The 117,697-nt window shown below is 36.6% G+C and overlaps 6 protein-coding genes across 8 annotated transcripts; 3 read left to right on the top strand and 3 right to left on the bottom strand.

The window, feature by feature from the left end:
- Nucleotides 1-1,024: 1,024 nt before the first annotated feature.
- Nucleotides 1,025-19,190, bottom strand: LOC753339 (nucleoredoxin). Its single transcript, XM_030992000.1, has 8 exons — nt 18,740-19,190; nt 12,187-12,340; nt 11,132-11,229; nt 9,647-9,851; nt 4,926-5,014; nt 3,776-3,866; nt 2,544-2,680; nt 1,025-1,327 (listed from the first exon to the last, which is right to left on the bottom strand). Exons 1-8 carry the CDS (start codon nt 19,061-19,063, stop codon nt 1,136-1,138), a joined length of 1,290 nt encoding a protein of 429 aa, XP_030847860.1. The 5' UTR covers nt 19,064-19,190; the 3' UTR covers nt 1,025-1,135.
- Nucleotides 19,191-19,244: 54 nt separating this feature from the next.
- On the top strand, nt 19,245-37,390 carry LOC593702 (vacuolar protein sorting-associated protein 33A). Its single transcript, XM_793172.5, has 15 exons — nt 19,245-19,690; nt 25,941-26,006; nt 26,854-27,093; nt 27,802-27,906; nt 28,322-28,438; nt 29,337-29,511; nt 30,566-30,783; nt 31,344-31,434; nt 32,106-32,180; nt 33,252-33,331; nt 33,870-33,956; nt 34,413-34,544; nt 35,179-35,347; nt 36,352-36,468; nt 37,183-37,390. Exons 1-15 carry the CDS (start codon nt 19,589-19,591, stop codon nt 37,290-37,292), a joined length of 1,884 nt encoding a protein of 627 aa, XP_798265.2. The 5' UTR covers nt 19,245-19,588; the 3' UTR covers nt 37,293-37,390.
- Nucleotides 37,391-42,661: 5,271 nt separating this feature from the next.
- LOC752414 (bleomycin hydrolase) lies at nt 42,662-53,268 on the bottom strand. The gene is made up of 11 exons (XM_011681285.2): nt 53,177-53,268; nt 52,276-52,430; nt 50,791-50,940; nt 50,143-50,373; nt 49,271-49,363; nt 47,529-47,684; nt 46,236-46,391; nt 45,683-45,750; nt 44,989-45,106; nt 44,223-44,295; nt 42,662-43,111 (listed from the first exon to the last, which is right to left on the bottom strand). Exons 1-11 carry the CDS (start codon nt 53,181-53,183, stop codon nt 42,942-42,944), a joined length of 1,377 nt encoding a protein of 458 aa, XP_011679587.2. The 5' UTR covers nt 53,184-53,268; the 3' UTR covers nt 42,662-42,941.
- A 4,172-nt stretch (nt 53,269-57,440) lies between these two features.
- On the top strand, nt 57,441-105,130 carry LOC589368 (plexin domain-containing protein 2). Of its 2 annotated transcripts, none has more exons than XM_030991998.1 (15): nt 57,441-57,525; nt 69,974-70,085; nt 86,355-86,496; nt 89,918-90,042; nt 93,438-93,569; nt 94,581-94,650; nt 95,242-95,364; nt 97,121-97,239; nt 98,191-98,284; nt 99,373-99,468; nt 101,120-101,265; nt 102,163-102,265; nt 102,844-102,939; nt 103,731-103,936; nt 104,355-105,130. In XM_030991998.1, the coding sequence occupies exons 3-15, from the start codon at nt 86,415-86,417 to the stop codon at nt 104,448-104,450; spliced, it is 1,488 nt and encodes a 495-aa protein (XP_030847858.1). In that variant the 5' UTR covers nt 57,441-57,525; nt 69,974-70,085; nt 86,355-86,414; the 3' UTR covers nt 104,451-105,130. The 2 variants fall into 2 exon arrangements, with proteins under 2 accessions (XP_030847858.1, XP_030847859.1); XM_030991999.1 differs by lacking the exon at nt 57,441-57,525 and adding an exon at nt 64,762-65,087.
- Nucleotides 70,912-81,918, top strand: LOC574973 (cell surface glycoprotein 1-like). 2 transcript variants are annotated; one of them, XM_030991996.1, is made up of 3 exons: nt 70,912-71,067; nt 72,284-73,226; nt 73,644-81,918. In XM_030991996.1, the coding sequence occupies exons 1-3, from the start codon at nt 71,060-71,062 to the stop codon at nt 74,961-74,963; spliced, it is 2,271 nt and encodes a 756-aa protein (XP_030847856.1). In that variant the 5' UTR covers nt 70,912-71,059; the 3' UTR covers nt 74,964-81,918. The 2 variants fall into 2 exon arrangements, with proteins under 2 accessions (XP_030847856.1, XP_030847857.1); XM_030991997.1 differs by lacking the exon at nt 70,912-71,067 and having other exon boundaries at nt 72,228-73,226.
- A 6,265-nt stretch (nt 105,131-111,395) lies between the features above and the next one.
- On the bottom strand, nt 111,396-114,150 carry LOC589785 (electron transfer flavoprotein beta subunit lysine methyltransferase). The gene is made up of 4 exons (XM_030991129.1): nt 114,002-114,150; nt 113,183-113,485; nt 112,540-112,670; nt 111,396-111,950 (listed from the first exon to the last, which is right to left on the bottom strand). Exons 1-4 carry the CDS (start codon nt 114,148-114,150, stop codon nt 111,598-111,600), a joined length of 936 nt encoding a protein of 311 aa, XP_030846989.1. The 3' UTR covers nt 111,396-111,597.
- Between the last annotated feature and the right edge of the window lie 3,547 nt (nt 114,151-117,697).

Below are 117,697 nucleotides of genomic sequence, written 5' to 3'. Positions count from 1 at the left end.
ATTCTTTAAATAATAAGAGATTACAACATCAAAAATATGTCTTACATCTCTGGTTTAATACCAATAAAAGTGTCCATAGACATCAAAGTCACTGACATGTCTACACCATTTTGCATGTACACTAAGTACCAAGTTGATAGATTTTGAAAGTAATGATCCTTCCTTCCTTCAGCATTTCTATACAGATATTTGTGTAGATCTACTAGCCATCTAAGGATACAACTAAGGGTTTATAGGAAACAAGATTTGGAAAAAATCATGCTTCTGAGGAGCTTATCTCTTTGATACAATAACTGTTATAAGCTACTGAAATCAGGGCATCTGATTGGCTGAGAGCAAATGTGTCATAGAAATTAAGCATTTGTCATTAATAACGAGTGTTATGAAACAGGGCCCTAGGGAAGTGTAAAGGCAGAGGATTATACACCCTGAGGTGTCACTTCATACCCAAAAGAGTAACGCATTTATCTAAGTCGAGTAAAAAATAATCCCCTTATTTGGCACTTTACACACAAAAAAACCATCTCGTTTTGTGTAAAAACAGGTGTAAAATAAAACCCAATTTTTTTGCTTATTGAGTACCGGTATACATTCACAAAAAAGTATGGTTTTTTGGCAAAAATGAGTACACACACATTCACATGTTGTAAACACCATGAAACATGAACAGTAGAAGTGAAAACTTGCACTTTTATAAAACACATTGTTTTTTGAAATTCATTTTCAAATCAGGGAACATCCCCTCAAATTACCGTTTTTGTACGCAATTGCCAACTTTCAATGATCATGCATATCGAAAATAATATCGCTGGTGATATTCGTTTGTCTCGTAATATATGGTCAACAAGGGATCTAAAAGATCACGACATTTCGTGCGCCACTGCAACACTTCGTCAGGTGATAAAATCTAAGCAAGCGTGTTTTATACTCTACGGGCAGATCTAACGGTTGATTAATTCAATCAATGATTGGAACAATAACGGACAAGGCCTATTGGTCCTGCAAAGTTGCATACCGGTACCCAAAGTCAGTATGAAGTGACACAATGAGGATCCTACAAAAAATCCTGTAACTCTGTTCATTTCATCGACTGGCCCCTCTATGGTCGTGTATCTCCTAGCTTCTATCTCCTTGATTATGGGGAGAGGGTTGTCCACTGCAGCTCGTCCTTGACAAACTTGCTGTAGTATTCCCTGATGAGATCAGGAGTGATCTCTTTGCCCTCGCAGCAGGAGACCCTCTCTCGGGGGATGTCCAGGAGCACCAGCATCGGCAGGCTCTCATCGGCAATGCTCAGGAACTGCTGTAGGCCCTCTACCGTCTCATCCTGTCAATCAATGTCAATCAAAAACAAAAAAGAAGATGAACATTGTGAAATAAGCTCTCATTAGAAGTGGACTATCAATCAATAAGCCTGTTTTCATCAGCTTGAGATTGCCAAATATCCCGCTATTTGAATTATCCTGATCGCAAATGATCCATTTAATTTGTGTGGTCATCAGCCAAAGTTGCAATTACTGGGATATTTGGTCGAGATAGTCATCCCAAGATATCTTGGGCAAGTTTGCAAAATATCCCGCTATTTGTCCGGTGCGTCTTCACCAGCCCGAAGACTCGCACTATGTGAGAATGCGGAGCAAAATATCTCGAGCTTGAGTTTTAAGTTTCGAAGTCAAGTCTCGAGCTGATGAAGACGCTACAGTATTTGTAACTTTAGGATTATTTCCCAAATCAGAAATAGCAGGCTATTTGGCAATCTCGAGCTGATGAGGACAGGCCTATGGGGAATTTGACACCCTTAGGGTGTTTACCCAATAACAGGTGTTGTCAATTTACTAGGATTACCCTTCAGGTTTATGACCAATAGGATGTATGTAATGCTTTGCCTTTCCCCATGTGGTAAAGCCCTTATCACATCTGACATTTGCATCACCTGAAGACTCTCCAGACGAGGGGGTGTTTGTTGATCGACCTAGGCCACAGGTTTGCTGTGTGCAGACTTGTACACCCACTAATGGTATTTCCACCAAGTCTGGTGTCAGCGAATTATGAACTTCTGCACATGGAAACTGACGACCCACCCACCCACTTAAAAATCTCATGAATTTTACCTAGCAAACATTTTAGATTGGAACAACAAACCAAAATGTTATCAATGTTTCTAGCCGAGTAAGCAATCATAGAAGTGTTGTGGACTAGCTAGTCTTTAAAGCCTGTCTGCACTAGTTTGGCCAGGAGGGATTAGACCACCCTGCTGGTCACTGACAGGTGGTTATCTCATCAACTCATCTCTCAATTGACATAAGAAAAAGAGAATCATGGGGGACCAGCGGGCCCGCTTAGGCATTGTTTTTTATGTACAAGGAAGCAAGTAGCTACAAGTAGTGCAGTGGGGCTTTAAGTCATCAGACTGAAGATTACTAGGTAAGGGATTTGATTCCCTGCCAGCACCAACGTTCTTTGGGAAGACATTTACCACACAGGATGCTTACCGGTATAGTACAGTATGGCTTAAAAGCCAATGGGGTTAGGTAAATACTTACGTCACCAGCTACAATGAACTTGCAGGCGAGTTCCTGGCCTTTTGCTTCCTCAGCAGCTTTTGTCTCCTCTGCTATGGGTTTCATCATCTCCATAGCCTTCCTTGTACACTCCTCCCCCTCCTCATCTTCTTCAATCTCTGATCATCATGGCAGAAGAGAACAAAATAATATTTTAATATTTTTTTATTCAATCAATCAATCATTCATTCATTCCATTCATTTATTCAAACATATTCAATTCAGTGATGTCACAGAGGCCTCGCTACACTTTTCTCCCCCCGAAATATATCTTGTCAAACTTCCTAGATACTTTATGAGACACACATTTTTTTAATTACACACAGTATGCATGAAATCTATTTTGTATAATTCTCAGTGCAAAGAAATGGAGAGCTGCTTGCCAAGGTACGGTAGTCAGAGTTTTTGTTTGATGGATTACAATTCTAAAAATTCCAAACTTTCTTTTATACGTTTATTATTTTCCCCAAATCATCGAATCTATTTACTTGAATTTTTTTGTTTCACTTTTTTTCAAAATCATAAGGTTGAGCTCTGCCAATAAAGGTGACAATAATTTATGAACTATCTTATTATATTTATGTTTGTTTGGAAGAATAACCCTAAAGACGATCGATCTTCAAATGTTATCTTATCAAAAATACATAGGTGAATCGAGTAGTCAGATATACACATTTCTGTATGCAGTGCATGTGACAATCTGCAAGATTGAGTCAATTTCGATTATTCCAAAACTTCAAAGATACACCAATTCCTACGCATTACATAATCACCATTTCCCCTTTGTTTCCAGACAGTTTCCTTTACAATTTACCGGTAATTACGAGGTCAGAATGCATCTGTACCTTTAGTGTGAAGATTATTAAAGGGCAATCCAAACTGTGTAATATGAATAATATGTATGAAAGCAGAAAAATAAGAGAAACAGAATAACAAAAGTTTGAAATATAAATTTCTATTTTTTGTTGGTATAGAGAAAATAGGAGGGAGCTCGCAAGATATGTCACAGAGTTGCCAATTTGTGTTTGATCGCAACTTCAAAAATTAGTAAATTTCTTATTTATGATCAGAATTTGCTAAAACTTTCACTGTTCTGTTCCTCTCTTTTTTCTGCTTACCGGTATATATAAAAAACAACTTAATATTGGGGTGGACTTCCCCTTTAATGGTGGACTTTTCCTTCAAGGTTGGACTTTCCTTCAAGTACAACATACCTGTAAAGAGAATAAGACAAGATTCCACATTGACCATAGCAGCAGAGACAGCGTCCAACTCACAGCACGCCTTAGGATACCATGGAAACTCCTAACAAACAAACAAAAGAAAAGATATTCAGAACTATAGCTTATTACTCATATGACAGTTACAAGTTACATTTACAGGCATACATGTACTAAAGATTTTTGCCATGCACTCATCAGATTAAATTGCAATAATGAATAGAAAGTAGGTGAGACATAGCTTTAAATTTACCACAAAGAAATGAAGAGCCTAATTCCAACAGGAGCTAAATCCACTTCTGATCAAAATTGAGTTATTGATATCAGAACATTGTTCACTTCAGTACCTGTCTTTCAACATAACATATAAAGTTGTTTTTGTATATAGCACAAAATCCCATCAAACTATTGCTAAATGTTTCGATTTAAACAAAATGCTGTCTTCGTAAGTGTGAGCTTGTTTTGAGATTCAACATTTTTAGAATTAAGCCAAATACATGTGTGACAGGGTGATAATATGGTTACAGATTACAGAGCCCTAACAGAGAACATATTAATACTGATAGGGCTACCCTGTGTAACCAAGACTTCTTCTCCTTCTCCTCCTTTTTTTCCTTCTTAATTGTTCTTCCTTCCTTCTTCTTCCTCTTCCTCATCAGCATCATTATCATAATTATAAATATTATTATCGTTGTATATATATTTTGTGTCGTATTGTATTCTTTGGAATAATTGTTATATTAATGGTGTCTCTTTGTTTTCAACCAAATGTGGAGATAAACTTGAATTTAATCATTATTATTATTATCGAAAATAATATTGCTAGTGATATTCGTTTGTCTCGCAATGTATGGTCAACAAGGGATATAAGAGATCACAACGTTTCGTGCGCCGCTGCAACACTTTAGTCAGGTGATAAAATATATTGTAAGCAGGCATATCCGCAAGGAGTAATATATTTATCATTATCATTATTATAACTACTATTCTGTTGTTATTACTATTATTATTATTATTATCATTATAATTATTATAATTGTTCTTGTTTTTGTTATTACCAGTTGTATTATTATTATTATTACATACATTTTTAAGAAGGATTATGGTTTTATGGTAACATAATTTGAGATACTGCATAAAGTACCTTGCCCTCTGGATCCTTGGTAACTGAGCCTCGTGCATCTGCTGTGATGACCTTTCCCTGCGCATCCACGATAGCCAGTTTGGGTATGCCTGAAAAATAAAGCATTCTGCTATTAATGAATTCCTTTTAATAACACTTCCGACTTTCCTGCTTAAACCCCTGGGACCCATTTCACAAAACTTGTCATCAGTGACAAATTACATTTTTTGCTATTAGCTATCAAAATCCTAGACCAAAATTTCTGTCTCTTTCGTTCGTTAGCCTCTGTAGAGAGGAGCCGACCCTACCCAAATCAGAGGCTAACGAACGAAAGAGACAAAAATTTTGAAATCCTAGACCAAAATTTCTGTCTCTTTCGTTCGTTAGCCTCTGATTTGGGTAGGGTCGGCTCCTCTCTACAGAGGCTAACGAACGAAAGAGACAGAAATTTCGGTCTACCAAAATCCTTGCTTCTGATTGGTTATCAGCAGATTTGTCACTGGTTTTTGTCATTTGTCATTGAAAAAAAGGCTTTGTAAAACGGGTCCCAGGTGTGCTGTGTTATGATGTAATGTTGCTGATATTTTTTACGCCTGTCCGAGGTGCAATTTATACTTTAAATTTAAGAAGATAAAGTCATTCGATTTCAAGAAATTCAAGAAACGTTTAATGAATCGTAAAGGGAAAGTATAGCGATACAATAAATCATGCTATGATGTTCAGATTACAATGGGACTGATTGTTTGTAGAGTTTTCGTTCAAAAGGATGCTCAAACATGCGTTTTGCTTTACGTGTCTTTAAACACGATCAGACCAGGCAAAAAAGAAATAACTTATCGTATAGCTAAGCTTTGTGATGAATTCTCATTGTCTGAACACAGGATATATCGGAATTGCAGAGGATAGCAGTCGATCGTAATAAAGTGCAGACATTTTGTGGTTAATCAAACAGGATCTCATGCTTTAATTCCCAGAATAGAGTCAATAGCCACAATGGCCCAAGGTCTTCGTTCATCAATTACATTCAATGTTTACAACCTTAAAAATTTAGTGTAAAATGTACAACTAATAAAAATAAAACTGTAAAATTAATTATAATTATTAAGCAAATTGTACTACATGGGACCCTTATTCTCTATCAAGTTTTCGTTAAAAAGGATGCCCAAACATGCGTTTTGATATCCGTTTATTTAAACACGTTTAGACCAGGCCAAAAATGAATAAATCAATGTATATATAGCTTTATGATGAATTCTCATTGTCTGAACACAGGATATATTGCAGCGGATAGCAGTCAATAGTAATAAAGTACAGTGATTGAGTACAAACAAAGCACTCGCAGAATGTTGTGGTTACAGGATCTCACCCTTGAATTCTCAGAACAAAAAAAAAGCCACAATGGCCCAAGGTCTTTAATTCCATACAGTGTTTGCCACCTACATGTATAAAATGCACTATCATGCCTAGTGAACCAGTGAACACAGTGAACCAGTGAACTAACCAACTCCGACTTCCTAGGAGCAGGATTACAGACACACGCCACAACTGTAGTATGTTACAAATGAATAAATAATCACATACATTTAGTATACAAATGAATGAACTACGGTATCATACTATGAATATATACTGTACACTGTAGTCATCAAATGTACTATCATATAAATGCAGTAATATGAAATAAATAAATAAATAAAAATAAGTAAATGAAATATAATACGTGTGCTATTGTAGTACATACATGTATTCCTATTCATAGGAATGAAAGAAGTATGCATGCAGTATACATGTAGGTATACAAATGAATTAACCATCATGAAATAAGTATAAAGTATCATACATGTATACCGGTACTCATATGCATGAATGAAGTATGAAAGAAGTATCATACATGTACATGTAATTTGCAAATAGGTAAGAAAACGGGCATTCATTTATGATCATGAAGTTTTTCGCCTGAAACTACAATAAATGCTTGTAAACATATTTAAGATAAATTGATGAACAATTAAGTAACATTCATATGTTTAACTTAAAAAAAAAGGAATTATCAGTATGAAGGCTGGAACTAATCTGAGAGTGAAAATGCTACATTGTTTATTGTAAACATGGATATATTTTTATTAAGTCTATGATGTAAACAGTATTCAGATACCGGTAATTCATGTTTGTGAGTGCATTAGTGAATATGCACTGCACGCAAGTGAACGAGACTTGTCAGCCACAGTCGTATGGTGTCTCTTGACCAATTAGATTTCCTACATTCTAGAACCCATTTTCATAAAAGAAAATATTCTCAACCAAGAAGACCTAGAACGCCTTAAAGTGACTCAGCAACAATGTTGAAGGTTGATATAAAAATTGCGTAATGTTTGGATGAAATGTTACTTATTATATTCCTTCTACTGTACTAAACCACAAAGAAATTTATGGTTTTCTTTGAAGGTGTCACTGTGCGACACCCTCTAACAGTAAATTCTCCCAACCATTTTTGAATTTCCCAACCATTTTTCCATGAAAATAAGACATGCTTTTAAACATCTTTCAACATTTAAATGTCTGGAATGGTATAAAGAGCCGACTCATAGCTCTGTGACGATTTACATTCACCTAAAATGTAATTAAATTGAAATAATATAGTTAGGAAAATTAAGGAATCGATCAGATCAATTTCCCCATTTTTATCATTAATAATGGTCTGTTTTCACTCAAACTTTCAGATTATCTTTAATTGTACATCTATCATTGAAGTCACTACCTTACCACCATTTTCTCTCATCTGAACAATGTTACCAAGTCCCTTTAAGAACTCTGCTACCATCAATCAATACATAGCCACATAATGAGCTTGGGCACATATGGTTCTCATGCAACATAGCTATTCTCCCCGAGATGGATTTTGATACACTGCAGTTACTGTACGTGGGCAGTGTGACAACCATGTACAGTAACATTTCTAAATTAAACTATTCAGTAGTAAATGGTGGATGTACAGCATTTTCAGAATGGCTTGGACAGACTATATTTAAAGGACACCTCACCCCAATGAATTTTTTTTGGAGAAATATATAATATTCTTGCCCATTAAGCTACAATATTCCCCACCAAAGTGTATGGGATATTGGGAGAGGCTTATCATGTACAGTTTCTCAATACGACATGGGCAATTGGGCATCGCCAATTTCTTGATTACGTGACGTACTGAAGTCGTTTATCAAGTAAATGTATTCAAATTTATGGATGCTTCCTTCCGAGGTGTGTGTGGTGATGAAGCATTTCATTCACCTGCTAATATCCTTTGTACTCCAATTTCCAGAATGCAAATTGCATAAATAAATTGGTGCTCTTCTGGGGTGAAGGTTTCTCATAAATGAAACACATTTGTAAATTGCTATATTTTATTTTTTATAAATGAATTAGTTACCATTGTTTTCCTGTATATGTTTCACCAAATATAATTTCTATCTTCTCAGCTATGATTTTTCCTCATTGAAAAGGAAAGATTGATTAAAAAAATTTAAAAAAAATTCATGGACCTACACTTTGCATATTTTTCTCCATAAAATGAATATACAACACACCAAGCTACGAGAATGGCAAATGTAGGCAAACAGATCCTTGTCATTGTAGACTGAACCATGATAATAATTTTTTAGTTTCACTGAGGATTACAGTAGCCATGCTTGGCTCCCCAGTGGATTTCTCGCATTCCAATTGAATCGTGCAGGTACAGTGTATTGCAGCACCCAGAGTACAATTTAAGGCTCGTTCAGATATGGCATGGTATATCCTCGTAAAAAAGCAGCAGCGTTAAAAAAATACATTTGTAAATTAATGACAACTGCGTGCAACAAATGACTTAAAAGTGTCCCTCAGATCTGTGTTTAAGATGAATGATAACTGCACACAACAAAGGACTTGTACAAGTGTGGTTTTCCCGGAGCTCTGTGTTTTGATACAAAAATGTATCATAAAAAAAAATGGCATAGTTTTGCTGCACCATACTTTAACAAGCATTTACCCAACATTCCTCATACTTTTAGACTGCTGAAGAAAGGCCTGTCATCAAAACAGAATTGTCCACTTTTTAAAAATATTCCTTGTGCTTTAAAGTGTACCAATTACCTTAAAAAATATCATGTGTACAGCTAGAATGTATTAAATCAATATCTATTTTTTTTTAAATCTGACATTCTATAACTTAACGGTTAAGAAATATGAAGAAAATTAGATTACATCAGACCAAATCAAAAGGTAAAAATTCATTTTCAGAACTCCAGGATATTTGGTATCGTTTGGGGCATCCAATGACCAAATACATGTGCTAGGGCTCATAATATTAAACTCACCTATATTCTCAAATAAACAGCAAGCCTAATGTTCGAATTTTTCACCTGGAATGCCATGTTTATGTTATACTGCAATCATGTATTCGTTTTGTTCCGTTTCCATTGCAACAATTATTTTCAGAATGTAACTACGTTTGTAACGATGTACATTTGATAATTATTGTATTATGTATTGTTTTTGTATTATGTATATATGTACAAAGACTGTAAACCAGTAAAAAAAAGAATTTCCCGAAAGGGACAATAAATTTTCAATTCAATTCATTTCAATCTAGGACTCGGCCCTAAACATACCTGTAACATGATTCACATACAAATGGATCTAGACAAACTTTTGGTAATCAATGAAGCTCTCCTTTTTTCTCTCTCTTTCTTTGTATCTGTTAAACATACCTTGGACAGAAAAGAGCTTAGCCAGCTCGCCGATACGCTTATCTCCAAAAGGGAAACCTAGCCAGGGCATCTCCCCAAAGTAGTTTTTGAAGGCGTCCTCTGCTCTGTCTCGGCTGGCGAAGATGATCTCAAAGGACTGTCCTGACTCCTTGATCTTGTCGTAGGTGGACTTCAACTCTTTGGTGAACACTCTGCATGGAGGACACTGTGAGGGGGAGTACATGTAGGAGGAGGGGAGGGGGTTGGGAGGAGAGGAGGGGGTTTGGGGAAGGTGAGGGGGTTGGGGGAAGGGAAGGGGGTTTGGGGGAAGGGGAGGGGTTTGGGGGAAGGGGAGGGGTTTGGGGGAAGGGGATGGGTTTGGGGGAGGTGAGGGGTTTGTGGGGAGGTGAGGGAATTGGGGGAAGGGGAGGGGATTGGGGGAAGGGGAGGGGAGGGGAGGGGAGGGGGGGGGAACGGGAACGGGAGGGAGATTGGGGGAAGGGGAGGGGGTTGGGGGAAGGTGAGGGGGATAGGGGGATTGGGGGAGGGGATTGGGGAAAGGGGAGGGGGTTGGGAGAAGGGGAGGGGGGTTGGGGGAAGGTGAGGGGGATTGGGGGAAGGTGAGGGGTTGGGGGAAGGGGGAAAAATTACAATGTAAGAAATATCACAATCAAGATCATTGCATCTGAGAATCAAATTTAATTAAAGACTCATTTTGAAGTACTTTTCTTATCAAGGAGTGTGGTGGAATTGGAAACAAAAGGAAAACTGTTTTGATATAAGAAAATGTATTCTTTAAAGAAGAAAATTACAAGGGCTGTTGGAGGCGAGCTACAGTATTATACTTCTTCAGGAAATGTAAGGGCAGGAGCACCTGTGCTGGTAAGTATACACTTTTACTTAAGTGTTCTTTGGCAAAAGTATGATACTGTAGTACTGTACACGTAAGTAGTTGGGCCTATATGACAAAGATTATTTACTGTTTTTGGATTAAATCTGTATGTTTATGATATGCACAATTATTTCAAATAGTAATCTGACAACGATCCCAGTTCAGTACTCAAATGACAAATGTTGCTTGAGTTGTCTATAATTTTGCCTCCTGTCTGTACATGCTCAATTGCAAATACCTGATGAGTCAGTCTGTCTGTCTCGTTGTGACTGAAGGTCAGCAAAAAATTCTAGAGTTCCATGAATTTATAATCACTATGTTCATGTACAAATTGGCAATTTCTTGCTGATTTTCATTTACACCGTTTTTTGCCAATTGTCATGTGGAAAAGCTGATCCATTTAGAAATGAAATGCTATATTATTCTATATCATGCTATATATTGAAATAACTATCAGGTATTAAACATATCTCTTTACTGATATGATAAAATGAAATGAGCATGGGTATAGTTAAATTGCAAGGAATTTATGTGTGTTACTTAAATTCATATTATATTCAATGTTGTTGTTGCTGAAAAATAATAAAATATTTTGAATCAGAATTGTACCTTACCCAGTGAGCAGAAAAGTAAATTCCTAGAACTTTGTCTTTCAAACTCTCCGAAGTGACAGTCTTCATCTCCTGGTTTATGAAGTTTCCTGTAATAATCTCTGCATTTAAAAGCATGGGAATCAGGGAGGAGAGAATATCGTTCAGATTTCAGAAAAGAAAACTGTTAATGTACCTCTCAAGGAACCAAATATTTCTATCTACATGTAAACAAGAATTCACCAGCACTGATTTTTTCAAATAAAAAGACAACATGTACATGTATACTTTCCATTTCAAAGGGCAACTGCACTCCAAAAATAACTTACTTTCAATAAATAAATAAATAAGAAAGTTAATGTCACTGTGTAGTACCAGAAAACTTTCCCATTTGATTTGTTCCAACACAAAATGACTACCGGTAATGATTTATCCCAAACAAAATGTACACTGCATGAATCAGGAGGTTCTTTAGACTACACTGTATAATAAATTGTACAATAAGATTGCCCTTTAATTCATATTTAAGACGATCATTAAACTTTCTTATCATTTGTATTAAAGATAAAGACCAGTTATGGTCATGCGATTGCATAGTGAAAGAAACGTTGTGAAATCGATCAGAAAAGGTTGATCATCTAGCATACACTGTAGATGTACTGCAAGGTTCTGGAATCATCAAAATGATAAGAAATTTGGCCCAGTCTTCATAAAGTTACAAGCACTGTACACAGAAAAATGTATATGGGACTACGTACAGGTGCGCTTTTATCTCTCAAACACCAATAGATAAACTAATTTACCAAATATATCAATTAGTCGGCAGTTTCGCGGCAAAATTTTTATCATCCATGTATTATTCAAAACATATTCTTTCACATGAATGGTTCCATTTCATGTTTTAAAATTGGGGCGTTTCCAATACTGGTCTTTACCTTTAAGCGCTATATAAAAATTAAATATTATTATTATTGTTATTTCAAAATTTTGCCATTCTGTTTCTCTTTAATACTTTTCAGCTTTCATACATGTACAAATGAACTTGGTGCAATACTTCAGAACTCCTTGACTGGACTCACCTGGGAATGGCCTGGATTTCCATGGGAATTTCTTTCCCTCACCGTCACACTTGACCTCATCCACACCGTCCACACAGGTCACCTCTCCCGTAACACTGTCCAAGATGATTAACGTCGGGATAGCGCTCACTTTGAATCGCCTTGACACTTCATTCTGAACAATGTAAACAAGGTGTAAACAAGGTGTAAACAATTTGGAAACAATATCACTTCGGGATGGTCCTGTGGCTTTGTTATTCCATGTCAAGTCATCAAAAGTTATGGTCTATTTTTCTAAAGGGAGTGGGGAATTTTTTTAGCCATGCACATAACTTTGTTTTAAGGGACAGATATTGTAGCTATAAACCGCAAACTCTAGGCCCTTTCACATTGTCGAAAAAAACAATTTGAAACCATTGGATATCTGAAGTATAATTTACACTGTTGGAGTTGGAGTTTGATTATTCTTTTTGGGGGGTGAGTTGTGTGCATGCGCTACTTGAAGCAAGGAAAAGAATACACAGGGACGCAGGGCAAATTTGCCCCCAAAATGCCAAAAAGAGCCCCCGAAAGTCATAAAAAAGCCCCCCCCCCCCCCCAAATTTTTTTCACAGAGTTCAATGAAAAACAAATAAAGAGTGTTATTTTCATGCAAGCAAGCTTGAAAAGTAGCCCCCCCCCCCCCCCAAAAAAAAAAAAAAAAAAAAAAAAAAAAAAAATTAAAATATTTTTTTCCCCCTGACTTGTAGCTGCTCTGCATGCATTAGAACGGAGGAGTCACATGACCTAAAACAAGACAAAAATTGATCAGATCATCTTCCTAAGTTGATACATGTATGCTATCACCAAGTTCGAGCCTCATACATGTATCTCTAGTGGTTCTTGAGATATTGCTGTAACAAGGCTAATACTGTATCTAGAATTTCAAAAATTGACCTCCTTGACCTTTGAACTAATAACCCATAATCTTATCAGATCATCTTCCTATGGTAAGACAGTGTACATATTATCACCAAGTTTGAGCCTCATATTATATCTCTCGTGGTTCTAGAGATTTTGTGATAACATTTAAGCAAGGCTAATAGCTGGAATTTCAGAAGTTGACCTCTGTGACCTTTAACTTACGAACCCAAAATATACTCAGATCTTCTTCCTATGATGATACATATTATTATCACCAAGTTTGACCCTCACACCTCTTGTAGTTCTTGAGATATTGCGATAACGAGAAATCCGGAAGGATGGACGGAGGTGTAGACTACTCGATATAATACACAATGCCTCCAGCACAAAACAGAATAATTCACCGGTGTTTTGAGAGTGAGCATTTACTTCGTACTCGGGGTGAACATGTACATGTAATCCCGTTATACTGCCATTACCATCACTCAAGCTTACAAAATACATTTACTCTAATCCAGAAAAGGAATAGTAGAGAGAGAGAAGGATAGAGAAAGAAAGGGAGAGAGAGAGAGAGAGAGAGAGAGAGAGAGGGGGGAACTCAGGGAAGAGAGAGACAGGAGGGGGGGGGGGGGAGTGGTTGAACTAGCCTTTATGGGGCATGTTTGGGTGCGTTCAAGTGATTTTTTGAAGCTAGAATCACAAACATGAAGATAGAATCACAAACATGAATCACAAATCAAAACGTCATTAAAAACCATGGTTACTGCAAGAGAGCGTTTAAGCGATTTTTCATCAACACTGATTCTCGCTCATTTCAAGCCCAGCCACTGCTCATCACACTGTGCAGTGTGACCCAGGAAGTATAGGTCAACTTCGCAGAGTGCTTTCTGAATTTGTTTACGGTCGACTGTCGGCCAAACCGGAAGCAGGCCATGATGATGACGTTATAGAATCATGATTGAGATCTCCGTTCGTTCAAGCGATTTTTGGCGACCGTGATTCTGCAGAATCACGATACAAAATGCATCTTTTTCAGCATTTCATGTTTGCGTTTTTAAACACATTTATTTTTACGACCGACTTGAAAACCGTGTTTCTAGGGTTAAAAAGTGTTGCTTGAACGCACCCTAAGTAAAACCGAGAGTGTGTCCATCGGCCTATCCTCATCTCCAAGACGAAGACACATTCTTAGACTGAGTGACAGCTGAAACTAGTGCTGTAGTCAAACGTTTAACCGTCCGGTATCCGACCGCCCATGGCGGATTCCGTTTTCAATTGGACGGTTTTGTTTTCCCGTTTTTTTTTTTTTTTTTTTTTTTTTTTTAATTTTTTTTTTTTTAAAGTTTCGATTTATGCCCCTCCACCTGGCACTATGCCTGGCAATGTCTCCCAGCTCAGTAATCGGTGTGATGACTTACCACTTGGAAACTAGAACAACACTCCAATTTGTCTGTCATCTTGGTTTGAAAGTAATCTTTGTAATAGATCTCAATATATATTCATCCAAGTTTAACACATGGTGTACCACAAGGTTCTATCCTAGGTCCTCTACTGTTTTTAATTTACTTTAATGATCTTACACATTATTCTAAAATGGCATTGTTACTATTATTTGTGACTAGTTCACAAGCACAAATCGGCGCCTTCAGTTAAATCACCTTCCTGCTTTTTCACACGGCAAAAAAAAAAAAAAAAAAAAAAAAAAAAAAAAAAACAATTTTTTTTTTTTTTTTTTTTTTAAATCGTTTAACCGAAAACCGTCCGGTTTTGACAGGCGGTTAAACGGAATTGGAGATATCCGTGATGTTACAGCACTAGCTGAAACACATGTCTGCTACAATAAAACCTTCCCTGTTATTCGAGATGGGATGTAGTGAGTGAAATAGACCTACATACTTGGCATTCTAGTTACATCCATTTACTGCCTACTGTACTTTCTCTATGATGTTAAAGGAATTAACTAGGTTGAACACAAAGAAAACATATATTCATGTATGCCATCCAAGAAATTTCTAGTTAGGAATAGGCCATTGTCGTAAATATTGAATGGCCTTTAGTGGGATACATATCTCATGAACTATCAGAGCTAATAAGAATTGAGATGAGCACAACCAGTGAAATTGATTGATTGATTAATTTTATTCGACAAGCTTCCAACATACAACAATATACAATAATAACAGATCTAAAATAAGTCAGCTTGAACAGGATAACCCACGAAAGCTCGAGAGCTTATTTCCAGTGGGGTCCCTTACAGACATGTACAGGTATAAAATTAATAAGTTAAAATAGTAATATTTACAGACAGATAAGAAAATTAAAAGAACTACTTATTTAAGATAATAATAATAATAACAAAATTAAACTGATGATAGAAATGATATTAAGTACAAGAAGAAAAAAAAGAGAAGAAGAAAAAGAGGAGAAGGAAGAAGAGGAAAATAATGATGAATTTGTAGAATTTCTATAACCTACAAAAACATAAGTATATACAACATGAAAAAGTATAAACCGACAGAAGAATAAAAATTTCAATCATATAACATGTCATTCACTTCTCTTCTCTGACTGTCAAGTATTAGGTATTCCTTTAATTTCCTCTTAAAATGATCATAGTTTCCTATTATCAGTGAGTGCAGTATACACATTTGAGACCCACAAAAGAAAAGCCATTCTACATTACAGTAAGTTCATTAATTGTATGAAACCTTGCATCTCAATGTTCACCATTACAAAATGCTTTTTGTAGTTTTCTCCATTTTCACCTGGGTACGGACTAGAGAGTGGCAAATGGGGATTAATAACTTGCCCAAAAAACGTTAATGACAGGCTGAGATTCAAACCCAAAATCCTTGGAAGTTGGATTGATGAACCCCTATTTCACAACGACTCCACATCACATGTACATGTACATGTACATGTACACATGTCCATGTATACAGCAAGATTTACAACAACAAAAAAAGAAAAAAGATCTGTTTCTCTGATGTTTCTGTTTTTATAAAAAGCAACTTATTAGGAAGGATGTCAGAATTCTGTTTTAATGCATTAAAAATTTGAATAATATGCATGATGTTGTAAACCTATTTATCTAGGAGTAACTAAACAAGTCCAGTGGTGATTAATATCACAGAAAGGTGTTGAAAGTCTGTTCTACCTAGTCATACTGATGTAGCAGAATGCATCTAGATAAGACTCCAGCCTGATGTTTACATACAAGTATTGATGGCATGATAGTTAGCGGATGAAGGGCAATAAACAGTCGCCCCTAATGTGTTGGGAGTAAGCTGTCTCACAGCGTCTTCGGACGATAGGCAATTTATATGAAACGCGTATGAACTATCAAGAAAGTTGTGAGCATCAGCCTATAGTGAAGCGCGTGTACAGACTAGAAATCAGCATCGACAGTTATATTTAAAGAAACGTTGCATTTATAAAGAAACATTGTATTTTTAAAGAAACGTCATATAAAGAAAATTTCGACAAGGTCAGTTCTATATTGTGTTTTTTTAATTATTTATGTATTGAAATATATTTAATCAGGATTTATAACAACAATCAGATAAACATTGTAAATACAAAATCTGTTTTACATCCTGGTCCTGAATAATATTCATGATGTTGTAAACTCTTTAATTATCTAGGAAACGATGCTCAGACAGGCGATTTGCTATGTAACATTTCTTTGTACGACATTCAGCTAGACAAAATTTGATAGCTACAGTGTACAATATATGAGATTTATTTAGCTATACCATGAATGCCGATTGTCTTATAGCAGTGTTTTAGCTTAGCCTCTGGATTGATTCCATCATCGATTAATTGAAAGAGAGAAAAAGAGGAGAGAGAGAGAGAGACATAGAGAGAGAGAGAGAGCGAGAGAGAGAGAGATAGAGAGAGAGAGAGACCAGAGTGAGAGTGAGCACTAAAAAAAAAGAGAGGATTCAGGGGGAAAATGGCATTTAACAACATTTCCCCCCTTTTGAGTATGAAAATAGGGAAAAATAGGGAAGAATAGAGAAGAAAAAAAAAGAGAAAAATCAGGAGGATTTTTTAAATCATGTAAAAAATTAAAAAAAATTGGGGAAAAAAATTGGGGAAAAATAAATTAATAATAATAATCGGGAACCGATTTAAATTGGGTAATTATCAGGCCTGCAGAGACAGAGAGAGGTTTGGTGATACAGATTGAGCAGAGACATCCCATACAGTGCGTCCCAGAAAAAACGAAACCGAGAATTATCAATGTTTTATCATATAAACTTACACTGTAATCAAAATTATAATCAATAAATTAATGACACATATTTGTAAAGCTTAGATCCTCCTCTTTCATCTGATGCAGCTTATGTATGTTGCATATTGCACGCATGAGTGATTAAAAACAATTTCAAAGAGAAAATCAAATTTCTATAAAGTTCATTTTCTGCCCTTTCATAGGACAACTAAATCAGGAAAAATGAGCCAGTGAACAACAAAGTTCTGTTTGTTTAAAGTAATACTTGCATTTCCATAATTTGATGATTCAATATTTTTTTCACTGGCTTCCTGCTGTAGCAACAAACAGAGTTGACAAAAGACTTCACTCCAATGAAACCGAGTTCCGAGTTAAAGTCTTTTTCTCAACTCTGTTTGTTGCTATGGCAGGCAGCCAGTGAAAACCAATTTGGTCTTTATCTGGATTTGCCACGATTTCTAAAGCTCAACAAATGAAAAAAGAGAGAAAATTTTCTCTTTTCAGTAATCCCTATAATTTTCCTGATTTTTCTTTACTTTCCTTTAGTTTTTGACACTTTTAAAGTTTTGTATTCATCTTTGAATCAGGAAATTGAAGACTCTGTCCCTGGAGGTCTGATCCGGATTGGCATGCACAAACCATTTTATTTTTCATGGTCTAGTCAAGAACTCTGTACATTGTAATAAACTGATGAGACAAGATAAAGAGCATCTGTTCATCATGATTTATGAGGTAATGCCTAGCTACCATAGTCATCACCCAAAAGGCCAAAACCAAGTCAGCTGTTCATGTCTCTAGCTTACAGTATCCTTGCCATATTTGGCCTGGAAAAAGAAAAGTTTGTGGGAGTGCTCAACAATGGTTCTTAAATAGTTCAGCTAATGGGTTAGACCAAAAGCTTCAGTCTCTCTATATCGTTGGTTGTTCCGTTGAGACTACCTCTGGCTCCACTAGACCTCCGATTTACTAGATTATTGTAATGAGGAATGTCAACAAATGTCAGTTTTATTAAAGAAATGACCCATATCAGACGGTTATTTCTGTCTATGGTATTAATGGGTATACCCTTCTATCCTACTAGAGTTATTTCTTGTACTTAACTATTGGCTTTATAAACAACTCCCAGATGCAGATCTATAGTCTACACACACAAAAAGAAGAAAATAAAAAGCTTGTAAACTGAAATAAAAAGACAACAAATAGAGTCTACATCTTTGCCATGTTTATTTCAGAATTCACCATCATCATGGCCATCATGCTGCAAAATCAGTCTTATTATGACTGAGAAAAAACACATCAAGTTCCAATAATAATTCAACTTTGTTCAGCACATTTTAACAAAGTAACAAACAATGGTTAACAGTCACACTGCACTGCACTTGCAGTTTCTGAATTACCAGAATTCCACTCAGATCTAGATCTAGTCTATATTACCTTTTTATCTCGCAAGTTGTACGGTAGAGCGAGCCATGGCATCCTGTTGTAGTACTCATCAAATTGGTCTTCATTTTTATCAGAACTAATGAAGACGATTTCTAACAATTTCTCCCCCTTCTGCACAGTAGAGGTATTGTAGAAATTTGCTAGCGTGGGGGTAAATGCCTGGCACGGCGGGCACCAATGCGCCGAGAAGTACAGGCCAACATATTTCCCCTCTCCGCATATGGATGCAGTTGCAATTTCTCCATCATCCTTGCTCTTTAGTTTGTCCCCAAGAAGTTCAACAATTGAGAACCTCGCACTTGCAGATCCGGACATTTTGGCAAGCAACAGTCTTCCTATGTGATGAGTAAAGAGTGTAAAACAGGCTATATTTCAAAACACTTAGCCAAAGGTGCTTATTCCAAAGATTTTGAACGGCACTCAAATCTAATTGATCCGAGAAAACATCCTCAAGAGCGCGCGCTATAGCCGTCTACCGGAAATACCGCTTATACCAGTGCAGTACCAGTAGCAACGAGACAAGTTACTTTGACTTACTTCCGTAGTACGCTCGATAGGCGTAAATTGCTGTACTGTGTGTGAAGCAAAGGAGAAGCGAGACACGTGGAATATTCAACAAATAGGACTAACCATCATATACATGAATACTTTTCCTTTATGATACTGTCCAACATAAGTCTTCATCTAAGAATATTTATGAAATATTGCTTGTAAACTTCTTGCACATGACGTCTGTGTACTACAATACGCCTATGTGCTTTATTCAGGAGTAACCAATCTTTGCTTTGCAGCTAGCTGGACGAAGAGTCACAAATACGTAAAACTCCAAATTCTGGAAAAATGGCCACACATCTTGTAAGTGGACGCGTGAATCTAGCATTTTGGAGAGAAGTCGCAAGAAGAGAACTATTAGATTGCCTAGACAAATGCATAGGGAGTAAGGTTAGTTTGATGATTTATTTTCTATTTATTTGATAAAAAAGAATCAGCTTAGAATATGACCGTGATCCACCGCATGAGACAGAGTGCTTTTAATTTCGATCGAAGTAGAAAGTGGGCGTAGATGCATGTTACGTGCTTAACATTATGATTAACACGAAATGTACTAACTCCAGGGAGCTCCACTGCTCTAGGCCAGGGGCATCGGCGTCGGAGCTCGGAGCTAGAGCCCCTTGGAGTAAGATATGTACTAGACTACTAGAGTCTATAGTCTAGTATTAATTATGATGAAAAAATAACTTGATCAACTATAGATCTAGATCTAAATTAGATTCAACGTAACTTTATCCTCCGTATGTTGTTGTTTTAGACTTTTAGTTTTTAGGTCTAGGTCTAGATCTAGTCGTGTTTTGGTCAATTAATTATGAATATTTAATTTACGCCAATCTTTGAGTTTGTACACAGTACGTCAGACAGTATGCAGTCTTTGTCTTGTCTTCACTTTCCAGACTTTCATACATTTTCTTTATACACACTGTGTCTGTAGGCCTAGAGTAGACCTAGTGTTTAGTGAATGTGAAGTTTAATAGTGAAAGCAACATTTTCCCTCCTATAGTCTAGACTAGTCTCGGCCCGGACTAGTCCTCAACAGTATGGAAGTCGGAGAGGAAACTCCACTGCTCATTATCTCGTCAATCTTCTACATTTCCTCCACACCAATACTGATCGGCTCCAAACTGTTTCCACCATTGTTGTAACTGATTTCTCAAAAGCTTTCGACTTAGTCAATCACAATATCGCAATAAATAAACTCTTCACAATGGGTGCTCGACCATCCCTGCTGCCATGGATCAGTAGCTTTCTTCATGGACGAGAACAGATGACAAGATACAACGGAGTACTTTCATCTTCCCTTACTCCAGTTGGAGGTGTACCCCAGGGTACTCGCCTTGGGCCAGCAATTTTCCTAGCGTTGATTAATGACGCATTGACAGACGCAGCAGGTATATCCAGATGGAAATACGTCGATGACATAACCTTCGCAGAAAGCCGCAGACGAGGGTCATGCAACATGATGCCCTCCACCTTAACGCTGTTCCATCAATGGTGTTTGGATAACGGTCTTCGCATCAACTCGTCAAAGTGCAAATCGATGAGAGTGTCCTTCTCACGGACCGAACTTCCACCTTTGCATCTTGAGCTAGATGATGAAACTCTGCAGGAAGTGAAAGAGCTCAAGCTTCTGGGTGTCATACTGCAGCATAACCTACGTTGGGACAGCCACGTTCGTGATATCACAGGAAGGGCATCGCGAAAATTCTACATTATTCGGGCCCTAAAGCGTTATCGCGCCCCTGTGGAAGATCTCCTCACAATTTACACGTGCTACATTGGACCTGTGCTTGAGTACTGTGTTCCAGTTTGGAATTCATCCATTACATCTGAACAGGCCAATGATATCGAGAGAGTCCAGAGGAGAGCCCTCCGTATCATTTTTCATGATCGATACCACAGCTATGAACATGCCCTCCAGATTTCAGGTCTGCAATCCCTCTCTGACAGAAGGGAACATCTGTGCCTAAGGTTCGCAGAATCGCTCTACAAGCACTTTCGCGACTGGCTTCCAGAGATGCAGAGCACGAATCGACGATTGAGACACAGTGATAGATTGAGAGACTTTAAATGCCGAACAGAAAGACTGAGACACAGCACTCTTCCTTACTTGGTAAGGACTCTGAACGAACATTTTTTCTGATGCCAATAATTTTGTATGCCTGATATTCACTTTGCTGTAATATCAAATGTAATACACTCCTTGTGGGGAGTATTTGCCAGTAATTGTGCAATAGTTATTTAATCATTGAATTTTTATATCAATATTTTCAATTATTTCATATCTAATTGTGATTTAAAATGTATATTAATAACATTGAATTTTAAAGAGCGAGTAATACTTGAATATTAATGAATTAACACCGAACACCTAGTACTTAGCCAATAGGTATTGAATCATTGAATTTTTAAATCAATTTTTTTAAGTATTTCATATTTAATTGTGATTTAAAATGTATAGTAATAGCATTGAATTTTAAAGAACGAGTAATACTTGAATATTAATGAATTCACACCGAACACCTAGTATTAAGCCAGTGCAATATGTTTATTTTATTTTTTTATTATCAACAAATTTCAATATTCTTCGCGAATTTGCAATGTAATTCACTTTATTTCTTAATCCATCATGAAATCCAATTCCAAGATTTCCAATATGTTTTACCAATGGCATGCCATATTCGTAATAGTAATGGTTTTAATGATTAATTTCAATAGTATATTTTTAGAATGTTTCATTTAAGAATTTCATGCTTATTAATTGAAATTAATGATAGTTGCCATTATAATTGTTATTTGATCACTTATATTTGTATTTCAATGTTGATTGCCTAGACTGTTTTAATATATTATTGTACTAGCAGGACCCGCGGAAATCCGCGGGATTCTAGAGGGGGGCGGGGGGTGTAAATAGATATATAGAGACTGTCTAAATTAAAACCACCAAGAACTTTATTTGCCATTCAGGCCATTAAAAAAATATACATGTTTAGCGTCCCCGCCCGCTTCCTTTTTGGGGGCCACCTCCTATTTTTTTTTTTTTTGAAATTTTTTTGAATTTTTTTTTTTTTGTTGAATTTTTTGATCGAAAAAAACAGCGTCCCCACCCGCTTACTTTCTGGGGGCCGCCTCTCCTATTTTTTTTTTTTTTTGAATTTTTTTTTTGATTTTTTTTTTGATTTTTTTTTTTTTTTAAGAAAAAAAACATGAAAAGCACTGCTAAAATGTATTTCTGATCTTAAAAAAGAAAAGAAAAAAATTGTCGGCTGCCATCTTGAAAAATAGCCTGAATGTCAGGGAAAATGTACGGAGCAGAAAAAAAAAAAAAAAAAAAAAAAAAAGGGCCTCGATCCTCCCTCCCATTTTTCAGAAAAAACAGGACGCTATATGTTTTTTTTTAAATTTGCCCTTATATGATAACAAAAAAAAAAAAACGATCCAACTGTACCGGTAGTTATTCTTTAAGCCACTGGAACTGCGTAGAGTTCCGTAGTGTGGCGTACCGACTACGCAGAAATTAGGCTGCGTATTAATGGGAAAATAGTCCCTGCGTAGGTTATGCGTAGGCTGGCGTACAGGTTTGCTTACAGGTTTGCTTATATGGTTGCTTACTGTGTGGAAAGCTTTTACTGCTTTGACGATCTGGCGTAGGGTAGCATAGTATTGCGTAAAAAGGCGTACTTTCTGCGTCAAGTTTCTACGCTGAAAGTACGCGAAAGAAATTAAACATGTTGACTTGTTTTCGTTCATCTTGCGTACCCCTTTCTGTCCCTCAGCATATAGTAACGTAGGCCAGCGTAGTTGGTAGCAACACTACGCAACTCTACGTATTGACCCCACGCCAATTAGTGCCCCGCAAGTGTCACAAATAAAGTATTAAAAATATGCTCATCTGACCCTAATTAAACGCCTAAAACCCCCGAGCTTTCGGGGGTTTGTGGCCCCTTGAGACCCGTGGACCCCACGCCTATATTGTATATACACTCAACTCGCTGCGATCTGATCTCTCCCCCCCCCCCCCCAACTTTGAAGAACGTAACCCCCGAGCTTTTGGGGGTTTATGGCCCCTTGAAACAAATATACACTCAACTCAGGGTTTCAGGTTTCCTTCTTCATAATTGCCTATTTAAAAAAAAAATATTTTTCTAGTTCAATAACTAAGTTTTCATGCATTGATTTGATGCAAGAACTGTAACATAATAGACCCTAGATTGTGATTATTTCTGACCATAAATTTCGATAATTATTTTTCAAAGTAAAATTTTCACAAGAAAATCAGACAGTCGTTTAAAAACGTAGACATTAGTAACACTTTTACTAATTCTAAGCTCAGGTTTCGTAAATCTATTCACAAAACTATATTGAAATCGCGGCAATAATGATGCAAACCAACAGATAACAATTTCAAAGTGTCAAATCTCTTCGACTCGAGCTCAGCTCAGCTGTACTCACACACATAACACTCCAGCGTAACTCCACGAAGCTCGAACACCGGCGCCGCAGGCCTCGGACGCCTGCGGTGCCCGGTGCCGGTGTTGGAGATTCCTGGAGTTACTGCACTGTGATGTGTGGTGACTGAAGTTAGCTTGCGACTGAATTGTCAGTCCAATGGTTTTCTTGTCAAAACTTTCCTTTAGAAAATGATAATCAAAATTGAGTATACATGGCCGTAATAATCACAAAATAAGCTTTGTTTTCATACCTCCATTCACGAAAACTATATAAAAATCGCGGCAATCATGATGGAAATAGGTCTCTAAGTTTGGACGTCGACGGGAAGCCCCGTGTATCTCTTGTGCAGCTACTACATGCAAAGCACATCCTAGCTACAACAAAGCACATCCTATAGAAAGATGCTTTACTCTCGGTAATCCCGCCCTTTGCATAGAGCATTTAATACGCAACTTAATGTGAGTGGATAGTCATCGGTCGTGTGTCTACGGATGTAATGTTGAATATCCATGAGGTATCTCTGTCGTCACGCATATCCTGCATTATGCATATCGCGTCTGTTTTCGCCCTGGACGTCGACACGGAGGGGGACCTCGGGCGGAGTATAGCCAATTCCACAGAGTAGACTCTCCCGCGGACGATGGCACCGGGCACGGGCACCCGGAGGGTAGGGTTCAGGAGGAGATAGCCGCACCAACTTGGGTCGGCGATCTCATTAAAAAACAATAGAATACAAAGGCTCGCCGAGACGTCGCGCCCCCCGCGGAGCCTTAGCGTATTACTTATATAGATAATTGCTTTTATCATGTATATACATTGTAAACTTTTGTTACCATTGCAATTCAGTCTTTGGACTGCGAGAATGGATAATTATCAATAAAATCCTTCAATCAAAACCGGACTAGGGAAATTATCTTTATGTGGCCGTAGTTGCAAGCATATTATTAACTTTACAATTTTCACCCTCTTTCAATTCAGCAGGGGTTCAGTCTTTGTTCTACTTCTAGCAGTTCAAATTGCATATTATTATAAACAAAGAAAATATGGACTGTCATATTTCAATAAATGTTATTTCTTTTTCTTTCAAAGTAAAACAAAACAGGAATGCTTGTAGTTGTACGTAGCAGGGTTATTTGTTGCGTGAGCTAGCCTCAATGGCCAGGTGATAATGTGAAATATGATATTGATAATATTGGCACTCCGGCCTGCAGGAAGAGGCTGGTAAATAAAACCGAAATTGCGTTCAAAATCACCTCTTCCCGCACCAGACAGAAATCGTACACTGGCTACGGAGTTCGCTAGTGGTAGCCTAGTGAACGCTTCTTTCTTTTCATACAGAGCACTCTGAAATTGGTCAAGAATTTAAGGAAACATCATATTTTGATAATTATAGAATGATATGGTGATTGTTTTCTTAATGATAATCAGTTACTAATAATAATAATAATAATAGTGGCTACTTGTATAGCGCACAGGTCCACCTTTCGGTGCTCACGAGAGTCTTCCTGCATGGCTGATTGTCAACGAAACGGAGTTAAGCCTTTTGTCAAATCTGCTTTTTGCTACGGCAGGCACCCAGTGAAAACGAATTCGTTTGTTAAAATTATGAAAATGTAAGGGCTACTTTAAACAAACAGAACTTTGTTATTCGTCAGGTGTCATACATGTATGAAAGGGGCAGAAACTCAACTTTCTAGAAATGTGAATTTTTCTTCAAAATTCAGATACCGCTCGCCAAATGTCTTTTTGGTTTCCTTCCTTCAAATTGCTTTTAATCACTCATGCCTGAAATATGCATCATCTGAGTAGCATCAACTGAAAGAGTAGACTCTAAGCTTTCCAAATATGTATCATTCATTAATTATGGTTGTGATTAAGTTATGATAAAACATCAATGGGATGCACTGTATATATAAGAGCTTGCTGTGTTGGTTCTGGCTCAAGATGCAGTATACAAAAAAAAAAACTGTTTTTGCTTTGCAAAGATTTGACTTGATAATACACTTTACACAGACTGTAAAAAAGTCAACCCATAACCCCTTCCAAATATGCTGTTGTGGAAAAACTTTTATAGATCATTGGAATGCCACTTTTTAGTATCTAGATGATTAAGGTGCCATTGTATATGTTATCCTTTACATAATGTTGTCTGCTATATTTCCACTTAATATTTTTGTGTCATTCTTAGGCAGTGGTCTGGGATGACTTTCTTACAGGACCAATTGGACTCATAGCTGAATATTCCTTGTTGAAGGTAAGTTCAATATAAAGTTACAGTAACTTGTACTGAATGTAATAACAAAGTGGGTACATAATTAAAAAAGAAAAATTGCTGGTGAGCATCCCCCTTTCATCTTTTCCTTGCCCATCCCTCCCTCCCTCCCTCCTTCAATCTCTCCATCTCAACTGTTTCATGTTAAGAATTTGGCCCATTACTCCGTTTTCACACTACTCAAAGTTCTCAAACACTTGTTTTTGTATCAAACTAGTTTATTTTTTTAGCTTATTTGTACATGTATGTGCGTAAGGAGGCGTGATGGAGTAGTGATCTCGTAACCGGGAGGTCCCGGGTTTGAAACAAAGTCGATGCACAAGTGCCTTTTGGTAAAGCATTAAGTTGATCCCCATTTTAGTCCCAAGTTCTTCAGAGAGGACTTAAAGTCATCGGTCCCCTGGTCACTTTAATACAAACATACGCATGCTTTCTTAGCAGCCAGGTAAAAAGCAACCAACCAATATTGTGTACTGATTGTGTAGTCTGTTTGATCTCATTTTCTTTGTAAAAGATTAGCCATTGTCTGCTATGAAATTATGATAAGTCAATCATTTCCACTCAATTCAAAACCCTCTCTCTTTCTCTCTGTTAAACCATGGAATCTTAATTAGATTCGCCAGTTTCTGTTGTCTTCAAAACTAGCAGTATCTAAATTTTTCTTTTCATTGTCTAGTTTCATTCTTCTTTTATTCCAATAAAGTTAATGTTTAATACTTGGTATTTTTCTGAAAGTACATGCATGCCAACACAGTAAAACAAATAAAGAAGAAAGAAGATGTATGCTCTCTTTAAAAAACTTAATGATAGCAATTGTGTCCTTTGTCAGGAGCATGAAGTCGACCGTATGTTCCCCCTCCGACCTGGCCATCTACCTCTCAAAAGCACGTCCAGTGGTGCTGGCGGCAATATCCAGAATGTCATCTTCATCGTGCGACCTCGCTTGGAGCTGATGACCATTGTCGCAGATAATATCCGCAAGGCTGAGGAAAATCCTGGACGTTTTCGCAAAGAATTCCACATTTACTTTGTGCCAAGGAAGAGTCTTCTGTGCGAGAGAAAACTGACAGTAAGTTTGCAGACATCAAAAGTTATGCCAACGATCTTAGACAGGGTTCCCATGGTAATGGAAAAACATTTGTAAAGTCATGGAATAAAATAGTTTTCTGAAAAGTCAAGGAAGGTCATAGAAAATGAAGGGAAAAAAGAGTCGTAGAAATTGTGCGGCAAGGCAAAGGCCATCACAAACATGAATATCACTGTGTGGTATTTGTATGCCGCTCGGATACCGCAACCCATACCAAAATGATACTTATCTGGTAATGGAAAAAGACAAACATGGGTCATTGAAAGTCATGGGATTTGGTTTTCAAGTTTCTGTGGGATCGTTGTTGGAGTTTATATGAGCCAAAGGGCGATGCCAATGGGACCTTTAGATCTGTATGTTACCAATTTACTTTAACCCTACCCCCGGTCTAAAATCATGTTTAACAAAGGAAAATTTGGACCTTAATTGCAATGTAGATCTCAATTTTTACCTCGGACTACACATGACTTCCTTTCTGAAACCAATTTTGAACAAGCGGCCCAAAATCGGGAAGTCTAAGTACATTGTCATTGTAAGACGGGGCGCAGATCATTGGAAGTACATTTCCATTTTTATAATCTGGTAATAATTTAAATACATTCAAGCTCATGTGATCCTTTAAAAGGGAATCCACATATCCTAGTAGATTCTTCCCTTACTTCTGAGAAATGATGTGATTTGTCATTGCAGGAGCTTGGAGTATATGGAACACTGAATACAGTAGGAGAGTACAATCTGGATCTCTTGCCCTTCGATAGTGATATATTGTCTATGGAGTCAGACTCTGCCTTCAAGGTTTGTATATCCACTTTTCTGTTCTCCTTCTTATGCCAGAGATAGCAGGCAATTTTGAAGGTGGTCATGTAGTGAATCCATGACTCCAGAGATAATTGAATATCCTGCCTGTATTTGATCCAGAATGAAATACCTGGACATAAATTATAGAAATAAACAACAACAACAACAATAATAAAAACAAGACATATCAAACCAAATAAACACAGTAAAGCAAAAGTAACTGAAGAAATACCAAAACAAGACAAACATAAAAAACCCAAAAACAAAACAAAAACAATGAACAACAGAACAAGAAAGAAACTAACCAGAAATGATTCAAAATTATTCAATATTAGTTGTTTTAAGGTAAAGATATTTGTCTTCTTCAATCATAAACTACTTTAAAGATTCTTGTACTTGTTGTCTTGTTCAGGACTGTTACCTTCAGGGAGATCCCACCTGCATGTTCCATGTGGCTAAATCATTGATGAAGCTACAGGCTTTATATGGCATCATCCCAAATATATACGGCAAAGGAGAGTGTTCAAGGGTGAGTAAGACACATCAAGATCCCAGTATAGATATATTGACTGCTATTAGAGGCATTGCTGTTTCTATAGGCTCAAGGGGACGTTACATCCTGATATGACCCGGAGGCAAGCCGGGGCAGGTGGCGAGCCAGTATAGAAACAGCTATGCTTTTAATAGTAAAGCAGTCGATATATCTTTTATATACCGAATTCACAAACGAGTCTACAAAGAATTCTTACCTTATCCTTTTCTTGAGTAAAGACTGGTTAAAACATCAAAGAAAATCTGAGACACTGTCTGTGCATCTTAGCTGGAAAGTTGCCTGAATGTAATGATCATTCAGGAATCGCAGACAAAAAGCACTGTATGGTATCAACGCTGGCACAAAGAAACTTTTTACACATTTATAAACCAATTGGGATCCCAGCAAAATTTATTTATGCGGCCCGGGCATCTTTTAAAAAACTAGTGACCGGTAGGGGGGCATGGCTACAATCACACCTCCAATTTCGACCAATCAGATGACTAGATTGATTCAACATACTAAAGAGAGGTATATAATTGAACCTATAGCTCCTTAGTAACTGTACTATGTCCTTGACTTTGTTTTGGGGGCACAGCACAGTTTCAAAATCACATTTGGGAAATAGTTTTTAGCCGTGCCGTTCGAAGCAGTCAATATTAGTATTTTCAAACTCTATGTCATAAGTCATGGTAGTTGGAAGAGCAAACTTAGGGAATCTGAGATTCTATACCATTGGGATAATTTTATCACTTAAGTTTTAGCATGATTATCTTCTAAAAGCTATACATCATGACAGAACTCACAGAAGCGCCTGAAATATAACTTTTCATTAATTAGTATTTATTGGTCGATCAACAATAATGTGTATTCTTATTTTTATTTTGACTCGCAGCAAGTGACAGACATGATAATGAGAATGAGACGAGAGATGGCTGGTACAGAACGACTCATCTCACCTCAGATTGATTGCTTGCTACTCATTGATCGTAACGTTGACCTCTTGACCCCTCTCATGACGCAACTCACCTACGAGGGCCTCATTGATGAAATTTATGGCATCACAAATGGTAAGAAAATGAGTTTTTCAGATAATTTGCAATATGTGCTTTTTGATTTGTTTTCTTCTTAGATGATCATGAACCATAAGCTGAGATTCAGTTTTAGCCTTTAAAGATACTATGTCCCTTTAGCAGCAAACATCAAAATCTGTAGAACTTTGCAGGAATTAAGATATGTCATCTATGTCCTATCTGTGAAATTTAAACGTTAGCAGTGTCCTAATATTGAAATTATATGCAAGGAAACCCCGTTTACTTGCTAGACTTCAATGTCAGACACTATTGAGTGACTGACTGGCTTTTCTTCTTCATTGGTAATAACATACATGTACTTAAAATGAGCTGTAAAGAGTACATGAGCATTTGTCTACATCAATAACCCACTTCTTGTAATGGCCAAAATTAAACTGATTGAATCTTTGCGCAACACAAAACGTATGACCCTTCGGTACAATGGTCTGAAATCAGACTATTACTTACTGTATCAAGTCGATTTGACAACTAATAGTCGTTATTTTCCCTCATAAAGATATTTATAAGCCCCCTTTAATTAGGGAAGTTCTAAATTAGTATTATCTTTCAAATCTCGTTGGAATTTAACCTTTTCATTTTTTTGGCCTGCAAATGGGACATAGTACCTTTAAGGCTTGTTCAGATGCGATGCGGTAAACCGCACCCCCAAAAAATTAGCTACAGTCTTATATGTGTTAATGAATGCCAGCTGTGTACAAGAAAGTCCTATGTTTACTCACTTATTTCTGTGTTATAAGATACAGAAATAAGAAGCGTATTACACTTTATGTCATCATAAGAAAAAAAACGCTGCAGTTTTCTGCTGCATACATGAATGAGGATATTTGTTTTCTGTAATCCTCGAGCGAGGTTTTTATTTCCATATTTCAATACATATTTACATTGATTACTCAATGATTGAGTGAAACATAATCTAGGCTAAAAATAAAAGTATATATAACAATTCTTCCAGCTTAGTATTATTTTCTTTGCTAGCAACAAATTGAATAAGAAAAAATAAATGAATGAAGAATTATACTTATCACTTCAGCGACGGTCAAACTGCCACCAGAAAAATTTGCCAAGAAAGACGATGACCCTAAGCAGGGCCAACAGCAGCAGCAACAGCAACAGGATCTCCCAACGGAACCCAAGAAGGTCCAACTCAACTCTGCTGATGAGCTCTTCTCGGTCATCAGGGATAGGAACTTCCATGCTGTTGGACCAGAACTCAGCCGTAGGGCCAAGATCCTCTCAGCTCAGTATGAGGTCAGTCAAATACCGTACATTGTTGGTTTTGGAGCAAGAAAGGTGTTAACTCTGTGTTAACTCGTTAGCTCATCTGCACTAGTTTGGCCAGGGGGGATTAGACCTCCCTGCAAGGTAACTGACAGGTGGTTATCTCAACATAAGAATAAGGGAATCATGGGGGACCAACAGGCACCGATTAGGCATTGTTTGGTATATAGAGTGCGTAAGTAGCTATAAGTAGTGCAGTGGGGCTTCAAAGGGGGGGGGGGGTGTGGTTTATAGTTTATTACTGATAGATGAAGTTTATATCTTAGAACTTGATCGATCAATCTATTAAAAGAATCACAGAGAATGATCTATCAAGTTCTGAGAAGACATAGACTTTATATATCAAGAATGAATTATATCATCCCAATCATTTCATGAAAACAGGTAAATGAAATTTATTCCAGCTTTATGGGTAACAGTGTATTTGAATAGGCCACAGTATTCAATTGATTTCTTGAATATGTTCATTCTGGTAACATTTTTTCCTTGGAAGAATAACTTTTGTTTTATATGGCTGCCTTTCCCATCAGGAACGTAAAGATGCCAAATCGGTGTCAGCAATCAGACAGTTTGTCTCAAAGTTACATCACATACAGGCAGCAAAGATGTCTCTAGCTACACGTAAGTACAATGAAACACGATTCGCTTGAAGGATTGAATCATCATAAACTTATTAAAAGACGTCTATCATCGTTCCTCGATCAATATTGTAAAAAGTAGGTATGATGTGACAGGTGGGTCATTCCATGGGGTCGGGGCAATTTCTGTGACATACCAGAAGTGAAAATATGTCTCCTATTAAAGGCATCTTATAACAATGTTAAATTTGAGATGCACAGCCCTACGTGTTATCAATGTCTGTGATATGCTGTAATATTGAAGCCCTAAAAAAATTACGCTTCAAAATGATCATGAAGTGTCTCAAAAAAGTGAAAATCTTTGAGTGACCGGTTTTACCATACTCATTTTCCCCAATAGACTAAAGCGTTAATAAACTATTAGTGAAACGAAAATTGAAATTTCGATTTCCAATCATAAATATCTTGATAATCAGACAGGCGATCAGCTTGTAAAAGTCATGGGATTCCTGACTGGCCTCAAGGTTTATAATTATGATTGCAGCATGAGCTAAAGCCAGGATTTTGTTTCAGAATCTGAGGCAATGTTACAGAGTCACTTTAATTATTTGTCAAAACCAAAGTAGTTGCTTTCTTCATTTCTATTCAGTGTCACTGTGACATACTCCTCATGAATCTAGAACTTGAATACAATGACTGCTCTGTTTCCATTAGATACATCGATTGCAGAACTGATCAAAGAGAGAACAGACAAGGAGAGCTTCATGGATTCATTGCAGACACAACAAGGTCAGTCAGGTCATAGTTCAAATACAATAAGGTCAGTCAGGTCATAGTTCAAATATTTCAGCTACCAGGGCCCACGTTGCATAGAACTTAGCATTGATGGTATCTTTGCCATTAATGGTTTATCTTTGATGGAAACCGTGGTTTGATTGGCTGTTGAGTGATGTTTTTTGATGGCAGTTAATATTGATGGCAAAGTTAGCATTAATGGTAACTTTTGTTGGGGCCCTGGTACATTTAAGTGCTACGTACTGTTGTTGAAATTGATAATAATTTTTATTTGTATGAAGAATACATTGCAAAGTACATATGACACATGTGGTAGCAATTTTACACACACTTGGTGTGTGTACAATTACATTACATTACCGGTATGTTGGCTCAGTCAGTAGAGCGTCCGCCTCACAACCGGGAGGTCGTGGGTTCAAACCCCGGCCGCGTCATACCAAAAGACGTTAAAAAACGGGAGTTGCTGTGCTACCTTGTTGGCGCTCAACAATAGGGGATAGAGCAACGTCGATCTGGCGCTGCTCAGTGGCTGCTGGGCTCACGATCAATTGGGCAAAAAGAATTTCCATTTTCGGTTGAATAAAATTTGGAGTGGACTTTAAAAGATTATTATTATTATTATTGTCTTAACATTTGCCTAGCATTAAAAAAAAAAGGTGTTTTTTACCATTATTCATTGAATGCTAAAAATGGAATAGCATTGTGTGCCACTAGGCTAGTCTGAGTCTAAGCTGCTCAGTTCAATGCATTTAGGTGTACTGTACAAGCAGTATAGGTTAAGTAAAAGCATTCAGACTCAATCATTGTTACACAGTGTAAGATACAAGTAGCAGCATGTTTATTGAGTCAAATTGTCAGCATTTGTACTCCAATTTCGTTGAAGGTTGTCATACAAGATTTAAAACAAGTTTACAACTTTCCTACTTTCCTACACAGTGTAGATATGGAATTACCGTAGAATCATGTTTATTAAGTCATATTGCCAATATTGTTTAATAGTCCACTTTAATGAAGGTCATCATACAAGATGTGAAACAAGTTTAAAACTTTCCTACTCTTTCATAGAATTCATGAATGGCATTGACACGGATAAGATCAACAGCCACATAGAAGATTGCATTGCAAGAAAGGAACCTCTGATTAAGGTAAGTGTTGTTGAAATGTATTCTGTTTTGCACAGGCTGCTTATTATGTCTGTATTACTAGGGCCATCCGTTCAACCCTTTATAGCAAGTTAGCAAACTTTGTATAACATTTTTTGGTACCATCCAGAGACATTGTGGTATAATTGTAGAGGATTACTATATATCTCTTTTAAAATGTACATCATTTATATGCCCTCCCTCCCTTTCTCTCTCTCTCTCAGTCTCTTCATCTTTCTTTTCCTCTGCCTTTATCCCTTCCCATTTTCTTTGTCCTATGTACTTGTACGTTCCCCTAGGACATCGATTTAAGTAAGACTCATGGATATATATGTTCTATGTTAATATCAACTTCATGTTTATTTTCCTCTCTTTTGCCTACCTTACACTTTAAAAGCTTATTCATCCTCATATATAAACCTACTGTTTATATTTCTGTTTATTCACTGTTTAATGAGTTCATTATATGTTTAATTTGAGAATAGTTTTATGGCCTCACATTACTCACTGTTATTGATATGATTCTTATTTTTCTCCTCAGGTGCTAAGACTTCTCTGTATGCAGTCTGTCACAAACAATGGTTTAAAGCCAAAGATCTTTGATTACTACAGGAAAGAAATATTACAGGTTGGTAAGATATGAAAATAGATTTGTTTGGGCAAAATACATTGCAATTTGCAAACATTGGTTTTAAAGGAAAGATATTTGATTATTACAGGAGGCAAGTATTACAGCTTCGTAAAATGCTAAATATACCTAATCTTTTGACAAATGTTTGGATTGTTCTTCTCACTTTCCTAAATAAGTTTAACATGTTTTCAAGTACAATGTAAAAAGGCTTATAGAATAGCATAGCATAAGGCTTATATTCTTACAATCAGTCATTTGAATTATAAACAGAGTAAACATGTAAATACAATAAAAGTCAGGTACAATTCCAGTATGAAATTTTCCAGGTATTTCAGTTTATACGTAGTTTGCCAGTGAAAATCGTCTTTATCATGGATTACACTTTTCAAAAGTAACGAAATTATTTTACGACACTTTTAAAAATATTTAAACATTTTGTTTTGTTGATGACAGACGTATGGGTTTGAGAATAACCTGTCTCTGCAGCAGTTAGAGAGGGCAGGCTTGCTTCGAGTCCAGGAACAGAAGACTTACCCTACCATTAGAAAGACTCTTAAGCTAGTCATGGAAGATGTTAATGAACAGGTACTTCTAATATTACCTTTCATATCCATTTATCCTTTATGCCTCTCTGCCTACCTCCGTGCCCCTGCCTTTCCCTTCCCTCCCTCCTTGCCTCCCTCCCTGCCTGAACAGTGTTGGATCATTTGAAGGGCGGAGTCAATATTGTGGTGTGTTGTGGTCGTTGATGTTGGTGTACTCAAAAGTATGGATAGAAAATTTGATGTCTGATCATGTATTAGCATCTATAGACATTTAGTGAAACCTTTAATATGTAACCTTCTTTTCGAATCCTTAGATCATAAAATCCCACTGACAAATGAAAAGAAAAGCTTTAGTATATTCTTCCTACTGATTTAAAGGAATATACATTTATGTAAAGTTCATGTAAATTTCTCTTGCATAATATTGTTTTTGTGCCAAATTAAAGAAAGGATATCTACAAATATGTGTCGTGACACAATGAAGTGGCACAGTGTATTTTCAAAATTCAAAGGTAAATCAGATAAACCCTGCAAAACTAAAAAATGGGTGTGTTTCTGAAATGAAATTGTCAGTTCTTGCCTTAATTTAGCTCAGTTATATGTAATATACATATACATAATGTCATGCACTAAAGTTATCCTTGATTATTCGAATGTTCTTTTGTCAATCGTAGAACCCTACAGATATATCCTACGTATTCAGTGGCTACGCCCCTCTGTCTGTGAGGCTAGCCCAGTTCTTGGCTAGGCCCGGATGGCGTAGTATAGACGAGGTCCTGAGACTGCTTCCTGGTCCTACGATAGAAGAGAAACAAGTACTCCCGACAGGACTACAGAAGAAAAGTAATAGTTCCGAACTGTTCTCCTGTTTGGTTATTTGTATTTTTTAAAATCTTGCCAATGCTGAAACTGTAGTATAGATGAGGTCCTGGGCCCTGGTTCATTAAACTTGTTTTCAATAACAAATGCTGAATTTCTATGACAAATTTGTTCTCAGCCAATCAAATGCCACAATTTTGATAGATTATAACAGTTATTGTAACTTGTTATTGATAACATGTTTTGATAAAACATGGACCTTAGACTAGTTTGGCCTACGATAGAAGAGACGAAAGTACTTCATACAGGTTTCCAGAAGAAAAGTAAAAGTACTTAACTTTCTCATGTTTGGTTATTTGTATCTTAAAAGTCTTGTCAAGGTTGAGATCAACGACAAAGCAGGACTGAATTAGATGTTCTTCTTGTGTCGTATGGTGATCAAGTAAAGACATAGGCTAACATGACTTGACATTGAAGGTTCACAGACCTGGGGAGTGCTTCACAAAGACTAAGATCGCCTTTAAGTTGGACTTAACTATGGCAGGCCGTTCATGCCACTGTTTGCTCTGACCATTTACTGGCATTGGTCTCTCAAGGGACATACATAATAATCTCAAATCTACAAAATGTACTTTTTTTTATCGTTCATTAGTGAAGGAAAAAATGTTACTCTAAAGATAAAAATTGAGAGACCAATGGTGAGAGCATTCAGTGGCAAGAATGGCATGCCATAGTTAAGTCCAACTTAAAGTCGATCTTAATCTTTGTGAAACACTCCCCAGACCCCTTTAAAACAGCAAATATAAAGCCCTGCCTAGAATTAGACTGAAAAATCTGTTTGCTTGGAGGATTTTTAAACAAAATTTGTCTTAAGACGCTCTCCTACAAAACTACGAGAGGGCGTCAGTGAAGCCAGACGTAGTCTCAGCGGAACGTATCCCAGAACGAAATTGACTGATTTTTTCGGTCTAACCTAGAAAATACCAGTTAAATTGTTTTCCTACTCGATTTTTCCATTGTGTATTTAGGGCCTATGATAGGAGATAGCCAAGGTGATTCAACAAAGGTCACGCTGATCTACTTCCTGGGCGGGGTCACGTACGCTGAGATTGCAGCTCTTAGGTTCCTCTCACAGCAGGAAGATGGTAAGTGTCTTTATATCCCTCTTCAACTTTTCATCCACATGTGAACAGGTGCCGCCCGCCCCGGCACACCTTAGGTCATAGCAGGATGTCAATATATCTATAATAGGGACTTTTAGATTTGCGTGGACTGATACGTGTGATGTCCATTCAAGGCAGTGCATTAAAAGGACGTCGAACGTAGCAATCTATGTCATCGTTGTGCAAATCTAAAAGTCCCTGATATTACTCAGTTTACAACTTACCATGTATCAATAGATAGCAAATGTTTAAGGGCACACTGTGACCTAAATTCCTCCTTGTTTACAGATTTAGTGTACATTTCACAGGAAGGTAGAAAGAGTTTGCTTGTAAATTTCATCATGCTTGAATAGTAAATATCACTCTTTGATTGACAGATGGAATGTAGGAAGATGCTCTGCTCATTGATTTCTTGTTAATTTCATGACAGATGAATTCCTTGCTTGTAGATTACACCCTGTGCCCCAGATAATATCTTGGGTGTATATTTCTCGAAGGTGACCTACTTATGGGTTAGTGACCAGGGGGATGTTTCACAAAGATCCTAAGTTGGACTTATAAGTTATGGAAAGCAGTATATTACCTCACAAAATTTTATTCAGATTTGGATATCTTCTATCTGATAGCAGTATTAATACTAAATTGGCTACCCTGGGAAAATATGAACTAATTATCATTATTATTATATCTTTCCAGCTCCAACTGAATTTGTGATTGCAACAACCAAGATCATCAATGGTCACAACTGGTTACAGAGTATGTTAGAAGTGCCCCAGACATCTACAGAAACTACACCACAAAGATGAGTTAGGATGATTTGTGGTTTCCTTCACACCTCTATTTTTATTTACCTTTTATGGACAGAAAGGTGCTTGACTTACCTAAATACGCTTCCATTATATGACGCACCTGTAGGAATTATGCAAGTAAAACATGAATGATATCTCTGAAATCATAATGATTAAGGTATTTTTGCGCTTTATTCTTCAATGGTAAGGAAGTGACAGCCCCTTACAGTAAAATGAGGCAGAATTCCAACTATTATTGGTATATCAACTTGTTACTTTTTTTTTAATGACAGGTCATTGAACCATATTTTCATTTGTATTTATGTGTGTTTAGTCACTGTTGAACAGCCATCATATATTGCTAAAGGAATATTAAATTGTATTTTTTTCTCAAACATACACTAATTCTAACAGAAGTTTACTTTTTTTTAAAATTTTCTTTACAGACTTTGAGCAAAAAAGATGAATCCAAATAATACAAAATTGTATACATGCTGGCTTTGAAGGTACATGTATGATGTTGTGTATCGATCTGTGCCTATAATTGAGTGATATTTTTCAAGAGATTTATAACTCTGTGTTACAGGTAATTATGTGATAAGTGAAAGTGATTTTATAAGTTGTCTCTTGAACCTTGACATGAATTTATGTCTGGAAAATCAAAGTTAATTGAAAAGACATACCGGTATGACCTTTCTAAAGAGGCCACAACTAAATCAATTAAAGATTGTATAATAATTATTTGGACTGTAAACATTCCATTCTGTTCCCTGTATATATTGCTATATATGTTATTTTGGAGAAATATAAAACCCAAACTTCTTGCTTTCATTAGAAAAAGAGAGAAAGAAAGATAAAATGGGTAGGCCCTGTGAAAGAACACTTTCCATACTATTCCCTCACTCATCTCACACATTTGATCCACATATGACCGGTCAGAGCCATCTATATGCAGAGTTTGGCCAACTTGGTCTCAGTTTGTCACAACATGCAGTCTATTCTTTTGTTTTGTGCTTGCCCAAATAGGTAGTATTCGCCATATTGTGTCCAATTCGTACCGAGTTGGCCAAACTCTACTTTCCAAAAAACATTTTTCATTGGTTGTTAAAGTGTTTAAGCTGTACTAGTTTTTTTAAGTTTGTATTGTGCAATACATCTATGTTATTAATCAATGATCTGTTTATCAACTCTTTGTTATAATATGGATTCCATGAAAATATAAGGCCCATAACTAAATGGGCGCTGTGAATACATGAAAGAACCATTATTTATACTTGTATATTTTGAGTGTAATGATAGAAACAAATTTGTCTGTCAAACTTAAATTGAGATGGAGAGAGAGAAAGAGAGACAAAGGGAAAAGGAGGAGGTAGGGAGAGAAATGACGGAAGGGAAGGAGGAAGGAAGGGAAGGAGGGAGAAAGAGTGACAGAAAGAGAGAGCGACAGAAAGCGAGAGAGAGAGAGAGTGAAAGAGAGACAGACAGAGACGAAGGGAAAAAAGGAGGTAGGGAGAGGAGAGGAAGGAGACAGAGAAAGACATAGAAAGAGATAGACAGGGAGAGTGAGGGAGAGAGAGAGAGAGAGAGAGATGGCAGAGAAAGGAGAATAAAGAACAGAGGAAAGAGAGTGACTAGAGGATATATAGTAAGAAGAAACACTGCTCACTATCACTTCTCTAAATAGTAGAATCGGTACTGGATTTATTCTGGAGGAAAATCATTCCAATAACAACCTCACATGTACACATACTTTAATACAAATTGCTCAAAATCTAATATCCTGCTCTATTTGACATAATATAGAATAAACTATATTATTACCCGTATCAGACATCTGAGCTGGTCATTTACAAAACCGTATTGCCCTAGTTTTCCCTAGCAGTGGGAACGGAGGGGTATATTCTTTGTATTTGCCTTGGTCTCCCTGCGCGTATTGACTTTGCGTGTAGAGACGAGTGAAAATATACCTTGGTATTTTCCACGGTCTCGCATCCGGGCATCTTGTATTGACCGCGTCGCATTTTCATTGCGCATCTATTATGCGTACGAGAACCTGCGCACTTTGCGCGCACTCTATTGTGACGTAATAATCACACCAAATACACACTGTTTGCAGTGTATCGAAAATTTTGTCAAGTACTGGATGCACAGTGTTGGTTTGACAAAGTTTGTTCAGTTCTTGAGATTGTCATGGTGGATGTCTGTATTTGCTCTAGATGTCTGATTTGGATAACAATAAAAATATTGACTGGCTTTACTTTCGGGGGATATCAGAAATATTGACCGCGCTAAGACCATATTGCCCTCGTCTTTCGACTCGGGGCAATATGATCTGAGCTTGGTCAATATTTCTGATATAACCCTCAAGGCCAGTCAATATTATATAAATATATGATAGTCTACTACATGTACATCAATCAGTACATCTACATGTACATAATACAGGTACATTATCTAAATTAGTACAATGTAGTATTGTCTTAATGTAATGGAAAGTGGTAAAAACCTGATATTGCAGTTACTACAATACACATCTTGTTTTAGACAAAGCTATTTTACCCCAAAACACAAAACAAAAATTTAGACTACAATACTCAAATCACCAGAGGAAGCTTATAAACATATACATTAGAAGTCATTCAGAGTATTACTTTAGGAAAGCAGTGACAAGTTACTGGAGTGAACTTAAAAAAATGAACCATAGAGAGAACAACAAAGGTACTTCAAACCTCAAAAATAGAGTGCAGAAATAAGAATATATTCCTCAATATTACCAAATATCTATAAGTGTCCCAAGATTATAACAATTACAGTGGGAAAGTGCTGGCTTTAGTCACTACCGTATTACTAAATTCATGTTTAAAAACTACTTTCATATTAAAGGGAAGTTAACCCTGATATTTAGTTGGTTTAATAAAGGCAGAAAAATGGGATACTGTTACGTGAAAGGTGTTTTTGGAGAGGGTGGACTTCCCTTCAATAGATCATGGCATATCAAACATACAACTTTGATTTGTGTCAAAATCTAAAAAAATATATAGTTTACAGAGACCACAGGGAGAGAGACAGGCCTGATAAAAACCCGATTAAAATCGGTTTCCCGATTTTTTTTTATTTTTCCCGATTTTTTCCCGATTTTTTTTTTCTTCCCGATTTAAAAAAAAAAAAAAAAAAAAAAAAAAAAATCATTTTTTTTTTTTTTTTTTTTTTTTTTTTTACCAATTTTTTTTTTCCCGATTTCCCTCTTATTATCTCTATTCTTCCCTATTTTTCCCCCAATTTTTCCCCCAATTTTCCCCCCAATTTTCCCAAGTTTGTCTCAATTTTCTTACTCGAAAGGGGGGAATGTTGTTAGATGCCATTTTTTCCCCGCGAATCGTCTTTTTTTTTTTTTACTCAAGGGGGGCGTGGTTGAGGGGAAAACAAAAAACCTATTTTTTTTTTAGTGCTCACTATCACCCCTGGAGAGAAGAAGGCACATACATCTTAAATCATTGGCTTGAAACATTTTATAGGTAGCTGCATAACTGTACTCACACTCAAACAAAAAACACTTTTATTTCGATTTCAGGAATGAAACACTGTTGAAAAGCTTAGAGAAAAAAATGTTAACTTCAGCCCGGACACACAAAAGCCCAGTCCCACAATTAAGCCTTTATCCTAAATGTATGCATTCATAAAGTAGTCACCAGAAGAATCAAAAGTGTTTTGAATTAATGCAAAAATCATATCATTGCGAAAGGGAAGCCTTACTGATCAAATATTTCAACTTCCCTCTTCAAAATATGTTTGGGGCCCGCAGTAATCATCTATAAAAAATGTTAATTTTGAGATCCAGATTTTCTGCCTTCAGCGGTCCTCCGTAGAGCGTCAAGATTTGTGACGTCACATGCGAGACACAGCTAGACAAAAAATTGCATTTTACGCCGTACCATGATACATGTGTATCTAAATGATTTTTCAGCAAATTCTTTGTGTTTTGCAAGAGAAAATATTTCCATCCAGTAATTATTTGTCCATAATTATCAGTTGTCGTGAGTCGTGAATTTTCTTCGGGTGACTACTTTAAATACTAAACTTCAATTCATTCTGATCAGAAACATGTACTACAGACAGATTCTATTTGTGGTTTACCCCCAAGGCAAGAGGTCGATTATTGCATTCATATACCACAATGTAGTCAAAGTTAAAAATTTAGTTAAAAAATTTAGACATCACATCTTTCAAACCATACTACAATGAAATATTTTTAGAAAATTTTAAGAACTATAAATTATGTAGTTCATCTATACTACTGCTTCATATACCAATGAATTCTAGTTGAACGCAGTATTATCAACTTACTACATCAAGGAATGGTCTAAAATACATACAAAACTTTTATCGTTTTAATACTAAAATCACTGAATGCTTTTAATTTTCAAAATGGGAATATGATATTGCTATCTGAACAAACGAGTCTTGTGAGTTGACGAATTGATATAATAAACAGAACTACATGTATTCTTGTGACCTTTTGTGCTATGTTGAGATAGTATGCTTGTATGAATACAGGCCTTTCTAACACCTTGAAACCAATGTGTGACAGAGTCTATTGTTAAAATGTAATAATTCTACAAGCCCACAGCTACACACTCCATTATCATATGACCAATTTTAGAAGAAGAAAAAATCTACCATCCCAGTATTTACCAAACAAGTACAGTATTAACACTGAAAGCTACAGAGTAATATAATAGTCAAACATGTTCGTCAAAATGTGATGTACAGCATCACTTCATGAAATGTAGATATGAAATGAATATATTACCAAATCGTGTAATATAATAGTTAAACATGGTCGTCACAATGGGATACATCATTACTTCATGAAATGTAGATATAAAATGAATATATTACCAAATTGTACACATATACTCCTGGAAACAAACCTTTCTTAGTTTGCTTTGTACCACAAAGATAACATTATTTCAATGATAAGCCTACCAAGAAGAAATACCATGAGGTAACACTTCTCATATATCTGAAAAGACGTTGGAATATATTACCATCTTGTTAAAAATTGAAGATAAGTTCAGATATATATATATATATATATATATATATATATATATATATATATATATATATATATATATCATTATGCAGTCTTTGTTTAATGTTTCAAGTAGATTGGAAATTATATGAAGCATTTATCCATTTGGAACTTCAAAGCTTTATAAAAGTGAGTCATCTTCAGGTACCAAATGAAAGACTCTCTTGTTCTTAAGATTTTAATCATGTACATGTATATGCCTCTCTGTTTAGAATAAGATCGGCATAGCCAATCTCAATGTGTGAGGATTTTTATGCAAAAGTATACAGGGATACATAATACAAACTATTAATCTTCCTAAATTTGGTGCATACCGAGGACAATATTACTATTTCTATTAGACAAAGTACAAGACTCGAAGGTTTCTTATCATGCACGTCTCTCTGTTTATAATTAGATTGGAATAGTCCTACTCAGTGTGTAACAACTTCTATGAAACAGTAGTTCAATGAAACAGATGCATTTTCATGTGCCTTCCTAATTTTGTGACATACGGAATATAACTATTCTATTAGAATGGATTTGATGATTTATCATATCGCTTCTTCCCTATATCTAAGGCTAGGCTAGGTTTAGAGCTTGGACGAGCCAGCGTGTGCGAGAGAGCCCATAGGATCCCAGGGAGGTAGAACAACAGGCTCCTTCGTCAGGACGGCCAGGACTTCAGCTGGAACGTAGGACTTGTCGACCACCACTTCGTAGACGAACTCTGAAAACCAATCGTCTGCCATCACTAGATAGCCTGAGAATGTGAAAAAGTGAAAACGTTAAAGCCTGTCTGCACTAGTTTGGCTAGGGGGATTAGACCTCCCTACAAGGTCACTGACAGGTGGTTATGACATCAAATCAGCTCTCAATTAACATAAGAAAAAGGGGATCGTGGGGACAAACAGGCACCGATTAGGCATTTGCCCTATAGAGGGCGCAAGTAGCTATAAGTAGTACAGTGGGGCTTTCAAATAATTACAACACCTTGGTAAATAACAAAATATGTGAAATAGAATACTAATAACAGTCAAACTGCTAAACCAACTCCATACCACCTCTTGGCCACTGGATGACCGATTCTTGACCATTGAAGGTACTCTCAATTTTAGTTTGGTCTCTTTTCGGTCTGGTGTCAGTCACTTAAGTATGAAAGGTACTTTGTCTCATTTGAAGCCAACATCAAGTTCTGTAGAACTTTGCAGCAATTATGAACATGTCACGTATGTCCTATCTGTGAAATTTAAATGTTTAGCAGTGTCCTAATATTCAAATTATGCAAGGAAACCTGTTTACTTTCTAGACTTCACTGTCAGACACTATTGAGTGACTGACTGACTTCTTTATTTTCTTTGGTAATACAGTGTAATATACATAAAATGAGCTGTAAAGGGTACATGAGAATTTGTCTACATCAGTAACCCAATTCATGTAATGGCCAAAAATAAACTGAATGAATCATTGTGAAGCACAAAACGTACGACCATTCGGTACAAGGGTCTAAAAATTAGACTATTACTTAAATGAATGCAATCACTAAAGTCAATTCGAAAACTAATGGTCGTTATTTACCCACTTAAAGACATTTGCAAGTCCTTTTGTTTTGAGGGAAGTTCTATATTAATATTATCTTTCAAATGCCATAAAATTTCACCTTTTCATTTTTTGGCCTGCAAATGGGACATACATGTAGTACCTTTAAGTGAAACTAGCTAGAAGAAATGTAGGAAAAATGTTATACCCTCCTCTATATAAGATTTTGTTAAATGTAATTGTCTAGTAACTGTATGGCAAATGCTTTTGTCAATCTCAGGATAGATCTGGTTTTCTAGATCAAGAATCGGGAGCTGTGCTGTGCTTCATCTTACCTTTCTCTCCCACATCCTCACCCCATGAATTCTCAACCCTCCATTTGGTTGTTTTGGTCTCAGTTTCAGCGCCCTAGGGGAAGGAAAAGGAATATGAGGAATTAATTATCTAGAGATTATAATGATGGTAATTGTGGTGGTGGTGGTGGTTACAATGAGGAAGAGGAGAAGGGGGGATGATGATGACATGATGATGGTTAATCAATAGCTATGACTACAATGATAAACAGATGATGATACTGGCTATTGATGATGATGATGATGATGATGATGATGATGGTGATGGTGATGGTGATGATGACGATTATGGGGGATGGTGATGGTGGTGATGATGATGACGATAGTGATTGATGGTGATATGGTAATAACGGTGATGATGAAGATAATAATATAGTGATCGTGACGAAAAATATGGTGATGATGATGATGATAATAAAGGTAAAAAGTTATACAAGATTAGACCAGTGGTGATGATAATGAATATGAGATGATGATGATGATGCTGATTATAGGGGATGATGATGGTGGTGATGATGATGATGGTGATGATGATGATGTGGTAATAATGGTGATGATGAAAATGATGATGATGATGATATTACAGTGATCATGATGATGATAAGGTAAAAATTGAAACAAGATTAGACTAGTGGTGATTACGATGATGAACATGACAAATACGATAAACATGATATTGACAATGGCAAAGATAACAATGACAAAACACATGTGTGGCAAAAGACCCAAAGTAACTCAACAAACTCACATCCGTTCCTACGCCTGTGAAGACCATAGCATGGGTCATCAATGACTCTCCATACAGCAGCCTTTCTGCCTTGTCTAGCTGTAAGCTCTGAATACCAAACACCAACTCGTAATCCACGCTAAAAAAAATCAATGGAAAACCATTATGTTAAAGATGCTTGATCAAGGACAAGGACAAGTTGTTTTCAAAATAATTTCTGACACATACCTTTAATCTAAGCTAATAAAATAAAAAATATCAAGGAAAATGCTGAATATTAAGATGCTTTATCACATCTTTAAAATAAAACAAAATGTTTCACAATGATGCAATTGTAAAATTGACTTTGTGGTTTACAAATTTGCAGATGAAAAAGAGGCAATAATAAACTGCCAAAACTTTCATGAATTTGACTGACCTCCCTTGTAGAACTTTCCAGATCTATACGGCTCACAGTTCCTGTATATTTCTTTTCCACAGCAAGGATTCATTTTTTATAGAGACACTGGGCTAAGCCCTATTTTTTTTAACTTACAAGGACATACTAAAACCAAACCTGAATTTCACTATTGCAAACTTGAACTATATTTTTTTTCTCCAAATTCATTTGTAAATCATTCTTTATCAATTATGATTAAAACATGTTTCAAAGTTCTAATCATGAAAGATATTCATTGATAAATACAGAATTATAGGAAAATGAAAAGCAACTCACCTTTTTATGTCTAGCATGCCAGTCTTTCTCGTGCTAAATTTACCAACATCACATCCAAACCAGACAGGCTGAAATATGAAAGAGAGAGTAATGATAACCTACACTTACAGGAGGGGAAGGGAGGGGGTGAGGAAATTCAAAGATTATATTTACAGGCAAGACACAGAGTCTTTTTTAAAGAAAATACCATGTGAATCTGCTGGACACTCAGGAATATAAACATTCTTTACATAGAATTAAAAAGTCTTTCGTCTGACGTATTTTCACTGCAGATTTTTGCATTTAATAATGATAACACCAACAACTGTTGAAATTTTGATGAACAAACAACAGTTCTATGAAAGAAATACATGCAACTGAATTACAATGCTAATTTCTTAAATTTCCCAAAGTTCTTGTGGTAAATTTCCCAAGGCGCTTAATAGTTGATGAGGTTTTTTTCTTTTATTGTATTTATTATTGTACTTCATTTTCTTGTATTCTTGGTTAATGTTATACTCCTTTATGTTCCTGGAAATAAAATGAAAAATCATGATCTGAGTTGTTCCCTTACCTCTCCATTCTGTATTGATTTGAGGGTAGTAGATTTGAGTACATCTATGGGTTGGTTGTTGTAGAGCGTCTTTTGGCCGCCGACCATGTTGCCTAGGTACTCTACGGTGTACATCTCTTCATACTTCTTAGGTCGGGGGTCGTTCACTATGCATACCTGTGAAGTGTAAGAAAGGCTTTAAATCAATTTCAAATTTTGTCAATACTCGGTGTAAATGAGGTAGGAATCGCATTGCATAATCAATGAACACTCCATGCATGAATCTAGTGCTCTGAATATGAAAGCTCACTTATTATGGATTCTCTAAATACATTTGCGTATATTTCTGTTCTGAATATTACTCTACAACTACTTATTATCCTCTAAATTCCTGTTACTGCCACTGCATCTACCACCACTACTACCACCACTACATTATTGCTATCTTTACCATTGCCACTCCTGATGCTACTGCTACCACTGCCACCACGATACATCTATTGCTAAAACATCAACTCATGGCCATGACCACTGCTGCATTAGTACTACTGAAACAGCCACAAAATACTCTTGTATTTCCATCAAAATTTAAGCAACCGGTGCCAGCAATAATTATTGTCACTTTAAAGGGTGCCTGTAACCCCCCCCCCCCCCACACACACACACACACACTTTTTTAATTAAAAAAAATACATACATTTCTAAAATTTTCTAATTTTGAAAGAGTGGAAAACACAAATAATAATAACCCTGAACTGCTATGGGTAATATGATAATTATCACACCTAAAACAAAACACTGTTTGAGGAAACCCATCAAGAGATTACAACAAAAAGTGTTTTAGTCAGGGCTCTATTTTCACTTTTGGTTTTGGTGCGGTAGGCATTATTTAATGAGTCGTAGAGGCATGTTTCTAAAAATAGCCATGTGCAACAAACTACTGCTAAGGTAGCTAATTTGCACCATTTGCATACGGTACTGTGTGCTCTCTTAGGTAGGGTTAGGTTTAGGATTAGGGATGTGGCTATTTTTTTTAAGAAACATACTTCTACAAGTGATTAAACAGTGCCTTGGTGCATCATAAGTATACGTTCGCTGACATCCCATTGAAAGGCATATATTAAAGTTTACACGCATTTCAACAGAATGATGTCGAACTTAAGATGGTTTTGTTACAGTTATGCTACGGTCACAGAGGTTCGTACAAATCTCCCTGTTTTTCCATTGTCTTCCCGAATTTTTATTGTCTGAAAATTGTTTGTACGGCGTTCGTAGCAGTTCGTAATGGCATTTGTGACCGAGGCTTTAAGTTACCTTATCATCCATATTGAAAACAGGCTTGACATGTTCCAGGTAGAAGTCTTTAGGTGTGATTGGTCCAACAGTTTGATAGGTCTTGGTCTTGTCATAGTACTCCCAGGTGAAGGTCGTAGGTGGGATTCCTAGACAGATACTCGTCACCCGAAAGACCTGTTTCAGGAAGAAGGAAGAGCGGGAAGAAGAGGAAATAGAGGAGGAGAAGAAGGAGAAGATGAATGAGGATAATACGAAGAAGAACGCGGACGGGGAGAAGGAAGCAGGAAGGAAGAAGAGCATGATAAGGAGAAGGAGAAGGAGGAGAAGGAGAAGACAAAGAAGAGAAGAAGAAGACGAAGAAGAAGAAGAAGAAGAAGAAGAAGAAGAAGAAGAAGAAGAAGAAGAAGAAGAAGAAGAAGAAGAAGAAGAAGTAAAAGAAGAGAAAGGAGAGTGCATGCACATTATTTCTGTGATGACAACCACTATTTGAGATAGTCAATTAGCAACATGGTTATAAAACAGCAGTGTAACACCATACAGATAGTGAGATGACAATCTGCTATCAAAATCAATATAAATGCTACAATTAAGCGCTTATCCTTTCCTTTCACTTGATTAGTCAAGCTATATTGGGATGAAAAGAGCACCTTCTCACAAATAATTTAGCGGGACGCCTTATCATTGTTTTAGTTTCTAACTCTAGCAACATTTACAATATATTTGAAAACTTTAAGAGAGGGTTTGAGATTTAAGTTCAGTGACTACCTATGTTTTATGATAATACAACATTTCTTGTTTTCGGAAGTGTGGAAACTGGAAAGGAATTGAACTATGGACTTTGATTTTCCTAACCAGTGCACAAAACAAACATGATTGGTATGTAGTTCCAGCAAACATAATGAAACACCTTATTGCCTCTTTGTAAATACCAATTGCAACATGGATCTCATTTAACAGATTGTTTAACTTCATGATCAAATACAATGAATTTAAATTTGATTTACGCAGGCCATTGTTACCCGTAAACACAGAAACAAAAATGTAGATTGAAAGCATCATATAAAAAAGCAAAGCATAAAAGTTGGTTTCAATGCATATCCAAATAAAGCATGCCTTACTTCATATTACAATATTACATGAGCTGCAATCATTTCTAACAATACCAATCAGAGGCTCCAGTGAGAATGTAAAGGGTCTTGCAAGACAATATCTCAAATGAAACATAATTGGGGATTCCTAATTTTGGTTCTGCATTGAAAACAGTGAATTACTCTCTGGTAAATCACTTCAATTTGTCTGAAGGCATATATTGGTACCCAATACAGTCAGGGATAACTGCTGGTTTTTACTCAAGTAGTCTGAAGAGCGATTCCTATATGTTTGAGCTCTGTACAGGCTGTAAAATACAAAGCCTGGGCATTGTTTCACCAAACCTTCATAAGTACAAGTTCTTCAACATCTCATTGCGATACGTAATGAATTTTATACACTTATTTCAATGGATTTTCGGCAAACTTGTACTTACAATGGTTTTGAGAAACAGTCTACAGGAATAGCCTGCAGCACAGACACGTCAGCGCCTGAATTATTAAAGACAAAAGCCTGTCACCTTTCACCCCTGTTTACTGGTTCTTTGGTGAGAAACGGGAACAGGGCATGTGATCCATGTGACTCTTTTCCAAAGGTACTCCTGTTTTGTATTCAATGATTTTCTTTGTTTTTGCCGAATAAATAATAGTAATAATAATAATTGAGCTTACCTCTGACAGCTGTTCCTTGATCTTGGCCTCAATGTCTGCGTCTGATGCTTTCTTCTCCACCATATCACGCAGCGCCTTGGCATAATCACGTAACTGTCATAAAATGAGAGAGTTTACATACTGATGAAAACTGAGCACATATAAATGAAGACCAAGGCTAGATAAAACTACGGTAGTCGGATTGTTCAGATATGAAGGAATAATAAACCACTATAAAACAAAAACCACAACATAAATCTCACACACACAAAAAAAACGCAGTAGAAAATTGCACAAGGAAAGTATTTGAGTACCATATTCCCAATAAATTGGAGGATATGGATCAAGGCCATTCTTGAGCACAGCTCTCGTCCCCCTCCCCCCTCAAAAAATAGCCCTTACCATACATTTACATTTTTAAAAATTCCTGAGGTACTATCACGTGTGATTTTGCAATCAAATCCAATGACTAGGTTAATGATAATTACAATATCAAGCGCTTTAATATAAAAGCATTATTAATCACTTTACAAATGTGACTATAAAGTTATTATCTAAAGTATGCATTACAAGAAAAAAGCTCAAACAAAGTTTACATTCAAGATATCGAGGGTTCAGTGACACAAAGACGTAACTCCATATTTTGCTAAAATGAGTATTTGATATCAAATTGTTCAGAAATATGTGGGCTTCCTAGGAAACACAAAGACTTAACTCCACCCAACACCCCATTGAAGTCAATGGCTAGTGAAACATAGACTTAACTCCTTAAGGCCCAAGTGGACCTCTATCTTTAAACCACTTTTCTCAAAATGGCCAAAATGGAGTTACGTCTTTGTGTCACTGACCCCTCAATATTACTATTTGAGAAAATTTGTTAGAGCATGTGATACCTTGGTAGTGAGAGTTATATTGAGCCTGCGTGATGCCCCTGAAGAGTGTGCCTCCGGGAAGCATTTCTTGGGCATCACACCGTACTTGTTGACCAGATTGACCAGCATGTCCCACTGACCGCCATCGTTGACTGGATTGGTCAACATGAAACTGACCAGACGACCCTCAACAGGCTCACCTTTCTTGAAGATCTCTACCATTGAAGTGAGGAAGTAGTTGGATCGCTCAATCTAAAAACAATAAAACACAGAAAATTAAATTTATTATCAGAAAGAAAAAAGGTACCTGTGAACACGAGTAAACATTTCCATGCCCTTTTTCTCCTTTTATTAATTAGGGATAGCGAAACCTAGATCTGAAATAAAATCGATGTAGACTTAGGGTCAAGAATGAAACAAATGTAGACTACAATCTTTAATATGAGATAATACTGTAGAGTGCCAATCTATATAAATTCTTTGCTACATTTTAATATTCCCATTTTCATTCATGTTTAGCAGGTCTAAGTGATGAATTGAAAATAAGATAAAATGATTAGGCCTCATTTGATAACAGACCGAGTGCAGATAAATTTCAATGAGACAAAATAGGAAATATATATGTATATATATATTAACATGGACCAATTAATCTCCATTTTAGCTCACCTTATCCCAAAAGAAGAGATGATTTTGACTGAATTCAAACTCTTCTATGTTGAGTTTGCGCATGAACGGTACACGCATGGCGTTCAGACAGGCAAACATCCAGCAACGCCCGGAGCTACGCTGGTTGCTCATGGGTTTGACCTCGGCCACCTGGAGAGAGAGAAACAAATCAAATGAGAAAATAATGAGGAGAGTCCTGAGCGATGGCTTGTGGTAGAGCGGTGGTTTAGTAACCGGGATGTCCCACCTCCAAAACCAAGTCAATATGCTCATGCATATTTTATACTGAAGGCATTAAAGAGAAGGTTGAACTCTGGAAAGAGGTGAAAAATAATTGGTGAGCGTTATCATTGTTATTATGCAAGTGTGGAAGAACATCATATTAAAAATGTTCCATGAAAAGCATGGCTCTTCAAATGCCTTGATATTCTAAATATAGCATGTAACAATATACAAATCAGGACAGATTTTTTCGCCACGTGTTCGTGTAGTCCCATATACATCTCTCTGTGTACAGTGCTTGTAACTTTATCAAGACTGGGCCGAATTTCTTATCATTTTGATGAGTTCAAAACCTTGCAGTACACACTAATAATTATATGCTAGAAGATCAACCTCTTCTGACCGATTCCGCAATGTTTCTTTCATAATGCAATTGCATGACCAGAACTCAACTTTATCTTTAATCCTCATTACCAAGTCCTTCAGCGAGGAGATCATGCTACAATCATAATTATAAACCTTTAGGTCAGTCCGGAACCCCATGAGTCTTACAAGCCAGTCGCCTGTCTGATTATCAAGATATTTATGATTGGAAATCGAAATCAAATTTGTTATGTTTTCCTAACGGTTTTCATGACACTACAGTCTATTGGGGAAAACTAGTATGGTATAACCGGACTCTCAAAGATTTTTACTTTTTTGAGGCACTTCATGATCATTTTTAGCACAATTTTGTTTAGAGTTTCAATATTATACAATATTGAAGACACTGATAACACGTAGGGCCATGCATCTCAGAATTAACTTTGTTAAACGATGCCTTTAAGCCAGGGATTCCTTACTTACAATGATACAGTATGCTTAATAGCTTTCAGGTGAAACAATCATAAAACATCAAACAAGCATTAGTTATCTATTGACTTTTGAATTTGCTCTAATCTATTGCTAAGGAAAACAGGGTTAAAAGGAATTAATTCCTATTCAATGAATAATTTATGTGGGGTTCTTAAACTCTAGTATATATATATATATAAAAAATTAACATATAATACAATCAAGGGCAGCATCATTTCATTCATCACGAAACTTGAGATGGAATTATGAAAAATAAATCAATGAATTTCTATACATTTCATACTTTTTGTTAAATTGGAAGACAAAAGTGACAGCTTTTTTTATCAAGTGCCTGACACACATCCCCTCTTATATCGATTATAGATCTGTGAGATAAACCTTCCCATGAGGAATGAAGCCAAGACTTACTTTGTGTGTGTATACATGTAGGTTCTGTCCTGTAGCCCCATGATGAATGCAGAAGTCCAGAGGATCGTGTGAGGTTGCGGCATTCTGAGCTAGGAGATTCTTAGGATCTGAGTAGAAAGCCTTTGTCAATCCTACAATCTGTTCGCCAGAAATCTCTGTAAAGGGAACAGTCATCAGTTTAAAACAGTTTTAAATTCTGGCTTAGGTGATTGGCACAAGATAATAGCACTGTAGGGTTATCATCCTGCGGCCAGCTTAGTGAATTAACATCACTCAGCCTCAGCTTCAGGAAATTCAGAATTTGTCGGTTCACAATTCATATATTTTGTTACACAGAATAGCAGAGCATTCCATATTTGTATAAGATGGTAGTGTGACAATATTTTGCACATGACTAAACTTAACGCACAGATCAATATCTCAACAACAAAAATTAAAAATCTGGGCTCAGTTTCATAAAACTTGATAGAATAGTCTAGACTACTAAAGTTAGAGGTCAATGAATTTGCAAAAACTGTTAAACTACTGAAATCACGGCATCCAAGCAAAGTTTTCATAGAATCATAGCATTTGTTATTGATAACAAGTTTTATGAAACAGGAGCCAGGCCCTGATAACGATCAATGGAAACAGTATTTGGGGAGCAAATTTCAAAATTCGACCGTGCGCCAAGTAGTTTTCTGTGTCTAGGCATGCCAATGACAATGCAAATGCCAAGCACATAGCCATAGGCCAAAGCCATAGCCCAGGCAATGTTTTGTTGGATTGATGGTGGATTTAACTTTATGTTCTGAACTTCTGACATGTTTAATAAACTACAGATAGGCATATGCTATTAATGATAAAATTGCCTAGAATAACCATACTAGTAAGGAGCCTAGACAATGAAGATATCACTTACCAGCCATGGTTGTACGAAAGTGGACTTAGATGTTTAAATATATGATTAAGAAGGATTTGGTCTGGCTGCGCTGCACTAAGCTAGCTACGTACGTACACGTCGAAACTTATGAAACGCCAATTGTGACTGCATATTGCGTGGAGGATCTAGGAGGAGAAGGGGGGGGGGGGGGTGTAAGTATAGAAAGAGATAGGGATTATGGTTGACCCTAGCTCCTAAATTGATTGTTTTTTTTAACATTTGACATCCCAGAAGGTATTTTAAGATGTAAAATAATAATATAATAATAATATTCTTACTTTAATTATAGACGTATACCTGGTAGTGGCGAATCCAGGCCAGGGGATCGAGGACGTACATGCAGGGGGCCCCGCGCCGCCTCCCCTGGCCAAAAAATTAGGCTAACAAAAAAAAGATGGTAACGTTAATTTTACCTTTAAAAAAACACAAACAAGACGGGACCGTCCCCTGGCAAAAAAAAGCTAAACAAAATCAACAAAAATATTAATATATATATATTGTTTGCTAAAAGGGGGGGGGGGTAGTAAAACAACAAATTAGTGCTCACTACCCCCTCCCACCCCCCCCCCCCCCCCCCCGCTTATTCGGCCGGTCGACTCATTCGCCGCTAAATAGTTTCTCGGGCCCCCTCCGAGTTACCTATGATGGCGCTCGATCAGTACGTCTAAAACCTTGTCATAACCCCCCCCCCCCCCCCCACTCCGGGATCGGAGGGACTGCATGCGTGTTCCCAAAATGTCCGGTAAAGGGGTACTTTTCACGCACCAAAGTCCGGCTCGTATAGTACACAAAAATCCGCCCCGTATTGACTTTACACACCGGACTTAGGGGAGTGTTTTCAAAAGGAGGGAACATGCATACGCGTACCCTAAACCACTGAGTGGGGGGGGGGGGGGGGGGGGGGGGGTCATTCAACAATGCAGTTCTGTTCCTAAAGGCCAATACAAAGTTTTGATATGGGGTCATGAATTTAGTTCAAATGAACAGCATATGTTATCCTACAATGCGTGATCGTTGTCGCGGTTGAAATCGAGTCTAAATTAGTTATGAAATTGTAAATGATAACTCTTTATGTTGTATATAGCTCCCTTTCAAGGTCAAGATATTGATTAAGCTATAAAACAATGTTTCTTGACTAAAATCGACCGATAAGCTATTCCCGTTTGGAGATTATATATCACAACTACATATTCTGAGATTTTCATGGTCGCAGCTACCATTGTACGGCCGTAGGCGCTATTTGAAATTTATCAGAATCTACCCAAAACTTTGTATTACCTTTAACTTTCTGATCATATAAAAAAAAAAAAAAAAAAAAATCATAAAATCAATCCTCACACAGGGACAGGGTCAAACAGTTAGTTTAAACTATACACTTCTGTTTCCATGCGGTGGTCATTGAATTTGGACTTAAAAACATTGACTGGCGAATGACGATGCCTAGTGGGGACTCGGGGGGGGGGGCACTGAAGTAAGAAATGAAGTGGCGCTGACGTGCCACGTTCCGCGCTTGCTCGGACGGGGGGGGGGGATGTGGGCCCCTCAGAAGTCGAAAGAAAATTGAATTTTCAAACATTTTTGGCGCGATTTGGTGCATACTTTTTAGACAATTTGACTGAAAATCATCAACTGGAGGGGGGGGGGGGCCTCCTCCGAAAAAGCTAAAAATCACGGCCCCGGCCCCCCTGGATCCGCCAATGGTTTATATTACGACTTAATTATAACCATATACTAGTTACTTATTATGATTGATTTTCAGTAATGAGAACAAAAAGTAAATAATACCAAATTGTTAAGCCAAAGTAGTTACTACTTTCTTGTAAGTAAATGATTTTGGATTAGTAATTGCTTATAAACCAAAGTGATATTTTACAAATGGCAATTTTAGCTTCTCATGCAATAATTATACGTATACACTTTATTTAAAACCCAACAAGTAATAAGACTTGCCCTTGCATTATACAACACATGATAAAGGTGTGTGTCAAGCAGGGGCGGCGATTTCTTTTCATGACCGGGGGGGGGGGCGAAATACGAGGGACGAGGTTGCAGTGGTGTAATGAGTGAGTGTAATGGTAATTGTAACTACCACAAGTGGGGGTGCGGATTTTTTTTCCTCCCCCCCCCCCCCAAAAAAAAAAAAAAAAATCCGCATCACCCCCAGTCTTACATGCTACCTACAGGCCACGCTGAACCTTTTTCAAGGTAGAACGTAAATTGGCGTGGGGTCCGGGGACAAAGCCCCATGTAACTCAGGTTTTTTTGTGGCATTTAATTACGGTCGGATGAGCAACCATGCAGGTCCCGCCTTATAGGGCCCTTGGTGGGGTCCAGAGGGCAGAGCCTCGGAAGCTCAGGGAAAAACCAGGCCATTTCAGCAACATTTGTAAATCGCTGGTATCGAATTAGAAATAAACCACGTTTGAAATGCTCCCCCATCATCAGTACGCGTGTGCGAGGGAGTATAGTAATGAGAGGGGTGAAGGTGACGGAAGTGACTACCCCTGACAGGTTTTTAAGGCTTGTTGTATTACAAATTTACATTCGTTAGCTGAACTATATAGTACAAAAACAAGCAACATGCTTTTTCACACTTCACTTTTTTAAACAAGATATGCGAGGGAGCGTAGCTACCGAGCTAGAAGATTTTTGCATATTTATTTGTAGCTGCACTTTTTGGATCTCCAGAGCATGAAAATATGTTGCAGTCTTTATTCAGTATTTGCTATACATTTTTTGTGTGTGCACATTTTCAAATTCCCTCCTAAATCAATTAAGAGGGGAGGGGGGGGGGACGTGTTCCTCGTCCCCCGGGATCGCCGCCCCTGGTGCCAAGACACATGGTTTGGTCTTACACATTGCAGCTTAATGATAAAGGAGGTCAAAAATATGGGGGAGGGGGACATTTTGATATTGTGTCCCCCACCCTTGAACAAAGAGTGCAGCTGGATCAAAGTCTTCAAATCATTCAACAACTTAAACTTTTGCCCCCTTTTAAAAAAAAACTTCGACTCATGCTCATTTTCCTCTTAACAAGTGCAATTTTTCCTTCGTAATAAGAACCCCTTCCCTTTCTCTTAAATGCCACTTTTCATCTCTGATAAGTGCCCCTTTCAGTCTGACACGTGCCCCTTTTCCTTTCTAATAAGCACCATATTTCCTTCGGATAAGTGGCCCTTTTCCTTTTTATATGAGCCCCTTCCCATTTTCAAAATGCCCCTTTAAACATCTGATAAATGCCCCTATTACAATCTGATAGTTGCCCTTTTCCTTCAACAGATTTCCCATTTCCATTCTCACTAATGCGTTTTTTTAAATTAATCTCTATTGAGTGTCCCCTTTGCAGGTGCAAGAAGTACTATTTTCACCTCTGATAATTGCGCTTTTTACTTTGACACGAGCACCTTTTCGTTTCTAATAACTTTTCCTTTTTCTTCTGATAAGTGCCTACTTTCCCTTTCTCCATAACATGCAAAGCCCTAATTCAAAGGGAGTTACAGCTCCTTTTTTTTTTAACTTTTCGCAAGAGCTTGCACGCTACGTTCGCTCGCATTTATAGATGTTATAACTATGTTACTTATAAAAGAATTGTTTAATCTTTCTTCATCAGATTGTGACTAATACTCATTAGGATTTGTTTTTTGTCTTCTTTATAAGATGTAATTTTTCGCACTGGGACCTCACAAATTTTAAAATTTTTGCTCAGTCGCTTGGCTCGCTCGAAAATTTGTATTCAGACCATCGATCACCTCTAGTGCAAAGTTTGTTGCAACTTGCAAGTTTCTTTTACTACGTAAAGAAAGGAACTAATATTACATCCCTGGTAGTGTAATCACAATCAAGACGATGTATAGGGGTAGGTTATACTAGTTTCTGAAAAATGGTGTATGTTTTTTTAATATTTCCCTTTGTAGATGCCCCTTTTCCCCACAAAGTGCCCTTTTTGTTGATGCCCCCCCCCCCTGCTTTGGAAGACGCTACGCCGCCCCTGCATTTTAATACTTGGTGGTGACGCGGATTTTGTTCTGACCCCCCCCCCCCAAAGTTTTTGCTCATTACGTCACTAAGTAAGCATGCCATAACAGCAGCATACGGCGACCACTGAAATGACGACAGCAATCACAACTCATACGGCGATGACTATGCCAGTGCAGCCAGTGCGTGATGATCAGTGCCGCGGAAAGTTGTGGAGCGCCCTCTATAGCTCTTCCCATAAGAGAGGTTCTAATATAACTCTAGCTGCGCTCCGCTGCGAAGTTGCACATTTTGCATCAGACGTAAAGTTATCCTGACAACAGAACACAAAAATCCGAGCGAAAAATATTCTGGTAAGAAAGCTTTAGTGATTAAATGATTGTGTGTGTGCATGTGATGTATGGTGTCTATTTTTTTGTTCTCGATTTCGCTCTGAAATAATGAAAACTCATCGCACATGTGAGTGACCCACTTTTTGCGCAGTACCGGTACCGTCACCGGTACGTGTAGTGAAGAAGCTACGGTCCTTGCTCTCCAGCCATCCGAGGCGGCATGCGCCGACTGTCCCTGGCGTAGCTGTAGGTGAATCGCTTGGCTAGCTTTGCTCGGCCCGGGTCTTGGTCAATCGGATCATTGGTGTCCAAAAATGTGGGCTACCGTGTATGTAATTGGGTTTGACATCCACAGAAAGGTAAAAAACGTGACCAGGGATTTTTTTAACGAAAAAGTCATAAGAAAAAGACGAGCATGATCTTGACACTGGCCCACTCAGCTCAGCACTGCACTTTCGCCCGTCGGAATGTTGCAATGTGGCATGACTTGCAAGTTGCAATGAATTATCATTATGCAAAGTCAAAGACAAACTTGTTTGTGGCTTTGCTAAGAGTAAGAGGCAAGACCCGAAACACTTAAAACACAAGTACAGTCACACAGTGACCTCAAATCCTGTAAAATCTTTGTAGTCTACTAACTTACAACTTACATGTAAAATGCCACTGCATGCTGCAAGTTCGCTATTACTAAGTTTTAGTTTAATAGTCTAGACCTACATGTACATGTAGACTGTCTATGCAGTAAAAAAAGGAATACATAAATTTAACAGAAATTTTGATTTTCATATCTTTGAAATTGATCTCCAAATTTCAGGCACTTTCAGTTAAATGCTGCTAATTGATGTCGATTTATATTACAAGCATGCAATATATTAATAAATCTTTTATTTTCTTTTTACTCGTTATTTGTTAGCCAATAATTTTATGATGCCATAGACTAGGTCTACTATATTTTAAAAGACTTATTGCTTTGACACACATTGTTTTTTTTAGATGATAGGTACACTGTAAAGCAAGCTACAAAGCTGTATAACAATAAATTTTTTAAAGTCTGTGCATGATTCGCTTTGTAATGTCAGTGATTCTGTCTGCTCCAGTGTTTCTATGATGATGATTGTGATTTTTTTTCTTCCCCTTTAGATCAAATTTTAAAAATTATTAAATAGAAACAAAATAAAAGAAACTGTTTTTTGGGATCCACCATGTAGAGATGTCTGATCTTCAATGTACAAGGACATTTGAGATAATGCTGAGTTTATTCTTCTCAACATGATGAAAGATAAAGATTTCAAATACTGTATCCCAAACTGTAAGCACTATAGTGGGTTCAAGTCTGTAAAATGAAGCCAAGGTTGATTAATTATCTTGCCCAGCTGCCGGGATTGAGACACAACAAAAAAATATATATCATAAAATAATTGTATATATAAACTAAATACTTGTTTAAGTAGGTAAAAAAAAATGAATAAAATAATGCTAAATTGAAAGAATATGTGCAAGAAAAATACAATTGGCCCATGTTGATGATAATTACTCAAAAAATGCAAGTCAAAATGAACTGAAAATCCATGTTTTTGTTTTCTTCAATTTTTGAGTAAATGAATATATATATATATTAACAAAAATGTTATGATAAACATATCTCAAACACTCTCTTCTAGATAAAGTGTTGAAAAAGCAACTTTCTCTTTTTGACAAATATTGTTTCAATGATCCCTGTCTAATGTAATTTAGTTCATGATTCACATTTTAGTGTGTCTCACTGTTATGAATACAATTTTCATTTCATAAATCTACATGTCGTTTGCAAAGAGACTTGATGCCTCGATTTTCTATATTTGCACTTCCTTTCCATGTGCATCTTTGTCATCCTTGTGCTCTTGGTTTCCCCGAACCTTAGACAGGAGGCATTACAAGATTAAGGAAATCAAACCGGAGATGGATAACATCGGATATTATTTTAGTCTTGATTTGTCATTCAATATGTGGGAAGTGACTCGATTACAGCATCATGTTTGCAAAGGGATCAAATGATATCACAAATATTGTTGGGTTTGTGAGTCTTTAATAATATGTTACTCATAATTTATATGAATTTTGAATGTTGATATAAAGAGAATATTTTGGTACTAAGAGGCTCAATGTCAAAATGAATGTAATAAAAAATGTACATTTTGCTAAATGATTCTCTCCTCATATTGCTGTCTGATGTACATGTAGATAAATTTGATTTCATAGATGACATACAATACATGTACTACCTATGTCTAGTTTCATAATTATTGGCACAAATGAAAAGAGACCATCAATGTTGTACAAACTGTACATGTACATGTTTGTAGATGTTTATGAAATGAAAATAGGAATTAGGTATTGGGGCTCTCGTAAGATGTTTCTCTTGAACTCTCAAATGCACATGTACATGTACATTGAGGCCTGTGTCTAGTTTGCAGGCACAACCTTTGTCAGTCGCTGTACATACATGTAACAGTGTTTGCGCTGTGAGACTGTTCTGACATACTGCATATGCTCTGGACAAGGCAGCTTGAGACTGACAGAGCTAGGCTCTTCTCAAAGCTTTAGGAATGGTGGTAAAGTGTCAAATTAGAGTCTGCGCATGTAGACTATCACAAACCCTTGTCATTCACAATGCTCACAAGAGGGTCTGAGCTAGGAGACTATACAGAGACTGCAGTCGGTGGGCCTTGATTAGGGTCTGCGCTTTCACTCCTTTCAGACTAGCTTGAGTCCGTCTGTCATTCTTTGGTAAAGGAAAAGGAGTGTGTTACCACTAAAACCCCTATATGCAATTGAATTCAATAACGACTTCTGTAAGTGTTAAACAAAACAAAAATATATTTGGAAGGATAAAGAGATATGTAAAGGAGGATGGAGATGAATGAAAAGTGAAACTGTTATAAGCTCTACAAATGATCATGGGTGAGGTAATTAAAGGTTGAAAGTAAGAGGTGTTGATTAATGTCATCCAGTCTTCCTGTGAATTTCATAGTCTGCCTCTGCAAGCTTTGTTCTTAATATAATTAAAGCCCTAAATTCAATTCAATTCAATTTGATTTTTCAATTCATATTTATTTCATTTCCAACAGAAAGATAAACAAAGATATTACATTTTTTTTCACACATAATTCATTTTTTCTGGTAACTATACAAATACACTTTGCACATAATAAAATTATTAAATGAAATGAAGAAGAGAAAGAGAGACTATTACATGTACACATGTGAGTCAAAGTGGATAGCTGATTACTTTTTTGAAGTATGTTTTTAATTTTCACACTGATGAAACTCAATTCATTAACACTTTTTCCCCATTTAGAAATATTAGTAATACCCACTCCAAACTCCAGTTGCTATATCTGCTTGAGGTGTAATGGTTCCAAATAACCTCCTCCCCACCCTAAAAATTAAAAATGCCCCGATAACTGGCATTAACAGCTAGTGTGATGGTTTTTTTTTTTTTGTGGGGGGGGGGGGTGAAGAATATATGAATGATAAATGTGTGTTGAATAATTATTATGGAAATAAGGTATGGTTTTTTGTAGTGATGAAAACATACAGTGTACACTGTATGCAGCATGATAGACCTATTTATAAGTTTTAGTTTCATTTGACTGGAATGTTTAGAATAAGTTAGTTTAAAAAAAAAATATTATTGATATTGAATTTATTGTCTGAAATATGGAAGTTTGTTAAAATTGGGATGAAGTGGCAGGGTAAAAAAACTGATAATTTGACAAAATATAGATTTGAAAAGAAAATCGAAAAGAATTTAAGCAAAGAAGGAAAAAAGTAGGACTGGGGTACATAAATAAATAGCAATATTCATGATTGTGAGTGAATACGGTAGAAAGAAAGAGAGAAATGGGGGGTGGGGGAGGGGGGGGGGGGGTACATGTATGTACCGGTAGTCTTTGTGCATGTTGGGGAAATGCAAATGATTCAGGCTCAGAAGCCGAGGTGCCTGGATTTGGAGGGGTCTGCGTATGACACTGAGACTAGCCAAGTAAGTCAACGATCTACGCTGGTGACTTTTTGATCGAGATCATATTCACCGGCATGTGACCGGGAAATATGCTTAGTCTTGAATTACTCAGTATTTATACTGCATCAGGGGGCAAGGAGGGGCAAAGATCCAATCCAGTCGCTTATTAGCACTTGGGACTTGGGTGAACAGTGGGCAAACTTGTTTGTGACTTAGGAGTGTAGACCAAACCTTTTAGGATGTTAACGTGTCAGCCGTAGGATTTTATTGACTATTTCCCATCGCTCATCTTACATTGATCTATTGGAGATACATGTACGTGTTGCTTATTGGTAAGTTTTATCATTCAAATTTCAAAATAGCTTTATCATAATCAAAATCATAAAAGTTGGTCTTTAGTTTAACAATTGTTCTGACTTTTTCTAAATATTGATTTTAGACATTTTTGGTATTTTTGAAATATTAGATTGTTGAATAAATCTATTTTCATATGAAGATTACCAAGAAATATAGTTGGATTGACAGTTTACAATTTGGATTAAAGTTTATAGAGGTGTATGTTGTTTAATTCCAATACTTGTAACTTTTGAAGACAATTTAGACATATGTCTCTTAGTTTGTCAGTAGCAAAGTTTCTAGTGCAAACATTTTTGAAGAAAAAATTGTGAAAATGAAGAGATTATGCAACGTCATGTGGAGAGAAGGAAAGATGGAGAGAGTGAGATTGAGAGTGAGAAGTTGAACCAATTTGTAGTCAAACATTTTGCAGTCCATTTGGTAATTATTTTGATGAATATATTTGTGTAGAATATGACAAATCGTGGATTGAATATCACATTTCCTGATATTTCAAAAGATCTCAGCAAACTTTGGTCACCCATCATAAGAAGGAAAAAGGAAGAAGAAAAAGGAAAAAAGACGTAAGAAGGAAGGAAGAAGAAAAAAAAAAGAAGAAGGAAAAAGAAGAAGAACTTTTAGGAACTTTAAGAATGGTTGGTATTTCATAATTTCTTATATTTTGTCAGCTGAAATTAGAGAAATCTGACTCAATATATTTTTGCCATCATAAGAAGGAAGAAGATAAAGAAAATAAAAAGAAGTAAGAAGGAAGAAGAAGAAGAACTTTTAACAACTTTAAAAATGGTTGGTATTTCATAATTTCTTATATTTTGTCAGCTAAAATTAGAGAAATCCGCCTAAATATATTTGTGCCATTCGCCACCTCGCTCTAACACACTGAAGGGATTAATCCCTGCCACAGGTCTGTCGTGCATCATCTATATATACGATCACGAGAAACTAAAAATAAACTCAGTCTTTCCGGGGAAGGAACTCCCGTTTACAAAATCCGAGGGGGTAAGACTCTCTCACCCTGCCTTTCATATGAACTCTTCAGAATTCGAACATGTTCATGGAACATGTACTTGTAACCTATTATTCATGTTATTTCATGTCTGCATCTAAGATTCATATGTTCAGTCATGCTCTAGTGTGCGGTAAACACTCTTGCTTGCCGCCATCTTAAAATATACAGATGTACATTACATACAAAAATGTACATGTACATGTATGTTGTGTGTTATTATTTTATTTGCAATTTTCTAAAATCGTTAATTACCTGTAGAATTAAAAATGGAATAAAAGAGTGAATGTGAACTGCTCTGCATTTAAAGTGGACACTTTTAAGTTTTGAGTAGGAGAATCAAAGAAACTTTATAAGGTTCTTTTTAAAGTGCAAACCAATATTTACTGGCAAGTTGTGTGTGAAATCAAAAGATAGAGTTAACATTTAGACATTTGATAACAAAAGTGATATTGAACAAAAAATCAATAAATCAATAAAGATATGAATTGGCAATTATGTCATTGGACTTTAATGTGCTATTCACCGAAAAATCTCCCGTTTGTTGTAAACTTAAGTGAGTACCGGTATCTGTTTTTCTCTTTTAAAGTACAACTCTTTCTTGTTGCTCTTCTCATGTTACATGTTTGTTATGTTTGGCATGTTCACATGTGTCCTCCAATATACATGTACGGTAACACTATTCTTGTACATTTTGTACTTTATTTCCAGAATATAATAGGGACTTTTATATTGAGTGGACGAGAACGGCATGAACGTCCAGTGATCAGGCGTGTCTATGGCAAGCTGTTTTAACCTTTATTCCTATTTCTTGATATAAAAAATTACCATTGCTTTACAACAGAAAATCATTTCTTGATATCAAGAAATAAGATTAAATGTTAAAACGGCTTGCCATGGACACGCACGATCAGTGAACGTTCACGCCGTTCTCGTTCACTCAATCTAAAAGTCCCTAAAATGCAGATATACACATTTACAAATGTCCCTTTCTGTCCATTCCTACTATTGATTCACATTGATATCATTCTACCGATGTGGTTTATGGCATGGTTTATGGCATGGTTTCTGGCATGGTCTCTGGAAGTGAGTCAAGCTCAGCCTCCTGCCTTTCGGTCGGTCTGTGAAAAGGTCCAATGGAAATGAACAATGAAGGCAGCCAGTGAATAATACCATACTGCATGCATACTCGTCACAGTCAATACAGAGTATAATGTACAGGTAGTAGGTAGGGGTGCCAGTACCTTTAAATGATGAGTAATTCAAGGAACGTTCGAATAGGGACTTCCGTTCAGGACCGCAAGAGCACATGAATAGAGCGAATAGAGCTGATCATACGTCATTTCAGAGCAAACGTGTTCATAGGATAGGACATCACAGGTAGGCCAAAGTAGGGAAATATCCTTGTACTCGTGGGCCTATACAATCTCCATGTTCAATTGGGCAAGTAGTGTTATTTTTTTATACAAAGTTACCCGATACATTTGATTGAGATGAATATGAGCTTTTCCAGGACCAAGCAGTTTTCGTCTTGATGTCTTTTGGTACTTAAATTGTATCTTTTATTTCCTGTGAAAGTGAGAGTACTTGTAATATCTCAAGAGGCTGGATTCGATTGAAGTTGAGCAGAATAAGCTCTTGTTAATTGACACAACAATGAAGTCATAACTACCACTTCAGTACACATTTTAATTCACACAAATTTACATACATGTACTGTAGTATACTAACTCAGGGGAGGGGGGGGGGGGGGCTGCATTGTAGATTCCTGATCTTTTATGTTATCGTGTTCCCTTTGCACAGACAAGAGCTTAACGAAAGATATCAAGGACATATGTCAGCGATCTAAATTTAGAAAGCGCCTCTTCATTCCGGGAGAAATGTCTCAGCGATTACGAGGGGAGAGGAAGGTACGTCTTGGGATTCGTTAGACCCACGTGTGTCGGCCTCGTACAGCACACTTGTGTGATTTCCTGACTTGAGTAGGACACTAGTTAGGAGAAGGAAGTCCGTCATTAGTGTCGTCAGTTGACAATAAGGGGCTCTTCTACCCTCTCATTTAATCGAGAGCATACACATCATAGATATCTAGACGCTGAGAGACTCTTGTTAGTCCTGTTTGTCTTTGTTTGCGGAGGATTCTTTTCGTTGTTGTTGTTGTGCTATTAAATGAATTAATGTTTTCAGCATCTGATAGTGATACATGTAGACTTTCTGGTGAGTAGCTGTTGTTTAATATTTTGGCTTATGAAGTAATATTTTCAAGCATCTGATACTTGTGATAGACTCTCTGGCGAGTAGCTGTTGTATAATCTTTTTTATTTTGACTTTTGAAGTAATGTTTTCAGCATCTGATAGTGATACATGTAGACTTTCTGGTGAGTAGCTGTTGTTTATGATTTTGGCTTATGAAGTAATGTTTTCAAGCATCTGATACTTGTGATAGACTCTCTGGCGAGTAGCTGTTGTATAATCTTTTTTATTTTGGCTTATGAAGTAATGTTTTCAGCATCTGATAGACATTCTGGTGAGTAACTGCTGTATAATCTCTGTCTTTGGTCTAGATTGCTTACAGCCTCACAGAATGTTTACAACTACAGAATTAGTTAGACATATTAAAAAAAAGTTTTCATATCAGTATTTGTATGACATTTGTCATTACCGGTATATCTTTAGATTGTACAACTTTCTTGTGGATAATAACAATGAACACCGAACACTAGATTTATTTAAATTGTATTTTCATATTTGTTTAACATTTGTCATTACATCTTTCAATTGTAAAACTTTATTGTTGATAATAACACTGAACAGTCAACACTCAATGTTGGGAGTATTATATTTCATTTATCTTATTGTCATATTTGGTATCAAAGATACAAAGTCTTGATAATGCCTGCATTAAAATATGATACTTTAAACAGCTTACTATGATTTTTATCTGAAAAGAAAGCTATATCAAATAGCAGTTATAAAGCACATCATGGGAATATACAGTTAATTCTGCATAACTTGAAGTCCCTCAAGTCAAATTTTTCTCCAAGTCCAATCTTTAATTTCTTTTAATTTTAAATGAAACTACCGGTATGCAAAACACTTCTTAAATTGAATTTTAAATAAGAAGAACTAGTTTTTTTCTTGGCAGTCTCTACTCCCTACAGATATGACTAATGCAATGTTCAATGTATACTAGGTTATTTATACAAAAGTTATTTCATTTTTTTGTCAGAGAGCTTGTTTGAAGAGAAGGTTGGACACTACAGGGGGAAATAGTGACGAGCAGTTGGGCATTTTTCCATGCACAAAATCTCTGGTTTTCTAAAGAATATAGAAAAGGAGAGTACTTTGAACTAGTTACAGGGGGAAATAGTGACGAGCAGTTGGGCATTTTTCCATGCAAAAAATCTCTGGTTTTCTCAAGAATATAGAAAAAGAGAGTACTTTGTAACAAAAAGAAAGGGTGGGGGAGGGGGGGGGGGGGGAGATAACACCATAATGAGGTGCTTATCTCTACAGTTCTTTGTTGCAAAGATTGTAGCCCACCCTTGAACACTCCTGACAGACCTTCAGTATTATCAATGAAGACAATTTCCATATAAATAACTTTTTTTTTTTTGGGGGGGGGGGGGGGTGTATTTTCATTCTGGTGACTGGTGTGTATGTAATTACAGTGTACTTTACACAGAGGTCACATGGCTTCTTACAACACATACCTGCACAATGTTTGAACTCAGTTTCCTGCCAAATCTGATTGGCAAATAACATGCTTGCTTAAGGGAATAGCGGCTAGAATGGTGTCTGCAGTGGTAGACTAATTAGTAATCCTATTAGACCTTAGAAGAAGATGGTACCATTATTAATCATTCATCTCGCTGGTGTGAATTGCTTGGTCTTATATTAGTACTGGATCTCACTAGGCCCTGTCAGACATTATGTTGCCTTGGAATGGATTCTTATGATTTCTCTGGCGACACATCCTTCTCATGGAGTTCATTAGTTCATTTAGTTGAATATCACTTATTCAATCGTTAATTTAATAGTTAAATAGTACTAGAGACAAAGAAAAGGGAAGCTACAGAAAATGATGAGCTGTGAAAATGTTCATGAACAAACTCTTCCACATACAGTACGTACATGTACAAGGAATAGGTAACATACAAATTGATGCCTGTAAAATGTTGTTTTGTTAATATTGTTGTTTTTAAAAACAAAGCTTTAAGAAATGTAAAACAATGTACAATATTAATGTACATGTTTCTTGGCCTATATTTCTGTTGTAATGCTAGGCTGAAGTGTAACAAGTCATATTCATGCACACAGTGTTGATACTCGTCTGGCTCTCGACAGATGATGTAGGCACTATGAACATGACTGACAAAGAAAGCGGACAAAATATACTGTTCCTCAGGTAGACAAAGGAACATCCCTTCACTGCTATTATGTAAAAATGTGTAGAACAGGTGTCACATGCATATTCACCTTTTTACATAATAGCAGTGAAGGGATGTTCCTTTGTCAACCTGAGAAACTGTATATTTTGTCCGCTTTCTTTGTCTGTCATGTTCATAGTGAGGTCTGTATTAATTTGATACACAATGCAGACCCAAAACATCCTGTTTTATTACATCTTTATTGCTCAATATTTGTACAAAATAAAGGTGTAAATACTGTATACCATTCAGGAGATGTTCAAACATTATAAACTGGTTTCTTTTACTTCAATGTGTTTCAAGGTTTCTCTTATGTACAAATTGTAGAAGTGTTTTCATGTGCGTTTGCATGATAATCTTATTCATGTCATTCAAAGGTAATCCTTGTAAATCCCCTCCTGATCCTTTCATTTTGCAGGGTGCTTAGAACAGGCACCCCGTAAAGCCCTACATGTATAAACGGTAATCCAGAATTCTATATCTCTCTTCCCAAGGAATACCACCCTTCACTGATACAGCCCTTGTCAGTTTGAAGAGATTGTAACCTTCAAAATTGCAACTACATGTATAAGTGTATGGTTAGTCAAAACTAGAAATGACAACCACAGAGTTTACATATATTCGAAATACCGACAAGCTAGAACGCTTTAAGCTGGCTTTAAAATCCTTCTTTTCAAGCAAATGTGTAGTCCATGACTATTCAGTATTGGAGGAGCGGCGTCTTTTAATGTTTAAACCAGATAAATGGCGCCATACAAGTGCTGTAGATCATCATTATCAAATACTTAGCTTTTAAATCTAAACCTGTTTTGAATTTTATATCTAGACTAAAAAGAATTTAATACGCAGATATGCCGCAAATTTGCAATGCTACCATGTTGCCCTTAGATAAACATGCTAAATTGATGCTCTAAGCTTTGTTATGATTTTGAAGAGAAATTTTGAATGGGTGATAACTTTCCCTGATACCTTGTAAATAGATGTAGGATTACATGTTTTTTCATCCATCTGAGCTCCGTCTTATAAATAGTAGCGATTGATTCAAATCAATCTCGGAAGTACTACACAGTTGCTATATTTCTATGTTGCGATTGATTTGAATCAATTTAACAAAATGCAAGAGTGTGTGAAATGCAATGCTGCCAACTTTAAGGAGTACAGGACTTCATAGATTATCATTATTGATAAGTTCAATTTTTTAATGGGTTTTAATCCATTCTGTGGTTGAACATTATGTTTTATGATATTGGTAAAGAAATCTGATCCCCTGAGAGGTCTCAAGGCTACTTTTGTCCGGATTACAAGGAAATTAGTTAATTAAACATTCTGAGCGTGGGCGATACATGTACTATTTACATGTAGTGGCATGAAGGAAATAATAATTTTCCCCAAATCCATGGCATAAACTTGACCAACACTGTGGTTTTACCTGGAATATTGTCTTTCAGTGAATATCCTGTCTCTCAGTGTATCCTGTATGTATTTTTTAAAAGCGAAACGACATTGGCTTGTGAAGTAGTAAATATACGTAGGCCTACATCATGTTTAGATACTACATCTGGCCGAGTTTCTAGAAGAATTACCTCACATCCCCCCCCCCTCCCCGGGAAAAATATTGTTTCTTTTGTCTTGCTTTCAAGTGTATCATACACATGTATGAGAGACGCTCTCCTTTTTGTTGTCCTTGGAGGGATTTTTGCAAAGCAGTTTTATTTGAGCTAATTAAAACCAAAATATCCTGCGTGACTTGCAAACACACATCCATGGGTAATCTTCCTGTGTTTGTTTTTGTTTCATGTACATGATATCATAGCATGATGTAGAGAAGAGCTAAAAATACAATTTTATGTTTTGATGGCTTATTTTGAGCCAAATCTGATACGGCCATGATGTTCTTGGGATCATATTGTGGCATTACATGTACATCTTGAAACTGATTTCATAGGGGCAAGTCACCCCCTGTCTGTGAAAAAAAAAAATTCATCAGCTGAACGTCAAAATAGCATGCATACTTGGTTACTTCATATCACGACTATAGACACCAACATGCGCCCAGGACAAATCTAAGACTGGACCCAATACATTTGTAATTCTTTACATAGGATAATAGAACGATAAATCTTCATACACATATGTACACATAAGTCAAATGAAATGTGCAGTTTGCGTTAACGTTTGAATTAAACATCCAATCGACAATTATGCAATAATGTACCTGCAATTTCTACTGTTATTTACCAACAAAGTGCTGGTAGCCTCCATACATGTACAAACTACAAACATACATACAAACAACTTATTCACATCCGGCTGGTGCACTATACCAAGCATGCCCAAACTTGATGCAGTGAGCAGAAATAGATTCAGAATCCTGTAATGGGATTGGTTAGGGGACAATACAGGAAAAAACCCATATTGTAGTTTCCGGTAATACAGATTTGACATATCGTGAAATATTTGATTTGAAAACATTATCTTTATTTTAAACGACATACATGTATGAAGAAATGTAGCAAAAGTTTAATAATCCATGTATATTATAATAATTAAGTTATAAATGAAAAGTGTTTGTTTCCTTTTTTTTTACACTTGTACTATTTCTCTTACCATATTTATTGTTTTGGAACAAGCCAACAAAACACTAACCTGATACATATTTTTCTTTTACAACAGATACCGTGTAGTCAACACAAACTCTAAGAACTCTAAGAGAGAATTAGGAGTTACAGCTACTTTGGATCCAGCTTTTTACAGGCAGAATCACAGCTGTTTGGAGCCTTATCATGTGAGTATTGCGGGATGTCTTTCTGCCGGAAATTACAATGTTTCTAAATGCGTTGGAGTGTTGACATTAAAAGCATAATATTTCCTGAGAAGTTAATCTTTAGGGGAAGTTGTTGTCCCATCGATTGGAAGTACTTCAATCAATTGCACAATTGTAGTCACCTCTGAATTTCATCTGAAAGGCATATATACATGTAGAGTCGCAGTTGATATCTGGGCCCCGTCTTACAAAGAGTTGCGATTGATCCAAATCAATCACAAGTCCTCCAATCAATCGCAAGTTTGCAGTCTCCTATCTCTTATGTTTATAGTTGCGATTGATATCAATCGTAAATAAGTTGTCATTGATATCAACTCTTTGTAAGATGGGGCCCTGGGGGGCATTTCACAAAACTTGTCATCAGTGACAAGTAACAGTTTTTGTTACAAGCTACTGAAATCCTTGCTTCTGATTGGTTATCAACAGATTTGTCATTGAAAAAAGGCTTTATGAAACGGGTCCCTGGTCTACAGGTACAGACTCTACTTTGACACTTTACCACAATTCATGAAGCCTTGAGTAGAGCCTAGCTCTGTCAGTCACTGGCTGTGTCCGCAGAAACTTAAGTACAAAGCCTTTGCAGTGTGCCATCAGCCTAGTTTCTTAGTTCAGACCTCGTTACGCACAACAACCGACAAGGTGCCTGCAAACCAGTCGATATCAATCTTAAGTGAAGTTGTGATTGACTCCACTCTTGATTGAAATGGCCATGACCATTTGTGATCAATTTCTTGTTGAACACCCTTGTGAAAAACACCCTTACAGTCAGACCGCAGCGTGCGCGATAATGAGGCTGTGCGTACAAATTTACTCAGAATCTCGTTGTGTACTTTGGTCGCTTTCGGTGCTCTCGTGAAACGCGATAAAATTTACGAGATTTGGGAGGTGTAATACATTCGCCCTCTACAGGCTCCCTGTACATCCAAGATGGCGATATGACCGGGTAAGTCAATCTTTGAATTCTGGCCTTTCGTTTGATACCAAATTTGCTGTTTCACGTATTTTTTAAAGCATATTTTTCCCATCATCGAAAAAGTCATTTTTTGTCCTTACGATTGATTCGTTTTTTAAACAGTTTCGTTCTTTGCTAGTTCCTGACTGGTATTGAAAGTATTTTCCCGATATTTTTCGACGTACGTCTTCGTTGATGTCCAGTTGATTATTTAATGCGCAAATTCGAGAGACGCAAGTGCTCTTTCTATTAATAAAAGGCATTTCAAACTCCCCAAAGTACGGAATTGTTACCGGAAGTTGTGAGAAAAATAACTCTTAACCGCGGGAAATCGCAATTGTCACCATGGCCACCGAGGCTAAGCCGGGAGTTTTTCCACGGCCCCGCGACAGCCACACATAGCTGCATTACGATCTCGGCTGCATATTAAAAACTGTTCTATTGATTCTCAACATTTCAAACACCACTGTCCAAAACTCAACTGATTTCACTCAAAATCGGTACTTTAGTGGCAATTGATGACACCTAAATAGCATTAAAATACAAATTTTTTAACTTGCTAATGTTGGAAAGACTAATTAAAAAATCAAAATCGTGAGTCTACTGTCAAACTTGCCGATCGACCATTTCGTATTCAGTGTGTACATTAGTGACACATTGACTGTATTATGTTCAATTGCTGCCTCAGCACGTAATAAATCGCTAGAGGTCAATACGCAATAGCATTGACTATGCTTTGCTGGATCGAGTGCGCGGCAGCATGCTAGATGTTCAGTCCCATATGTACAAATTTGTGTACCGATACTTGTCCAAATCTAAATATTCTAGATTCAGCTGAGCTGAGCTGACGTGACTTTAACAGATTAATGCCTAGTTTGTATAGACGCTAGACTCTTTATGGGGAGATTAAGTTTTGGTAGGCCTATATTGATATGTGTTTGATAGATATTTTTGATGGAAGTGTTGCATATTTGACCTCCAAAATATGTTGTTCAGAATAATTCATAATCATGAATGGTCACGATTGGGCTTGGCAGTAGGCCTAGACTAGTTTATTTATCAAAGTTATAAGACATAGACCTAGTCTAGCTATTATTAAAATTAATTGTGTGGCTGAAGACTGGTTTAACATATGCCATTATGTGCTACTAAAATTGATATTTTAACAGTAAATTTTGTTCTTGTTTCCATCAATTATTTTTTACAGATCTGCCTCTAGCTCTGGCCAGACATCCTGCATTAACGTGACCATATTTAGTGATTCTATTTTTCGCGGATTAGGAAATATTTTATGCGACTTACATGTGAATTTAAATTGGAATGTTCATGTTTTTCCTGGAGCAAATATTGACTCTCTTCGCCACCATATAAAACATTTGCAAGGAGACTTTATCGATAACAATACATCTTTTGTGTTATTACATTGTGGAACAAACAATCTTCAGCAGGGTGTGTGGAATAAGGACAAACATTCATTTTTAAAGTTATATATATCTGTTAGTGAACGCTTCCCTAGAGCGAGAATAATTTTTAGTGCAATATTGCCCAGATGGGATCGTGAAGATTTTTATATACAATCGTTATTCTACAATCGAGAACTATCAAAACTCGCCAAGAGCTGGTCCTGCAGAATTTTTGATGCTTCTGATTTGTTTGTCAGGGATGACTACTTATATGTTTTGGACGGCTTACATCTGAATTTTTGTGGGAAATTTGAATTGGCACAAAGACTATGTACATTTTTTGATTTGGCGTCAAACCCGTCCCCTAAATCCCAAAGTGCACCCTCAAGGATCCCACCAGAATTAACAAAACTTTTCACCGCTAAAAAACCCAAAAAAGAATTACCCTGGACCGAAACTAATTTAGATTTGGTGGCTTACAAAAAAAGAGAGAAATACGGAAAGTATTACCCCCCAACAGCAAGGAAACCCAAGGCGGAGCCATCCCAAGAAAGGAAATCGCAATGTAAACCAATCTGCATCACGTACATCCCGTATGTCGAGGTACTAAGGCCTCGCCCTCGACATGGATCCCACACTGATGTTGCCCTCCCCAAAGCCACGTCGTGCTACGTGGCTCATAAACAAAAGGCCAAGAGAAGAAAGCGGAGGAGGAGGAAGACTAAAAAGAGGAGACAGAGGAAAAAGGTACTTACATGTATATGCTTTTAGCCTTTTATTGAATGTAATTTGTTTTGGCATTTATGTGGCTCATACATTTACGTATGTAATTTTATTTTACACAGGTTTTGTTAGTACGGTATTCTATTTTGTCTTTAAAAGCATTTCACATTCATAGACAATAGATGGTACCCAAGCATTTTAAGAAAGACACTTCTTATTTTAGAGTATGAAAGGATTATATTTAGGTTAATTTTAAGTTAAATGATTCTATAATCTAATAAAAAAATAAAATGAAAAATGATAATGTATGACATCAATTCATTGATTAAATGATTTTTATGTAAATAAACAATGATATAAAATCAACAATTAAATGAGTTGAAAGTTCTTGAAATTTTTCCTTTTTTATTGTTTTTTGTTGTTGTCAATATCAATTTACAGGCAAAACATGGCAGCCCAATTGTTTATCTGGAAGCAGCGTACATCCCAGCTGATCACCCACAAAAAGACCCCCCAGACGAGAAGGTAGTTCCTTTTCTAGCTGCACCAATCATGCCGACTGATCACCCTCCAGACGAGAAGGTAGTTCCTTTTCCAGCAGCACGCATCATGCCGACTGATCACCCTCCAGACGAGAAGGTAGTTCCTTTTCCAGCAGCATGCATCATACCAGCTGATCACCCTCCAGTCGAGAAGGTAGTTCCTTTTCCAGCAGCACGCATCATACCGACTGATCACCCTCCAGACGAGAAGGTAGTTCCTTTTCCAGCAGCACGCATCATGCCGACTGATCACCCTCCAGACGAGAAGGTAGTTCCTTTTCCAGCAGCACGCATCATTCCAGCTGATCACCCTCCAGACGAGAAGGTAGTTCCTTTTCCAGCAGCACGCATCATGCCGACTGATCACCCTCCAGACGAGAAGGTAGTTCCTTTTCCAGCAGCACGCATCATTCCAGCTGATCACCCTCCAGACGAGAAGGTAGTTCCTTTTCCAGCAGCACGCATCATACCGACTGATCGCCCTCCAGATGAGAAGGTAGTTCCTTTTCCAGCAGCACGCATCATGCCGACTGATCACCCTCCAGACGAGAAGGTAGTTCCTTTTCCAGCAGCACGCATCATTCCAGCTGATCACCCTCCAGACGAGAAGGTAGTTCCTTTTCCAGCAGCACGCATCATGCCGACTGATCACCCTCCAGACGAGAAGGTAGTTCCTTTTCCAGCAGCACGCATCATTCCAGCTGATCACCCTCCAGACGAGAAGGTAGTTCCTTTTCCAGCAGCACGCATCATACCGACTGATCGCCCTCCAGATGAGAAGGTAGTTCCTTTTCCAGCAGCACGCATCATGCCGACTGATCACCCTCCAGACGAGAAGGTAGTTCCTTTTCCAGCAGCATGCATCATACCAGCTGATCACCCTCCAGACGAGAAGGTAGTTCCTTTTATAGCAGCATGCATCATACCGACTGATCACCCTCCAGACGAGAAGGTAGTTCCTTTTCCAGCAGCACGCATCATACCGACTGATCACCCTCCAGACGAGAAGGTAGTTCCTTTTCCAGCAGCACGCATCATGCCGACTGATCACCCTCCAGACGAGAAGGTAGTTCCTTTTCCAGCAGCACGCATCATGCCGACTGATCACCCTCCAGACTACAGGAGATCCAAGTCATCCACCATTGAAGTACATGAGAGAGATCACAATAAGTGTCATCGGACACCATACACACATGAGAGCGACAGTTTGTTGGGGTAAAGGTAAAGAAACCATGTGGTAAGCAAGTTTGCGGACCATGTGGTTTATGTCATCAAATGAGATTTAAATACACCCATTTAAGCTCAATCAAGTCTAGAAACCTTATTTCTGCTATCAAAAGTAACTGCAAGCATGTTAATAATACAACTTGTATTTGCAATGGATGTCGCCTTAAATATTTCAAGAAGTTGTCAAATCCGTTATACACTCCTGAAAAGTCAAGAAAGAAGCATCTAACTTCACCATGTTTTTTATCAACGTACTTATCTTGCACAGCTTCAGCTGAGGTGGAAACTGAATGCTCATTAGAAGATTTAAATGATATTTTCTGTGTACAAGCTGAAAACATTCCTAAAACCATTAATATTTGTAAAGTACATAGAAGTCAAATTTCCAACTTTCATATTAATAAGAGTGTCAATTATTGTGCTGTTTGTGGTTCTTCATTGAAAGGCAAAAAATATTCCTCCACCATTTTAGCTGATGATGGCTTGAAAAAAGTCACTGAAATAAATCAGAGCTTTCAGGCGAGTCCTATGAATTATTTATGTCCGTCTTGCTATCGGTACTCATTGAGGACAGGTAAAACATCTCAAACCCTGGAGAAGTTAGAAAATGATTTATGTAATATGACTTGCCCAGTTGAAGAGGAAGAAGAAGTCGGTATCGAAAGTGCAATTTCAAAAAGTTTAAAGGCCACATACCTTCATTTATGTTCAGTATTGAAAGACAGATGTTCTTTCTTGCTATCATATGCGTACGACTATTATTTACAATCGTTAAGGAAAATATGTACAACTGATCTTGACTACCACACATCTGTGAAAACTAAAACTTGGCTTCATACTAAAATTGTGGACACATTTATTGATATATTATGTGTGCACAATTCTGCATGTAAGAAAGGTTGTTTTTTCTACCTGCAAAACCTTACTTTTAATGATTTAGTTGATCAGTGGCACAATTCTTGTTCAAAAGTTAGACTGCTACAGAAGAAAGTAGAGGAATGCGAATCTCAAGCTGAACCATCTGTACCTCATAACTCTGCTCATGATATGTCTCTCCAAACACAATTGAGCAATGTTGTGTCTAATTTTAATACCAACCTCCGAGTCCAGGCTAAACAAATAACTAGTCACTTTGTTTCAGATCCCATGCTTTTGAATGAATTTGATTTTCAGTCTGTTGAAAAAATGTTTATTCCTTTTGTTTGGAACTGTGTAGTTCTGCTCACTGCAAGTGCAGAAGAATTGAATTATTTTAGAAACACCACTGCTTTGGTTGATGAGAAACCTATTGTTTATCCAACTGATTCTACACCTGCTGGTGTAAGGAGGAAAAAGAAAAGGATAGCTCTTGTGTTTGTAATGCAATTCATTCTTAATGAAGAACACAATTACCCATTTCATGTAATAACTGCTAATGTTATCAAACGTTTATCACACTCGTCAAAGTTATTGCAAATAATGAACAAGCTAGGATTTTCCTGCTCTGAAGACACCTTGTCAAGATTTTTGCAAAAGGTGCAAGACGTGCGAGAAGAGTCAGGACCCATATCACATATTAATCAATCGATGTTGTCATGTGTATCTATTGATAATATTGATGTGTTATCTCCATATGCGGCAGTGGTAGCCGATAAATCTCGTAGTTGGCATGGAACATCTATCATGGCCCAGCAGCCAAAACCAGAATCCGAGGCCTTAAATTCATGTGAATATTTGAACAAGGAAGTCACTATTTCAAATTCATCAACAGTTCAGGATGATGAAATCATCCCTGTTGACAACTCACAGACATCTGTTAAGAAACCAAACATCCGTAGAAGATTGCCAGTTTTGGAAGATCTCAAAATTCCATCTAAGAGTGATTTTGATGTTCCTTTATTCAAGACGTACATTAGAGGTCAGTTGTCTGAAGATATCTTTTGTCTTACAGATGATGAATGTCAGTCAGCCAATGAGCTTTCATTCGAAATGGCTGTTTATATTGCACAAAGGTATTCATGTGTAACAGAGTGTGAAAAGTGTGTTATTCCAAGTTTCAAGCTGAAACTTGCTTTAGAAGCTGAAACACTAACAGAAAAATCTAAATTTGCATACTTGTATGTTTTAGATGAAAAGGCGGACTCACCTTCTACAATGTTAAAGGCTTTAGGTATCCTTTATGATACGTTTGGAATCAACAAGACTACAAATCATTTGGTTGTTGCTGGAGATGGGGCAACTGTTAAACTACTATATGATTTAAAGAAAGAATATGGAGAGTCCCTTGATTGGGTGATTCCCTTTCTTGGGGACTGGCATGTCCTGAAAAACTTCCAGGAAGTATTGTTAAAAATTTTCTGGGATGCAGGGTTAAAGGACATAGCCAAATTGTCTCACAAGAGTTCAACACTTAACAGTCTTGGGTCTTGTTCTAACTTCAAGAGAACACATAGGTTTCTGCTTCAAGTTTATGAAGCTGTATTCATGTGTCTGTGGCAGTCATTTTTTGACTATCGGTCAGGTCAGGAAGAATCTGTGTCAAATAGCGAATTCAAAAAAAATGTAAAAGATGTTGTTTCAAAATTGATTTTTGAAAATGGTAAATATAAAGGAGTACCAGAATTCAAAGATGCACAGACAGATTTCAAGACCGAAACAATGATCCCATTTATGGAGGAGTTTACAAAATATTGTAGTGAAATGTCGCAGAAATATGAAACTTTCCGCTTCTGGCATCGTTTCTTATATGAAGATGTTCTTTGTTACATAGATTTGTGGATAGCCATAAGACAGGGAAATTGGAATTTGCGTATGGCAGCTCTGAAGAAAATGGCCCCGCTTTTCCATGCATTTGACCGTCACAATTATTCCAAATTAATCCCACTGCACATTAGTAGTTTACTTGCCCTACCCCAAGATGTTTTGGAACATTTCAAAAGAGGATGTTTTGTGTCCAGTATAAAAGGTACCAACTTTGCTAAAGTAGGATTTGATGAAGGGCACGAGATGTTGATTAATAAAGACTTCAAAATAGCCTTCACACATTCTCTTCCAAAACACATGGAGCAGTTAGTAGGAACCATGGAGTTTCAAGCTCATTTGATCCGTCTATTTGAAGAACAATTAGGCATCCTAAATGTAAATGAAAATGTCCACAGAGACTTACAGTGGTCTGTCATTCAATCAGAGTTTAAGAATGTCAAGCTGTACTTTGAGAATTTTTCTAAAACACAAATGTTCCAGCCTCTGCAAGAAGCGAGCCTTTTCCATGTTGTTTCAAATGTTAAGGCAACTGCTGCACAGCAAAAATGCCTTCTTTCATATAGGGAACTAGGAAATGATTCGTATGAATCATACTGTAAAATGCACATACTGAAACAAACCTCTGTAAAGACACCTGTTCAGAGAAAATTTCAACTGAAAACGTTTGCTAAAGAAAAATTGAGAAAGAAGAAAGTAACGGATCAAGAAAAGGAAAATAAGTTGATAACCCTTTGTTACAAAAGAACAATGGCATTTTCTCGGGAAACTAAGACACCCATTTCAGATTTATGCCAGTACGCTGAATATCCTAGAGCTATTTGTGACAAAGATGGTTTACCACACAAAGGTGCTAAATCAGTTGTGTATGATTTCTTTCGTAAAAGATATTCAGAAAGTTACGAGGTAGTTTCTCACTCATATCAATTTGTGTCAGGTATGTGTGTAATAATAGAGGGAATGAACATTATATACAGTTCCCCTTTGCACAGTTTGAAAACTTTCTTGGACTATGCAAAGTTCTTAGTAGCGAGGTGGATATTGCCTTTCTTTAGAAAAGGTGCCCATGATGTGCGTGTACTATTTGATCAAGTTCGCACCCAAGGAGTGTCTCCCAAAGATGTTGAACGTTCCAGGAGAGATGGAAAAAATGAAGATTATGATGTATTTGATGCTCTTGATGATGATGTACCACTCCCAAGACAGTGGAGTAATTTCCTTAAAATACGTCAAAATAAGCACAGTTTGTGTCGTTTTTTATCTAAGAAATTCATTGAGCTTGTAAAATATGAGGATTTGCAAAAGGACCAGGTGTTCATAACTTCTGGTGGATTTCATACAGGTTTGCAAACATCTAGTACCTGGTCAGGAATGTCCGTCAGTGAGCATGGTATTAACCATCATCATTTGATACATAATCATGAAGAATCAGATACCCAAATCTGGTTACACGTTTTCGACACTAAATGTAATAATATTCTAATCTACTCGATAGATCGTGATATTGGAATGATAGCTTTACCTCTAGATTTTGGTGCAAAGCAAGTGACGGTTCAATATCGTGCCAAGGTTGGGGATGAAAAATATTTGAATATTGGGTCATTACAATCTGCCATTGATAATGATTCTGATCTAGCCTGTTTCAAAGATAAGGGCATAAATGCAAGGAAATGCTTACAAGTTATATACATTTCTTCAGGCTGTGACTTTGTGTCATACTTCGCACATCTTGGAAAGAGTTCATTTTTAAAGACATTTTTCCACAATGCCCACTTTATATCAGGTGGTTACAGTAATACAATTGGACATTTGTCACAAACTGATATAAATGTTGACTCAGAATTAGGTATGTTATCTTTTTATCGACTTATTCTATGTGTATACTTCCAAGCTAACCGAGCTTGCCTCCATAATTACAATACAGTTGCTGATGTCTATAATTCCATTGAATGTCCAGTTGGATTAGAGCACCATCATAAGGCACTCGATATTGTTCGCATGGCTTCATGGAAGGGCGTTTATGAGGATGAATTACTTCCTTCCAATACTTCTCTTAAACTTCACTGGTTGCGATCTTGTTGGGTTTCAACAGTTTGGGGGGAAGCTTGTACACCACAATTTCAGTATCCAAATGTGACACTCTATGGTTATAATGTTTCTAATGAGGATGGTACTGTCAAGGTAAGCATCATTTGGGATACTGACGAAAATATAAATCGCATAAGAGACAATGTATTGTATCTCACTCGAGGATGTGCTTGCTCAAAGAGCAAATGCAAGAATAGGTTGTGCAAATGTTTGAAGGCTGGCAAGAAATGTGGCCCTGGGTGCCGATGTAAGAATTGTGAAAATGTTGGTGGTATACAGGTACATGTAGATACTCCAGATGATAAGGAAGAGGTTGATGCTCAATCGTCCGAGTCAGATATTGGTGACGAAGATTATAATGATGAGGGACATGTCACGAGCTTTGAAGACGTTGAAATCAATCTTGAAACAGATTATACTTTCAGTGAAAATGAACATGAAATATATGATGTACTTGAGCTAGAAGATGAATACATTGAAGTGGATGAGGACATTGAAGTGGATGAGGACATACAAATGGATGAAGGCAGTGATTTTTATACATGTCTAGATGACAGTTTAATGTGAGGGACAATGTCAGATTTTAGAAACCATTGCTGGTTTTCTCAAATTTATTCTTCTAATCCAAGTTATCATGCATAATTTCATTTTATATTGTGTAAGTCAGGAATGTAATGGTGTGGCAGGATATCTAGATCTGTAATGTATACATCATCTCATTCCAATCTTTTAATTACCACTGTATGTGCATACACAGCTGTGAAGTAAGCTAGAAGGCTCCACAGCTTTGAAGTCACACTTGGGATACTTGTACGTAGTCCTTTCTTGTGATACATTTAACACTTTACTAGTGACTTTATTGCGTAAGATTTAGTACTTTATAAAAATGCTTGAAGTGTTTCTAACATTTAAGCTTTTTAACATTTGTACATGGTACAACTCTGAAGGAAAATTGTGAAAGTGGCATGTGTACTTTTTACATGTACATTTCAAGTTACTTGCCATATTACGTTTAAAATCACCTTGTCTTGCAAATATCTTAACTGTGATAACACTTTTTAGGAGAATTTTTTCTCTCTTAGATTACATGTTTCTTCTGATCAAGCTATTATGTACTTGATACATGTATGTAGAGCATGGTCATACTGGTCATATTTTCCCATGCGTGTCGACACATAGTACAATTGGATAGCAATGCTTGTGCTTCAACTTATAATTCATGTATGAATAACTCATCTTGCCTTAGCATTCATCACTCAAACTAGCCTCATAATCCTTTCATATGAGCAATGTTTACATTCAGGGCATAGGTCATATATGTGATTGTTTTAAGTATATATTTTGTGCTCCACCTTGCAAACAGCTGAACATTATACCAAAGATATTGAAATATGTATGGGTATGTATAAAGCATATTTTACATCTGGGTATTTGCTTAGGTTAGGAAAAAAGATTTGTAGAGTTAAATGTAAATACATTATGTAGTAATTTAAGATGCATCACTGGCCAAAATGCAGAGAGTATTCTTTGTACATGAACAATAAAGATGTAATTTTGTGATCTAGTGTGTTGATCAATCAACTCAGGATGAGAAGGTATCTCACATTTATAACATAATACGTTTAACTTGCCAATTGCCTTATATTGTTTTTATACGTAAATTTGATATATATCTTCATGTTGATCTTTCATGGCATAACTCTCAATATACATGTGGAAATACCTACATGTATATCTACAATTAATAACCTGTGAGAAAAACACCTCTTCATTTGTGTGTGCTAAATGCAAGATATTCATTGTATGTTTAATATCATACATTGGTCTTTCATTACATATATTATGTTTAAATAGCATAACATTTAATGTAATATCAATGGAAGAGTGAACATCTCCAGCTTGAGTAGATCATGTTTATGTCTGCCAATTTTTTATATTTGAAGAAGAAAAAAAGGACAGATCTTTACACGTCTTGCCATGACAATGTCATATCGGCGCCAGTATGCTTAACTATTAAGGAAAAAAGCCTACCTTAAACAGATATTGTGCTATGTCAGTTATGTAAATAAGTTCAAAGAGTTATATGAAAAATATTAATAAATGTTTTGAAAAAAAATGGATCATGTGTAACGTTTACAAGAATATTTTGTAGTGCTTGAAGAAAGGTACAGATAGGCATGGTATGAGTGTTCCTGTTTGTGCATGTCTGTACATATTTCATATATTAATTAGATAGAACTTTTGAGAAATAACTAGTTCATTTGATCCTGCAATGATAAATGCAACCACCCAGTATCAACGGTATGTCCTGTAGAGTGCATGATAATAAAAGAACCTCAATATATTCTATACTGCCAATAAAATATATGCCTGTCCCCCCTACATTTAAAATTTGAATATAAATAAGATTTCACCGATAAATTTTGAAACAGAAAAACCTGGAGAAAAAAAATTAAGCCAATTTTCAAGTGGACATAACATTAGTTGGAAAATTTGATTGCACTAAATATTTTTCTACTAATGATGATCAACTTAATTTATCCCGATAAACCACCACCTACAATTACTCTTCGAAAAGTAGAAATGGCAGCAGGGATAGAAATTGTTTTTTAAACGTGGAGGGGGCTGCAAATGTTTGTCTTTCTTCAACAGCCAAAAATTGTGTGTGTGTGTGTGTGTGTGTTTGTCTGTTTGTTATTTTGTTTAGATTGGGAGGCATTATTACACTGTCATTTGGAAGATTATTGGGAGTTTAAAAGATGAGAAAAGGTCATGCATGTTTAAATAATATGTAAAATAATATCACAAGTGAGTGAAAATAAATTATCGGGTCACATAGGTCACTATTGAACAAAATCAAACAGAAAATAGAATAAGGGAAAGAATTATGTAATTATTTTATTTCCAGGAATACACATGAACTGGCATTACAAAATTGACAAAAGAATCATCAAATAAAATATTTCCATCAACAAATGCCTTGGGATTACCAAAAGAAATTCATGTTTGAGGCTTTCCTTATTATTTCATGGTTTACAAATTAAAAAACGGGATTAAAAAAAAAAAAAAAAAAAATCAGAAATATTACAACCTGAGCCAACCGCCTGCGATACAAACATGACATTATTAACAGGGATGGGAACAATCATATTTTTCATTTTTCAATTACAATATCAATCACATTCCCCCTGAAGGTTTGTATTTACACAACTAGACCTATACATATGAGAAAGAAAATGTGTCTTCTATGTTAAAATGAGGTTAAAAACTGACCAAAATAAGCCTATAAAGACACTTAAATCCTCCCCACTGTCCCCTACTAATTATAGAGTTGGTATTCTATATTGCACTTTTACGTATCCGTATCCAACTTTGTACTTTCCGTTTACTTCTATAATTATGTAGCGCATGAGTATCATACACAATAATAAGTATATGGGGCAATACAAAGCCTCTACGACCGGGGGTTACGCACACGAGAGTAATTCATGAATATCCTTAATCTCCGTCTATCTTCCGTGCGTGTTCACGTATAGCGCGCAGACTGGTTGGACCGCGAATCGACGCAGAGCTATATATATAACGTGGTATCCCCCGGTTGATCTCGCTGCGAAACGCTCGTCGATCGGCCATGTCTTATTTTCCGCCGAAGTCTATTATGCATCAGCTACTACTTTGCTAGTTCCTGACTGGTATTGAGACCGACATTGACAGGAAGTATAATATTATGTTAGAAAAATATATACATTATGTGGTAAGCCAAAATTCAGCGAGACGCACCCCCGATAAAAATGGTTATTTAACATGTATATCCGACTCTTCAAATATTTTTTTTTGCAAGTTTTTTTTGGTGTTTTTTTCACATTTTGAAACTTCACTCACTATTTATTGAATAGTACATTATAAGGTGTATAGTTCTGGCTCAATATTCATGACGAATTCAATTTCATTAAATGAATCCTGAGCATAGCAGAGAGATGAGAACTGTGCCATGTTTTTGCTCATTACGTATTCATAAGGAGCAAAAACGTGCATACGACTTGAGTAAATACGGGCGATTTGGCGAGCGCTGCGGTCTGACTGCTTACGAAAAACAAGACGTTTATTAGTGATATATTTAGATCATAAAAAGGGCATATTGAAGTTTGTGCGGTGAACAATTTATAGGTAATAAATACCATAGCCATTAATAAAAAGATATACACGTATAGGCATGCAGATTATTGTAGAACCAGAAACTCTCATGTGCATTAAATGTTTGTGAATTTCATGAGTGGTTCAGGTTCATGATCGTTTTATGCAGGGAAATAGTTGTATCATAATTGACACAACACCATGTCTTTTGCAATTCTTGAAAGCTGCTTACCGTGAAAAAGTATTTCATTATCTCTGGCATAGGAACTAGGTGGAACAGGAACAGCAAAGAGATGTTCAATAAAGAAGCTCTTACCTAACTTTAATTTTTGCCTGGTCACAGCAGTTTTTGGCCTGTGCAATTATGCATCGACATGTACAAGCATGTTTAATACATAGGCTATAAGCCTGATGTGTCATGAATGCAAGCTTTGATTCAGTGGCTTAATGCTTTCAAAGGCAGATTTTGGAAGCTGATTAAAAAACGTTGGTCTATAGGATACCATGAGTGATGTAACAAGTCAGCTGGAAGGTGGCCTACAGGAGTTAATTAAATCCTTGGAAAATGGCCAAAGGTTTTCTGGAAGATGCCTTTTAGACACCAAGGCGTATCGTGAGGACAAATCAGTTGCTGTGTTTCCAGTACACCCTCTTTGGGAAACAAAATGCTTTGATTACATTACACATTGATGTACATTTATAGGCTAATGACAGTACATTGTACATTTACCGGTAGTCATCATCCATGCTGTATTCATAACGTCCTTGTACTTCATGGCGATTATTGAACATGCAATTAGTGCCTCAAAATGGGTCACGTACATGTAGATGTAGATGTACATGCTATTTGTTCCTAGTTGCGGGAATATAATTGATAAGGTCAGCTGCTAGTAGATAATTTAGACTTTCTCCTCAAATAGGGGTCCTGTTAATGAAGGTAGAGGTACACATGTACTGAACAACAAATATATGGTATAGCCTGCATTCAAATTGTACAATGCATGAAGGCATAGAACATACATATAAAGTGTATGTCAACTTTGATTCATGTAGACATAAAACTTGTAAGAAGTGTCTGATAGTTGTATTATTATAACATTGGGAGGCTGAAGAAAAAAATGAGTTAAGTCTTAACATATCAAAAGGTCAAAATCATACTGAAGTACTTGAACTACGTGAAGTATTTAAATTATTTCTGAGTCTGTATTGTGACATTTGTAATTAATATGTACTTGAGTTCTCATAAGTAAATTTCCCTGCATGTGGTAGTTGCTATACACAGTCTCCCCAGACCTGTTGTAAAAGTTACACAATGTAGGTTGCAAGATTCCCCAAAGGTAGGAAAACGTGCTATACAGTATATACTTTCTACATCTGAAACTCCACTGGTCTTATCCATGATGGCAAAGAGACTTTTTAAAATTTTCTTCATGAGAGATATACTGATTTATTTATTTTTACTTGGGAAAATGACTGGTTACTTACATGTACATGTATATATACTTTACAGTCTCATGAATAAGATATTTATAGTATAAAAATTGGACTACCCAGGTATCAACATTTGATTCCCTTTAAAACAAAAATAAAACATCAATGTAATTCATGAACACTGCATCTACAGTACATTGTATAGTTTTTAGACTAAGGTTTATTTTTAGGTATGGTATTACACTTGAATAATAGGTGGTATTTGGAAAGGGTTAATTATGAGAAATATGCCACATGTTGTTTCAAACTAGTAATTCATAAAAACAGCATCTGATCTGATCTGCAGATTTTCTAATGGACCATTTAATCAATTTCAATTCATAAATCTTTGTTAGGTGTCATGTAACAAACGAATTCATTCACCTTTTATGAATGATTGTATTTCAATAGTCAGAATGCGAATTGAATACCGTAAATTAATTGTTTCTAGGTTCAGTAGGACAAACATTATGGCTTGTCCTACCCTTTCTGACTATTGAAAGACAATATTTTAACAGTTAAATGAAATAACTCGTAATGATGAGGCACTTAACAAAGGTTTGTGCATTCAATTTGATTACATTACGAAAAGTCATATTGAGGACAGACCAGAATATTCCTACTTGCCTGTTTTTAAAATCTAGATTCTTGATTGAATTGAGAATTGGATAAGTCCCACAAGTCGAATGAGTCAAATCTTAAAAAAGAACATCAAACTATGCAAAACATGTGTTACATGTATATACATTTCCGGAGTCCAATTTGGCAGAAGTTGCACTATTTCTTGCAATCTCGACAGATTCAGTGTATTATCTATTTTCTTCTACTTGTAAATCTATTATTGACTTTTAAATGCATATTTACTTGAAATAAAATGACGTACCATCCCAGCATGTAAATGCATTCATTGTATCCCCTCTCTTTTACTTCTTTCTCCTCTTGTCTTTTGCAGATTTCCGTTGATGTGTGAAAGTTAGAGTCAGAAGCAGGCGCTCAACAGGAAGCCACCACCATGGCAACTACATCACCAGCATGGATGCTGTCATTAGCATACCTTCTTGTTTTATTGTGTAAAGAGTGTCATTCGTTAACAGGTAAGAAAAAAAGAAAGAGTAGATAATATTTGAGCAAAAAGAAACAAACCTACAATGAAACATAACAGAGCACATACACTGTACAGACAAAACAAAAGAGAACAAAGTACTAAAAAAAGAGAAAGAAATAAGTACTAAAAAAAGAGAAAGAAATAGAGGACAAAAAGGAGAATGAAGTACAGACATGTATGCATAGTTGAAAGTAAATAATTAGATATTCAGTAAACAATCTAACATGTTAAACCATGGGCTGCATTTTTGTGGTGGTATGTTTTTAGAAGTATGATTAAAGATAAACTTGAGTTCTGGTAATGCGATTGCGTTGTGAAAGAAAAGGTGTGGAATGGATCAGAAAAGTTGATCATATAGCATACATAATGCAAGGTTCTGGAGTCATCATTCAAAATCATCATAAATTTGGCAGAGTCTTGGTAAAGTTACAATCACTTACACAGAAAGATGTATATGGGACAACACACATGGTGTCGGGGCTAGTACTACCCTGATTTCCTTATCTTTCTATGCTCATTACTCAGCCAGTATACATTTTTTTCCAAAATTGTTTGGCACATGACATTTATTTGTAATCTTGAACATTCAGTGTAATTTTCGTTAGATTCTGTGAGAATTCATTTTCTTTTTTTTACCAGAACTGAAGTTTATCTTTAAATAGCAGGACGACAATGCCCATAAGCTCTAAATATGGATTTGATAAAAAAAGTAATTTACACACAAAGTACAATGATCACTATTTATGAATATATATGCTTGATGCTTGAAATTTAAAACAGGTAGACCGGTCAATAAACACCCCAATGGGAATACCCCTCCAATCAATATGAATTTCATATTTATTTGTTTGTTCAGTATTTATTAACCTAAAGTCCTCCATTCTGAAACGAAAAACAGTTCCATCATACCAATACACTCATTTTCATTCAAAGCAATTATAGTTTCCAGAACATTGCACACATAGTACAATGCACTGTGTACGATTGAAACTTGTGTTTTAAAGTTGATGTTTATTGATTTTAAAAACTAACTTAATTTCATTATTGCAAAGTTGAAACGTTGATTCGACAAGGTTATCAAAATTCAATGCTTGGAAACATTCGAAATAATGATTATTATAAATTATAAAACGCTTAAATACAGCCCCGTCATAGCACCTGAAGAGCTCCCCGAACGCTGCTGAGATGCGTGAGATCACAGTATGGACATGACTTGCACAAGCAGACGATGTCCCATGACATCTCACACATTTTCAGTGCCTGTGTTTTCATCTTTTCTTGAGTTCTTTCTCTTACTCCACTACCGTCAGGCTAAATGTATAATCTATTGCCTCACTCTTAACCCCGCACATGGTTTTATTTTGATGACAAATGCAGCGATACAAAAATAAAGGAATTTGTCGCTTGTAAACAAATAAGACGCCATTGAATATTCAGCTGGACACACCGCGGTATGTTCGGCGTTTCAAGAGGGAACAAATGCCGTCCTCAACATCGTTCCGGGGGTTTTCAATTCGAAAGTCTGGTTTCTTTGACTGTTAATTAACCCCTATCCTGTGTATTTACAAGCAAAAGATTTTAGTTATCGGAATCGGGTCATATCCCCTTTTGAATGGTTTGACATGCCATCACATTTATATACACTAAACTCATTATAATTTGACAAATAAAAGCTTTGCAATTATGTTCATTCTCTATGGGATGTCGTCTGCTTGGGCAGTATTGGTCCATATAGTGACGTCATTAAAACATCTTTATTTTTCCGGCGAATCTCTCGTATATCCCAGCTGCTATGCCGGTGGTTGTATTTGTATTTTTATAAATCACCCGATATGTAGTTGACCTAAAACTTGTACGATGGCCATCTGTTAGCTTACCAGTTTCTAGTCATACATTAGTTGACATATTTGTGATTTTCTTTGAAGTTCAACTTTAAAATAGAGTAGAGCAGTAGATAGACACCACAGAGGAATCCATCAATCAGTATAAATGTCATATTATTATGAGAGTTGACCTTGCTTGCTATTATAAACCTAAGAGGTTAATGGATTTACCAGTATGAAAATAATTGAGCTGGTATTGATTTGTATTTTGGGACCAGTGCATTAAAGGTTCTCCTTGATTGGCTGACATGTATGTATATTAAAATAGAAAACTTATAAATAGATCAATTAAAATGAGGAAATGCAAAGTTCATAGCCAGAGGAAGTAAATGTTTCATGTAATTATAGTTCCTGTGTACATTCAGGGAAAGCACAGAGAAAAGTTGAACAATTGGATAAAAAATATGCAATCGTCATATTATGTTAATGTCATGAGAGTTATGGACAAATTCTATTTATGACAGCCCCAAATCCATTTTCAGCATTGCCTGACATGTATGTATAAATAGAAAAATGTAAGTGAGGAATTGCAAAGTTCATAGCCAGAGGAAGTATATGTTTATGCAATTATAGCTTATGGGGTCCTGTAGACTCAGGGAAAGCACTGAAAATTCCTGCTGAGAAAAGTTGAACAATTCAATAAAAAAATTGTACTCCTATCGTCCTATTATGTTAGATGAGATGTATTTATTTTCAGTGATATCCAGATATATCATGAAAGTTATGACCAAATTCTATTTACATGTATGACAGCCCCAAGTCCATTTTCAGCGCACTATATTTATAAATAGTTTTCTCTTATGTTTATTATTGAGGAAGTAAATGTTTCATGCAATTATAGGGTACTATAGATTCAGGGAAAGCACTGAAAATTCTGCTGAGAAAGGTTGAACGATGGGATACAAATTTTGTAATCCCATCATGTTACATGTATATTATCTTAAATGTATTTATTTTCACTGATATCCAGAATATCATGAAGTTAAGTTAAGAACAAATTCGATTTGTGACAGCCCCAAATCTATTTTCAGATTTTCAGCATACTATATTTATGAATAGATTCCTCTCATTGTTTACTATTATTGAGGAGGTAAATGTTTCAAAAAATTGTAGCATAAGGGGAAATATAAAAGTTATGAACAAATTTTATTAATGACAACCCCAAATCCATTTTCAGCATACTACATTTATGAATAGATTCCTCTCATTATTGTTTACCATAAACCTTTGCTTTTCATGCCATTTTGTATCAACCTGTTTTTGATTCTCTATTTCACCTCTTTTCTTCTTCCCCCTCCCATAATATGTTTTGTTACTGCTCTCTCTGCATCGAGCTGTTTACATCTGTCATTTTTGTTTACCATAAACCTTTGTTTTTCATGCCATTTTGTATCAACCTTTTTTTTATTCTCTATTTCACCTCTTTTTTCCTCCCTCTCCCATAATATGTTTTGTTACTGCTTTCTCTGCATTGCACTATTTACCATTTTTTCCATGCCTTCTCTTCTACTTGTCTTTTCTCTGTAGAATACAACCTTCATTTAGAGCAAGAAGAAGCGATATACAATCCTGAATTCAGAGAAAACCATGTACATCGGACAGTCCGACAAGCAGTAGACAATACTCCAGTTACAGAAAATATCACAACAGTGGTAAGTACATTTGAAGATCCTCTCCTCGGAGCCAGAAGGGCAGTAAGTCATGTTCTGTTTAATACACACAGATTAAACACCCTACTGTCTTCAGACAGAGGAAATGTCAAAATATCCAAAAGAAATGTAGCTGTACATATATAAAGTTACAAATACAAATTTGTTGCAAACACATATAAAATAGGCGTGAAAGAGGATAAAAAGAGAATTTAGATGTCTAGTCAAGTGTTCTGTCAGGACTTTGATTTTTGAAAAAAATTCTGTGCAATTAACATATTACATGTACATACAATGTATATTGAGATACTATGTTCAACTCGGCTACTATAAATGATACAAACATAATCCTTGAATCTCCTTTCTACAAATAGCCATACTCATTTTTTTTTATGAATGAGGTTTTTTCTCTCGATTTCTATAATACATGTAGTTCACTTTGGTGAAATGTTTTGTACTGCATGCAATTTTATTTGAACACAAGACAACGAATGTACACAGTACCTATGAGCTATGTACACATTGTACACAGAGTAGGCAGTGTGCGTTAGCCGGCCTCTCACACCTTCCTCCCTCCCCCTCTCTCTTTCCTCCTTCCCCCTCCCTCTTTAGTCTCTTCCTGTCGCCCCTGTCAGACCCTGTCAGACGTCAAACCAAATTAGCACATTAACGTCACGAATTGAGTTTGATCTTTATACGTCTGCAACTCTCTGACTCAGCTTACCTTCAAGTGTGTGCGTCGTATTACGCATGTAATCCTATTATATTGCCAGTGGGTCTGAAGTACACATGTACTACTCAGAAGAATACTCAAACCACATTTTGCAGTACAGTGTGTTTGTATGTCGAGTTATTTTAGTAGATGATATTCTATTTTAGGGAAGAGGAAGAGAAGAGAACATGAAAAGTTATCATTTTTAACTCACTCTTGAGAAATACACAGAATAATGATGATGATAATGATAATAACAACAGCAACAAAAATAACAACAATGACAATAGTAATGTTAGTAAAAATAATAGTAATGATATATCTTGTTTACCCAGGGTAGCCTCATCATCTATGAGGGCCCTGCAATCATATAATTTCTCCGGCTTTTACCAAGCTTCCATGACAAGAATGTGAATTTTGATTTGATTGATATTGATGAGGAGATAAAGGGGTGGGGTGGGGTGGGATGGGATAGAGGGAGGGGTGGGGGGGGGGGGGGTCAGAAAAAGGAAACACCACAGATTTGTACAGAGGCAAAATACATTGATAATATTTGATAAAAAATAAAATCATATCATTTACATGTACCCTTTAAAGAATTTTCACACACTCTTCTTAACATAAAATACAATATTTTGATTATGTTTGCACACAGAATGGTACATGTACAAGCAATAAAAACTGCAATATTTACATGGATGTCATTACTTGTATACAAAGTACAAGCAATTGATGATATCAGTTTAGATAAGAGTTCAGTTTTTTAATAACGGTGTATTGGAGAAGAGGAAATATGAAATACCAGTGATTAATACTGGATCATAGCATGATCGCATGACGTGATGATCAGGTTACTAAAATATCCCTGTAGGCCTGTTTTCATCAGCTCGAGATTGCCAAATATCGAGATATTTGGTCAAGATAATCATCCCAAGATATCTTGGGCTAATTTGCAAAATATCCCGCTATTTGTCCGGTGCGTCTTCAACAGCCCTAAGACTTGCACTATGCACGAACCCTGAGCAAAATATCTTGAGCTTATTCCTCGAGCTCGAGTTTCAAGTTTCGAGGTCAAGTCTCGAGCTGAATAAGACGCGATTTTGTAACTTCAGGATTATTTCCGAAATCAGAAATAGCGGGCTATTGGGCAATCTCGAGCTGATGAGGACAGGCCTAGTGACTATAGCCAAGGGATCGAAGGGTATCACCGTGACAGAGATCAATTTCAAAGCTGTTCCATATCGAAATGGGATATTGCACAGAATTAGCTTTGGAAATAGATCTGCCTTAGTTGACCTCTTCAATGAACTTTCAGTGATTTGAATCTACATGCATGTAAACAAACGGCGGTGACCTTTAGTAAACACATCTATGTAGCTACATGTATATCAATTCATGATTCTATGCTTTTTGACAAGTGTGTTGCGATGCTTGCTTTTTTGGTCCTCTTGCTTTTTTTTTTAGTCTTCTTGCTGTCTAGAACACTTTGATTGATATCATAACCCCCAAACAGTTTGTTAAAGATAAAGACCAGTTATGGTCATGCGATTGCATTGTGAAAGAAACGTTGTGAAATCGATCAGAAAAGGTTGATCATCTAGCATAGATGTACTGCAAGGTTCTGGAATCATCGAAATGATAAAAAATTTGGCCCAGTCTTCATAAAGTTACAAGCACTGTACACAGAAAGATGTATATGGGACTACGCACACGTGCGGGACACGTGCGTTTTTATCTCTCACAGTCCAATAGATAAACTAATTTACCAAAATATATCAAATAGTAGGCAGTTTTCCGGCAAAATTTGTATCATCATGTATTATTCAAAACATATTCTTTCACATGATTGGTAATAAGAACTTCCATTTCATTTTTTGAAATTTGGGCGTTTCCAATACTGGTCTTAACCTTTAACCCATTGACTACTGAGTTGTCTTGTTCCCAACGGCATAGTAAAGGATCAACCCGGATCTTGTACGCAACAGGTTAAAATATGATTTCAAAAATCTATAAATAATAAATTAGGAAGCAGAGGAATGTCACGATTATGATGGAAAAGCTGCTAGGAGTAACATGAGAGGATGAGGGAAGGTTGAATAAGAAAGGAGATGATGAAATTGAATCTGTCCCAAATTGTTTATGCAATTATTATGGTCTTATTTACTTTGAAGCATATACAGTCAAACCTGTATATGATTGAAGACCACTCAAGGGAGACAAAATAAATGGCCTTTACAAAACATGTTTATAGGCAGGTGGTCTTTATGTACAGGTTACTTTGGTACATGTTCTAATAAGAAACTACTGTACAAGAGGAAATGAATGTTGTGGTATTTATAATAATAATAATAATAATCCGGTTTTTTATATAGCGCTCAATACACCGATCCAACGATGTACCTAAGTGCTTTACAGATATATTATTACCCCGGTCATCGGATTCAGGCTTACCCGCACACAATGTGTGCACAATTTCCACTCCCTGGGGAGCATTTATAGACAAGTTTGACTGTATAAAACACAGCACTCCTACAGGTAATCTTACATCATCCAAAGGGTATGATTAATCCCAACAGCTGATGCCTATTTAACTATTTACTACCGCTTACACGTACGTCAGACCATGTATACACCCTCTGTTAATACCACATTACTAACCACTTGCCTCCCACCAATCTTTCAACAGGATAATCATAATTACTACAGTGTGGCGTACTACTCAAGCGTTAATAACGAGGGCAATCGTCGTTGGGTCGATCTGACGAAGCTTAAAGCCAAGAAACATCCAAACTTGTCGACCAACCCAAGATTAGCTGCAGTAAGTAACATTTAAATCTCAAGGGCTGTTCCTACACCCGTTGTTTTATGTGGTGCTGTGGAAAACAATATATAATGGCCACTTACATTCTGCATAGTAAATGTGTACATCCTGAATGGAGGTCTTTCAAATTCCAGGATCATTGTACTTTCAAATATACATCCTGGTTTCTCTCAGTTTCACTTTCATATAAGTTGAGGTAAATTCCATAATTACTTCCTCTTTTTCTTGTTTTTTTTATAAAAACAAATGAATTGACCTTGTTATGTTAAATGTTTGATACATGATACATCTCTGTTATTGAGATTAGTACTGTTAGGCCTGTATGAAGGTACTTGAAAATATCAGTTTCAGAGTTCTTTGCACTTTTGCAGGCACCAACCAATGTCCTTCAAAGACAAGATCTGCATTATTTAGGTTGTGTAATAACATGTGAATGGTCCTTGTACTATAGTTGCAGGGTCTGCACTTACCTATTAGCTTATAGGGTCCGGATTGAAATTGATGGGGTCAATGGGCTTGAGCAGCCCCTCCGCCCATTAAAACTTTGATTGGGGGGAGGTGGAGTTAAATAATGGGGGGCGTCAGCCTATGTGCACCAGACCCTGATAGTGTCAAGCCATGTGCAGTTGCTTAACATAACCAACCTTTATGAACCCCACTCAGCTTTGCTTCAAGACTGAAGAAAATATGTTACGTTTGTGTCAAATTAAGAATTTATGCTTTCAGACTGCTCACAGAGGGTCATTATAAAAAAGAATATGCACAAGGTTTTGCAAAATTACATACAATGTTGATTTATATGTCATGGCATTATTAAAGGCCAAGTCCACTCCAGAAAAATCAGACAAACCAATCAAAAAAAAGTTTGAGTAAAATCAAATAACTTTCTCCTTCTATTTTAAGTAAGTTATTTTTGGAATGGACTTGGCCTTTAAAGGGATTTCTTGCAATTAATGGAATTATACTTCATTGAAATTTAATTATCACATTTTCTTTACTCTCTTTCAGAAACTGCAATTAGAATTTGATTTTCCCTACTATGGACACAACGTGACAGAGTTGTTCTTGACAACAGGAGGTAAGGATGAATTCTTGCAAACTTTTCTATCACATAATGCTATACCTTATTCCTTGGTACCTTGCTCTTAATAAAATTAATTCATTGAATTGTATGACAACCTTGTTGAAAAGAAAAATGGAAGGAGGAGTCTCAGAATATATAAAAAGCTGCTGAGAAATCCAATCCAATCCAAAATATATTTGATATAGCGCCTTTTCCTTGCAGTTTCAAAGTGCTGCACACACCGCTCCACAGTGTTTAGGCCATTTATAAAACAAAAGTTAGTCACTTCTCAGAGATCAGTTAAGTTTATGTAGGCTGATTAATAAAGTAAGCCATTGTGCCCTTCTTTTTTTGTTAAAGAGCAAAATTAACTAATAGAGTGTTACCAATTTGAGTTTCCCCTAGAAGTCCTTATTTAATGATCATTATAATTTAAATAATTCATCAGATTTTTTTTAGCACCCGCATATGCTTCTATTCAAAGAAACAAGCTCGAGGTCCACTATATTCCTGCCATATTTGTAATTTCTTACAGCCATTGTCGAAAACCAGCGATATACATATATGTTAACAAGAAGTATTTTCATTTCACTTGAATCTATGCAGGTTTTATGTACCTGGGCTCCTATGTTCATCGATATTTGGCAGCGACACAATACATTGCCCCTCTTATGGCGAACTTTGACCCCGCAGCATCAGTTAACTGCTCTATAAAGTACTTTTCTAATGGTGAGTATAGATATGACAAAGAAGAAGAGACTTCAAATTGTTATATGAGACTTCAAATTGTTATATGAGACTTCAAATTGTTATATGAGACTTCAAATTGTTATATGAGACTTCAAATTGTTATATGAGACTTCAAATTGTTATATTAGACTTCAAATTGGTCTTTTAGGTCCTCTACTACGAAATAAACATACTGGTTTAGAAGAACTTGCAGCAGGATCAAGAAACATGGAAATATCCAAGGAAAACTAGAGAGCTCTCACACAGTGCAATCTGAGGTGCCACTCAAAAAATTATCATGGAAAACTCACATCGATAATATATGCAAAACCATTTCACGAAACATCGGTATTATCAATAAACTCAAATACTTTCTTCCTTCTCGAACTCTTCTTACATTATATCATACCTTAATATTACCATACATTAATTATGGGATTATAGCATGGGGATGTGCAATACAAACACAATTAAATAGGATCCTACTGCTGCAGAAAAAAGCACTCAGGATAATATTTCAAACACAATTCAGATCTCATACAGATATTTTATTTTTCGAAAATAATATTCTCAAAGTGAAAGATATCTATGTGTTCCAACTCGGCCAATTTATGTTCAAACTAAGTAAAGACGACCTCCCCGCAATTTTTTCCGATATGTTCTGCAAAAATGCCTCTGTACACAATTACCCGACTAGACAACGGAACTGTTATCACTTACCCTTAACACGAACATTATTTGCACAGAATTCATTTGTCTTCGCTGGATGTGCCTATTGGAATTCTCTTCCCAACGATATAAAAGAAGCCCCTAGTCTTAGCAATTTTAAACGTAAACTTAGGAAAACATTAATCAGCCAATACTCCCCACCAACAAGCCAAGCTCAAAAATCTAAACCTACGGAAAGATAAAACAAATCTTTCCTTTTGTTATTCCTCCTTTCCTCCTTTTTTGTTTCTTTTTTAAGAATAATCTAAACAAGCCTAACGACCTGGTGGTGTACCTGCCTCCTGTCCCCATCTCCTTCTTCCTGCCTTTCTCTCGCTCTCTATTTCTCTCTTGCTCTCTCCCCTTTCCCTCTCTCTCTCTCTGTTACTATATTTATCTTACTTTTATTTTTACTTTTACTTTTTTTTTTTTTTTGTATTCCCTTTTAGTGTGTTTTACTGGTATTAGCTTTCGACCATAATTATTTAAGCGTATCCATGTAACTAAGTCAGGGGCTTGCCTCATACAAGCTCTGCTTTTTTAGCAAGCCCCTCCGTTTTGAATTACTTCATCAAGGTCATTTTTTTTCCTATTGTTCAGTACTGTTTTTTCCCAATATTTCTTATCAACTAAATTTTGTTCTACATAATACTGAATTTACTTTGTTTATATTATATTTGACTGTATTATATTATGTCTGTTTATATTTTGTTTGTTTTGAAACGGAAATAAAATCTGAAATCTGAAATCTAATCTAACAAAAGAAAAGAAGATTGAAGTAAAGACCCCCCCCCCCCCAAAGGAAATTATTCAAACAAATTCATAGACATTTATCATCATGTCCAGAGGTAAAACAAAATTTATGTCAATTCCTGTAATATGTTATCATCCTTAGGCTTGCACTATATTTTAAAGAGTGATTCTTTTTTTTTTTGGGGGGGGGGGGGGGGGGGGAGGAAGTGGTGATGGTTATTAATTTCTTTTATAAAGAGGGAATGATTTCTGTGAGGTAAATTGTTTTTATTTTTACTCTTGCCATCATCTCCAGCCTCCCTGTTCATTTCTGAATGGACCAATATTCAGCTTGGAGACAACCCGACCGCTGGTCTCTTCTCCTTCCAAAGCACTTTGAGGGACAACGGACAGATAACCTTTGCATACAAGCAGGTAAGTGCAAGTAGATTAAAGCCTCACGGCACTACTTATAGCTACTTGCGCCCTCTATATAGCAAACAATGCCTAATCGGTGACCATTGATCCCCAATGGTCCCCTTTTTCTTATGTCAGTTGAGAGCTGCTTTGATGAGATAACCACCTGTCATTGACCATGCAGGGAGGTCTAATCCCTGCTGGCCAAACTAGTGCAGTGGGGCTTTAATGTTTCTGAATAAGGAAAAAAAGAAGCAAGAAGAACATTGGCCAACTCCATATAAATGGATCTATACTTATAGCAGCCTATTGTTCCTGTTTTTATTTCCCATTTTAATGCCTTCAAAGTAGTGCTATGAACCCCAAATTCCTTGTTGTTTTCTGAAAACATCTGTCCAAAGTGCACATAGAATGCACTGTATTCCTTCATTTTTGCTCAGGAGATAATTTGCTGTAGAAGGTTTGCTGGTATTTGAGTTCATAAATATCACACCATTTAGAAATGAAATTCTCTCGCTAATTAATGGAGAGCCTAATCTTGTCGGCTTGATTTGAATAGTAGCTGAAAATGAGAGGAATGTGTCTGAAAATGATAAATATCTGAATATGGGGAATTTCCCTTTACAGGTTTTACCTATGGTACGGCTGCCTTAGCTAGGGATAATTGTAATGGTAATGACAATGATAATTATTTCATATTTTATGAAGAATTAATGATTTCTGTGATGACAAAAATGTTGATTAAGATGACAATGATAAAGATAACAATAATTATGATTTCTCTGATGATAATAATGATGATGAAGATGATGGTTATGATAATAATAATAATAATAATTATTCTGATGATGATTATAATAACAACAACTAGAACAATAATATAATGTATATAATCGATTCAGAATGATAAATGAAGCAACAAACAAACAAACACATTAATATGTCTTTGTTTTGTTTTTTTGTGAACAGATTCCAATCCCCATTGCAAGTATCTCTGACGAGGCTCACCCTATGAAGATGGGCATTGCTGATGCTTTCTACATCGATCAGAAGCTGAGCCAGTGTAAGTGACACTCCCCATGAATGCAGTAGTATAGAAGTTTGACAAAAGGGCATGTCAAAGCTATGTTGTCCCTTACTTTATCGACCACATCCTATACTTCATGTACATTCAAACCTGTCTATAACAACCGCCCAAGGGAAACACAAACAGTGGTCTTTGTAGACAGGTTCCATTAGTACATGTTTCAATGAGAAACCATTTTCAAGGGAAACACAAAATGTGGTCTTTGTAGACAGGTGGTCACCAAAGCGGGTTTGACTTATGTATAAAGGATTTGTTAGTTTGCAAACCTTATTAGAGTGTGTGGATCAGACAAAATGTAATTGAAAAATGATGATAATAATACGAAAAATACTTTTGCTGTCACTGTATATGTTTATAATACAATAATTAAGTATGTGGCACCAACTGATCAAATACTTTTGGCTTGCCTACAATGTACAACAGTGTTTTGTACTGTCACAGATGCTGGTAGTAACTTAATGCGACCATGTCATGTAGTTAAGGATAGACTTCATGTGTAGATTCAATTAATCATCCAAATCTTGTCAACTAATCATATGTATTAATCAGGGTTATGTTTTTGTAACTGAATATTTCTAACCTTGCAACTCCTGGTCTTTTGGTGCATTACATCTAAGCTCATAGATTGATTTCCATTTTTGCTTGTTGCCTTCAGTTGTTTAAAGATACCAACATATGTTTCCTTATTCAACTTTGAATTCCAAAAGAGTTCAACATTGGTCAGAGAACTCTTGATTTATATCTTATTTGGAGATGTATCATCATGCATAAAACTTGTACAAATGTTGTAAGTTCAGAAACAATTAAATCCTTCAAATTTCCTTCATTATGCGAAGCAGCTGTAAACAAGAAGATTGTCAGTTGTAAAATGAATCTGTAAATAACAATGCTCTCAATGTTATAATAAAGAAATGCAAGTAATCTCAAGCACACTTTTTCCATTGTGTTTTACCCCCATTACCAACACATTACTAAATTAACACAAAATCTTCAATCCTTGTTTTTTAATTTTTTTATTTATCATGGCTTTACTCATGACTTAAAAAATGATTATTATCTTACAGGGATCAAGAAGAGAACTATATATGAATACCATCAAGTTGCCTTGAATACAGCATTGGTAATCAACGCTACTGCCGTCACAATCACTCCACTTCCAAGTAAGTTGTCCTGTGCTCTATCATAGAGTTTGATCTTCATATATCAATTTAGTAAGCCAACTTAAGCATAATTACTTACTGTTACCCATTGTGATGTCACATTAAGATATTGCGCTATAAGCTCACCGTATTGAATGCATGTTTATGTAATTGCTTATGGGTAGCGGATTATGAGTTGCGTATGTATGAAAACCACAAGCCTGCCAGTCAAGGCTTCCCAAAGAATTGGCTCTGCCATGGAGCTGTGTTAAACTTGGGGTAAAGTACTTATAGTCAAAAGCTTCAACCTAATACCCCCAGTTGGCTCCATGCCCATAACTGATTAAAATTCTCACGTTTCTGACTTCTGCATTGAATTGAACACCAGTCTGGGGGTTATTTCACAAAGATCCTAAGTTGAACTTATCTCTAACTTGGACCTAACAACTATGGAAAACCATTAGCATCTATGATAATATTTTATACAAGTTATTTTAAAGGGCATAAAATGTTGATTTAAATTATTCATATTTTCTATTATCAAGGAGATTTCATGTTCTTGATGTGGAATTAACAAAAAGTCTAAAATACTTGAATTTTCGCTTTTGAATGTATTTTTTTTATGGCTACAAATTGCTCTCCATAATTTTAAATTCAATCTTAGAGTTAAGTTGACTTAGGATTTTTGTGAAACACCTCCCTGATTCATCAACTCTTTAAAATCTCCGTCATCAAACGGCTACTAACTCTTAGAGACTTTGGTGGCTACAAGCGCTTTATAAGCACCGTTTTTATGCCTCCGTTACGAAGTAGCCGGAGGCATTATGTTTTCGGGTTGTCCGTCCGTCCGTCTGTACGTACGTACGTACGTCCCGTTCTCGTGATCGCGTTATCTGAAGAACCGATTGATGGATTCCTGCCAAACTTTGGTCATGTATGTATCTTGCAGAGCCGATAAACTGATTAGATTTTGGGGTTACGAGGTCAAAGGTCAAAGGTCACAGGGCTCATTATGTATGCAAAAACAGCTCGTGATCGCGTTATTTGAAGAACCGATTAATGGATTCCTGCCAAACTTTGGTCATGTATGTATCTTGCAGAGTCAAAGAACTGATTAGATTTTGGGGTCATGAGGTTAAAGGTCAAAGGTCACAGGGCTCATTATGTATGCAAAAACAGCTCGTGATCGCGTTATCTCAAGAACCGAGTGATGGATTGCTGCCAAACTTAGGTCATGTATGTTACTTGCAGAGCAGATGAACTGATTAGATTTTGGGGTCACGAGGTCAAAGGTCAAAGGTCATGGGCTCATTATGTATGCAGAAATAGCTTGTGAACACATTCTCATTAGAACTGACAGATGGATTACTATTTAACTCAGGACATCTTGCAGAGCCAATGAACTGAGTAGATTTTAGGGTCATGAGGTCAAAGATCAAAGGGTCATATATGTAAATGAGAAATTGCTTGTAATCACGTATTCTGAGAGCCTGTTAATGGATTACAATTGAACTTGAATTCGAAAAATGTGTTCTGTTTTGGTTTGTAAAATTGCTCTATGACGGAGGCATCATTTTCGACTGCGCGCAGTCGAATTCCATCTAGTTATTATTATTATTATTATTATTATTATTACGTTCTAATTGTCGTTCTAATTTACCTCTTTCTTTAGCCTGTAACCTGCATATGGATTGTGAGTCTTGTGCTAACAGTCAGATCTACTTCAACTGTACGTGGTGCTCCACGGCTAAACGCTGCTCAGACGATGGCCTCGATAGACATAGACAAGCATGGATTACATCCCAGTGTGACAAAGATGTATGTAATGAATTCATTTCTTCCTCTCTTTTTGGATGGTAGCACTTTCCTTTTTAAGAGCAGGAATGCGCACTATTTTTGTAGGGGTTTGAATTGAGTTTTTATTAAGGCCTGAATGCACAAGCCTCCTATTAGAACTACAATGAAATTAGGAGGAAGGGTCTGGTCTGGAGAGAAATTTTGAGGGCTCATTTGTACCAGACCCCTTTTAATTTAGAGTCCTGCTTTTAGGTAACTTGGCAAAGGAGGTGCTACGGCTCAGTGGTAGAGTAGTGGTCTCGTATCCGGGAGGCCCCGGGTTCGAGACCAAGTCGATGCGGTAGTGCCCTTTGGTAAGGCATTACACCTCATTAGCAAGCCCTTTGGAGAGGACTTAAACTGTCGGTCCCCTGGTTGCTTACTTACAAGCATACACATGATTTTTTAGCAGTCGGGTAAAACAAACAAGCACACACACAAAGCATAGTGACACAAAGATAGCTGCTTTAAGAAAAGTAAGGCAACATAATAATCACTAAATTTGTCTTTGTCTTATGTAGTATCTTTCTAACGAGCAGGTATGCACTATAGATAGGTCAAATTATGATATAGGATGCATGCCTGACCTGGTTTAATCAACATGGGTGAAGGGAAATTAACCCCCTTCTTCAAAGCCATATTCAGTTCTACTAGTTACCTCATACCATTGCCAGGTTGAGGGGGGAAGGGGGGGGGGGGAGGGAGCTTTGAAGAGTATAATGTCTGTTTTTTGTGCTTATTAATAATAAGAATGACAAGTCAGATTAAAGGCAAAACAAGAGAATATTTTGAAATAGTTTTAGGATGGGCCTGATCATTGTGGATTATTCGAAGAAGATGGAAAAATTTAATTTTCAATGCATCTTTTTTTAAAACCAGGTTAATACTGCTAATGTTCCATACAACTGCCCTCTTCCGACGATAAAACCAACGACCAGAGCCCCACGGTCTACTATGGGAAAACACCCTTCAATCTACACAGGTACGTAGGACGCTCTTGTGGGAAAGTATGTCATAGATTATCTTTAAGATAGTCTTTAAGATCACACATGAAACATGTTTAGATTCTTGAAAGGCTTTAACTTTCAGGTTTTGAAGGCAGTTGTTACCTGTGTCTTTTTTTTGCCATTAACATTTCAAATTTGTTGACATGAATGGTAGCACCTGATTTAATTCAGAAATGATGGAGGACAGATTTAAAAGCACTTCCTATACATCCCAGTCATAATCTACACAGAGAACAGTTGTTCCCATGTTGTTTGAATCCCCACGACTTTTATCAATATCTATTATGCTACCTTTCACTTTCTGTATACCCTTCAGCATATAGTGGAACCTCAGTATAAAGAGGTCTGATATAAAGGGTGATTGTCCAGGTCTGAGCTCTTTATAGTTTTTTGTTTTTTACCCTGATATAACAAGATTCGTGATATAACAATGTAACGAGCGTAACTGTATAAACAAAGCTTTCTTTATTATCAGTGTTGTACCTTTAACTTTTGTAATACCTCTCGTAGACAGACTCGTTATCAAATGATAATTTTCCTCCTTGTATTTCAGACTGCTCAGAAGGCATAGGTTGTCTGAATGGTGGAGCTTGCCGCTATGGAGAATGTATATGCCCTACAATGTACACAGGAAGGCGGTGTGGTAAATGTAAGTGAGATTTAAAAGTGAAAACGAATTACTGTTGGAATTCTTTTGAATTATAGACAAGTCGGTAATGTCACTCCATATGGCAGTAAGTCAATAATTACCGTTGGTGAAGGTGATGGGGAAAAACTATCACTTCCGAGGCAATCTGGATGTAGCTATCTTTCCGAAGCGAAGCCGAGGAAAGATAGCGTATACATTCAGATCGCCGAGGAAGTGATAGTTTGCCATCGCCTGAAACCAAAAGGTGATTATTTGCTTTATACTCTACATCGGAAACATTTCACTTCTTCTGTCATTTTAGAGAAACGAATCATCATTTAACAGCTAGCAAACGGTGTACGATACGTACAGTGCATGCAGTACTAACGTACGTACGTATACGCAACGTATACAAGAAAGTACTTCTATCTTCAGTGAAAGTGCGTTGTACTGTGTACTATCTACATAGTGCAACAAAATTTTCTTCTCCCATCAATGATGGGCGAACTATCTTTCATCACATGATTTACTTTTGACCAATCGTAGCGCAAGATTCTTTGTATGTGGAATATAAAACATAATATCAATCCATCACAAGACACAACACGAAAATGAACACCTTTTTTTGTTGATTTTTTTCGCACCACAAATTTATTTTACACATTGCAAAACACACTAAAAAACATTGATGTTTTGCCACTTTGTCATATGCTTCTCAATTTTTTTTCTTCATCCGTGCAATAATGCCTTAGTGGACTTGTATGACACAATACAATATATGAAAGTCTGTATTATACTCTTATCTTGTGCAGACTCACCGAGGGGAGATGGAAACAACAAGGGTGGTCAGATGGCTCAGGCAGGTGATGGCTCATCCAAGGACGGTACCACTAATGCTCTGAGGATCGGGATCATCGCAGGGTCCATTGCCATTGGTGTTCTAGTCCTGGTCCTGGTCGGCTGGATCTTCTATGCCTACACCAACCCCAACACCAACTCTGGACTGTTCCTAATTGAGGTAGGTCGCTTGCTTTGTAGAGCAATTTCCGAGAATGGTGGAAATGCATAGCTGCTACCCTGTCTATTTTGGAGGAATAATTCCTGTTTTACATCCTTTAATGAGTGATATGAACTCAATATTTTTCTTGTTTCCTGAAAACATCTGGAAATCTTTGAGTGACCGGTTTTACAATACTCATTTTTCCCAATAGACTAGTGTTATAAAAACCGTTGGAAAAAAGATTTTTGAAATGTCTAATTCTAATCATAAATATCTTGATAATCAGACAGACGACCGGCTTGTAAATGTCATGGGATTCCTGACTGACCTAAATGTTTACAATTATGATTGCAGCATGAGCTAAATCCAGGATTTTGTTTAGACCCAATCCCTTTAACATATTTATATTGGCCCTTTACTCTCGTTTGTGCTACAGATCACAAAGTTTCGTCTGAGGAAGAAGGAAGAGAACGGCATCGGGTACCATTATCATAAACCAGACGACAACGAGGAGGTGGATATTATTATATGAGCAACGACACTTCCTCCAGAGGTATCTCACAACAAAAATATGTCATAGAAACAAAGGAGTTGGAAGCAACGTACCTCAAAGAGTTGCAATGCCTTTCTGCTTTTCAGCTCATACTTGGATGAAGAAGTTTTAAAAAAAAGCTATGATTTTGCCTTAAAATATGATTTTATTGATCAGAGGAAGTTGTGCGTTATTCTAGCTAGTCCTGTAGAATTATGTTGCTTACTATGGAGTCACGAATGAGAGGAATATCTTTATTCTGTGGTGTGGGTGAGAAATCTTGGAGTTCTGAAGGCTTTAGCGTTTAAGCAACTTGACGAGCCCGATCACCTGCATGATAAATAAAGTTGTTGTATGGAGAATGGAAATGTGCTTGAGTATACCATGTTTCTACTTGTTTCTTTCGTGGCTCCATGGTTTCTTCTCATCAGGCAAACCCTTTGGTTACATTGGCATTGTGGCAAGCAGATTTTGCTCCTCGCAATGAACCCTATCATACATTATTTGCAGGTTTTGTAAGTGTATCAACAATTTACTATTACAAGTTGTCGTTGCCATGGGTTTGTCTGTATGTGTAAAGCATAGATATTGGAAGATGCTGACCCAGTATTCCTTTTTTGTTTTTTGCGTAGGCAATCATTGCATTGAATTTACATCAAGCGACCAAGCAAGAGAGCTATTATAGTAGATCTGGGGGTGTTTCACCATGCCTTTTTTCAATGACAAATGACCAAAAAACAGTGACAAATCTGCTGATAACCAATCAGAAGCAAGGATTATAGTAGCTTATAACAAAAACTGTCATTTGTCACTGATGACAAGTTTTGTGAAACACCCCAAGAATTCTCTTGTTCATACTGTGTTTGAAATCTGAAAAATGGAATACTGGGTAAGAAGAAAAGATGCAAATAATTATTTTTTAAAACTATTGAAGTCCAGTTCTTTCTCCTGGCCCGGTGCTTGGATTTTGCATGGAAGTGTTTTGATCTCATACATGTCCAAAATGTAAGCTAATCTGAAGCTTAGGCTACAAGTTTGATGAACATATTGACCAAAAAAAATTGTATGAGAAGCATTCATTTTCAAAACCTAGCAATCTTTAATGGGGAATATATGTATTATTTTATTGCTTTGCTTTTCATTTCCATTAATTTGATCTTCAATTTTAATTCCTGCGTGTTTAATGGTGAGGAAATTGATCACTTGTGCAATTTTCTTTTCTATGATGTATTTTTAAATGAGATACCATGTGGATTGGTGTGTGCTTTGGGGGACAAGCATTGAAACGAAAGAGAAAGAACAAAAATTCATGATTGCAATAATTCTCCTGTAATGGAGATCCATGTTTGGTCTTCAGATTGTTACATTTTATGTATTTCTATTTCTGTTATTCTGTGAAATACTTTTGTGAAGAAAGGAAATTTTGTCTAAAAGGGAAAATCTTTATTATAGAGATAAATTTTCTTCTTTTGATTATAGTTTATGGGTTACATTGTCAATTTATTGCCTTTTAAGAAACAAATTTTGATGTTGTGCTCGGGGTTCTCATGTGTTATATATATATACTTTGCAGAGAAATATGACACATTTTTTGTTTTTCGGTTGTTAATAGCTTTGACTATTGGCACTTTGCAATTCATGGCTCTGATGACAGAAAATTAATTGTTAACCCTTTGTGGAACTGCTTATTTCATTGAAGCACAATAAGTGTTTATACTTTGATTCAAATTGATTTGTAAATATTGGCAGTTTTATACTTCCATCAAGTGAATGATTTTATATTCTTCTATGGATTGGATCATTTATTGGTCAAAATGTTGAATGTTGATACAATTGTGATAAAATACCATTGTACATTATTGTTTAAATTGGATACCTTGCCCTACGTGTATTGAAATGATTATTAGTTGTGTTTCTGATAAGTCATTAGTTTATGTATTCTCTTTGTGAAAAACAAATTTAATAGACAAAGCTTCATGTCAGCATGGGTTATTTTTTCTTAAATAGTAGATGACTAGGCCCAAGAGTTGAATTTTGCAAGCCAATCCTTTGTCTAATTAGCCCGACTAATGGCCATATAAAAAATTAATATTACGCGATAGCCTGTAATCTATTATTTCTATTGGCTCAGAGATCTGTTGAAATGAATTAATCATGTTGGTCATTAGACAAACTGATTATTACATTGATGAAATCTTGTTCCACATGTTCAATGCTTTCAATGCGGCATAGCAGCTGCAATCAGCTGCATTGCAACTTACAAACCTTAGACAAATTCTTTTTTTCATCCATTTGCTGTACATATTTCCTCCTTATTTTACACATCCCCCTCCCAAATGTGTATATTTTGGAACTATTTTGTAGTGCTGTCATGGTGGTACATTTGTGCAATGTATAGTACAAATTTTTTAATATATTTGCAATGTGATGAGTCACACTTTATTAGGCTTATGGCTCAAAATGGAATATCAGGGCTACTGTATATCTTTTGAATTTTTGAATTTAAAACGATCGGTTTCAAGTTGCAAGCCAAAGTATACATGTATGTGGCGGGCTACCTATGTGAATCTATTTTTACTTGAACAGACATAATAGAAATAGTAATGGAAACCAGGGTATTCAATGTAATTTCAATTTTGTATTCAAATAGATGTACCGATAATGTCGGTATATGACCAAGTAAATATAAATCTGTGTGATGCCTGAAAGTAAATGCCATTTTACTGAAAAATATCTGGGAAGCAGATACGTACATGTCGAGTGTACTATGAATTCAACGTTTTTGTGAGCTTGTGTTCATAAAAAATGTTGGATCTGGTATAATTTTTAGGAGATTTCTATCCTTGTATGAAATTTAATTTTTTTTTGTAACCCCCCTGATACATTTGGTAATGTATGGTTTTTCTCATGTCTTGATATTATTCAAGGTTATTTGAAGAAAAAAAAAATGTTTATTTCTAAGTTAGCATAGTCAGCTGAATTGTTTTGTGTTTAAGAGTATGGCAAAGATGCAAAGACTTCCAAAATACATGTTTAATCAAATTCAGATTATATACCCTATTATAACACTTATCTTTTCATTTCAACGTACCCAAGAAATGACTCCTATGTTAAATTATTTTAAGAAACCATCAGCTGATTAGTAATTTTTTAATTTTTTTTTGCTGGAAGTAAGGGTTCAATATAATAAGCAAAGTCTCTTGTATTATAAAGCCATGTCTTTCCTTCAGTGTTTATGTGCTCCTTTCTTTTTCTTCACACCTTGTTTCCGTTAATATACAACTTATATTTTGGAGCTGAATTAGTCAGGTATTAAAATTCAGTTTGAGAAATAAACAACATATTTTAGGTAAACAAAGAAGAAATTACTCCTATTGATAATTACTACATGTATGTAGCAATCAGAATGCACATTTTCTTAAACAGTAATTCAAAATGTGATGCTTTACAAAGTATGTGTATATTTTATTTTATTCTTGTTTAGAGAAAGTACATGTATTCTTTTTACCAGGCCTGTCTACAGGTTATAGGAAAAATGTATGTGTATAATTATGTACATTCATCTGTAAAGAGTTATACATAGTGAAAATGTGTTAAATTCCCATTTTCACCAAAAAAGTGTGAGCTTGAGCAAGCAAAACAATCATGCAGGTAATGTGGAGTTCTGGCAAGGATGGAAATATACATAATTAGTCATTTTGTCTCTGTTGTGAATGATCAAATCTGAATTAAAATTTATCTTTTGCAAAATTTGAAATGATGAATTGGCAGGAACCCTCATTTCTGAGTTCATCTACCAGACATTTTCATATGATCAAAACAACATTTTGGGGGTAGGTAGAGCACTACTTTTGTAAATAGATTTCTTATCCAGAATTCCATATTACCTGCAAGACATACAAAGGAATTTATACTTGGTAATATAAGCAGAGATAAACATTTGTGTCTTTCTTTTGCACTCTTCAACACAATTTTGTTTTTATGAAAGAAAGTTTATCAAGAGCTTTACCTTACCTGCAAGATAAGTTTATAAATAACAAAGTATATGCAGATATTACCGTAATGCTTGTGTTCACTTTGATACATTGTACATGTTTATGTATAGCACAGAGGAATATTTTAACATGTTTCTTTTCATTGAAATACATTTCTAATTGTATGTACTGCTCTTTTCCCTTTTTGCAATCTGTTGCGCTGATGTGACATGGATGAGAGAGAAGAGGAAAGGGAAAGGGAGGATCATATCTGTTTAGAGCCAGAAGGTTGTCAACTCAATACATGCCATGCCATGCCCTTCTGGCTTCAAACAGGGCGTGGGGGCAAATGATAGAAGGGAAGATTGATCTAGAGAATGAGAGGGGAGAGAAAGGGAGTAGTGAAAGAGAGGCACTGAGGAATTGAAAGAGTGAACAAAAGAAAGATAAAGGGATGGAGAGTAAGAAAGATATGGATGGAGATTGTGACTTGACAGAAGAGTACATACATTTTCAGTGTATAGAAAAACGTTTTAATTAAAACGTTCAATTAAAAGGTCCAAATATCTGGATACATCCAAATACCTAATACATCTATACAAATATAGAGATGAAGTTAGAAAAAATGAATAGGAAATTAATGCTAAACAAAGACATACACACAAAAGAAAAAATGAAGAAACCCAGTGTCTAAAATCTCATAAAAAGAATTTCTTCACGTTTTATACACACTTTCTACATGCAATACAGAAAGTAACAGTCCTCATAAAAATAATAGTTATAATAAGAAGGTAAACTTTTAATGCATAGTGAAGCAAAGTGCCTCCCAGAAGAGAGCTAGGGCAACACTGCCAAAATTACAATGTTACATAAGACACAGTATAAAATTCCTCATGTTTTCTAGCACACATCAATATTTCATATCTAAACATTTTAATGTGGAATAACATGAAATTTCATAATAAAAATTACCCATAAAATATCACACACAAAACCAAGAAGAATAAATATATATTTTCTTTCAGTCTACTAAACTTTTGGAACATTTCTTCCTGAACTGCATAGAATGACTTCATAAATATTGGCAAACATTTTGTAAACTGACAAATGGGCAAGGAGCTTAATTATCATAACCAAGTGCAATACATGTATTTTCTTGAGTCATATTCTAACAAACTTTGTGAGACCAATAACATTTTGTTGTTACATTAAAATCTTGTCATATAAAATAGCACAGAATACAGAGTAACCCCGTTCAGATATGAAACGGCAAAACTGCAGCATTTTTTACAAATGATGACATAGAGTAATATGCTTCACAGTTCTGTTTCCTTCGATACAGAGCTAAGTGAAAAAGCATAGGACCTTTTTTGGGAGCAGTTGCCATTCATTTACTTAAAAAAAATAAAATTAAAAAAAAAAAAATTTTTTTTGTGGTGGTCTACAGCATCAAGTCTGAATGAGCCTTTGGTATATCAAACTCCTTTGGACCAACAAAATAACCTTGTTATAATGAACCCTTGTTATCTCAGGAAGTAAAGAAATAAACTAAAAAAAGTTGGAACAACAAATTTACCTGAAGGAAAATACAGTCAACCAGTGCTGTTTTATCATTTATAGAAGGGAACTTCATGTAAAAGAAACCTAGAGTTAAAAACAAAACCAGTATAAAACGGCTAAACTCACAAATACATACTTCCTACTTCCTGAAGACAACAGTGAGCAAGAAAGGTTAGTTCTTGGCAAGTCAAAATCTGCTAGTGAATATTCATTCAATTTTTCCCTCACAAGCTGCTGTATGAGCTATTTATTTAAATTGTTACTCGTGCACCATAATGGAAGCTATGTATTCAAATTTTGCTAATTGATTATGTTAAAACAAGAAGTTACTTCTTGGTTAAAGTGACTAGGTAACATTGTTGAAGGTTGATGCAAAAACTGCATAATTTTTGTAAGAAATGTTACTTACTATATACCTTCTACTGTAGGCCTACTAACCCTCTAAAATGCAAACAATCCTGAAAAAATTCTCAAACCACAAAGATATTTATTGTCTTTGAAGTCGTCACTGCGACACCCTCTAATAGTAAATTCTCCCAACCGTTTCTCCATGAAAATAAGACATAAAACATGCTATCAAAAATCTGTCAACACTTAAATGTCTGGAATGGTATTTAGAGCCAATTCATTACTTTGTGAAGATTTTAATTATCCTAAAATGTAATTATTTTTGTAATAATAAAGTTGGGAGAATTTAGGAATCGATCAGATCAGTTTTTCCCAATTGTTATCGTTAATAGAGATCTGTTTTTCACTCAAACTTTCAGATTATCTTTATTTGTACATCTAGCATTGAAGTCACTACCTTAGCACCATTTGGGGCCTGTCACCACGAAATGAGTCCAGTTGGTCAAAAATTGTATTCCTGTTTTTAAGTATTATATGAATCTACATTAAGTAAGCTTTAAATTAAGGGGTCACACATTAAAATTGATAAATTATATCCAGAAATATGAACAAAAACCTAATTGGACTTTATAAACAATGGGATTACCCAGTTTTGAGAAATGCATCATTTTCGTGATAATTTCAGATTACATAGCCTATATTATTTGCCAAAAAATATTAGAAGGAGATATTTTCGTGATCTAAGCTCTGGGGACATAAACTACAAGACATTAATAAGTCGATTTTTGGAAAAATCTTAAATGTGGTAGGTGGGTCAATTTTCAGTACATACACACATTACTACGATTGAGCCTAATGCGACACTGGACTCATTTCGTGGTGACTGGCCCCATTTCCTCTCATCTGAACAATGTTACAAAGTCCCTTCAATAATGGTCCGTTTTCACTCAAACTTTCAGATTATCTTTATTTGTACATCTAGCATTGAAGTCACTACCTTAGCACCATTTCCTCTCATCTGAACAATGTTACTAAGTCCCTTCAATAATGGTCTGTTTTCACTCAAACTTTCAGATTATCTTTATTTGTACATCTAGCATTGAAGTCACTACCTCAGCACCATTTTCTCTCATCTGAACCATGTTACAGAGTCCCTTTAAGGCACAAAGACAGTGAAAAAAGTGGTATTGTCAATGGCAGTTGCAGCATCCTTGCATGCAGCTGACGGCATATATACTTTAATATAAATGTAGATCTATTTAGGATTAAAATAAAACAAACTCCCATACATACCCTGAACTATGACCCCTATTCTCTTCCACACAATTTGGAGGTAGTTCAATCTCAAATAGTTTGATAAGGTTTTCTCTCATTGGATGATCTCTCAAATAAACCCTACCCGGGTCACCGATTAAAATCCGACTGTTGTGTTTCCTGATCAAACAGATCAGCCAATCAACGACCATGTTAGTAAAGTCTTTATCATAGAACATGTCACCGAGAAACACCACATCCCATTGGTTGTCTTTTAAGCATGGCTGGCTTATCAAGTTCTGGGCACTTGTGTCCAATGTGATACCGTTGAGGGCAGCATTTATTTCAATAGCTTGGATTGCAACTGCAAAGAAAGAGATGAAGGAAGAGAAATTAATAATAAACGATGTTTTTTTTAAATCATTCTTATAGAGATATTACTACTGAATTATCCTTGTGGTTGTTATATGAATAAGAATGGTAGGACTAGTCATCTGTCATACTTAAAGCCCCTCTAAAGTGTTGGGAGCCCAAAATTTCACTCAAGTCGTATCATAATTTGAAAGAGGATGTAATTTATTAGACACACTGCAAAGATCAACCGCCCAAAATTGTGTTTGAAGACAAATATTGATTTTCTGTTGTACGTATTCTTTCATCAATATTCAACTTCAAACACATTTTTTTTTGAAAATCTTGAATTACATCCTCTTTCACATTATGATACAATTTAAGTAATATTACAATATTTTGTCCTTGGTCACAGCTGCAAATAAGAGCTGCATATAGCTGTAGAAATAACAGGAAGCAAACTACGACTTGGTGAAGTAAAAATGAGTATGATAATGAACTTGATAAGTCTTGTTTCCTATCCGATTGTGGAGCAACCTGCGTGCAATGCATTTTCATTAATGCACTTTCAAACATAAATTATCTGTAGTACTGTCACTCACCAGGATCAATATCATTGGCCAGTACTCTGCTAGCTCCTGCCATACGCGCTGCTATAGCTGAAGCACCACACCCTGATCCTACGTCTAATACAGATCTGCCTTTAATTAACTTGGGATGATCCAAGATATACCTGTGTATATCAGAAAGATTTATTGAAGCTGTAAGGCTAGGGATGAGAATAATATTTCTATACCTGCAGTAGTGATTATCAAGATTCCATTTATTTATTGTGCGAGCTATGAGAGATTCTTTCTCTTCTTCTTATCCTTCTACATTGAACCCTCAACTTGTAAGAGCCAGGCCAGTAGAAGTCTCATAATGAGTACTACAGTGAATCACACTGTATGAGACATTATTTTTCCTTCTTTTGTCCTTCTCCTCCCCCCCCCTTTTTTTTGTGCTTCTCCTCTCCTTTTTCCCCCTTTCTTCTCCTGCTCCTCCTCTTCTTCTCCCTCTCCTTTGTCTTAAACCCTCTCCTCCAGGTATAATTGATAATGGGGTATGTGCATGTGGACCACTATACCCCCTCTCTCCCTGTTTATTTCTCTTACCATAAGTTCCACATGTATAACCAATAGCAGCACTCACAGACTGAGTAAATAATCCTCTTTTTCTTTTTCTACATTGAAGCCTCGCCCTCACCTTGTAAGAGCTTGACCACCAGGCCAATAGAAGGCCCAGAATGGGTCAGTGAATGGACACTGGTCAGTGGTCTCGTGCCACAAGGGGCATTCTCTGGTAATTAGTCTCAATTCTATCTCTGGAGTGAGGTGATCTCTGGTGGCTTGTGTGTGTCTGGTGATGTCTGGGGGAGGCGTGGCTGGGATGCTGCCTTTGGTGTGCTTGGAACCCTTGAAGTGAGCAGCACAACTCTTGTCCGTATGTCTGGAGTAAGGTGTCCTACCAGGTGCAGTGGAAAATCTAAAGAATCCGCCAAGCGTAAAGTGTCATTATGGTCATTAAAGTATATAATTTACAGCAGAATATGACAAACTAAGAACATGTACTTTCTGTTATTAAAAGGCCCCTTTAATCACAATAGTTTATATTTTTTAATTTTGGTGCAACTTAAATTGTGTTCAAATGTACATTGTATTATGATGCATTTAAAAAGGGAAAGAAAATCAACTAGAATGGAAAACATTAAACTAGAAGAAACTAATGTCTTTAGTAATGACTTAAGAAATCAAGGAACAGGGTAAGAAACAGAATGCGAACAGGTGGTAAATATATGATTTTAAAGAAATAAAGTGCAAAAGAAATGTGGAAATAAATGATTAGAACTGCTGCCGGAAAGGTGGAGATGAAAAAAAAAAAATAGAAGGGAAAACGAAGATAGAATCTGAAATGAGAGAAACAAAGTATAACTAGACTCTACATAATAAGAGGACAGAAAAGATGGAGTAAGTTACCAAGAACAGGACAGAATCACACCCCCCTTAAATGTAAAAATCTTCTTGCCTTGCGCTGGATAGCTCGGCAACCAAGTATCCTTTGAGGTTGAAGTTCTGTTCCTGTTTCCATCTCTTAGACAGCAGCAGCTCTTGTTTACGAAGTGGTGACAGGAACTGGTTGCTCACACGATTGGCTAGTCTGCTCAAAGATCTCATTGTGCCTCTCCTCAGGCTCTTGTCAGACTGATATTGGGTTGGACCATTCTAAACACCACGACAAGACTGAACCTGCAGTTAGACAGGAAATGAAGGTCATCAATTGTCACCAAGTCTAAAGTACCGATTTTGAGTGAAATCAGTTGAGTTTTGTACGGTGGTGTTTGAAATGTTGAGAATCAAAAGAAGAGCTTTTAATACACAGCCACAATGCAGCTATATCTGTATAGGGTCTATGTAATGTATGGCTCTATATCGAATTGGAAGGTCTGAATTGAATACTCGAAAGGGAACGTGTGGGACTGAACGTATACACTAGTCACTATGTCTCTAGTAGTAGGCCTAGCCTAGTAGGGCCTACCCTGTTAAATAAAAATACATTTGACCGATTCACGTCACCGGCAACATTTCTGCTCGTGGTCGTAGGTCTGTTTACTCACCTAGCTAGCTAGTTTAAACGAATTAGTCGTTCCTTTAAACTGGAGACACCCACCAATAATGGAGGCTACAGTGTCTCCAACTCGTACAAGAGAAAAATAATTTTTTTTTTTGCACGTCCCATCTGCCCGGCCCCCGGGCCCCACTCAGAGGTCGGAATGACCGCATGCGTGTTGCCAAAATGTCCGGTAAAGGGGTACTTTTCGTGCGACAAAGTCCGGCCCGAGAATTGTAAAAAAAGGGGTGTATTTGACTTTTCAACCGGAGATTTCTTTAAAAAGGGGGTGTTTTTCTTTTTTTCTCTGATCTCTTTGGACTCCTGAGAAATTATTCCGAATTTAGGGGGGTACATTGAGCATTTTTCCTGATTTAGGGGGGTCTCCAAGCAGTGGCGGATCCAGGGGGGGGGGGGGGGGGCCCGGGGGGCCCGGGCCCCCCCCCTTGAGAAAAAAATCATGTAAAATCACGTGATTTTTACCTTTTTTGGGGGTTGGGCCCCCCCCCCCCCCTGGCGCTCAAGGGGGGGGGGTGCAAATTGAATTTTTTTTTGAGGATCAAAAAAAAAAAATGTGCTCACTACCCCCCCCCCCCCCCCCCCCCCCCCCCCCCCCCCACTGAGCGAATTTTTGGCCGGCACGTTTTTCAAATTTTCGGGAGAAAAAAAAAAAAAAAAAAAAAAAAAAAAATTGCTCTGTACCCCCCCCCCCCCCCCCCCCCCCCCCCCCCCCCCACTGAGCGACTTTTCGGCCGGCGCGATTTTCAAATTTTCGGGAGCAAAAAAAATTAAAAGTTGGGCCCCCTCCCCTAAGAAATCCTGGATCCGCGCCTGTCTCCAAGGCAGGAAAAGCCCGCGAAAAGCCCGCGAAAGGGGGGTTCTGAAATGTTGGCAGTCCTCAGATAGGGGGTGCTTTCAAAAAGAGGGTACGAGCATATGCGTACCCTAAATAACACTGAGGGGGGGGGGGGGGCTCATCTGTCGGTAACGGCAACAGAAGTAACTAATTAGAGATTACATTTGGATGTTTTTTTATACTATCTTTTGGCATTTTAACTAAATAATGGCCTACATATTTTTGAAGCTGTAAACCTGTTCGTTACTCTCATATTATGTCACATGCCGTAACTTCTTGTTTGGGTCTTATTGTTTCAGATTAAATTAGGACTCAAAACAGCATGTCGGAAGGCTTATCCGCTCAATACAGAATATCCGCTAAATACTACTGGCCACTAATACGTTTTCAACTTTAGAGGCTTCTATGTATAGAATAACCGCACAATTATGGTTACATGTCGTTTTTCCGAAGGCTCGTATTTTCGAAGGTTCATAATTCCGAAGGTCCGTAATTCAGGTTCCTTAATATTCCGAACGCTCGTTACTCCGAAGGTTCGTTATTTCGAAGGTTCGTATCAGTTCCGAAAATGAAATAGGGTTCATAATTCCGAAAACGATTTAGGGTTCGTAATTCAATTTCTTCTCTTTCTATATCTCTCATTATGTTATTCTTTGTTTTTATTTTGCTATCATTTCCTCTTTCTATCTATATATATAGCATAACATCAGCGTAGACAACGGGGGGGGGGGGGGGGGGATGAGGGGGATGCATCCCCCCCCCCATGCACCTCACAAGGTGGGGGGATGGCATGTACAATCATCCCCCCAGGTTTTGGGGAATGATATTTGCTTACTTAATAAGTCATAATGATGATAATAATAGTAATAATAATAATGATAACAATTATAATATTAATAATAATAATAATTATGATGATGATAATAATAATCCTCATCATTATTGTAATTGTGTTTAGTTGTATTTAGCCGCATTCACACGGTGAAAGCCAATTCAGACGGTAAAAAAGTATTTTGTGGTTATCTATTGTGGTTTGGAAACCACAAGATAACCACAAGATTAAACAGGCGCGGATCTACGGGGGGGGGGGGGTCCCCTTGGGCGGCCCAAAAAACAAACAAAAAGAAAAAAGGAAAAAAAAAAAAAAAAAAAGAAAGAAAAAAGAACGCACGCTGGAGAGAAACCCTTTCAAGTGCAAATATTGTGAGAAGATATTCAACTCATCTGGTAACTTAACCAAACACATGATAACTCTGGATATAACTGTGTATTTAACTGTTACTTGATTTAAAAAGACGTTATCATGCACTGCTTTTTATGGTCTCCATTGTGTTAATAGATGCCAGGAAAACATCACTTACGGGGTTCAAATAAACACCCCCCAAAAAATCGGCTCGCCGCTTCGCAGCTCGTGGACGATGCTCCGCATCGTCATTATTGGTCAACCCCCCCTTAGCAAAAAGCTAGATCCGCCCCTGAGTCATCCCCTAAGGTGTACGAACCTGTCTACGCCACTGCATAAAATAGATAAATAGCTAGATTATTTGGCGGCCGCCAGTTTCCATAATTATGTTATGTTCCTTTCCTTCTATCGTGGTCTCTTAAAGCATGAATGAATAGTAGGTATTGCCTGGGACATGGGTAATCAGGCTAAACATGAAGAGAAAATATTAAAAAATATTCATTTTCTAATAATATTCTTAACAGGTTAAGGTATGATTCAAACTTCAAAGCCCAAGCAATGTTAGATTCAGGGGCGTCGCCAAAGGGGGGGGGGGGGGTGCGGCACCCCCACCAGTCAGGATATTGTCGGTAAAATTGCGCTGCCGTCGGGAAAAAGAGAAAAGCGGGAGGGAAAAAAGAGAGGGAAAAAAAGAGGGAAAGGGAAAGAAAAAAAAAAGAAAAGAAAAGAAAGAAAGGAAAAGAAAGGAAAGAAAGGAAAAGAAAAAAAAAAAGAAAAGAAAAGAAAGAAAGGCAAAGAAAGGAAAGAAAGGAAAAGAAAGGAAAGAAAAGAGAAGAAAGAAAGAGAAAAAGAAAAAGAGGGAGGAGAGGCAAGAAAGGAAAAGAAAGAAAAGAAAGAAAAGGAAAAAAGAAGAAAAAAGAGTGAAAGGGAAACAAAAGAAACGGGGATGAAAGAGAGGAGAGAGAGGGGAGGTAAGAGTCTGAGAGAGAAGGAGTGGGAGTAAAAGAGAGAAGGGGGTTGTTGGGTGGAGTCGTCTCGTCGAGGGAACAAGAAAGACACAGGTAAATATGTTGCT

The sequence above is a fragment of the Strongylocentrotus purpuratus genome, unplaced genomic scaffold (assembly GCF_000002235.5).
Source record: "Strongylocentrotus purpuratus isolate Spur 01 unplaced genomic scaffold, Spur_5.0 spur5_scaffold_2, whole genome shotgun sequence".
In the NCBI taxonomy this organism is placed as follows: Eukaryota; Metazoa; Echinodermata; class Echinoidea; order Camarodonta; family Strongylocentrotidae; genus Strongylocentrotus; species Strongylocentrotus purpuratus.
The sequence above is the reverse complement of the archived record's forward strand: the minus strand, read 5'-3'. Positions and strand labels throughout refer to the sequence as shown.

What these genes read in the sequence shown, in the direction of transcription:
- LOC593702 (XM_793172.5), top strand. Translation starts at nt 19,589, where the DNA reads ATGGCCACACATCTTGTAAGTGGACGCGTGAATCTAGCATTTTGGAGA. An exon ending in AGTCAGACTCTGCCTTCAAG is followed by an intron (nt 27,907 to 28,321) that starts GTTTGTATATCC and finishes TGTCTTGTTCAG; the next exon opens with GACTGTTACCTTCAGGGAGA. An exon ending in TTCATTGCAGACACAACAAG is followed by an intron (nt 32,181 to 33,251) that starts GTCAGTCAGGTC and finishes ACTCTTTCATAG; the next exon opens with AATTCATGAATGGCATTGAC.
- LOC753339 (XM_030992000.1), bottom strand. Translation starts at nt 19,063, where the DNA reads ATGTCCGGATCTGCAAGTGCGAGGTTCTCAATTGTTGAACTTCTTGGG. An exon ending in ACAACTTGCGAGATAAAAAG is followed by an intron (nt 12,341 to 18,739) that starts GTAATATAGACT and finishes TACATTGTTCAG; the next exon opens with AATGAAGTGTCAAGGCGATT. An exon ending in TAAGCTCTTTTCTGTCCAAG is followed by an intron (nt 5,015 to 9,646) that starts GTATGTTTAACA and finishes TTTATTTTTCAG; the next exon opens with GCATACCCAAACTGGCTATC.
- LOC589785 (XM_030991129.1), bottom strand. Translation starts at nt 114,150, where the DNA reads ATGAGATCTTTGAGCAGACTAGCCAATCGTGTGAGCAACCAGTTCCTG. An exon ending in GCCGAGCTATCCAGCGCAAG is followed by an intron (nt 113,486 to 114,001) that starts GCAAGAAGATTT and finishes ACCATAATGACA; the next exon opens with CTTTACGCTTGGCGGATTCT. An exon ending in GGTGGTCAAGCTCTTACAAG is followed by an intron (nt 112,671 to 113,182) that starts GTGAGGGCGAGG and finishes TGATATACACAG; the next exon opens with GTATATCTTGGATCATCCCA.
- LOC574973 (XM_030991996.1), top strand. An exon ending in AGAGGAGACAGAGGAAAAAG is followed by an intron (nt 73,227 to 73,643) that starts GTACTTACATGT and finishes ATCAATTTACAG; the next exon opens with GCAAAACATGGCAGCCCAAT.
- LOC589368 (XM_030991998.1), top strand. Translation starts at nt 86,415, where the DNA reads ATGGCAACTACATCACCAGCATGGATGCTGTCATTAGCATACCTTCTT. An exon ending in TAACCTTTGCATACAAGCAG is followed by an intron (nt 97,240 to 98,190) that starts GTAAGTGCAAGT and finishes TTTTGTGAACAG; the next exon opens with ATTCCAATCCCCATTGCAAG. An exon ending in AGGAAGGCGGTGTGGTAAAT is followed by an intron (nt 102,940 to 103,730) that starts GTAAGTGAGATT and finishes TATCTTGTGCAG; the next exon opens with ACTCACCGAGGGGAGATGGA.
- LOC752414 (XM_011681285.2), bottom strand. An exon ending in ATCTCTTCTTTTGGGATAAG is followed by an intron (nt 50,374 to 50,790) that starts GTGAGCTAAAAT and finishes TATTGTTTTTAG; the next exon opens with ATTGAGCGATCCAACTACTT. An exon ending in TCAAGGAACAGCTGTCAGAG is followed by an intron (nt 47,685 to 49,270) that starts GTAAGCTCAATT and finishes TTCCTGAAACAG; the next exon opens with GTCTTTCGGGTGACGAGTAT.